Source organism: Aptenodytes patagonicus, chromosome 1, assembly GCF_965638725.1.
Source record: "Aptenodytes patagonicus chromosome 1, bAptPat1.pri.cur, whole genome shotgun sequence".
Lineage (NCBI taxonomy): Eukaryota > Metazoa > Chordata > Aves > Sphenisciformes > Spheniscidae > Aptenodytes > Aptenodytes patagonicus.
The window spans coordinates 156,748,334-156,880,587 of NC_134949.1; the positions used below are offsets into that span (position 1 = coordinate 156,748,334).

General features: G+C 42.6%; 2 protein-coding genes across 5 annotated transcripts; one reads left to right on the forward strand and one right to left on the reverse strand.

Moving 5' to 3' along the window:
• The first annotated feature begins 9,159 nt into the window (after window positions 1–9,159).
• On the forward strand, window positions 9,160–28,246 carry ECRG4 (ECRG4 augurin precursor). Of its 3 annotated transcripts, XM_076360082.1 has the most exons (6): window positions 9,160–9,323; window positions 21,115–21,184; window positions 22,291–22,413; window positions 23,149–23,196; window positions 25,502–25,659; window positions 27,604–28,246. In XM_076360082.1, the coding sequence occupies exons 3-6, from the start codon at window positions 22,326–22,328 to the stop codon at window positions 27,763–27,765; spliced, it is 456 nt and encodes a 151-aa protein (XP_076216197.1). In that variant the 5' UTR covers window positions 9,160–9,323; window positions 21,115–21,184; window positions 22,291–22,325; the 3' UTR covers window positions 27,766–28,246. The 3 variants fall into 3 exon arrangements, with proteins under 3 accessions (XP_076216197.1, XP_076216189.1, XP_076216182.1); XM_076360074.1 differs by lacking the exon at window positions 21,115–21,184 and having other exon boundaries at window positions 9,263–9,323; XM_076360067.1 differs by lacking the exons at window positions 9,160–9,323; window positions 21,115–21,184 and adding an exon at window positions 21,267–21,344.
• Window positions 28,247–35,215: 6,969 nt separating this feature from the next.
• On the reverse strand, window positions 35,216–100,581 carry UXS1 (UDP-glucuronate decarboxylase 1). Of its 2 annotated transcripts, none has more exons than XM_076360094.1 (15): window positions 100,429–100,581; window positions 86,370–86,397; window positions 83,518–83,566; window positions 81,353–81,396; window positions 77,774–77,834; window positions 72,765–72,945; window positions 61,765–61,869; window positions 60,351–60,410; window positions 57,844–57,965; window positions 48,078–48,197; window positions 43,473–43,516; window positions 42,204–42,264; window positions 40,697–40,754; window positions 38,105–38,208; window positions 35,216–36,049 (listed from the first exon to the last, which is right to left on the reverse strand). In XM_076360094.1, the coding sequence occupies exons 1-15, from the start codon at window positions 100,523–100,525 to the stop codon at window positions 35,918–35,920; spliced, it is 1,266 nt and encodes a 421-aa protein (XP_076216209.1). In that variant the 5' UTR covers window positions 100,526–100,581; the 3' UTR covers window positions 35,216–35,917. The 2 variants fall into 2 exon arrangements, with proteins under 2 accessions (XP_076216209.1, XP_076216218.1); XM_076360103.1 differs by lacking the exon at window positions 100,429–100,581 and adding an exon at window positions 99,765–99,783.
• Between the last annotated feature and the right edge of the window lie 31,673 nt (window positions 100,582–132,254).

A 132,254-nucleotide genomic window follows, 5' to 3' on the forward strand; every position in this document is an offset into this window, starting at 1 on the left:
AAAAATTGGAAAGGGGGGGGAAAAAAAAGCGAGTGAGAAGAGAAAAAAGGCTGCAGGCTTTTTTGCTGACTTGGATATGAAGGTTCACAGCAGACTCCACTGAAGCCGAAACAGATCCATATCTAAATGGAAATAAGGAAACCACTACATCTGAATGAGATTTTGCTGATCCTGTCTAATTAACCTGGTAAATGTTCAGGTACTTTAGTAATTAAACTTTAACGTTAGAAGCTAAATTGCTTCTAAATAAGCTGCTGGGATTTACTTTTGGCATGGAGATCAGCAGTCTTCTTGCCTTCTACACTAGAAGAGCCTGGAGCATCATTATGACAGCCAGCATTATAGTCCAAGGCACCACCAGAAAGAGATTTGAAGAGGAAGAGACCCATATTTAACTATAGTCAAGAAGACCTGTGGAAAAAAAAATACTCAAGAATTTTAACCAGTAAAATTTCATCTAATATTTAAATCATTAAGTATTACAATCAGCCTGTGCTGTAAAATAAAATGCACTGTGGGAAAGTTAGTGGACGAAACTACGGTGATAATGACAGGTTACTGAGAAATGATAATGTCTGGTTAATAATCGCCGTCCAAAACATGTTTAAATATTTCTAAAATAGAGGCAAATTGCAGCTTCGAAAATATAAGGAGTACCTGTAAGACAGAAGAGCCTGTCTCAGGAAGGCTGCAAGAGCGGTTATGAATAACCTCCTCGACACGACTTCCCAGGGCAATGCTGCACGAGAAGAGGGGCATCAAACAGAAGCAGGCACGTTGCCGTGCCTCCATGCAGCATGCGTGAGACCACTTCTGGAGTGAGATGCCCAGTTATGGGGTCCACACTGCACGGAGGATGAGGAAATACTGGGGAGAGTCCACAGGAGGACAGTCAGGGTGACCCTCAGCCTGGAGACCAAGCCTTGCCAGGTGTGACTTCAGGCAGACAGGCTGGCTTTCTTACCGAGGAGGCAGCTGAGCGGTGACTTATGTTCTTACACATAGAAAAATCTATCAACTGATAAGGGAATGGTGAGGTGGTATAAAGTTGCAGACAAGGGGATAACAAGATCCGGTGGGTAGAAATTGAAGTCAGACGAATTCCACCTTGACAGAAGACGTAATTTCCTACTGCTAAAGTTAATGCGATGGAGTGTCTGAACAGGGGAGGAGGTGGGCTCCATTCACGACTACACTAGGCACCTCTGTCAGTTTATGATAACACATGCCCTTTACAAAATGCTGCTCTCTTAAAATCAGCTGCACATAATCTGTGCAAAGTCACGGAGGGACGAGTAGGCAAGAGGGAGCAAGCTACAGGGGATCAGGTGCAGAGGGGAAATTGGGGCAGAGGAGATTCTGGCACAGACACATGATTATTATTTGCACTGCTGTGGATGGCTGTACAGATGAAAATGGGATGATTCCCCTGTTTGTTGTCTCCTCGCTCCACGGAGAGGCTGGGGAGCGCTCTGTGGCTGGGTAGTGCTAGCATGTGCTGCTAAGGCCATTAGTGCAACGAACCTCCCTGCATCCAGGCTTTGTGCAGTTGCCCGAGGGGCTCTGGGGGCGTATTTTTGTCCTGTCAATGCATGGCTACTAGATATGTATTTCAGACGAAGGCAGAAGGAAGAAATTTAACTCCAACTGGGCACAATAAATCCGAACAGGACAGGTCACAGCACACCGAGGCAATCATTTGGTGCTGGGAGATGGTATCGAGACCTCTTTTACATTTTATTTAGCCCATTACCAGATGCAGAATTAGACCAGAAAAAACCTTTGGGTAACATCTGCTGGTGTCCACCATGCCGAGCACAGACCACCTGCTAGCATGGTGTCCCAGAGGTCCCGGGACACGCTGCGTCCTGCTGCCCACCCCTGCCTGGCAGCAGCACAGCCTCCTCAGCCGCCGGAGCCCAGGCTTTGCTCATGTCTCCAAACAGGAGACAGCCAACGTGATGTGGTGCCACGGAGGGGGTGAGCGTGGGCTTCTGGCCTTCGGCTGCCTGAACACTGAGCAGAAATGAAAAGCTGTTGGTTGAGGATTGAGCTCCTCTGGCTTCCTGCTGAGCCTGGCTGCAGCCCTTTAATTAGGGGAAGCTAATTACATTTGACAGAGGAAAAGAGGCTGTCAAGTAGTATGGAAGAAATTCTTTTTGATTCAGCAGAAAATATTTTAACCTGAGGTGTCCTGTAGGCAGTAGGCGCAGATAGGAAGCCGGCGTGTCTGAGAGCAGGATGCGTTGTCTTTTCAGCAACATTTCCCCTTCGCTGGGGACGTGTCCTACTTGAACAGTGGCCGAAAGACAGGAGATGAAAGGCTGCTGCGGCTGAGGTTTCATACCAGCCAGCAGCACTCCACCTTCCCGCTGCATCGGAGGGGCGGCAGCAGCCGGTGGGGTGGGGGCTGCCGGGGCACGTTTAGGCTGGCATTGGACCTGAAGAAGGCTTAGGACATGCAAAACTTCTTGACTTATTTGCTTATCAGAGGATTTAGGCTGAGCTTTCTAGAAGAAGCTGGCACGGGCTGAGCACAGCCCAGCCCCACTGACACCCAGGAGGAACTGGGCTCCTTAGTTCCCGGACCTCTTTGAAAATCCCAAACTTCCTCTCCCCTCCTGCCCCTGGGGGGCTGGGACTAGCTCGGGGTGCTTGCTTGTGACTTATTTCGTAATGTAGTTAAATAATCGCGATATTGCAGAACTTAACTCGCTAAACTCCAACAACTAGCGTAATACGGAGTTTGAAGAGCTGGCGATCGCAAATGGTTAACTAACAAGTGTTTACAGCGCCTCATGATAGTTGCTGGCACTAAGACAAGGGCAGTAAAAAGTGGATTAGATGAAGATAAATGTGAGACACAGGCAGGAACAAGTACTCCAGCAGATGTGTGTGGAAATTAATGGGGTGGTGATAATAACAAATTCTGATTCGCCACACAGTAAATGTGTCTCTTGATAATCGGTTTCCAGTAGGATACCAACCGGGCATGCAGGAGACAGAAACCTAAATGGGGTGACATCTCCGCATTGCCAATGCATTGGATAGACACTGAATAGCTCAAAAAAGATAGCTGGAAAAACTGAGTTTGTTTTGTCCCCTACAGTCTCCCCCCTTTCAAAATTTTATTTTCTGGATCTGTGACCCAGTCTCTTGACAAATAAATCGGCAGGGCTACCAGGGAAAGGTATCTCCCAACTCGAGCATAAGGCTGGTGGTCAGGAGATCTTGGCCATGTTCCAACTGCTGCCGCAGATATCCTGTCTGACGCGGGGCGGGGGGTCACTACCGACCCCACATGTCTGCTCATCTACCAAACTGGGATGTGAAAGCTCCCACACAGCACAATACTTTGCCAGATGTGTTGTTGAACTTCATGTGTTTATGTTTGTGGAGAGAACATAGGATGAAAGGCATTACAGAAATGCAAGATATGATTTGTTATGATTTAGAAGCCATTCTGGTTTAGCAGTGCTACTTTCAAATATTTGCACCCTGCAGGCTTTTCCAGATAAGGACTCAAGCCCAGCTTTTCTTTTCCAGTCCCATTTTTTAAAGCAGAGTGGTTTCCAAACCCTATGGAAACGGGTCTTGGAGCTTGCCCGCTGCAGCCTGTGTGACTGCAGGGACCAGGCTGTGGCTCCACAGACATGGAGGCATGAAAAGCAGTCCCTGCGCTCGCCTCTCTCCCCTGTACCTACCTACGGAGGCACTTCCTCCCCTGGCTTCATCCCACACATCCATCCTTGCGGATGCGTGCAATGAAGGTGGCGCAAACCCAGCCAGGGTTTCAGCTGTGTCCATTCCCTGGTGCCTGGGAGGAACCAGGAGAGAGGGAATGAGTAGCGGGGGAAGTCGAGGGGAGGGGGCTGTTTTGCAGTTCCCATGCTAGAAGCATAATCTGCGTGCCTGGCGTGCAGTGTCGGGGTGTAGGTCTGCAATGCCATTTTCTTGGCAGGGAAATAATTCCGAAGAGCCCCATTCCTCCATCCTCTGCATCACAGTTCGCTGCTGGTGCCTGAATTGTGCGGCTAAAGCTGGGCGGCGGCTCTGTGCACCCAGGCCTTGGGAAGCTCCAGATTAACAATAGAAAATGGAGGTTTTTCTTTGCTTGCTTTGCTTTGAGGAAGGGTTGTTTTTTCAGTTGGGGTCCTTTTGGTGAAGCTGTTCACAGAGCAGTGCTGTAAACACATTTCCCAGCAGAGTGGAGGTCGGGGAGATGAAATTCAGCTTGCGAAGGACCTGACCGGCTGAGCCAGGACTGCCCTGGTGCCAATTTTGCCAATTTACATGGAGCTCAGGCTGAAGCAGGGGAGGGAGAGGAAGAGGAGGAAGAGGACAGGAAGCCCTGAGGCTGGCATCACCAGGGGGGTAACTGTAAGAAGGACCCACCTCATCACTGGTACTTGGTACTTCTGCCCAGGTGCCTGGTGTGAGGTTGGGTGAGGGTGAGAATAAATCCTGTGGGACCTCTCTGTGCACCTGTTAAAATGCAGTAATTTGAAGAAGCAGAGGGTGCTAAAGACAAAGAAAATGGAATTTATGGATTTCTGTGTTACATCCTAAAATAAATATGATGTGTTCCACTCCCAGAGGAGGCAGCAAGCGCCTGCCTGCTCGAAGGATGGTTTTCCCTGCTGAGCCCTCTGGCCGCGTGTGACGGCACTGCTCAGATACCCTGTCCCCTGTCCCCTCTTTCCCGGTCTCCCCATGTTCAGCCGCATCAGTCCTGGGCTCCCTTGCCTCAGGCTCGGGCAGCGAGGGGTTGGCAGCTGAGCGGGGTGGCGAAAGCCCCCGAAAGCAGCAAGTGGGGACCTGCCAGCTCCAGACTACCAACGGTTTAGCCCAACCGAACGCATCTAATTTCTCAGTCACCGCTTCTTGCGCACATGACCTGTTAAAAGGATTAAATTAAAAGAATTCCCAGAGCTAATCTGGTGATGATATGATGAGAGACAGGAGCTCAAGCATATCCCAGAGGTGGCTGATCGGGTTTCCTAGGATGTATTATTTATGGGGCCATCTGCTTGAGACAAGTATTGAAGTCTGAAAAGGAGGAGGATTTTGATGGAATTCACTCATTTAACTGGGACGGGGGATGCTGTGGGTTTTTTCCCCCCCAAAAAAATGCTGCTGTAGTTATTTATGGAATAAAGCTGGCAGCAGAGTACCTGTGTGCCGATGCCTTCAACAAAACGCTGCTCAGGTCTGAGAGCTCGCCCATGTCCTCACAGAAAGGGCCATTCATAGCGTGAGGGAGAGAGGTATAAATGCATTCCGGTCTGAGTTACTGGTACGCAGGCTGTGAAATACAGCCGTATAAACAGAGCCGTGGCTGGAAATGTGAGGAGGCAGGGGCAGCAGCCAAAAGAGGCAGAGTCTGCAGGAGAACAGGAAGAATTTCGCCAAAATAGCTGGTTTAGTTACCGTATAGCTCAGTAACTGCAGGATTTGTTTACTGCTATTATAGGCAACACGAGGCAAAATCGCAAATGTAAAAAAAGAAACTGTCTCTCTCTCTGATTTGGGCTGACATGCTATTTAAATAATATGGGTCAAGAAATCTGAAATAAAATATCTTCACGAACAGGATTTGTGTTCTTTCCCTTCTTGTCCGTCCCCTGGTGCTAAAAGCAGCCACCTTCTGCTGACATTTCACCGGTGCAGTTGCATCATCAGATTTCTAAATATCGAAGCTTCCTCAGGCTAATGTCTAAGCCTTTCTTAGTGATCAGGAATGAAATTCTTCTCAAAGCTTTAGTTGGGAAGGTTCTGCTAAACCTTTACATAGAAATTTGCTGGAAGCTACCTGTCAGTTTGCTGCCCGTTTTCCAGTAATTCAGACTAATGACTCGTCAACCCCCCCTTTTTTTTTTCTTTCTTCCCTTTGCATCTGTCTAGAAGTAGCTTTCTGCTCCAGTTACTGGTTTAATAACACAAGGCTATCTACTGAGGTGAAATTCTCACCCAGTCTTACTTGATTTGTCTCATGACTGTTTTCATAATCCTTATTTTGTTAGTTATTACAAAAAAAAGTAATCTGGTTGTAGATTTGTACCTCTGAATTGGGGCATTGCTTAAGAGCTGTTCTCCTGGACACGGGACCTATGCAGAAAAGTCCCTATGCAGGGAATTATGTTTCCTTCTGATATGCGACTTGTGGTACTGATCCACGTGCCAAATGTTCAGGCAGGGAAACGCAGCCCGTGGAAGGAGCCTGGATCAGGCCGTACACAGGGATTATTCTCACTCGTGAGCTTTGCTGCGGTGTCTTTCCAATGTAGCTGCCCCCCGCAAGCCGTCCCACCCCACCCCTGGCCATGGCACACCGAGACACCATCAGGCTCTTCTGGCTGGGGGACAGTGCCGTGGGACACGGTGGCCAGGAGGAGGGAGCAGCGAAGCTCCCCCATGGATGGCCTTCAGGCACATCAGCATAACCAGTCATCCGTGAGGGCCTGTGGCAAAGGGCTGGGTGTCCTCAGCACCCCCTGCCCTGTGGTGCCTGGACAATAAAGGTCAGGGCGCTATGAGTTGGGTGCATATAGTAGAGGAGAGTTGCATGAAGCCCCAGCTGTGGGGCCACATGGGAGCTTCTCTGTGCATGCTGCCATTAAGGCACCACGAGAGCAACACCTTGGCACGTGCTTCAGTCTCTAAAGACCCAGCAAGGTGCATGCGGTGCAGACCAGACACAAACCCGCATGAAGATTAGCACCCGGGGACATGCACTAGCTTCTTGTTGCAAAAGCCTGAGTTAACAAGGTGATAAAAAGCAACCAAGCCACTGGAGTCCCTTTTTGTTCCCGTTGCTGTAAGACTGTTACCAGCGGCAGATTTGTCTCTCCTTCTCCCAGCCCAAAAGCCTCCCGAGGACTGGATTTCTCTCCCGAAACTGCTCTGGTTGGCAGCCCTTCAACTACTGCAGGGAAATGACTCACAAGGGACAAAACCTTTTGGCAGGACAGAGGGCCAGGGATTTTAAAGCCTCTGCAGGACAAAATACTGAAGGGGCTGGCATCAAGTGGCTTTTGAGCAGGTGTCTCTGCAGAGGCTTCTTCATTTTCCAGCAAACCAGGCAGAAGAGTCATGAGAGCTTCTTAAGGAATACCTACGAGCAAGCAGCATCGTTCCTCACTATGTGTTTGTACAGCCATTATCACGAAGTGTTTGGCTGCTGCCACCCCACAATTAAATCAGGGATGAAATCCAGCCTGCCTGATTTCACCGTCGTTAGCTGCCGCCGTGGCTACACCGCCACATTGGGTGGCAGTGCTTCTTAAGTTGCCTTTTTTGCTCAGGATAATGTTCTGCCAGGTGGCTGGAACAACCTCACCCCTTGCTGTAGTTCAAAGGACAGCCCCATTGCTCAAGTTCAGCTGCCCATTTCCACGTCCTCCTTGGTCCCATGTCATATGCTTGTTGGGTGCATCACTGCCACTCACAAAGCCAGCTAGGAGAGCAGCCCACCCCCGTTGTTGCTGTGTTAGTCTTCTGCCAGCTTAGTGAGCTAAACTGGCTGGGTGAAGAGACGTGCTGTTGGAGCCAAGGTGACGTAAGCAGTGAGAGCAGATCCTAGAAGGGATGAAAGGAGAAGAGAGGGTGTTCATGGTGGTGAGCCATCAGGGTGGCTCAGTCTCATCTAACTTGGTCCTCATCCCTGCCTGGTGCCCTCCTGTCTGCTGTGCTGTGGCTCATTCAGTCAGTGACAGGGTGGATCAGGAGATCAGGTGAAGTGACGGGGAGGTTGTTTCTCTTTTTTCCCTTGGGGTACTTGCAGCCAAAGCCACCTTCCTGATCTGGATCGCTGCATGGTTATATGAAGAGCTGTGTGGGCAGACACAACAGTGTGGGAAGAGGCAGGGCAGGGATTGCTTAACCCATCCCTGCTGTTAAAAAATGTTCACTGCATCGGAGCCTCAGGGACCAGACTTGAACCTACATTTTAGTTTTCTAGGAGGGCAGATCTCTTCAAGTAAGCGCTGATGTTTCCTGTGAAGTCAATGAAGAACAAAAAAAGTTTTGGAGGCTTCCAGGTCCTGTTCCTTTAGGTTTAGGTGCCTACACTAGGTGGATTGGGTTTTTCACAGTAAACAGCAAGCCACAGTAGTGGTATTTTTGAGGTGTGCACAATCATGTTACTTCCAAGTGGTGGCAGTAAATACAGCCTTGCTACTCAGTACTCCTACATGAATGTGGATGTGTGTCTGGTTGGCTTTAGGTGAGCCCTGCGTGGAGTATGGCCTTATGGACTGCACGCAGCTGCTTCACCACTGTATGTGCAGATACATGCCATGGCCACAAGTATTCACACCCTTGTGGCCAGACATCCTGAGGTATGATCCAATGGGTACATCCATTTCCACTGAACGCCTGAATATGTGTCTTGTCTTAGCTGTTCTGGCACTAAAAATACATAATGTGCCTCCAAAAGACAGCTTTAACTGCATCAAAAGTTTCTTTAAGCTGACTGTGATTTCCTTAGGCCATTTGCAATGTTACTGGGATGTCCCATTGAAAACCAGACCTTTTCAGTACGCAGATGCCACGCTCGTTGTCTGTCCCTGACTAGTTACAGAGTCCAAGAATTTATTTTTATATTACTGATGTCCATTCTGTTTATTCCGCCTGGATTATCCATAACAAGAGGTAAAAAACACTGCGCCTGGAGTAAAACATAGCTTTGCTGCCGCAGCCTTGCGAGGTTTTGAGCACAGCTGGCATTTACCAGGAGCATGGGTCTTTACAAGATGGAGCCTTATTTCCTGCAGTAAGGTGAGCTTGCAGGTCATGCCTTCTCCCTCTGGCCCTCCTGCTGACCCTAGGTGTGCCATTCCTCCACGCACCTCCTGCCTGCGGGGTCTCAGCTCTGCTGCACCGGCGGATACTGGCTCCCAAAACCTGCAAGAAATTAAAGAGCACGGAAATCCTCCCGGGTGCCGGCCGCTCATCGTACAGCTGACACAAAAGCCCAAATTCCTTTCACATGAGAACACGGGTACATCTGCTTGCAATCATCTTTCTCCAGGCAGCTGGCCTGATTAAGCAGAAATGCGATTCTCCATGCTTGGACTGGGGAGTGCTCGGCAGACGCCTGCAGCCGAGGGGCTGGGATTCGGGAGAGGCAGAATAAACGCGCCTTTCACGCCCGGCATCCCCAGCAGTCCTGTGGCTCCCGCGCTCGCAGCCTTGGTCGCTTCTTGCCCTGCTTGCAGGAGGCGAGACATGCTGAAATAAAGAGAAACTTGTTCTGTGGCAGGAAAAGTCATTTCTTCTGGCCAGGCATTTGGGAAGGAGACAGGAAACATATTATTTTAAAGGTAAACTGATAAAATATTTGTTTGCTGGAGGAAGGGGAGGAGTGTCAAAAACATGTCAGCGTGCTTTAGAAAAAAATACTGTGTCATCTTACTCCTGCCCTGATAACAACTGCGGGGTGTCGTAAAGAAATGTTGTAGCCTTCAGCAGTCTGTAGCCTCACGCAGGGTATTATTTTCCTTGCTGGAAGGATGCTCTTTGTCTGTCTGTGCACGCGCGTGTGTGTGCGCACGGGGGTGTGAATGCACACTCCGTAGCAGCAGAAATGGCTAAAAATATTAAGAATGAAGGACAGTGAGTGGACACAGAGGAATATTAGCAGAATCTCTGGTAATGCTATTGTTTGTTTCTTAATATTTTCTTTATTGCAGCTGACCAACGAGGAAACAACTAAAAATCTCTACTTTAAATGAAAGCTGCTGTTTGTAGCACAGTTGCGTTATGGTATCTACTTTTGTAGATTTGTCAGATTCCATTTCAAAACTTGCCTTTCATGCTGCTACACAACAGGATCGAAAAAGTAATTTATAGGTGCAATTAAGAATACCATGTTTGGGAAATAAAGGGAAAGTATTTTTAACACAAGCAAGCTTGACAATTTAGTAGCTCAGCTTCACTGTGATTCCTGAAAGCAAGCTGAAGGCAGCGGCCGCAGTATAGTGTTAGTCCTCAAATCTGTTCATCAGTTAATATGTTTGTAAAGGCTAGGTTGCCCCCACACCGCCCAAGACTGTTTTTTACCAGCTCATAGTCCAGATAGCCTGAGGACTTAAGCCAGGTCTGCAGAAGGTACTTTGCCGGCGCAGCGATGCAGTTGTAGCCGCAGTGCCCCCGGGGCACACATGTCCCAGCCCAGCCGCAGCATCCCTCCGTTTGGACTGACGAAAACGGTCAGAAGTGACAATTTGCCACATCCCTGACTGACGGTGCAGGAAAATGCTGTGCTGGAAGGCTGGGCAGGGGGACTTTGGTTAGCTCAGCCTGCTTTGTGTTTGCTTTTCGGAGGCATGCGGTTAAATTGGGCACGGACTTCTCCTAAACTCTTTGAACTGAACTCTTACCAAGACCTGCCAAGGTCTTGTTTTGGGCAAACTCTATTCTTGGCTTCAAACAAATGCCTAATAGAGAAGAGAGCTCTCCTGAATAAGTCTGACTCTGGGCATTTTTAGGAATCTAGCTGGTTTAGAGAAGTTCTTAATATAAGGGTAGGATGGAAGAATATTGGCCCTTAACAAGTGCAGGGAACGGTGATGGACAGACACTGCGTTAAAAAATTTTGGCATGCAGGGGTCTCTTCACGTGTCTGCACGCTTGAACATTGCAGTTTATTCACCTGTATTCACATACACATGCAGAATTTTAAGGTGACATTAGAATGACCTATGCTAGTGCATGAAGATTCAAAGGGAAACATCTGTCGTTAAAAAACAATAGGTAAAAACATTTATTTAGCACAGGCTGAAATATAGAAATGTTTGCATGCTGTGTTTGGCTTGACTTACTATAGGCAGGACTTAAGAGTTGTCCGAAAGAAACTGTGCGGGATCTGGTATTTTCTGGGGCTTCTCTCCTAAATGTTCATTTGGATGTTGCAACATGCTGACACTCTGTAATAAATCCATTTGGGTATTATTTAGAGGTCTCATATTCAATGCCTTTTTTTAATACGGCTTCATTCCCTGTGAATGCTAATGCAGATATACAGAGATGAGAAGCTCTCCGATGATTAGACACAGACAGGATGCCTTCAAGGCTGTGTCAACGGCCTTTGAAAATATTGATCGCCAAGTGTGGTTACTGAGAAAAGATGCTGAAGCCTTTGGAATCGAACAGTTAACAGAGCGTGGATCAAACCTGGATTTTCAGTTATAGGACGGATAAGCCCTCATGTCAGTCCGTCCCTGTGGCAGTCAGTCAGTCTGATGGTTGGGTCTCAATGTAGCGATGGGAAAACGCACATCTTTGTCGTTCTGCTTTGTGAAGGCTGTGCTTGTAGAGAATGTTCTTACTGCTCGCCACGCAGCTTTCATCCTCAGCAGGAGGCACAAGCACGAGCCTTTGACTTCTAGGAGTAAATGTAATTTGTCAAGGCCTTACAGAATTGGGTCCTGCTCTTGCCCCTTGGTCTTTCCGACCTGTTACATTACCACCCTTTGCCTGCTCTGCTGCTTACCTGCAGCCCCTCTGCTCCTCGTCACTCTGTCATCAGCCGTCATCCCTTTTCAGGTATTGCCTTAAGCCACTGCCGTGCAATTGATGGGAAAATGGTAACGGTTAGGTTGAGGGAAAGTTGGCTTCAGCTGACATTTTTGTATAAATTTGGAGCAATCAACTTCATAGGGGATTTGTAAATGTACAAACTCTGCGCTACCACCTGTCTTTTCCTTCCTTTCACTTCCGAGAGAGATGCGTTGGTTTTAAGGCTAGAAGACATCACTCTGGGCTGACCACCTGCATAATTCAGATCCTCTGACATCCCTGTATAAACTCATGTTTCAGGATCAAGAAAGGTACTTGTGACAGAGACTGTCTTTTAGGGAAAAAAAAAAAAAAAATCTCCCCTTGATTAGGAAAGACCCACATAGTCCAAGACAATCCTTCTGAAGTTGTTCCACTGCTGTCCAAGAGAAATGTCTTATACCTTCCACGTGCTTGTCAACACCCATCTGATGTTCTTCCTCAGGAGTTAGACACTGAGCCCGTTACACATCCAATTAGGTTATAAGCACTCCAGGAGGGAGGCTGCTTCGCTATCTGCACGTGCATCGCCCGTGCACAGAATTCAAATATTAGTAAACAAAATATACATGTTTCATAACTGTAACTGTTCTTGTCACAAACGCAGCCTCAGATCATTTTGGATAATTTATTCCTGAAGCTGCTCACATAGTCTGGGAAGGGCAAAGGCAGATACCTTTTCCAATCTGCTGCTATGCAGAGAATGTGTTTAGATCGTGGAATAATATTGCTGGTTTGTATTGTTTATTTACATATAAGAGTTTAGCTCTCTGTGTGTGAGAGCTTATTTTAAATGAAAATATATGATGTTTAAGTGGAAACCAGAGATGAATACGGGATTGAAACCTCTGATGAAATAAGAGGAGGTGGAATTTGTCCATAATGAATCCCAATGAAGGTATTCTGTCAGCCTTTGTTTTACTTTGCTTCTTTTTTAGCCTAGCCTGGAGTTGTCTGGGCGCTCGCACGGAAATCAATCTGTGCCTTGGGCAGCAGGATCTCTCCCCGGCTAGGGGAGACTGATCGATTGTTTCACATATTGAGACCGTAGGTTTGATGGGAACTGTATAGGAATGGTGACAGTAGTGGAGATTTGAGGGTTTTGGCTTCTTTACTAAAATGTATACCTTACAACATATGTTCCTTTTTCAGATAAAAAGAAAAAGCCCTCTCTCTGCTGTGTATTTCTCTCCTCCCTCTGCTGTGCAGTTCTCTCCTTCCTCTCCAAACATTTCAGTATGGCTTGTTTGAAGCGCAAAATAAATTAACAAGTTATGCAAGATTAGTACTATGGAAAAGCTTTTCCATAGGCATATTTAGTGGCTTCGTAATGATTCAGAGATTCGGTTATACCGGTATTGGGGTGGTTTTTTTTTCTTTAGCACTATTTCTAGTGCTACTATGTAGCACTGTTTCCCATGAAGTGGCCAACCCAAACCACACGACAAAAAATTCATATGAAATGATCAAGGATAAAATGTTGACTTTGCTAAACCCAAGGACACGTGTTGCATTTCAATCAACAGGACCAGGATTCTTCTTGTCCAGGTGCCTAAAATTTGCTCGGCAGCAGGCCAGGCGAGGTCTCTGAGAAATGTTCTCCCACGCCGGGTACTGCATGCTTCAAAGTGTGACTGATCTGTGCTCCCCAAGTTTTTTCTGCATTGGAAAAAAAAAGGCAGCAAGCCTCCTATCTTACCGTCTCTGATTGATTAACAAGTGATTACCAACAGCAAAGTTATATTGCATGTCGCATGCTGTCCTTGCATCTGTATTAATCAGCATGAAAAATAAAAATTTAAATGACCATCTTTAAGAAGATATTCTTAACCCAGTTATTACTTGAGCAAAAATAAATCATCTTACGCTACCGTGTGGCCTCTCCTGCTCTATCATATAGTCATTACTGTGCTCGTGCCATTTCTGTAGGGTACGAGAAGTCCGCAAAGGTTTGTCTGCGTGTTTACTCACTCCTGTAGAGCTAAACACTAACCTGGACACACATGGGAGAGAAAGAGATCAGTGTCACCAGAGCACCACTGTACAATTACCCTGCTCAGGTCCTCCCCAGCTCTCAATAATGTTCAGCTAATATGCATTAGACTTACAGCCACTGCATCGTTACTAATAATTACCAGGTGAAAGCATCTTTCCATTGTGGTGGTAACATTACCTACTGGAAAGGCAGTCACCGTCCTCTGCTTAGGAAGAGTAGCGCAGACCTGCAGTGCAGGTTGTGAAGAGATGTTAAACCAGGAAAATGTTCTTTAAAGCAAAAATCACTGCAGTCTTCTTTAAAAAAAAGGAGTTGGACCCAAAGGTTTATAGTGGCAGATCTTGAGAAAGGAGGAGGCGAAATACTTTTGTGTTGGTTTTGGTAGCAGCAAGTGATTAAATTGCTCACCACACCTTGAAGAATTACAGCCTCAGAATTCCCATTTCTGAAGCAGATTAGCTTTCTGGTTAAACTGTATATCTGGTCTGGCCCAAACCTGAGTGATCTGGCCCAAAACGGGGCTGTCTTGCCCACCAGGACATTTTCGATGGCGAGGAAACAACATGCTGGCGATGGATGACAGCGTATTAGCTGCTCTGTGCTTCAGCCATCTCCAGTGGCAAGAGCTCCAGGGCATAAGAACAATTATGCCAATGCCTAGAGGAGCTAGCAGGGACTTCAGAGGCCTGTCTACATGAATAAATGTGGGCAGGTTCTTCTGTTTGGGTGAAGGAGTGCCAGCTTCAGTTCAGAAGTCATGCGGCCCTATTAGCACAGACAGAGCTAATGGGCCCTGCTGTGAGCTGGCTCAGGCCCCGTGCCGGGCTTCGGGATCGGAGCCCAGCAGCGTTCCCCTCCGCCACCCACTGAACACAACCCCAGGAGAGCAAAGAGCCGGGGATGAAACGCCTGCCTTTCCAGGGGAGCCACGTTTCTGTACGATGGCATTTTGCAAGATCCAGGTGTAGCAGCAGCAGACTGGGATTTAACCTTTCTGAGATAAATGGGATTCCGTAGAGCTCTTATGACTGAAAATACATGTGTGCATGAATACTTGCAGGACAGACGCCTACATGATCACAACAGGCAAAAAAAATCTCCCCTCAAATTTCCATACCCCGCAGCCGTTGTACTGCCAGGTTGGCACACATGCCCTTTGAAGTCGCTGGCATCCAAGCACAGCCGGGTGCAGTGGGGCTTCACGCAGGAAGATTAAAGATGTCATGATCTCTCACTCAGCAGCAGCACGGAGAGACTACAAAAAGTGCACTCTCCTGGAAAGAAACCAAACCGTAAATCAGAAAGGTAATCCAACATCAAATGAGCAGAGGCACAGACTTGTTCACAGGCAGGGCTTAGGCAGGGCATTGGTGAAACTGGAAAGCACAGATATAAAGCAGAGCCAGCAAAAGCGGCCACAAAGCAGATCAAGAGAGGTGTAAGGTCACACGTGATAACGTTAGGAAGACAAGTGAGGTTTCTGCTCCGATAACCTGAGAATCATGCTCTGAGCTGGGATGCGCCGCCTGTTACTAAGGCTCCCAAAGGCTCGTGTTCGACCTGAGGAGAGAGCAATCACCTGCCCTCCGCTGCGGATAGCTTTGCTGTATTTCGACCGTTTGGGCAGACATTTTCCATGCCAGGGGCCTGCCTCAGGCAGGCTGGCAGTGCTGCTGAAAATTTCAGCCCATGTGGTTCCTACCTGCCTGGGAAGGCAGGCGGGGAAGAGCAGGTTGTTCTGTTTATGCTAAAAGCGCCTGGCAGGCTCGAGGCGATGTTCCAGCTCCTGTGCTTTGAAACAGGGGCTTCAAACTGATCAGGTGGCAGCAGCTGTCTGGGATGCACCCCTTTTCCTTCCCCAAGAAAATGCACCCACTTTGTCCCATTTCAAATTAAAAAAATAGTTTAAAAGCATGTGCTCAGTAGGTGTGTGCCGTGTCCCTGCAGGTCTCTGAGGCTTACGTCCACGCTAGCGAGGTTGCAGTGGAGATGTGCAGGACTTGCCCTGCCACCCAGGCTGCCATGCATCGCTGCAGGCTGCTGGGGCTGAGGGGACTGAGGCGCAGGGAAGGAAACCTTGGGTAGAGCTAACCCGTCACTATCTCAAGCCCTTTGCTTCTCAGCAAGCAAACTTGTTCTGCTAGTAAACTTCCCTATGCAGGTAGATATCCACTCTGGAGCACGCCCAAATTTAACAGGCATCCAAGTCATAGCTAAGGGGTCATGAAGACGCCGATTTGGCCTGCAGGGACCAGTTTTAGGCATTGCTAAAGCCTCAAACACAACACAGGAGGAAGCGATCCGACCGGGGTGCTCAGGCGCGATGGGATCAGTGTGGACTCAGATCGCCCCTCTCTCCGCAGTGACCTGCTCCTGGGCCAGTGCTTACCGAGCATCGTGTGGGCCCGACCCCTGGCTATTCCTTGGGGTGGGGTGGACATAATACCCTCCTCCAGCAAAAAGGAGCTGGTTTCACCAGCTTCACCCCATTCCCACTTCTGGCCGTACTCTCCCACCACCTTCTTACTTGGCCTCAGCTCTTGCAAACTGCCTACCTGAGCCATCGCAGCTCGCTCGTCCTGAAGATAACTAACCCAGCAAAAGTAAAGCAGATCTGCTGGTTTAGCACACTGAATTGGATCCAAAAAGTACTAGAGCCAGTGCTGGTAAGAGAGGGGAGGATGAGCTAGTAGGGGGCAGAGAGACCTCCCCATCTTGGTGGTAGCAAGCCACCACATTGACTTAAGCTCTTAAGGGTAAGGCAGCTGCCTCAGGAAGCACAACCTGCTTTCCAGCCATCCTCCAGTTTGTGCCGGATTCGTTGTATCCTACTGAACTGTGCGTTGGAAAGGCTGGCTTCTCTGGTGATGCTCTTTACAAAGGAAGAGATTCATGTGCGCTGTTCTGCAAAGGGGTTTAGGGCTGCAGGTGGCAAGGGGAGACATACTCCTCCGGCCACGATGAAGGTGCCCAAGTGTCTGAAGGTGGCTGGGCTTGCAAGAAGCTCCTCTTTCGCAGCTTCCCCCCGGTCTTGCAGTTGCTGACACGATGGTACTGTGTCCCGAAACCAGCTTTCTGGTGAAGCACGAGGGAGGTAATAATGATGTCATGGTGAGGGTTTGGTTGGGGGCCTGGGGAGACGGGCAAACCGTGGACAGCCGGGACAGGGCAGCTGGCGGTGGTGTGGGACACTCTTCAGGGAAGGGCTTGATCACCGTGAATAGTGCGTGGTCACTGACAACACGATGTAGCACGAGGTCAGATAGCTCTTTTTATTAAATGAGCACTACCCACCCCATGAGTAAGTCCAGAGTTTTGGGGAAAGAACAAAAATGCGTACAAACCATTAAGACAGCAAGAAAGGGTAGGAAGAGGGATGCTAAAACCAGATTGCTAAAATTAAGATTTTTAAGACTTTGCATTTACTAATCTTTGAGTAGTTGCAGCCCATTTGTTGGTTTTTTTGGTGGTGTGGTTTTTTTTTTCTTAAAGTGTACGTGCACTCTGGATGTGAGTAACAAAATAAGGGAATGAAAACAAGTCAAAAATAGCTCAGAAATAAGAGTTCAGAAAAAATGTTTTGAAGCATAAAAAGAAAAGTCCCGAGAGACAGCAGTGAAAGAAAGAATGATTCGAATGAAATCAGGCTGTGGTAAAAAGACACGTTTTAATGTACTACAGTCCCTCTCCATCTCCCTTCCTGTTAGACCTGACCCGCAGACTTGCCATGTACTTCCAGGCTTATCCAAAAATACACTGGAGGCAGTGGAAGAGAAAAAGGAGAAGGATTTCTTAGAGAGAGAATTTTTTGTATCCCGCTGCGGAAAGGAAGCAGCCATGATCAAATAAGGTTGCTTGAACTAACCTGCTTCTCACCGTGCTTATTGTGAGAGCAATAAGGTTAATTCTGCAGTGAGGGCAGCAAAGTACTGTCAGTTAGTGAAGGGAGGGGGACGGACAGACCAACAGACACCATTTCTTATCTGAGAGGATCAGCCAGAAGCTGCAAAAAATATCAGCAGTAGCCAAGCACAGGAAAAAAAAGAAATACAGTATTTTAAGCTATTTTCTATGGAAAATATAAACACTAATGTTTATTAATAACGTGGACCGAAGTAATGGTGCTACCAGGTGAGACGCAATGGATGAAACGTGTCCCAAACCACGTGTCGAGGCCAACAACACTCATAGCCAGCGACTAATAAACTTTCCCTAAAGCAAAGGTGTGTGACTTGGGACTTGGGGCTGGTCCTATCACTATCAGGAGGACTCTGGAGCAGTGGAAGAAATAGTATGAAACTCAAAATGTTTTGGAAGGAACTGACTGACTTAAATGTTCTTCCTTCTGTTTGGAAGGAAAACACAATTCCTGCGGTTTTCTTGGAACAGGCTGCAGAAAACAATCTGGAGTGCCAAGTGCCTCTGTCCTAAGGCTAGCGACCAGGCCAATATGGCTGGGAGACTTTGTAAAAACCTCATTAACAGAAAATAATCATTTTCTGGGTGTTGGGAACACTGTTCAATGCTGCCATGTTCTTGATCAAACGGGTAGTTTTAGTGGATCATTAAAATCTTCATGGTGCTTCTTTGCAAAAGATGAAGTGTCATCTCCTGCAATCCCTGGCCAATTTCCAGCTTACCTATTTGCCTGCTAAGTTAGTACGCTGATGCCAGGTCTCAGTATTTCATCATGAGTCTTGTTATATTTGGCGGTTTCTTTCCTTGAAAATCCAGCTTTGGGAGTCCTGTGATTATATAAGCATTTAAGCGACACTATATTTAAAAACATTATTGTGTTGAAACACTTGAAAACACGAAACCTAATAAAGGAAGAAGGAAAGAAACCAAGATCAATCTTTTTAATGTGATTTTTTTGTGCTTTGAATTTCTGACTATCCTTGAATGGTCATTACTGATGCTGTCTCTTACATTTTAAAGAATACAACACAGTTCTCTCAACAGCTACTGTGATGAGATGCAAGAGCAGAGGTGTCTCTCTGCTATTCAGGAATCTCTCTGTACTTAATTTTAGACAAAATGTACAATAATAACAAAGGGGTTCAGACACTTAAAAATCCAGTGATGCTTCGGGGCCGAGATTTTTCCACCGGTTTAGTTCAGATCAGTTAAACAGCCACGCATGCCCACACCACTTTAGGTAGGTTTAGAAGCCACTGGGCTTAAAACCACTACGCGTAAACTCGGAGATCACGCAGGGGAAACGGGGTCACCTGAGCAGTCGCCAAACGTGCAGCGAGTTGCAGAACTGTTTAAAAAATCAGCTAGAATCTTATCTGCTTACCCCCAAAAACGTACACAAAGTCCTGCAGGCTCCAAAACCAACGCTGGCCGGCAGTAGGCTTAGCAATAGGGATTTCTCCAGCTCCAGCGAGCTCCTTGCCTGGCTCCTGCCCGTTGTTGCTCAAGGTCAGGCTCAGAGTGGCTTTCTGTTGGATTGCTCCCAAACTTCTACCTCAACACGCAGGCTTGCAAGACCATAGCCCAGCCCCATGCTGGGGAAGTGGTGAAACCCGCCAGCTCCATCCTGCTACCCTGCTGCGGGCATCCCTCCGATCAGCGGTCCCCATTACGCTAAGGGGCTTGACCGAGTTTTACATGGTGCGTGAAGGGGGCCCTGCTCACCGCTCCTCATCCCAGAGCTGTCTGGGAAACAGTCCTGCTGACGACATTAATTAACATCTTTCAACAAAGTTTCGACACCGAGAGTCTACCATTGTCACCAGTAGTGATGAAAGACATTTAACCGAATGATGTCATTAGCGCAGACTTGCTTACCTAGAGCCCTTGGGGATGCTGCGCAGCCGTGCTGGCAGAGACCTCCCAGCACTGGCGTGCCAGCGGAGGCAAACCAAGCCCTAAGACAAGCCTTCAGCTCCTTTGTGATGAAGCAAGGGATGTTTTAAAGAGAGCGATGTCACTGCTGATGGAGAGAACCCAGGAAAACACCGCAGCATCAGTTGCACGCAGAGCGGCTGTGTTTTTTACATGGCAAATAGCAGAAAGGGGTACTGTAGGTGTGTCAATTTGAAGGTAAATACTTCTAATGATGATGCAGTAGTCGCAAGCTCAGCAGAAAAATGTGTCTTACTACAACACCAGGGCCACACTGCCTTAGTCCTTTAAACAACCTGGAACAGAAATAAAGATTGCTACTGGAAAAACACGAGTCACCTTTTACCACTGCCTTTGAAAAGAAGCGGTGTTATATTTTTACACAACTTTTTTACTTTATGTCAAAAACTCTGTCCCCTGAACTGAGGAAGTGACCTCTTCTGGGATGATACTGCAATCAGTTTAACCCTGAGCATTATATTCTTCTGTCGATCATTTCTTCCCCCACCAGAGCAATGATTTTCTGCAATAACCTTGCACTTGAGTCAATCCATTCTCCGGGTTTCACCAGATAGCATTTTATCTGGACCATTTCTTGAGTCACTGTGATACATTTGGTATCCAGAGGAGGTATTGTGCTTCGTATTCCTTTGGCCCAGAGGTACCAAGTACCTGAAGTTCTGCAGAGCCCCAGCTCCCATGCAAGGCTTGTTACAAACCCACCAGCTGAACAAAACATCCTTTGCCATTACCAACATACCAGCTGACTGTAAATATTCATGAGTTATTGCCCTGGTTTTAGAAATTATTTACAACATGGCTGTTTCATATAGCCTTACATATGTACGCTTCAATTCTGTCCCTGCTAGCTATATTCTCCAACTAGCTACCCAAAAACCTCAGGTGGTTTTAGTCAAGAGGCTGTCAACATTAAGCTCATGAAAAAGGACATTGATTCTGAAGAACGGGCATTTGCTCCGACACACGGTGTTGAGCCTGCTGACACTTGAAACATGGGGCTATAGGGAAAAAACACTCAGAAGCAGTGACAGAAAGGACAAACTAATTTTGGTTCCCAGTTGCATGGGAGTTGAGCTGGGACACCGGCCTCCTATGGGAGTGCGTCCATCACAGGGGTCTGGAAGGTGCTGCTCCCTCTCGCTCTGCCCCCCCGTGAAGCCATTGCTCCTGCAGAGACCTGTGGCTGGAGCGATCACATCACTTTTTCATGCTGCTGCCACTGCCGTTCCAACTGGGATGGGCAAAGAGGTCTGAGCATTAGCTTGAGGGTGGCTGGGGATGGAGGGAGGCAGGGGAAAGGCTTTGGGTGCAGCTCCAAGTACTTTTTTCACAAGGGGAAAGATGTGTGGGGCAATCAATCAGGGGTGGTCGCCTGAAGCAACGTTCAGGCTGGGTCTGGGGAACCGCTGAGGGACCAGCCTGTACTGGTGCTGCTTCTGCGTTTTACGGCGAGTGGTAAAGCCAGCCACAGGGCCTTGTCCCACCCGTACAATTAGCTGTGCCTGAAATAGCACTGACGGGCTCCACATCTCATCACAGGGAGCTGCCACACCACTGCACGGCTCCCTCACCATACACGTGTGTGTATATATACACACATATGTATTCAATATACATATTTATATACAATTACAATATATACAGTGTATACTCTGTGTGTGTGTGTGTGTATATTTATGTTTCAGCTGCAACCAATCTGGAAACAATCCTTGGATCAGGGAGCCGAGGCCCCGGCGCTTGCCAGATTTCTCACAAGTAGGTTACAGAGAAAGCCCAGCTCTCCCTCGCTCACCCTCGCCTCCTCCTAAATCCCTCCCGCGCTCCTCGCTGTACCCTGGCACAGCTTCAGCGGGAGGCGAGACACCCGTAGCGGTCTCCTGAGTGTCGTGGGTCTCTGCTGCGAGGGAAGAGAGAGGTTTGTGTCCGAGGACAGGGATTTCACTGGGTTTCATCTGGGGTGTTTCTGGCATTTGGAGGGGAAGGAGGTGAGAGAAGCTGAATTCACTGAGGGGAGCTTAAACCCGAATTAGGAAAAGGCAGCGTAAGTTTAGGCACCATTACAGTTACGATCCTGCTGAGCAAGGGCTTTTAGTTTGTGAGTTTGGCTTTTGGTCTCTGAGTTCTTACTGTAAGCTCAACCTGTCTATATGTAGAAAAAGAAATCCGAATTATTTTTTAAAGCTGATCAGTTAAAATGCATTGCGGTTTTCTGTGGACTTGGGGGGTGGGAGGAAGGGAGAGAAAAAAACCCCCTGAACTAAGTCACCTTTGGTTGATTCCGATTCGTTTTTCCGCCAGGACAATCTCTCGATTTCCATCTGCTGCTACAGGCAACTGACAAACTGGCCTGATGTGTAGAGAGATGTTGAATGACACGCTACAGCTATTTATTTTTTCTAATTCCCCTGTAAGAGAAGCCTGCACGCACTGCTGCAAGGTCTTTACCGGTTGCACTGGATTATGTGTAACCACAAAAAAAAAAAACAACCCAACCCAAACCAAACCAAACCAAAACAAGCGCTGCTGGGAACTGGCAAACTGTGCCACCCCAAACAAAAGGGTGGGCGCCTTGTCCTGCCGAGGCGCACCTCGCCCCGCGCCCGGGCGCCCAGGGCACCGCAAGGCGACGGAGGCCCGGGGCTGCCGGCGCCGGGGCGGCGCAGGGGCGGTCGGGGCCGGGGGCGCTCCCCTCCCCTGCCGCCGGCTGCGGGGTGCTCCCGCACCCGCAGCGCAGCCCGGCTGCCCTTGCCCCCCTCCCCCGGGCGCCCGCCCCTCCCCGCGGCGGCGGGCCGGGCCGAGGCGCCCTTCCCTCCGCTCCGGCTCCGGCTCCGACTCCATCCTCTCCGTCTCCTCCCGCCCAGGTGGGTCGCCGCGCCGCCCGCCGCCCCCCGCCGCCATGCCGCCGCCGTGCCCCCGCGGGGCCCTGCCCGGGGCCGCCCTCCTCTTCCTCCTCCTCCTCCTCCCGCTGCTCTGCGCGGCCCCCGGTGAGTGAGCGCCCGCGCCCGGGCCGGGGTGCGGGGTGCGGGGAGGGAAAACCTGAGCCGGCACGTCCCGGGGAGCAGGCGAAAGCCTTCCCCTGGGCATCACGCGTGGCCGCGGGGGTGAACGTTTTTGGTCACGCCAAAACTTGCGCAAGGTGAGCGTCTTTTTTAAAGAGCTTGTTTTCCGGCGAATAAAGCATTTCGGAGCAGCCGAGCACTCGCAGGTCTCCTGTTGCGCTGCCCGGCCATGGGCTGAAACCCTGGATCCCTTCTGGGAAAGGGCATCAGCGGGACGACAGCTTTGACGTGCTTTGGGACAGGCTGCAAGGAAAAATCTTGAAGCACTCCGGTTGTTAACGTGCCCCTCGCTCGGTGACAAGGCTTTTCCAGGGTTATCATGCCGCCGTGGACGCTGTGTGACAGTACTGGCACCGGCGGTGGTCTTCTGCTGCAAAATATTAAAATCTAATTGGCGAAGAAGGCCAGTTTTGGGGTTCCCTTGCCAAGAAGAGCTGGGGAGAGGATGCTGGAGTATCAAAAGCTTCCCTGTAGCATATGTTGCGCTCGAGTGTGGAAACGGGAGCAAAGGGAGGCACTGGTAGAAACTTGCTGCAGAGTTTTGCTTGGTGGTCTGGAGCTATGACAAAAATACTTTCAGTATTTTTCAAGATACGATCTTTTTTTGTTGTTGCTATTTCCTTCTTAGTAAATGTGTGTGTCTTATTTTTACTTGTCCAGATGTTTCAAGGGGAAATAAGCTCAAACTGATGCTTCAGAAACGCGAAGGTAAGTAAAGAGACGGCAAAGTGCTTTCCCTTGTTTTTCCTTTGAGTCACTTGCTATCGGTCAAAGCTGCCAATGTGTTGTGGCTCTGTCTCCAGCTCAAAGAGGGCAGTCGGAGGAGCAGTGTACAAGCACCTGGTTCAAAGCTGGTAGCACACAGCCGCTCTCACTACGTACTGTACCAAAACCTCCTGCGCATACGGTGCCAGCCCCGTGGAGTCCGTTTGGGACTTGGTATTGGCAAGGCTGGAGGCTCTGCTTATCACAGCCCCCTCTGGAAAGCAGGGTTCCCAGCCTCGGGCAGTATGCCTGCGTTTTGCTCCGCGCAGTGTATAGCACCTACCTTTTCCAGTGTATGCATGGCAGACGTGGCGTTTATCTGGTTTATTCTGGGAAGTCACAAGTTTTCCAAGGAATTACAACGCATGGAAATACTGCTGGCCCAGGTGCAGAGAAGAAAATGTGCAAACCGGGCTTGCTCGCGATGCCTTGACTTGTTCCCTTTGTCCTCTTGGCTCCACATGTGCTTCCTTCTTGGAAGACTGCTCTCTCTACGGGAGAGATGATGGCCAAGGGCCCAGCAGGCAGATGCACTGAATGGCTTGCTGGTTGAGGGAAGGGGATGGAAATGGAGCTGGCCAGGGACAAGCAGCACTGCAGCAGATGGGGGGCAGGCTGAAACACCCCAGAAGTTTTGGTTGCCTCCCCTCAGCCTGCTCTATGGCTGAGGCAAAGAATTTACACCCCCCACAGAAGGGACTCCCACTTTCTGCAAGACTGCCTAACTACTCACTGGGTTTTTCCTGGCGTCACCCACCACCTCTTTCCAGCCCCAAAATGTGTGCCCCATCCACGGCTGTTTTCCTTGCGCGTGGGTTCCCTACCTCAGCGTTCTGCAGTGCTTACATGCAGATAGGAGTGACTGCTTGCAACAGCCGCCCCCCCTGCGCCCCAGCAGCGGTCGGCTTGTTTGCTCAGGTCCCCTGGTGAGAGGGACCGCCCAGGGGGAGCGTGCAGACAACACGGCCTAGACCAGGAAGAACTGCAAAGCCTTGAATTGATGATGGAGGGAATACGCAGCCCCTTAATTCCAGCCTCGCTCCCCTTTTCCAGCTGTGCGCTAAAGCGAGCAGGCCAAGCACACAGTACTGGTTCCCTTGCTGGCAGTGTCCCTTGTGCAAGGCTCATTCACGTGACGCTTGTTCAGCTGTCCGGCTTCGCAGTAATAACACCCAGCTCGAGCGCACGGTGAGTTACCAGTTTCCAGCTCATCACCGCAGGGCAGCCTGCTGCTTCCCACTCTTCCTGTGACAACTCAGCTATTGTTTTTACCTCTTGAATCTCCTTCCCACCGCAGTCCTTCGCCTCCCCCTGTGACTCTGCCCAGCTCCTGCTTCAACGGTTTTCACAGCTCCACCCGACTTCCCCTTCTGCCCTAGCATCTTCCCTCGCGTCCTCCAAAAATCCCCATCCGCACCCGTGTTCCTGGTCTCTCCCTCATTGCAATGAACCCTCTGAAGCCAGGACGTTCCTCCTACTCCTACACGTGCTTCTTGTTTCACAGGAAGACCAAACATCATACCACGTTTTATCGTTTCCATGCGTGGCAGGGGGCTAGCCAGTCCTCACATCCATACCTTTCGGAGGTACATAAATTCCTCTAGCAGCCGCAGCAAACTGCCTGCCTCTCAGGCATGGGGCAAGCCAGATGGCACGTCTGGGTCTGGCAGGTTGAGGGCATTCCCATGCATCCACCAAGCAGCGTGCTATGGAAGCCCGATGGCCTTTTATTTTCAGGCATACAGGGCATTTAGTAGCACTCATTATTTAAAAGCTACATTTTTACACAACAGATTCAAAAATCTATCTTTTTATGTGTGCCTCCCTTCACCCTAATAAGTTAGCAGTGTTTCTTCAGCTTCTTCAGCCTTTTTAACTTCACCTCTCATCTTCTTTCCTGTTCCTGTAACAGCAGCACGCAAAGGCCAGTCTCCTGTTCTCTCCTCAAAGCGCAGCACAGCGTATGCTCTTTCAGTTTGGGTTTATTTATTTAAATTCCTTACTTAGCTTACATCTTTGAGCTCAGAACAGCTTTTATCAAAGCCAAGAGAATGAGGGTAGCTAAGAAATCCTGTTTCATCGACAATTCCTGGGTTTATTACTGTTACTGCCGCGACACGCATTGCGCCGCCAAGCACAAAGGTGATGGCATGATGCGAGAAGCATTTTCTTACTTGCCGCAAGCAGTACGCTTCAGGCTGACTAAAGATTTCCTGGCATGCCTTTTTTTGGGGGAAATTAATTTCAGCCCCTGTTGCCACGAAGCCCGAGGTGTCAGTGAAAGAAGCGGCGGCCAAGGAGTTCCTAAGCAGCCTGAGACGCCAGAGGCGCCAGCTGTGGGACAGAAGCCAGCCCGACGTACAGCAGTGGTACCAGCAGTTCCTGTACCTGGGATTCGACGAGGCGGTAAGGCTTTCGAGGGTTGGTAGGGCTTTAGAGTGCGCGGCTGCAAGCGTGGTTGCACAGCCACGGGGGCACCCAGGGAAAAGCTGCCCTGTTTCTGTTCACGGACAACGTGACTTCTTTTTTTGAAGTAGCAAATACTGCACAGGAATATAAGATCCGTATTTGTTAGAGATTTCTGCATTATTTTGTTAATAGAGAAAAATGACATTGAAATCTTGCCTGCAGTTCTTGCGGGCTACTGAACTTAAGCTTAAAAAATTGCAACCGGACAAAGTCTGCTTTGAGAAATAGGTGGCCAGACCCAAAGCAATCAATCGTATTTCAGGAAATTAATTTGGCAGCCTCAACCTAATCAATTTACTTTTTAAACACGCTGAGAAATCCACACCAAGCTGGTCGTGATTGGCATTCCTCAATGAAACTGCACTAACGTTACGTACCTAATGCATGCACATGCCTCCGTGGTGCGGGCAGCTCCTGACCATCACGAGCACCGACAGCTGTGCCTCGACTCTAAACGTGAGAGGAAAACCATTTGATAATATGCAGCCAACCTCCCTTCAAATGAGAAGGATACTTGTTTTTAAAAAAAAACAATTAATTTGTAAAAACACTGGAGTGGAATCAAGAGTTCCCGGCTCTGCACAAAGCTCTACTAAATAGATGCTGAAATAGGGCGAAAAATGTGCATTTAGTTGCAGTCCCACATGTAGAATAATTTCTATGTTAATAAGAGGTAAAAATACTTACAGATGTTGAATTCTTGGCTTCTGTCAGCTGCATGAATACGTTTAATGAGACTGCATTGGCACAGGCAAGCTGGAGTACATTTTGGACCTTCATGCTATGTGGATTGCTTAGAAGATGAATGCACTCATTTTCAAAGCTGGAACAATTAGAAAAATAATCCTTTGCTTGGACTGAAATAATGAAGGATACATTTGTTTTGTATCCTCCTGGACATTACGCAGATAAAAGTGACTTTTTAACAGCATGGCTATATCCCCCTCCCCCAGTAGGAATAGGAAAAATAGGAAAAGTGGTTTTATGCATCAGAAACTGAAGACTGGGGGCAAATACCAAGACGTAAGTAATAAGGACAAACAATGCAGGTAAGATGAATTCTCCTGTGTGCATTTCAAAAACTGAAGTGAGGCCTCCTGTGGGATACAATGAATCCTCTTAGTAGGTTTTCTTGAGTATTAAGACACAGTTTTAACAATGAAATAACTGTCTGTTCCAGCAAAGCACTTGGGCCATACTTACCCATTGTGTATTTTGCAAAACTTTTTTTTCAAATCTCAGCCAAAAATATTTCCAAAGAGTCATTCAGATGGAAAGGCTTTGGCTGGGCAAGTATTTGATATCCTTGCACACTGTTCTTCCTCTGCTGTTGTGAGCAGAATTGAACTGCTTATTGCATTTCCATAGCTAGAGGGCTGCACTGTACATTCATTTTTACCCATGCGAAATGGGAGTGAAAGATCACAGGCGTGAAGCGAAAGCCTGTTGCACCCACTTTGCAGTCAGGGACACCGTGACTAAAGGCACGGGGCAACGGAGAACCAAACCTTTAGATTTTTAAGTACAAAACATTGAAATGTTTTTATAGTCCACCACTGAAAAGGTAATTTAAAGGTGCTCAGCACATGTTTCATTTGAAGGCGCTTTCAGTTTAAGCACTCTACAGTGGGCAGAGGGTGTGGGGGTGGGTCCCAGGTGGGGCTGGGCAGGACAATTCCTGCACTCGGGGCCCTGATAATCCCATAGAGAAGGTAGATGCAAGTCACAAAACCCCGTAGATCTAAAGATTTCGTTTTGACAAATACACAAAGGATCTGAATTTCTGAAAGAGACAAAAGGAACCTCTTGCGCCACCTCTGTTTCACTCTCTTCATTGTAAAGTTTCAGGCTGGGAAAGCAAGTATTTTCTTTTTTCGGCAGAAATTTGAAGATGACATCTCCTACTGGACAAGCTTAGGGCGTTCTCGTAATGAATACTATGGCGGATACTACCAACACCACTACGATGAAGAGTCACCAATTGGCCCGCGAAATCCACACACCTTCAGGCATGGAGCAGGGGTCAACTATGATGATTACTAATGCCGTTTATCCTGCTATAGCTGGTGCCTATAGGGCTGCACTGGGCGAGGCCGAGCCCTCCCTCAGTCAGAATGACCCCGCTTTCCTCCTATCCGTGTAAAACAGCAAGAGTAAAGGAACTGCCGGACTTCGAAGGAAGCAACATGACTTTTTTTTAATTATCGTTACTTAGTAGTACACTATATATAAAGTGTTGTAGAGATAAAGCTTTTTGGATAAAATAAACAGGTTGCCATCATTTAGTAGAGTTTGTAACAGCAAGTTTCATTCTAATTGTATTACTACAGATTCCTTTTTAAAGGGCTTTTTCATTTGCTTTCCTACATTGCAAAATTACATTATGTCATCTAGTTTGGCATATAGAATACAGAATATAAGCCAATACATTTCAGGTGTGCCTGCTCATTCAGATTTGTGTCACCAAATAAATCCAGTTATTCTTGGGGGAACAGAAAAAAAACATTCCTCTCAATTGAAGTGCTGCCTTGTTGCCTCCTCTGCTGTTTCCATACCTACTGTGCACAACCCTCCAAACTTGCGTGATACGGCACTTCAACAGTTCCTGTTGGGGCAAGGACACAGATGTTCACAAAAGCTAAATTCAGAGCAGAGGAGCTCGCCTTCCTCCAAAGCCTGTGGAAGGAAAGGATTTTCCAGGGAAAGGGCTCAATGCAGGAACCTGACTTCAGAAGTAATTGCTGAGATGCAGAGCATCTAACCTCAGCGGCCCCTACCCTCCCCAGGCACGGTAACCCAAAGGTTGTCTTCGATGAATGCTCCCCTTTGTGTCCTTTCCACTTAGCTGCAAGCTTTCATAGTCTAGGTCAAAACAGGCAATAAAATAACAAAATAAGCCATTTAAAATGAAGTTAGTATCAGACAGCATCCAACACAGTCCCCAGACATAATTTCCTACCATGAAGTTGCCTCTATCCCCAATTCAAACTGGAATCTACTAATAATCATTAGGCTGAGCATCAAAATATATCAGAGACTGGGCATTTGTTCATGTAGCGGATTAAAGGGGGGTTGGTTGGTAGGGTTGTGTGTGTTAAGAACCCCGAAATACAACCAACTTTTCTACCACAGCAACATCAGCCACGTTGCTGCTTCTCTCTCGTTACTGTAGGCAAAGTCCTGACGCAGACCTAAGCCTAGGAGGGAGCTTTCAGCTGTCGGGGGCTTCAGGAGGAGCTTGGTGGGGGAAAGCACTGCTGAAGCTTGACAAGCGTAGAGGACTGGGGAGGGGCAGGTGAGGAAGGCTGGCTGGCTCCATGACTTCTGGAGCTGAAGAATAAGGATAAAAGAGAGATGGAACGTGTACTGCAAACTACAACAGAGTTGGAGAAGAAAGACAGCGTGGATGCTTTAGCTGTCTGTCATCTAAAGCTTACAAGAAGTTTCCAAAGCATGGATCATGGCAACACCCTTCTTTACACGTCACTTACTTCTTGCTTAACTCTGGGTGTATTTCCTAATCTTTCACTTAAAGTCCCTGTTGTGTGATGGACTGGTGTCCGGTAGAGGCAGCGCAGCGCTATCCAGCTCCCTGCAGGAACGCTTCCAGGGAGACAGCTTTTTGCCAAGGGAGCCAAATTGAACAAACATGTTAGTCACTTCTCCTCTGCACACGCAGATACGCACTAGCCTAACATGCTCCAGAAACTCAGCTTTCCCCTAGGTTTTGGAGCACTTGCTCTTAGCAGAATCCTTGACAGTTTAATCAGTTTAAACTGGCGTGTTTCCTTGGTAAAAGACCCTTTATTCCAAATACAAAATAATCATATTCTGAGTCGGGCACACACTCGTTTGCACAGTTGGAAAACACCTATTCCTAGAAGAATACTTCCATTTTGTGTCCTATCAAAAAAGTGCACGGAATTTGGCAACGTTTGAACCATGCTGATAATTTCAATCATTTCCCAGAATTTACAACAACTGGGAATTCAGACCTGCTGAATAAGGAAGAATAAAAAAAGTGCTGTAAATAAATACCATTGCTCCCTAGGCCTTTGTAAGCTGCATCCATTTCTGCAGGCTGACTCAGTCCAGCAGCTTTCTGTGCCTTGCAGGCTCACAACGAAGTCTACGATCTCTGTCTTGTGGATTGTCTAAGAGAAAAAAAGTAAATCTTTTCCATTACATTGTGCTGCATGCTGACGTTTTCCACCATGTACTGGGGTCTGGCTGGGACAGAGTTAACTTTCTTCATAACAACAGGTATGGTGCTGTGTTTTAGATTTGTGACTAAAGCAGTGTTGATAACGTACCGCCGTTTTCACTTGTTGCTGAACAGCGCTTGCAACAACATCAAGGTCTTCTCTGTTGCCTATGCTACCCCCTCAACAGGTAGGCTAGGGGCGGGCAAGAAGTTGGGAGGGGACACAGGTGGGACGGCTGACCCCAACTGACCAATATTCCATACTATGTAACGTCTTGCTCAGAATAAAAGCTGGGAAGAGGAAGAAGGGGGTGGGGGTTTTATCTTCCAGGCTAGCCATTGCTCAGTGACTGGCTGGACATCAGTCTTGCTTAGGGGAGATGGTGAGTGGCCTTTGCACCACTTGGGTTTTTTTCCTTTTTTCCTTCTCTTATTAAACTGCTCTTACCTCAGCCCTCAAGTTTGCTCACTTTTGCTCTTCCTATTTTCTCCCCTGTCTCACTGGGGTAGGGGGGAGTGAGCGGCTGTGAGGGTACTTGGCTGCTGGCTGAGGTCAGCCCACCACAAAGCAATAGCTCTGAGGGGAGGGCACCTTCCTTCTTGCAGAGGGGTCCACCAGACTTGAAGTGCAGCAGTTGCAATGATGCAAAAGTACATGCAATAAGCTACAAAGAAAGCAAGCAGGTATGAGCCATCACAGGTTTGGGCAAAAGGAGGAGAACTATTTAAAAAAAATTTCTTTGTCAAATATGCACAGAGTGCTTCAAAGTTAACTACATTAACAAAGTTAATTTCCTTTGACTATTTCTGTCCTAAAACACAGACAAAACTGTGCACCCCCTCCCAGCCTTTCCATTCTGCTGTGCAGACAGCACAGACCGCTTCACATCATCATCATCATCCCCAGCCATCCCGGCATTGATATCACATAACCACTCGACCAAGACAGAAGAGCAGCCATTATTCATCGTGGCTCCCTACAGAACAGCAACAGCTTGGCCATGGTCCAGCACTTCGTGTTTCAAGACCCAGTGATGCCGCATCCCTCAGTTTGCGGGTGTCAGCCAGGCAAGTCCGTCAGTCGGACTGACAGGGCAGTCCTGCCTCCTTTGCTGACCATACCTCTAAGGTAACCCTTCTGTCAAAGCATAGAAGTACTACTGCTGTGCCCCCACAGCCACTCTCATACACTCCCCCACAGTCTAGACAGAGGTCTCTCTCTCCAGATCAAGTGTCTTCATCAGCAGTCTTAAATATATGTTTATTTTATAATTTTTGGGGGGCCTTCGTTCCCTTTAATTTCCTACTTGTAACAAACACGTTGGAATGGGGGATTGGGCACTTTTACCCCAGGACTGTTTCCCGGATAGAAGGAGTAGGTTTCCTTGCTCAAAACAGCTTTCTCTGCAGTGGGGCGGACAGAGCCCAGACTGTGGTACTTAAGGCCACCCCACAGTTCCCTGTGGCTTCATGTTTTGGACCTTCCAGCTGCTTCAGCCATGGCATGGACCAAGGCATTCAGAGGGTCCCCTTCTTGCTGAAGAGCATGTCTTGAACTAGGGAAAACATTGCAAGAATGAACCAGCTGTTGCTTGTTCCAGGCTGTAAATGGCAACAAAACAAGGTGGACAAGAAGTTGTTGCCATGTTTGCTATTATGGAAGAGGCAAGTGAGAGAAGGAAAGGGACTGTGAAAAGGAATAGAGAACCAGAGCCTGGTTTTTGCAGGAAATATGAATTGTTATTTCAGAAAAACCTCCCTGTTGATATGGAATCGCATTGAGGAACCTTCTGCCGTACAAAAGGCGGCCTGCTTTTGTCCAGAGCTATTGCTGCTGTTCCTGGTAGCTCTAGGGAGTCAGAGCCGCAAATAAGGCATTCCCTTCTCCTGCCACTTGTGATCCAAGCACAGGGAAATGTTCACAACAGAGCAACTACAGATTTGTGGTGGCTACATTCCCACTGATTTCAGGGAGGGGACGTATGGATGTTAGGGCTAGCAATGTTGAGTACACACTTTCCTTGCTATTAACAAAGCATCTTCTTCCTGTGGACAGGTCTTCTCTGATCAGCCTCTAACAACCTTCAAGGACTTCTTGGCCTCAAGTAGCATTAAACTCAATACTTATAAAAACCTGCAGACTAGCTCAATCAATGACACTAATTAAAGCCCTGTTTCGCCCTCTGTAGCCTGTTCTCTAAGGCTAACAAATTTATGAAATCGTGTTCGTGTCTTCCCCTCCTCCCTTGCCTCTTTCTTTCAACTTTGAAACTCAATTCCAACCCTATCTGACAGAAGTGAAAGTTTTCTCAAATATACTACATTTCTAAGTTTCTTGAAAAAATAGATGACCGAGAGACATTCATAAATGCCCAGAGGGTGGCGAGTGCAATGGCCACTAAAACTCGCCAGTCTATATAAGGTTAGAGAAACTGCAAACACCCCAGATGCAGGAAGACTGTCAGATCATGATTTCCCCACATAGCAAAAAATCTAACCTAAAGATAGACACGAGGCTGCTCTAGACTATACGTTCATGGAACTACTTAAAATAAATTAGGTCTGCAAGCCCCACTGTAGCTTGTCTGTAGACCAGCACTGTGGTTTACAAAGCTTCCGAGCCGCCTACATATAGAAATAAAGCAAAAGTACACCATGTTAAAAAAAAAAAGTAAAAAATAAAATCCAGCTGTGGACCTCACACTGTGGTAACTTCCAGCAGCAAGAGTGGCCCTTCTTGCAAGGTTCAAGAAATCCACAGCAGCGGATGCCTTGCACAAGTCTCCTTCTAGAAGACTTATCTCACTTGCCAGCACCAAGCCGGCCAGTTCATCGCAGACCTCTGCTACACTGCATATTGCCTACTGAGAGAGGAGGACTTGCATCTAACACCGGCTGAGCTGCCCGTTCCTGCAGATCACTGTGACTAAATAGGCACCTCAAGGCTGGTCACGTCAGTTTTACCTTGTCTGCCTGACCAGGTGACAGCAGAAAATCCCAATTCTCAAATTTCCTGAAAAAAAACCCCAAACAATACGTTGTGTTCAGGCATGGAAATGAAAACACGGCTTGGCTTCATTTACCCCCGAGTCCTACGTTTCCAAGCTTTCAGTACTGTATTCCGCCACCCTCCATCAAAAGTGGCTCTTCTGGAGAGGCAGCAGCTGTTTCTCACCTGTGGTTCCCTGCAAACTTGATGCCTTCTTTCTCCTTCTGAGATGTGTAACCCCAGATGTGGGGTTGATTTGCATGTTGATTGTGCATCAACATGCAAACCCTCACCTGCCTTCTTGAAGACTCAGTTCACACCAGACCAAACTCGAAATTACCTCAGACTTTCAGTCTTAAGCACCAGCAGACTGTTTTAACACCCACAATTCATGCCCTTCGAATCAGCTAGAAGGTCAGTCACCGGCTTCAAACACAAAAGGCAACAGCTGCCTCAGCTGCTGTTTCTGGAAGACACTATTTAGAAAGAATACGGGAACCGAACCAGGAACCTCTGAAACAAAAGCTAGAAACAGTACAAGGAAAGTAGCAAATCAATAGCCTGTCACTCAGGCCCAGCGGGAGGCATGCCACATACTCACAGATGGGTTGTTCGGTACCAGCCATTTGCCCTCTCTCCGATTTGCTCCTTTTATGCAGGAGGTCAGGCTGTGAAGTTACCTAAAAAGCTTTTAAATTCATGTCTGTAATATCCAAACATTCAGACTTCCTGAGGGATTTATTTTTTTGGAAAATGCACATTTTGTGCTAGTCTCCAGAAGCATGCTTGTTCCAGTACAGTTTACGTATTTTGCACTGAAGTCATTGGATTAAATGAAAAACAGCCCTGGAAGTAACAGCTAGTACCCACAGCTCCCATTTATTCTCAATGGCTGCTCTGAATGCTGGACTAGGGTTGCACCCTTGTGCACCACCTCTTCACAGATGCTTTGGCATCTAATGGCGCTATTTGCACGAGGAGTAAAATATAAGGAGAAAGAGCACCTTCCCCCACATATAATCTAGAGCTTAAGGGTTAAAAACACCATGCTGGGAGCCGATTAACAGTTCCCACCACAGGACTATTAAAGAAGTGGGCCCTACTTTCACGTACATCCAGCTGTGGTTTTGAGTATAGGGAGAGGCTGTGCTTTGTGAGTGTATCAGTAATGATAGGTTACAGGCACATTTGGAGCACGCACACCACGGTGTACTTTTTGGGTGATTTAATATGGAATAAATGCCTCGATCAAGTACCTAGAAAAAGGCTTCAAACAAAAAGCAGACCTCAAGCTGCTCAGCTGTGAAAAGACGAAGGCAATGTGGGATACCTAAATTCCACCTCTGAGTCCAGACAGGAAAATGCTGCCTGGCTCCCCACCTTAGCTTCATGGCAGATTTCCACTGGAAGAAAACCTGCGCATGTGAGCAGGGAAGAAACCATTTTGTCTTAAGAGGATCACTGCAGACCCGGTCCAGGTAGGGCACACGAACGAACACAGCAGCCCCACTGCTGCTGGAGTTCCAGGGAACTTCACCAGACAGACTGGATGAGACTCCAAGCCTTGCAAGCACCGGGAGGCTCTGGCGGATGGCATGCTCGGACAAGGGGGCCTAATAGCACGCTGCTCCCAGAGTCCTCCCTGGGTCCGGGCATCAAGTCATTGCCACAGGTAACCCCCACTTTAACCATCAACCTGAAGACAGTCGAAAGCTAATGAAACATCAAGCTTTGATGAGATATAAAGTCAAGTCACTTTGCCTGATGAGATTTAGGATTTTCAATTTTGAGTGGCACTAAGCCAAAATACCTTTGAAAAACTCTCTGCCAATCTCCCCTCCTAGGGATCCAGTCTTAGGTATTAAAAATAAAGGGGAACTATTAAAAATAAGGGGAATTGGATTTGTTTGTTTGTTTGTTGGGTTATTTTGTTACGATGACAGGCACAGTTATCAAAGTTGAAAGCATTTACTGGCAATTTAACAACGGCTTAAAATAGAAACATTTCCTCTGTCAGGGAGGCTGAAGTTAGACTCCACGGTTTAAAGCAAATCTTAAACTCCTTTATCACTATCAACTACCTGAACTGGAATAAATCATGACGTTTTTGTCCGATCTATTTCAACAGACATCCTGCGGCCCTTCCTATATATCTGTTAAGAGACAAGCAATGAAAGACCAATGTTAATAACTTTGAGCCAATTGTTTACAGACTGCTACTTTCTAATTAATATACAATAAATGCACAGATGTGTAACGCCAGAGAAGTGCCCACAGTGAAACCCTGAAACTAGTAAATATAAGTTTCAATATTTTATTAAAATAGCATATTCAACCACTGTAACCAATAATACATTAACTTTATTCCCAGAGTACGCACAACACAGTAGTGATTCAAAATATCCTTATCCATGGTAATCAATGAAAATATCTCAAATTCAAGTGTACAACTAAAACTAAACCTTTGAAAAAATCTCTCCTTTAAAGAATACATAAAGCTCTCATACAGAATTCTTTTAAACTCCTCTATACTTAAATGTCAGTGTCTCTCACCTGACAATACCACTAGCTTTTTTCTTATGCATAGTAGAACATCTCATATTTTATAGTACCCATTTTATAAATAAATTGGCATTTTCCATCCCGTTTGTGTTTATCTTCAGCTTCACAAAGAAACCAGTAAATAAAACTGTCAAGGACAGTCACAACAAAATGATCTCACAGCAAGATATAAAACTTGAAGATACTAAAAGATGCTTCTACTCTATTTTTACATAAAAAGACAGATTTAAAAAGTGCAAGGCAAGATTTGCAGGGGAAGGGGAATATTTGTTTGTTATTTTTAGGCACATCCACTTCTTTAAAGCAAGCTTCAGAATGAAATTCCAGTTTGTTCTTCATGATACCTGTTTCAAAGTCTCTCTCAAAAAAAAAAAGAAGAAGAAAAAAAAATTACATCCGTCAAATGTCAAACAGGGAATTTCCTGTCCAACTAATAGTCTTCAGTTATGTCTTGTTCTTCCTTTTTTCATCCTTGCGGGTTTTGGTTTGGGAATATACTGATTGTTCGCCTGATACTCAAGTTCTTTACGGAAGTAGTGAATTGCTTTATTCAAACCTTCTTCCAAGGGGACCTGTTCCCAAAAGTGAGGAGAGAATCATATCACTCTAAGTTCACATCAGCTCTTTTCACAGTGGTATCTTTTTTAATACAGCTATCAAAAGACTGCTAGGAAGTCTCATTCTTAGCCAATGTAAGTATTAACAGCACCCCGTACTGGTTACATCTCTGCATTGCTAATGCATGTTAGCTTTTAAACATGAGATGTATTTTCTGACGTAGTAAGTCAAAAAACCCAACAAATTAAAATCTCATTAGATGGTTATGATTGGTCTGTTTAGTGTCAAAACAGACTTACGTAATCCTACTTTCAATTCATAATACATTGAGAGAGATAAGCACACAGAAATTTAAGCCCCTTCTGTTTTTAATGATTAAAGATCCTCTTTCGCAGAATCTCGCAGAATGGTATATACCACAGAAAGGTACGAAGGTGGTGGGATTTTTTTTATTTCTTCAGTGCTCCATTGATATACAGAAAAAGGGATACAAATTATCATCCAGTATCTCATTTGATATTCTCAAGTCCTATACAAATAATTGTAATTCTTCATATTCTATGCCTGTATTTAAACACTATGATTTGTAGACAGGAACAACAGAAATACTACCCACTTTTCTCAGGAGCCATATGCTCTGACATGCTTGCTGATACCATCATCAATACAGGAGGATAAAATAGCAGCACAGGAACTACTTGCCTTGATGTACCGACACTGTACTGCTACTTCAGAGTAAGTTTTGGTACTGACTGTGCCAAACACAGAAGGTCAGAAGTGTGGAAGTTAACCGTTTTAAACCTTTTGTGACTGTAACACTTGCCATCGTCCTTGTGCTTTCAGGCATAGTCTATTAATATCCGGCACCCCTATGAATCCTTTCAGAAAGGTTTAGAGCTACCTTTTTCTATTTATAGGCTTACATTTACTAGATGGGTTCATACGTTTCCTGTAAAGATTTTTGTCTGCAAATCTAAAAAAGCCTACAAACCACTGTGCTAGCTAGAATGGGGAGCTGGCTAAGAAAGTCACACCCTTTCTGGGGATTAAGTAGACCTTACTTCCCCAAACCAACCGGGTCTTAACATCAGCTATGCCTGGTTATACACTCGCACAGTTAACTTCACCAAAAAGGCTGAGAAAGGAAAAAACAGCAACCACGGGCATTTTGCATTTCTTGCATATTAGCTGTGCAGAACAACCACAATCTTGACATCACCTCAGATGGCTGGTAACTAAGCTTTAGAGGTGGACAGACATTGTTGTGGGTGGTGAGATGTTAGACTAACCCTGAGCACATTTCGAGCTTATCAACACACAGAACAAGCTCTGAACATCTCTACGCATGATACCCCTAGTCCGAAATAAGGGCTTCTTATTCTGGTTTACTTCAGTCCACCAGAATAAAAAAAAAAAAATCAAAATGTGCCATCTCTCTTTGGCTAGTTTCTGTTTTGCCCTAGTTTCACGTATTTCCCTTTAAACAAACTCTAAAAACCAGAACACTTTTCTGGTGCTCATATTTCTCCCTATTAAACCAAGCAAACTTTTTGGTTACAATGATGTTACAGGTCATCTTAAAAATAGTCTTACTCCAAAGATTTTCTAAAAACATTTTAATAAAATAAAAGCAATTTTTTCCTTCCATAACGTGTGTTACCACAGCAAAACAGGAATGAGGATTGCAGCAACAGCAAACTTATTAGCTCCCATAATACCACATATTTCAAAGGATTCATCAGGCTTACAGAAAGGTAGATACTTCATAATATGCATGTGAAAAAGTTAAAATGCCTATCCTAAAAATGTTTTTTTTCTACTTAAGTCTATTACAAATGCTAATGCTAATATGCTCTTCTGCATGGCACAGGCCATAGAGTCTTACCCAGCAGTTCTTGGATCGTGAACTAGGGCAACGTACAAGAGACAGCCTTTTAAACAACTGTCCTGGAGATTGTGTTAAGCAGATATTCTGATAACTGAACATACCGTTATCATGTGGTCCTCCCCCATCCCCCTCTGCCTCCCTGTGCTTTTGCACACAACAACAGTAATAAAGCTGTACGTACCACAGGTTCCCAGCCAAGCAATAACTTGGCTTTTCTGATGTCAGGTTTTCGTTTCTGAGGGTCATCCTGTGCTTCTGAGAGAAACTGGATTTCACTCTCACTGCCTATTAAACAAGAGACCGTGCATTATCATCTGCAATTCACTATGCTTTGCATTTACATCTTTCCTACCTATTGGAGCATCAAGTCTTTCTGCAGCTTTCTGCTTCATAATTCTACCACTGAAATGCTTTCCACAGACACAGCTACACTGCATGCAACAGCTGCGTGAACCAGCTGTCCCACAGCAACATGGATTCACAAAGCATTTCACAAAGCTTTCAGCATGGATTCACAAAAAGGAAGTTATGCTTGACCAGTCTAATAACCTTCTATGATGAAATGACTGCCTCAGTAGCCAAGGGCAGAGCAGTGGATATCATCTACCTTGACTTCAGTGAGGCTTTTGACACCGTGTCCTATAACATCCTTATTGAGGGCTGGATGAGCAGGGAGTGAGGTGGATTGAAAACTGGCTGTGTGGCTGGGCCCAGGAGGTGGTGATCAGTGACACAAAGTCTAGTTGGAGGCCAGTAACTAGTGGTGTACCCCAGTGGTCAGTACTGAGTTGCTGATACACCAGAGGGCTGTGCTGCCATCCAGAGGGACCTCGAGAAAGGGGGCTGGAGAAAAGGGCTGACAGAAGCCTCATGACAAGGAGAAGTGCAAAGTCCTGCACCTGGGGAGGAACAACCCCAAGGCACCACTACATGCTGGGGGCCAACCAGCTGGAAAGCAGCTTGGCAGGAAAGGACCTGGGAGTCCTGGTGGACACCAAGTTGAACAAAAGCCAGCCGCATGCCCTTGCCACAAAGAAGGCAAATGGTATCCTGGGCTGCAGTAGGAGGAGTGATGCCAGCAGGTCAAGGGAGGTGATTCTTCCCCCTCTACTCAGCACTGGTGAGGCCACACCTGGAGCACTGGGTCCAGTTCTGGGCTCCCCAGTACAAGAGAGACATGGACTTACTGGAGAGAGTACAGTGAACGGCTACTAAGATGACGAAGGGACTGCAGCATCTCTCCTATGAGACAGGCTGGGAGAGCTGGGATTGTTCAGCCTGGAGAAGAGAAAGCTCAAGAGGGATCTCATCCATGTGTATAAATACCTGATGGGGGGAGTAAAGAAGATGGAGCCAGGCTTTTTTCAGTGGCCTCCAGTGACAGGACCAGAGGCAGTGGGCACAAACTGAAACACAGGAGGTTCCCTCCGAACATCAGGAAACACTTTTTCCCTGTGAGGGTGACCGAGCATTGGCACAGGTTGCCCAGGGAGGCTGTGGAGTCTCCATCCTTGGAGATACTCAAAAGCTGTCTAGACACGGTCCTGGGCCACTGCCGGCTGTAGGTCGCCCTGCCTGAGCAGAAGGGTTGGACCAAATGACCTCTAGAGGTGCTTGCCAACCTCAACCAGTCTGTGATTCTGTTAGCACTTTTGCATTGTAAAAGGACTTCACTTCCTCTTTGCCCATACTCTCCAGTCTGATTTAAATAGCCAACACAGTACTTGCCTTTCCTCATGACAATACACAGGAACAGGACAATTTCTCTAACCAAATTTAGCAAATAGTTTACATGCCATGTTACTGTGGGATTTTATGGATATAGAACTAAACAGCCTCTCCGGGTGGACTGAAACAGATCAAGTTGTTTGTGAACAAAGACAAATGGAAGTAACAATTATTCTATGTGCCTTATGGGTTTAGTGCTGTGATTTTCAACTTCCTTCCCTGATCTGTGGATTCACAGACGTTTTCCAGAGGGGATAGTCCTCTATTAGAAACATCACATGCATCAGCTTCTGTACTGTATGTTTGAACTTGTCTTTTTCAGATCCCTCAGAAGCACTGCTGGAATCTACAGACTAAAAACCCTTGGCTAATAGCATCACTATGTTTCATCTCATTAGGAATCGGCACTAGAAGACTAAGCACAGCCCTTTCCTTCCATTCTTGAGAGCTCTGATTTGCTGCAGGTATCAGAGCAAGAATGAAGAGAAAGCCACAGTGTTTTCTTCCCGGCCAGATACAAGGGAGGTGCTGACAGCCCTTGCAAGAGTCACTGGCAGATCAGTGAAAAGTATAGAAAAGAGTGTCACCACAGCATGAGGTTTTTAACGGTAGTTGAAGGAGAACAGCCTGCATAATTGTGAAGAACCACCTTGCTGAAGTATCCGTATTTCAGCTAAGATGTTATGCAAAACATTTTCATTCATGTGTTTTGCATTTCATTTATGTATTGTCTTTGTGCCAAAACAAAGCTAAAAAAATGCATAAACATTATACAAAATAATTGGTACAGATTGCACAGATACACAGAAAGAATGTATTCATTCTACTGCTCATGCAATATTTTACATACAATTGAGAGGATTTGGATTATCTTATTAATATTTAATTATATGATCAGGATACAATTAAATGCCTTTGATAAAGTTGTTAAGAAATCCAAAGACCAATTAAGTTATCCATATATTACACACACTAATCAAGTAATAATCATCTAACGACAATAAGTACTTCATAAGCTTTACTAAGAATTACTTATCATACTCACCAACAAGTTTTTTAATTAATTGGGCAAATTCCAGGATAGTGTGCTCTTCTGGGTTTCCCTAGAAATAGAAGGGATATTCATTACAACAGCAATTAAACACCTTAAGACATGTTAGCTTTCTGACATGAGATGATTCTAACGGGGTCATGTTAAACTCTGAAGAAGCTAAACATTATGCCTTATTCCTACTTTGATGAAAAAAATGTAACTTTGACAAGCTCCATACTCATCAGAAAAGTTGCACTCCATTACATTTGCCTTGGTAATCCAATGTATGTAGAGGGGTGCCCAGAAAAATCAGTCTGTAAAGAATGGGCAAATTCACCTCAATCACAGTAAAGGCATAGACCACTCAGCAGCCCACACAAACACATCATCAGTTTGAAATCTGGATTCAAGGACTTTGCTGAGTTGAGGACAGACGATATAATGAAGTATGCTATATTCTCAGTTCATCCAGAATTACAAAACCCAACCAACTTAGCTGCAAACAATTGCTTCTGCATTTACTACATCTTAAATATCAATATGTATAAAGGCTACTTGCCTTCCCATACAATATTCCTTTTCTTAACTCTCATTTTTTTTAACCAACTTGCACGTGAACTCCTGATCAACATTTCAGAACAAAATGCTGAAAGCTTTCTGTTAGCATTAGCTCACCTTCATCAGACTCAATTCCCTCCATCCCTAGCTTTCCTTGTTGCAAGACTCTTCTTACTACATCATTTGACCTACAGCTCAATATTAAGGTACATACAGATTTAAACAGTGAGTTTTCTGGAGACAAAACATGTGATGAGGTTTAAAAATATCAGCATTTGGACAGAAACGTAGAACTGAATTTATGGCCACAGTAAAAAAGGAAAATCTAGTGAACAACTGCCCTGCAGAGTTGAATACCTGATCTGGCAAAAGTTGGCATACACAGAAATGACCTGGCATGTGCATCCTTTTTCTATTCTTATATCCACTGCTGAGAATAAGGTGACAACAAATAGGACAGAACAAAAATCCTATTAGAAAAGTTAAGTTCTAAGCAGCCTTAATCAATATTAGAAAATTATACAATCAAATACTATCCCATTTTCCTCTAAACAAGGCTAGTATGAAGTGATTTCTAATTATTTAGAGCTAAGTATTCCTTCAGTGCTTTTTTTCATTAAAACCAGTCTTCAATCATTTCCTTGGTGTATTTTGCATGTCCCCCCTCATATTTTGTTCAGTTTTTTTCATATTCTAATTATTACATAAATCTTTTTGCTAAAACAAATGAAAAACTCTAGCAAAATTTATCCTGTTCTTGGAACTGTAAGATCTCAACATCTAGGGGCTTAACCTTCTTATTTATAAAGAGAATATATGGAAGAATACATTACTCATAATGGAAAGAGCTTTTTTCCTCCATTTATTTCTTCTACAAATCAGCATCAGCGACAGGGAGGAAAACAGAGGTGATGTTGCCCACTGCATGGCAAACACAGTAGGGTGGAGCTCTCATACTCACCAAGTTGACAGGACTGCTGACATTGCTGTTCATTAACGCCACCAACCCATTCACAAGATCACTGTAAAAAGGGAGGAACAGATTGAGGCAATTTCCACTTCCCTATAAATAATATTGTCTAAAAAGAGAGCTGCCTCAGAGCTCCAGTAAAGCAGATCAGGCAGCTGAGTGAGGAATGCTGAAATCAGATTTACAGTGTATACTTCAATGGGTGCATGTTTTCTCAGCTGTTTGTTCCACAGTCCCTATTGTAAGCTATACTGAACTGGAGGTTAGTTTGAAAGGGTGATTATCTTCAGGATGCACCGGCTATAGTTCATCTGAGCATATGAAAGAATATAAAAAAATATCAAGTTACTAAAAAACAATTAATACTTCCTCTTCCCTCCAGAACCCAGGCATATTTAGAGGCCCGTTTCCAACACATTTCAAACAGAATAGAGTAAGTTGTAATACAGCGGCACATGACACCACCACCTGCTTTGCAATTTGTTGTTTGAATTGTCTTCTCGCTTGCAGAAATTCTTAAGTTTGTTAAAAAACAGTATTTTGGCATTACCTCCCCCCAGCAAAATAATCCAAAGTTATTTTGGATTATCAGCAACAAACTTAGCAGCTTGCCCCTGGATATAAAAATCCAGATCCCTTTCACTATGACTTATAATCAGGAAAGGAGTGGCTATGTTGAACTGATGGGATTTCCATAGCTTCTATCACCACTGTTATTACTTTCAGCAGAGGGAAAGAACGCTTCCAAGCAGAGAATGATTAAAACAACCCAGAAGCCTGGCACGGAAGTTCAGCTAGCATGACAGAACAAAAGATTCTGAGGAACAGATTCACTTTTTTGTAGTGAAAGTACATTCTGGCCTTGCTTACACTGCAAGAATTCGCTACAGCAATACCCCCTCAACCGGTTCCTTCCCCCAGAAGTACACACGCTGACCACAGCACCCCCAAAGACACAAGGTGGCAGTATTGCATTAAACTGCAAGGACTGACAAACTGCTCAGCATTAAAAACTTACCTACCCGTTACTTGCTGTCCCTTTGCGGGAAGAACACGTCAATATTTCAATTCAAAGTTCTAAACCAACTAACGTTTTGTTTCTTGGTACTTTTAAAAACTTCAGTGTCTCCCTGCTGAAAGTAAAGCTGGCCTAAGGAATGAACATGATTTCTTTGACTAAAATGCACATGCATACAAAGTTGGCCAAGCTCAAAGAACCATCAAGTGAAGTAACTATCAGACAGCACAAACAAGGCTCACCTGACATACTGGAAAGCTCTTGTCTGAGTTCCAGGTCCATAGACCTAAAACCAGATGAAAATTAGAAAAGTTACATAAATATAAAAGTCCTCTCTAGCCCAATTATCTTTTCCTCACCATTCTAGAAAAACAACCCAAGGAGAAATACCTGAGACACAAGCTCAATGTTACAGGAATGGAAAAAGATGTGCTTGCAGAGCCTTTGGCAAAGTATCAGTTCTTTGAAGGTCTTCTTCCTCTTGGATGTGTCTCCAGTAAATAAATATATCCTTAGGCATTTTGTTAACCAGAACTCTGCATGTAGGAAACATTCCCAGGGATGTAGGACAGAGTGATGCCTTGTCCTCTCCTGGAACACTGAAAGAGGCTGCAGCATGCACTCAGCCAGAAAAGAGCGCCAAATATTTAAAGCAAACCTCAGACTACTAAGATGTGGTTATGATGAGCAATTTTTATTCGCTCATTAACAACAGCCAATTTCAAAGAGACCACCAAATGTTAGTGGTCTCAAAAAAAAAACTGTCAAGAAAAATAGCACTGTAAGCATTTAAAGCAATCAGGGAAAAAAAAAACCATGTGGCTCTAAATATTACTATCTGGGGAACTGGGAGGTAGAATAATTTCTAGAGGATATGACTCCCAAAAGTCACCTGTACAGATTTGTATCAAAATCTTAGAGGGGAAAAAATAAAAAGTTTTCTCAGGTTATGCGCTGGCACTTTGGAGCAAGCAAGTTGTTTAAAGTTCAAACAGACAAAGTATACTTAAAGTGTACATAATGGTACGAGATAACATTATTTTTTTCACAGTTTAATTGCATGCAGTACTAAAGTCCCTAGAACATGAATACTTAAATTCTGAAAGCTATCAGTAGGCATATTTAAGTGGTGAAAACACTTAAGTTTAACTGGGGACACACACATCTTACCATCAACCTGCTACAACAGAAAAGCTTTTTGGAAGGACAGAATAGAAAGCATGTTTGTTTTCCTAGGGGACAGGAAAAGCAATACAATTGGTATACATGCCATCATCTGTCATTTGGTAAGCCTGCCGCTCTCCGAGGCCGATTCAGAACCAAAAGAGTTCACATTTCAGTGGGCACTGGGTAAGATTCGGCATTCAGTAGGTGTTGGGTAAGAAATTTTTTACGCTGAGGGTGGTGAAACACTGGCACAGGTTGCCCAGAGAGGTGCTGGATGCCCCATCCCTGAAAACATTCAAGGTCAGGTTGGACGGGGCTCTGAGCAACCTGATCTAGTTGAAGATGTCCCTGCCCATGGCAGGGGGGTTGGACTAGGTGACCTTTAGAGGTCCCTTCCAACCCAAACTATTCTATGATCAGGGTTTAAGAGTTTACCCAATAACTGATTCAGAGAGGAATGCACCAGGAGAGCACACTGACAGCCTGATGGACTCCCAAAGCAAACAGGAACCAGATTTTATGTATGTATATAGAGCTTCCTGCTTGTTTTCTTTTAGCTTGTGGGATAAGTTTTACAGGACTAATAAGTCATTTGTGCATGATTTCTGTGAAGTCATCCATGTGGGTACCTTTCCTACGTGCAGGTGGTGGCTGGAAAATACAATGTAGTTTCCTCCTCCCAATTTCTCTTTAATACCTCCCAATTTCTCTCAATAAACCCTTCCTTTACAATAACACAAAGCAACAATGGTCATGTTTGCATAGGCTACAATGTCTTCAAATTAAAGAGACTGTTTTCTCAAGAGATTATTTACTCCATTTGAACAGCTACTTTGAACCAAGAGATTGAATACATTCAGTTTCTAAAAAGGTCAACACTTGGTATTCCTGTCAGCCAAATTCTGTGATGATACAAGGGTGAAAATTTTTTTTTGTCTCAACTACTGCTTATTGCTGATAATTCATTTTATTTGACCTGGTCAACTAAACAACTCTTCCCTTAGTTCTTTTCTTATATTCAGTAATTTTTCAGACAGTTATTCCCTACAGAACAATGATGTTGGGCAAAATGCTCTATTTTATCCTCTATTACATTCTTGCTGAAGTCTAGACAGCACGGCAGTTACAGAAATAAAAAAAAAAAGCTTTCAATATTCCCTCCCACAGAACAGCACTGACTCCAGACTTCTCTTATTAATGCTCTGAAATATCCCATGGATTGTATGTTTTAAAACAAGGTAACTGCTTTGTATTTAGTAAGGCTTCACAAAACTTCCAGTTAGTGTTCTCACTCTGTTTTTGTTATAAAAGATTACAGTACTACTTTCAATAAAATTTGAGAAACTAAGCATGAATGAAAAAAAACGTTTGAGAGGCCAAATATGGCAACAGCTCACTACATGCACTGGGGAACAAACTTGAAAAATGGAAGTACCTTCTGACCCTCTCTAGGCTAGATAAGCTTTCTAAACAGTGTTTAGAGGCTCAGACTTTATGCCCCAGGATGCCATCCTGGGAACATACAATAGTGACAAGCCAGTATGTGGTTACACTCGTATTTTGATACAAGCAAGTCCTACAAGGATCGAAAGTGTCAAAGCAAGAAGCTCCATCTTCTTGTCTGCTTCTACTTGCTTAGTGTCTTGCAACAGACAGAACCAGCCTCAACCTGCAGCTCTGGGGAGACGCCTGGGTAAGAAAATGAAACTCTTTCTGCAGGAATTTGAGTGCTTTTTTTTTTATGTTTTGAAAAGACAAAAAGTACTGAACCCATGTGGTTGTGCAATCAGCCTATTCAGTGCTGAAGAGACTCCTATCAGTAGAGGCTAGGCAAACTGGGCTCACTGGTTTTGTCAGCTACTCAAGACTAAGCCCTGATATCTGCAGTCTTAATGCTGACTTATATGACTCATTAAATGTCCTATGTCCTAGTAAACACTGGCCATTAAGTCACAGTCAGCATCACACAATTGCTACCGTACTCTGAGCACTGACAGTGCTTTGTAGAAAAAAAGTAAATCTCTGGGGAAAAAGCAAATCTTTAGGAGATGCAGTGAATACAGCATTCAAATTACTACAGGCTTGTTACTCTGAAATAATCACAAGCCTAAACCAGAAATGTAGCAATGGTTAGGAACAACAGAGTAGCCAAGATGCACCACTGATGACATTAAAAAATAACAAATTGCCTAAGTTAACAACCACTGATAAACAGCAAGCAAGTAGGCAAATGCTGACCTCCAGAGAAGACCAATCTTTCAAAAATTATCAGCGTACTTAAGTCAGGTGATGTGCATTGCTTTGCAGAATATACAGAATTTGAGCTTTTTTAATTTTATTTTTTATAAAGAGTTCTAGATTTCACCCTGTCAGTAGGGTAGTGTCTATTACCCAAGGTTTGCAGGGGGCAGCCATATTTTGGCGTATTATTTGAAAAAGATTAAAAGTTAGGGGAGCTCTATCACAGGACACCAAGCTTCATCTTGCCTGGGCATGACTTACTCCCTGGTCTAGACTCTTCAATGCTCTGCCCAGTTTCAGATGTTGCTCTACAAAAATCACGGTAGTGGGAGTTGCCACAAAACTTTCATCCTTTTCTCCTTGGATTCTCTGCTCCTTCCTAGAGGAATTCCTGGCTGAGCTCTGGATTTTACAGTCTCCATTAGAAGGAATGCTGTCCCAATCTCAAGATAGCTGCCCCGTGGAGGTACGTAGCAACATTTTTAGTTATTTAGCAGAAGCCGTTGAGTGATTTCCTGGCACTTCACTCTTCTAATCTAGGCAATATTAACAAATATTTGTATGAAATTTCTGCTGTATGTCACATAAACTGTAAATGTTTCCACGAGCTCACAACTGATCTCAGATTCCAAACTAATTCTCCCTGTTTCAGGATGTCTACTCATTTATTTTACATATCCTCATTATTTTATAACAGTAAACGAAACAGGATCAGGGCATAGGTCAGGCACTGTCTGTATTACCACATTACCAGCAGCATCTTTGGCAGAGTATTGGCCTGTGTCAGCTCTTGCTCTCCCAGACAATGTTGTGACATTGCTTAAGCATTATCAAAAGCCAAGGACCATTCACAGAAAACAGTCTGGATGTGGCAACTTGCTTCAGCAGGAAAATGTAGCTGTATAGATGTGGGTCATGCCACACCAGTTTGTCAATGGTAACAAAACCCAGTCTTGGCCGGCTTTATTTACTAATACGTGATGTAGCCTGAAGGCCTTCAACGTTACCTTATACATGGAAAATTTAGGCTGATCTCCAAGCTTGCAGAAAGACATTTAGATGCCTAACTTCCAAAAAGAGTTCAGAGAAAGTTCCTCAGCAGGAATAAGTACCAAAACATGATTCTGTAAGCCTTGTCACGCCGTGTCCCCATCGAAGAGTTGTGACAGACAGAGATTCAAGTTCAGGATGACTAAAACACTTTCTCAGATTGCGACTGGTAACCTTATTTCTCTCTGGGAAAGCAACACCAATACCATCAACAGAGCGCATCTTTGGATATATAATTCTATACACTTGAACTTGATATACTGAAAGATTAGATTTTTAGAGGGTGGGGGAAACCTCAGTGTTTTCTAAAATCCAGCCTCTTTCATAGCACATGAGGATAGGATATAAAGATGAACAACTCTTCACGTCACTGAGAGGTCATTACTTACTGTTAGTGGTTCTCCCTGGAGGGCTTGTAGGATAAAATTACTGACAACTCTACCATCATTCATATGCATTCGAGGCCCAAAGGTATTGAATATTCTGGCAACCCTCACTTCAACTCCTTCCTGCAGGCAAAGAAAAAAGAATTGTTACTACCTTAATGAGTGTCTTTCTTCCTAGAAGTGCAAATTAACTCTCCCCTGTCCAAAAGCTTTTTTAAGAATTCCTCTTACAGCTTTAACAAGCATTGTTTTCTCACCATGAAAACACTTCTAATCTCTCATCAACACTACTGGAAACCGTAGTGCATACAGCAAGGTAATGTATACTAGTTCTCAGTATTTGCAACGCAAATTCTAAATCAGTGCTAAAATAGCTGATGATTTCAGCACACGCATTTTCTTCCAACAAGAACTTTAAGATTTTTTGATAGTACCCTTCCAACAACAACTTATTTCACCTGGGACTCATCTACATTTTTTGCACATAAGTGAAGTCTCACAATCACCAGATATAGTACCAAGGTAGCATTTCCAAAGATGAGAAAAGTTGAACACTTCAGATAAGTATCTTTACCACCAATGCTATTAAGTAAGTGGCTTTGTAACCAGAGCCACAATGTTTCTTAGCTCCCTGCTACTTATTAGGCTGTGTAAATGCATGCATTACAATCCAGGCCTCCTCAGTGGCTTAGTTTTTTCAAGAAACATTTCTGTCATTCCCAGAAGTCCTTTCTGGAGGATATTTTGCAAATCTTCAAAGCAAAATGCAACAAATAGGTGAAATTGGAAACTGCCTGGACAAAACTTTTTAACACTGAGAGACTGCAGACTGAAGTAATCTCTCTCTAGCTATTTTCTGTTTATTGACACTTACTCATTTGGACAAGCCACGGGTCATGATAAAGCCTATAAGAAGGATTTTGGCCTTTGTGAGCTGAAGCACGCACTTGGCTCCTGATGAGTTCAGAGCAGCATGGTATGCTGTAAACACAATAGATCCTGCCATGTGAGAGTGATAGCCACAAAGCAGGGAGGAAGGTGTCAACTTCAGCCCAGGCCTATCCATCCTCCTCATACTCCCTAGTCCTCCCCCCTTCCAGAAAAAGCCATCCTTGTATCAGTCACAGGAAACACTTTCCATGTGAAGCAAACTTTGTGCTGCAGATTCAACTGAAGCAACTGAAGTCACAGGCACAATGTTCTGGAGTTGCAAACATTCAGTTATTCCTTCAGAGGATACACAGAACATCGTGTATTTTCAATGCCTTTTACTTAGGCTTAGACCAATGCTTGCCATTTTCTTGGAAGAGGAGTGCGTGTGGAAGAAGTGTGTTGTTGGTACATCTGTGGCTGAAGGCTGCAGCTCACACACACTTCACTCAGGAGAGACCTGGAAACACATTTTTCTTGGAAATAAATGTAGATTCATGTACAAGAGAAACTTGCAGGAAAATCTGATCTTCTCTCTTGGGTCTCCAAGTGATTCATGAACAAATGAATCCTCAAAGAAGTTTTGTGAAAGCAATAGCACTAGCTTTTTACAGATGAGACAGTGAGAGAGGCAAAAGGCACATTTAACACTAGCTGTTACTTGGTGTTGAGAAATGGGAAACACCAAGTAGTATAGGTAAAGCCCAACACTCCCTAGTCTGGAGAAGGCCAAACAACATCCAGTTCTGTTTAACTGCAAGTAAGGCTTCAGTTGCCATGACCAAACATTGTTTATATTTGCAACTAAACTGTTAAGCTAACAGTAACCAGGGAGGTAACTATTGTGCCATAGGAAAAGCTATAGTCTTGAGCCTTTGTCACACAACGAGCTTGCATCCACAACAGAACCGAAAAAATAACCTCACAACAACCACTTGGCCCTGCTGAGACACCCTGGAAAGAGCAGAAGTCCCTTTCCGTGCAATATGCATCAGTTGGGAACATACTCTTTATTTCCTGTTAGCTAAAAAAGCACGGCAGTGTAACATGTCAAACATACTTCCAGCAGCATATTACAGAGCCATTCCCAATGCCTTCACTGTATCTGGAAATATATACTCTGATAGAGTTTCTCGTTCTTTTGTTTTGCCCAGCATTCTGTCTTAAAAAGGACACTGACTCCTTCAGGGAGAGACTGCATTTCACATGGGCTTTCCAGATATTGCCATTAATAACAAGTACAGAAAACAAGGCACTTGGAAGCTAGTACTCAAGATAAAAATAACTCATTAAACAATGATGACCAAAAAGCCTCTCTCGTACTGTACAAGCTACAGCAGCAGCCTTGTTTTCCAGTACTGGCTGGAAACTAGCAAGGAATCTAGAGAAGAAAAACAACACATTCTCTATAGACACTTACTCATAGCCACAGTGAATCCAGTATTTCTTCTCCCTTCTATTTATTCCCCTCCCCCCACTGTAATGTTGTCTTTTAAAATGAGTAACTTTTTATTTATAGTGTCATCTAGCAAAGGTTTTATCTGCAGCCTACTGCTTTGAAAAATCTATTTTCTATGCAGCTGAATTTTCATTTGTGCCTGTAAAACTGGGATCTATCTTCTCAGAAGAAACTCTTCCACAGACAAAGGAGCTAGTAACTTAAAAAAATCACCATTTCATGAACATCTCCTTTGAAGTGATCCCTTTTGCATGTAGAGTAACTCTACTCCTTTTTGTATTAACTGCCTACGAATACTTACGGTACATTCTTACCTATGTCCTGTTACTCTGAATATCAACAACAACATGTTAATTATGACTGACTACCTCCACTGTATTCCCACTAGCAAAGCCAATTACTTCCCCAGATTTGTGGCAGTAAGTCATGTACAATATTTCATTATATCCTAGAGAAAGGAGAAAAACTTCTTTGGCCCACATTTATACTGCTAAACAAAAGAGAGCTTGAGACTAATCCCTGACGCTGAGATCAAATGTGATCAACTGGCTTCTGTCCTCACCGTTTTAAGACTGTGCCTTCCTACAGCAGATTAATCAGAGAGAAAGTTCCTTGAGCAATCCAAAAAAAAGAGCCTGGGAGCAAGCTAATAAAATGCAGCATTGTGGGCTATCAAAACACTTCAGCTCACTCTATTATTTACCAATATGGACGCGTTCACAGAGACCGTGCCTGTACAGATGGAGAGGGAAGACAGAAAAGATGCAAGAAAGATTGTTACGGCTTACAGAGATATCTCCTCTGAAGAAATACTCAGGCTATTCTATAGCTGTCAGTCAAAAAGTAGCATTAGTTACCCAGTCTCCCCTGCAAAACAAACTTGTCCATGGTCTTCAGCACGAGTCTTTGCCACTCAGTTCTAGAGATCCCAACTCCAGAAAGTATCAAGGTATCAAGGATGCTATAACATCTTAATTTAAAAAGACATATTTTAATTTTATAAGCCTTTTAAGAAAAGATATCTCCTTATGTTGACTGTCTCGGAAAACAAATCAATACAGAATACAACTCAAATGTCAAGAGGTTCTTTTAACTGAAACAGATTGAACATATGCTGTGGCTGTAATTCATAAGGATATCAGGCAAGCTTCTCTTACTAATTAACAGTGCTTCCTTCTTTGTAAAGTCTGTGGATCTATCTGAACAGCGAGCATGAATTAGACCTCCCTGCATACAAAATCAGGAAAGGGAAAGCTGCAATTGTTCGCTCTCCAGCAGACAACTGGATTCAAAAAATCTCTCAGGGAAAGCCCAGACAGTTGCATGGATATCACTGTGACCTGATACAAGTCTTTATCAATGTTTCAGCTAAAATTACTTAAGATTGTTGCTTGCATCCCTTGCTTTATTAGTCACTTTCTTACTGATTCATATTCTTTCCCATGTGTTTCAGAGATCATTAACTAACTCTCAAAATTGTTCCCAAAACCCTGAATTGTAATCACAGCAGAATTACTAGCATAGTGTTCACCAGGATCCATCTGTGACGTGTTTAAGCTACCATACAGCCTCAGCTACACTGAGGCTTGGTCCACAGTATTTTTTATATATATGTACTGCCTATTGTATAAGCAAAATGAGATTAATTCCTGGTTACTAACAGCTTTTTAAAACTGTTTTGCAAAAATAGTGATGCGGAGATCTGAATTTCATGAACTGTAAAGCTCCTAAACAAGCTAGGAAGGACAATCACAATCATCTGACTCCACTTTCGGCATAATGCAGGTCCCTGAACACAACCGAGGCACGCCTCCAGTACTCTTATCTTACGGTTGAAATATCACCATACTTACAGTTCAACACTTCCCAGACTAGAGAAGCTACAACTTCTCTTCGAGGTCTCTTCATACCATTATTTATACCTCCCTGCTAAAAGTATGTCCTAATTCTAGCACTTGCCTCAGCTTGCATACCTCTTGTACGTACTGTACATGGCCAATTGCAAGCAGCCACAGGCCTGTTCCACCAACACTTTGACAGGAGACATTGCCATTGGGAAGGGATGTGCACCCACTTAAGTGCATCTATGCCTGAATTACTAGGATATCCCCTTCAGACAGGGATTTTAACTCAGTATTTTACTGCACAACATGGCTTCTAAACATGAGGCGGCAGATAACAACCAGTGCAATGATACCCAGTGAATGAGAACTGTATCACAGCTGCCAGTAAGTTTCCAGTAAGGGTCAGGAATACATGCAAACAAACAACAATATATACGCCAAACAATTTAATTTTAGTCATCTGCATAATGGAGAGTTCTGCAGAGTTATACTCATGAATTAGTGTAACAATGACAGTTACAGGTGAAAGAAAACGCCTTACCACTGCTTTTAGAGCAATGGTGGTTGTATGAGGAGGATGCACCTTACAAACAAAAGTAAGAGGTGTACCAAATTGAAAAGAACATCAGAAACAACACATACTTTGCATCAAGAGAAGAATGCTGCTATGGGTATATTCTTATTCGGACACCAGATAAACTTAGTGAACTGAATCAACCTCCAAAAAACGTTTAAAGTCTTCCTGACTTCAAAATTCAATTTGCACAATCAAGCAATATCAAGAACAAAGAACTAAGTTCTCCAATTACCTGAGGGAAATCAGAAGATGGGATTTCTTACAGCAAGGAAAGAAAAAAAAAGACAAACTAGAGCACAGAGACTCTGTGAAAGCATTCAGACGTTTTTTGGGAAACTGCCTGTATTTGTTTAGTCCATGGCTTTGATAATCATTGCAATACAGTATTCTGACCTTGTCTACGGTACAAAGTTATTTTGCAATTGTTAACAGCACAGAGCATGTAGAAACAGTAGAGATGCTAGAGCATTAGCAAAACCATTGTGTCTGAATATGGGCCAGAAGACCTGACAGATTTTTCCTGCTTTATTTTCATGCAATTTGGGGAAAGTGTTGCTCCACTGACAGGAAAAAAGCCTATTATATCCACGCTATGTTTGTGTTAGGAAGTTCTGACAACTCAGATAAAACAATACAATTTATAAACAGATACTTAAATAATGAAACTCTCCACTTACAGAGGGGCTCCTACTACTAATGACCCAGTGAAACAACAGGTTGCATTTTTATAATACTGCCTCAGATACTGCAGCATTCTCCTCCTCCCCTTTTCACCTCACTTCCTCCAACTGAATGTTAACAACAGATAGCTTTGGAAAACTACATTCCACTTCTACATTTGTACAGGACCAAACACAATGTTTTGGTTCATGTGCAGAGCTTCTACACAGCAAAAAAATTATTACAGACAGCTCTAACAGCTCATTAGAAAACATGCAGATCCATTAATCTGATAGTACAGAGAATACATACCAGAAGGTTTTACAAAATGGCAGGACTTTCAGAAGGGTTGTACAACGGTAACTGGAACAAGCCAGTTTGAAAAGATCAGCATTATTTAATCTCTATATTATTACAGTTTGCAGGACTTATGGGAAAGGATTTTTATCTGTGGTTTCTCTTTTCCAAAGTATAAATGCCTATTTGGGAACCAACAGTTGAAAGCAGCGCTTGTTTCCTCTTTCAAAGCGGAGCCAGTTAATCAAGAAGATAAAAGCGACTAACAACAAACAGTACTTGAAATTTTCAATGGAACTGCCACATTTATGAGAATATTAATTTAACTGTGAGTGTGTGACCTCTCAGACTTTGCAAAGGAAAGGAATTGTTGACGATTTTTTTCTTTTCTTTCTGAATTTTACTGACTTTGTATATAACAACTCACATGGGACACTAGCTGCAGTGCTGACACCTGCACTTCAGTGCTGTCAGCGCCCTCTCAGTCAGCAGTGAGAAAGGCTGTAGCATCTCAACTCTTCTTACCTACATTACAGGCACTGCCCAAGGGAGCTGACTGCCTGTAGCACCTTACAGACTTCCCTCTCCAACCTTGGCGTAACTACTATTCCTGGATGTGAAACTCCTCTGCATGGCTTCTAAAAAGGTAAAGGAACCCATGATATCTTTTACCACTACAATTTAGCTTTGGCCTGGTATACCTACAACAGCAACCACCATCTGTGTCATTAAAGGACTGTTCTCTGGGCTTTTGACTATTGCCCCGAGGAGATGCAATGCTTCCTTTTCTCCCCCTATGCTGTCAGAACCACAAACAATTCAATTCCATTCTTCCACAAAAAGCAACAATTCTGCATCTTTTCTTAAGCAAACTGCTAACAAACTTAATGTGACAACACCAAAAAAGAATGCTGCATGCTTAAAAATAATCTATATTGAATATCAAGGAAACAACAAGTGATAACTAGAGAATACAGGATAAACTCCCAAAACACATTAAAGCAAACCACCTTAATTCAACATAGCTATTTTGTTTTCTATCTAATTACTCAATAACTACCTGGTTATTCACTATTCAATGCCTTTTCAGTTGCAATTCAACAGTTTTCATTACCCCTACATTTTACATCAAGGCTTTTTATGATTACTGAAACAAACTCAATTTGTGAATTAAAGATCAGGGGAAAGTACAACTCAATATAAAACGGAAAATCACCCTAGTGCTGCAATTGCAATGCACTTCTATATTTAACAAATTTCAACATCAGTTTGCATGTGTTATTCTCTCACATTAATATAATAAACTTCACCTCTAGCATGTCTTCCCTTTCTTCTGTAACCTATTCAGATTTTTTGGCACCTTGAATCTTCACAGTCCTGGTTATAGAATATTCTATAAGGCAGAGCGTAACACTTGTCCACTTAAAGAAGGTTATACTTAATATTTAGTTATGATAACTCAAGTCACACACCTGTATATGAAGTTTATGCAAAAGCATAAAGCACTGGAAGGACTAGGAAGGATAGGCAGAATTGCAAAAAAAATGGGAATTCTGAAGAAGTCTGAATCAGAGGATGCAATTTAGTTCCTAGATGAACAGGGCAAGGAACTAAAGCTCCCTGTGGCTTAAGAAAAGTTCCAGAAGCAGGTACTTCCACTCACACTAAGGAGCATGGCTGACCTCTGCTCCCACACAAATTGAAGGAGGGAGAGCTGCTCCTGGAAGCCTATAGCAGATATCTTCTCAAACCGCACGCTCAGGTGCCTCACATGGGGTGAGATGAACCCATGTACATGCTTTGAATTTGTGAGCCCTGCATTTCTCCAGCAAATATTGAACTCCCCACCTCTCCTTTCAAGCAGATGCTTATATTGCTGAATGCTACTACCACCCTTGGACTCTTTGATAAGGAAGTACTGCTGGGCTTGTTTAAAGACAGCAGTTTTAAACAGGAGATAAAGTCAAGAAATGCTTAATTCATAGGGTCAAAATAAGTGAACAAAACAACACTGCCAGCAGAAAAGAGCGCACCAAAAAGGCCTTGGTCAGGACAGGCTACTGAGGAACTCTGACAACTGTGAATAAAGAGTCATAATCTTTGACTAGGTTCAAGAACTGTTCTGATTCAAACAGCCTGTCTGGAAGTATAATGAAGAAGTTAAGTTTTGTATTTTTTGGAAACAACATTAGATATACAAGGTACCTAACTATGTGCATGATGATGGAAAACTCTGGAGGAAATTACCAAAAAAAGCAGAAATAAGTTTGCTTGTTTCTTCTTTTTACTAAAGCTGAGAAGATTCTGGAAACATTTTAGCCTGAAATCCTGTAAATCCAATTGTTTTGGGCTAGGTCACTCCTGTCTGAAAACCCCCTTAAAAGCACAATACTTATTTTCATAGCAGTAGCCAGATTTTTCCACTAGCAAAAGATAGTATTTCCTCCACTAATAATAGTGTACCACTTAAATTCTGAGGGAAAAAAAGCTCAACAGCATTTCAGAATATACCTGAATGTGGGACAAGCTAGGGCAGACTTCACTAACCCATAATAAAGTATAAGAAATATCTGACAGAGATGCCCCTAGGACAGAAAGCTCACTTGCATCATGCATTTTCACTTAATGTATGTGTGTATCGCAGTTCGACCTTACAAACCTCTACTATCCTTTGCAAATCCTGCATAAAATTTATGGGATAGTATCATGACTCAATCCTTTGGCTTTAAGATACAGCCCACGATTTTCAAAATTACCTACAGTCTTGCCCTTCTAAAAGAATACTGCAGTGTGTACCACAAACTTGCAAAAAATTCAATACCCTACAGCACAAGAATTTCTCATAAAAACTACAATATTCAACTGCGAATGGATTTCCAGACCCACGAGGAATATTTTTCCACAGTGAAGTATAGGACACATCATCCTGAACAAAAGCAGTACCCCCATATTGTACCTTAAATGATTTAAAAGAGAACAAAGGAGACACGAACCTCTGCCTTCTCTGTCTGGCAGAAGAGATAAGAGAAAATTACTACAACCTCTGGACTAAAATACCATCCCCTAAAGTCTTACCACTTAAGTTTAATTCTGTTTTCAAGGTTTTTAAAAGCCCTTAGTATTTTATCATTTAAAGGTTTTAAATTCTACAGAATATACTACATTTGATTGATTTACACCTTTGTATATTAAGGCTGCAAACACCAAGAAACAGTGATACAATTTTCTTTAGTGTGCCACATTTTCTAATCGAATAGTCTCCCAGAGACTAGCTGAACAGCAATTAAGTAAGATTCACGTACAGGTAAAGAGTCGATGCTGGGTTAGTTAATGGGTTACTTGTTGATGATAAAACCCACAGAAACTGGCATGTATCATTTCACAAACATATTTTAAATTGCATTTTTATCCTCATGTTACTGTATTTGTCTGAAAAAGTGCATTACGTAGCTGAATATTCATCTCTCTCATTCAGGGCTGTATTTATACCTACATAATTTTAAGACATTTCTAAAGTGATTTGAAGTACATTGCTCCTATATGGGTACTCATTAAAGAACTTCCTCATTTTTACCTGTATATTCTGATTTCAATTATGCTCATTAAACATTCCACATTTATCAGTAATGGCCCTATTCAGCAAAGCACTTCTCAGCACAGGACCAACTTAAAACAACTCTGTTATCTGGCTCCCAAATTAGTAAGGTCATCTCAGTTTAATCTGTCTAAAAACTATTTATGATACTGAAAGACATAATATGTCTATCAAGAAGACTAAAGCACATTTTCTTGAAGAACACTGCTCATCTGAAAAAACACAACAGATGGGAGAAATAACAGTTTTGCATTGAAGAAAACAGATTTTGCAGCTACAGTATGAACGCTCCTACTCAAAACATTCTCTTTTGCCCTTCTACCCCTAAATACACATATTCCAGTTTTGCCACACATTTGGCCTTCATAATTACAGAAAATCCATTGAATCTGATACAAGTTTAATACCTGCTTCATATATGCATAGCACATGGTCTCTGCAACCCGCTTTCCTTCATCATAGCAGGCTCTTGGACCTATTGGATTCACATGGCCCCAGTAATCCTCATTTTGAGGGTGAACTTCAGGATCTATGGGGAAAAAAAAACCACTTTAAATGATCTTCTGTCAAAAAGGTGACTATATATAATGAATCTTTCAGTAGATCACTAGTGTTATACAGTTTAACAGCTTCTCTCTGAACTATGCATTTAAAAGATACTAAGTTTCAACACCATTCCTTAAAAGTGTATTCACTAGAACCATGAAAATGACAGTTAGGGAAGATGTGAGACTCTAGTAAGATAACTGAGTACAAGCACACAACAGCCATCACCTGCTTTCCCCTAAAAGAGTGTGTGAACAGAGGGTTAATCCAACTCTTCTCTGCAAAGACAGACTACCTCAAGGGAACAAATAAGGCTCTTTATCTAATGTGATTCAGAGGAAATACTATAGGTTATATAGGCAGCACTTTTTACTGTATTTGGAAAAAAAGAAAGCAAAGCATCTTCAAGTTTTATAAAATAAGAAATAAGGAAAGAAAAATGGGCAAAACGGAGAAGTACTGCATTTCTTAAAGAAGACAGAGTACAGCGATGTACCACAATGTACTTGCTATGCTGCTTCTGTTTTATCCTAAGCATTTTTACTAGCTATCACTGCGCACAATCAGGTTAGACAATCCTTTGGTTTGATCCAATACAAAGGCTCTCAATTACAAAATAAACCAACCAACCAAAAATCTTCTAGGAAGCTCTGTGTGTGTGCACGTGTTCGCTCTATATGCTTGAAGCAATACAATCACTTTGTTACCTTTCTCCACTTTGCTATCTGTGCTGCCTTATCCTCCTTCCTGGGTTTGAAGTTTGCATACATTACTACTAAACTTTCAAGTGTTACAGTTTAATTTTTGAAACAACCTTGATGGTCAGTTCTGATTAACCCTCCCAGTTTTTACGCTGCTCGCTGACATGATTACAGATGAATTCCTGCCATATGAGAGCCACAGAGCAATGACAAATGCAGGGAGGTTGTACACGATTACAAAAGCCCATAGCATTCTTAAAAGGGCCCCAGAAGGTGCTGTGATCTGGAAGGCCACTTCAGTTTCTGTCTCCTTTCTGGCAGAGGCAGCCTTACGAAGCACTTGGAAGCTATAACAACACTGCTTTGAGAACTCCTGTGGAAACAGCTAACAGATATTTTCTGACTTTATTTTCTGTCCTTTATTTTTCAGCAAAATGACTTTGTCTGTTTAGTCAGAGTATGATATGAGTAGACTCTCTCCACTGGCTTTACTGACACAACAAAGCCTGATATTGGGAGTTTCAAGTTTTCCACTTCAGGAGGAGGATTGCAGCAGAGCAATGAGGCTCCAAAACTTGGTGGTTTTTTGGCCTGTTGGTCCCCTGTTCCAGAAGGGAGTTTGTTCAACTACAGAAGAGTCCCTGGGGCTACCATTTTTCTCTGTGGAGCCTGACCGTGGATAATCAAAGGCAAGGGAGGCAGTAGGAATGCTGCACACGCTCAAGCCGCTTATTTGGTTGCCCGGTCATCTTAGTGGATCTCTTGCTTGGGTATTTGCTTTGAATCTTCTTGACTGAAGTTATTCCACCAAAAGAGTACTCCTTGAGGTATGTTTTTTGTCCTTCCTCACTTTCTCCTCACAAAGCTTTGCATCTTGTTACAGAGATGAGTATTTTTTGTTTGCTTGTTTATTTTTTAAAGCCTAGACTCTCACAACTACTAATGTTGAGCAGGTGACTGTGCCTGCATATCTCCATTAACCTTGCAACACTGCTATTATCAATTAGGCAAGAGTTCACAACAGCAGGAATTTCCTCTAGTAGGCACACGGCCTGTCACACACCCCAAGGAAGTACTAAAGATTCTCACTGCATCCAGCTAACAGTTCTATCAGTCATTCTCTCTCTACTTCACTCCTTAGTAACAGCAAAAGGAAGAAGGAGAGATATGGCACCATTGCTCAATAGTACGTTTTAAGAGACACCGCAATGGCATGCATGCACAATCACTGTTTTCTTAGCTTGGAGATTATGTCCTTGTCTCTTGCACTGTGCTGCACACACTAGGGCAATTGCTAAATTGTAACAATACAACTGGGGAAAACAGAAGCAGATTTGCTACTGAAATTATCTTTCTTCACAGGTTTTCATTATGGCATCTGGATTTTAATCAGAGTTCAACACTCAAAATTCCCCCACAAGCCCTTTTGAAAAAGAGCCATAAACTAAGACATAGGAAATTTACAAAGTTTGAGCGTCCTTCCACCACTCTGACTAGAGATTTAAAGCAAGTACTAATGCCGGCACTTTAAGCTGTGAGAAGTACATCTAATAAAGAAATCAAGCTAACACAGTAATGAAAATCTATCAATCATTCAACAAGAGGTTTGTAAATACCCTTTTACACAGTCACATCTTAAGAGCTCTAAACTGTTTTATCCTTCTTACCTCCATATACCTCTGATGTAGAGGCCAGCAGCAGCCGTGCTCCAACACGTTTGGCTAACCCTAAATTTTGGGCAGGGAAAGAACATAAATAGATCAAGTTTAAGAATCTTTCAGTCACATTAACTGCTTTAGTGCAAACCCATTTCACGTGTTTTTAAAGAGAATTAGATTTCTCTCACTAGATAAATCTAGCTGTAAATCACATCCATAGCTCCCACTCCCAAGGTAGAACACTTGAGAAACGGCAGAGCAGCACCCACATGTGTGATGTGGTTGCTTCTGGGACTAAAAGTTACACTGAACCAAGATCCAAGAACTTAATATATTACACCCTAAATAAAGGCCAAGTAATCATAAACCATTCCAGTTATGAAATCAGGATCTTGAAACAACACACCATATTATGATTATCAAAACGTAAAGATAAGCTACATAAAGAAACTGATACAGAATAACATGTTATAGGACAAAATCAATCATTTTCCCTTTATTATGCCCCTTTAAACAGCCTGGATGATCATACCCATCACTCGAGATTATTCTGCACTCCATTTCAATGACTTTCTGGCCTTCAAGTTGGCATGGCCAATCAAAGAAATCTCTCATCTATGCTATACCTCAATAGCTTCTAAATCACTTCTCTGAACTGTACTCACTAGAGTATCACTCAAATGAGAAACTCAGCTGACCTAATGCCCAGCAGTTTTTTTGCCTCCTCATAATTCTTAGGATCACTGACACCCAGTTCAAGCTGCAGCATATGCCAAATGGATCAAAGATGGGAGGAAAAAGTAGCGAAGGTTTGAGGCCTTCTTTTCACAGGCCCATTCCCAGCACCAAAACCAATAGAAAAAGATGAAAATGTTGCCTTGTAATTATCTAGCATGAAGCTAGACATTAAAAGTTCTTGCAAAATTTGCTAGCCAAGGCATGCACAAGAGGGTGCAGTGCTCTTGATGTTCAGGGTTTACAGAGCCAAGGCAGTTCCACCTAGTTCAACGTTTGCTGTGGTGGAAAGGAACAGTCACCCATAGCAAACATGGGAATGTTCCACAGTCACCAAGGTGCAAAGTGCAGTCATGGACACAATTTTGCTGTAAAAATCCCATGCTCTTAATTGTTCCTATGACTTCTATAATTACTGCACAGTTATTACTCCATAGCCAGGTTACAGGAATGAAGTTCTTGTGCCTTGATAGCTGAGCTTGCATGTTGTCAGAGTTCATCTGCAGATATATTTAAAGGAAAAGTACAAAAATCCTCAAAGAGGGGAAAAACACCCCCTTATTTTTCTTAAAGAATCAACTTTTAAAAATGTTCAACTCATCTGCTCCATCCTCCTCTCCCTCCAGTAACTCTGTCCAGATTATATTATGTCTAACAAAGTTAAGTAAGGAAGAAGATTTCCACTTACCCAGCATGTTTAATGTCCCAATAGTGTTGGTCTTCAATGTTTTTATAGGATTATACATGTAATTTGGAGGAGAAGCAGGAGATGCTAGATGATAGATCTGGTCCACTACAGAAAACCAGAGGGGAGTGGAAAGAAAGCATTATTATTTTCCCATGTAACATATTAAATGAGAAAACATTAGGGTCAAGAAACAAGTACTTCTTTCTGCATTTCCTAACATTGGAACTCAGTGTTTCCTATATTGCTACCTACAGATAATATATATGTATGCAAACTTGTTGTAACCCAAAGCAAGACTTACTTTTTAGTAAAACAAAAACTAAAGTGTAGTATATATCAACACTATTGACACAGATACAGAAGTCTGTCTGGGTATTGACATTTTTCACTTGTAAAAATTTTAGTTATGAGTACTTCAGAGATGTTTAGAAGCTGCAAAAGTATATGCAACATTCTATTACCCTCAGGTTTTTAAATGACTATCAGCTTCAGAATATTTTTCTCAAATGGAATCCCAAGCAAAGACGGCAGAAACATTTTTTTAATACCAGGAGGAACATTGTCGGAAAAATAATTATAATAATTTTATTTGTAAGCCACTTGTCAATGAAATATTAATGGGATTAGTATCTTATTTATATTTTAAATATATATGCCAAGATATGGGCACACAATGTTGGTCCTTTTTCCCCTCTCCAGTATCCCCTATCCTATTCTAACAGCAGTGGACCCTTTGCTCCACTGGTGTTCTATGTTGCACTTTGGATAATACAGCATTTTAGCTTTATAAAAAAAAACAAACCCAAAACCTCCCCAATACAGAGATTCCAGCCTCCCCAGTTATGAAATATAATTAACCAACACACTAGACCATACCTTGCAATCAATGAAGGTATACTGATGCCTAGCCTATTTTAAAATAAGGTAGCTTGGGTACTGCCAACGGATTGCTCAGGTAGTGCAAGTCCCAATTTTAACTAATTAAATTTGCTGCATTTCTGTGATTGCAGCATAAGCAAACCTAAAGATTCAAATCACCCATAGGAAATACATATTCCACACAACAGCAAAGAGCCTAGTACAAAAAAACTAAATAGTTACACCACTGTCATGAGTACAGACTAAGGCCCATGTGAACCTCATGAAGTTCAACAAGGCCAAGTGCAAGGTCCTGCACCTGGGTCGGGGCAATCTCAAACATGGATACAGGCTGATGGATACAGGCTGGGCGATGAGTGGATTGAGAGCAGCCCTGCCGAGAAGGACTTGGGGGTACTGGTGGGTGAAAAGCTGGACATGAGCCAGCAATGTGCGCTCGCAGCCCGGAAGGCCAAGCATATCCTGGGCTGCATCAAAAGCAGCGTGGCCAGCAGGTCGAGGGAGGGGATTCTGCCCCTCTGCTCTGCTCTGGTGAGACCCCACCTGGAGTACTGCGTCCAGCTCTGGAGCCCTCAGCACAGGAAAGACACAGACCTGTTGGGGCGGATCCAGAGGAGGGCCAGAAAGATGATCAGAGGGCTGGATCACCTCCCATATGAGGACAGGCTGAGAGAGCTGAGGTTGTTCAGCCTAGAGGAGAAGGCTCCGGGGAGACTTTATTGCAGCCTTTCAGTACTTATAAGGGGGCCTACGGGAAATATGGGGAGGGACTCTTTATCAAGGAGTGCAGTGAAAGGACAAGGGGTAATGATTTTAAACTGAAAGAGTGTAGTTTAAGATTAGATATTAGGAAGAAATTCTTTACTGTGAGGGTGGTGAGACACTGGAACAGGTTGCCCAGGGAAGTTGTGGATGCCCCCTCCCTGGAAGTGTTCAAGGCCAGGCTGGGTGAGGCTTTGAGCAACCTGATTTAGTGGAAGGTGTCCCTGCCCATGGCAGGGGGGTTGGAACTACACAGTCTTTTAACAAACCATTCTATGATTCTACGATTCTTATTTTAACAATTATTCCTAGCACAAGAGAACAGAGAGAGAAAAGAGAATAAAGGCTGTAAGAGATTTTAAGTTCAAAGGCCAAATGTATCATCAGTCAGGACTTCCTTCTCTCTCCAACTTCTTCTACTTCAGTTTATTTCTATCTTAAGCTACGTGAATTGTGCTTTGCTGTCTATTCATCCAGTAGTCAGGCTTACTTGTTTATTTTCAGCTATTTACCCATTTTCATAAAATGGTCTTTTTCCAGAACAAGCATGGCAGTCATTTCTATCATGGTAGTTCAGAAGACACATATAGGTATCATAAATGGTATTTGATACAAGGAAAACAAGCACACAGGACTCCACTCAACTTTGGTTTTGTAACAGGCCATCAGGAAAGTTGCTACCTCTGTACTTCAGAACTTCAAAAAGCTCAGCTCAACCTGGCAAATTTAAAGAACTGAAAAAACCTCAATAAGCTGTGCAGTACACCAGAATCAGTCTTAAATAAGAAACTTAAAAGAATCCCAAGATACTAGTTGATTAACATTCATAATCATGAAAATCTTAGGCAAATCCTAAAATTTGAGACCAGCTTCAGCATATCAGGGTTGCAAAATGCGTTCCATGAGATAAGAATGTGAAGGCTGGAGGTACTACAGGGAAAAAAGATATTTTTGTTAAATTATAATAAAAACAAACCAATAAAAACTGGACTCATTTTCACAAGCAGTATCTGATATTCAACAAAGCTCAACCTGCAAGTCTTTCATAACATAACTATTTTGAATATAAAAACATCTTTCTGTCTTCTATGTAACATGAATCACAGTTCGCCAGAACTACTTAAGCGAATGCCAAAAAAAATTAAACATAAGATCAAATGAGAGATAATGATGCTTAAGAAAGGAAAAGAACAAATCACCTACCAAGGTCGTCCAAGAAAAGTAGTCAAAAGGCGACGTAAGGATTAGAATGGCAGGATGGAAGAAGGGAAAGTAATTCCTTCTTTGTGTTACGAAAGGAAAGTTTGGTTTTTTAAGAAGCCTCAGCACTGAAACCTGAAAGAACCTGGAAAAGTCAAGGCTAGCTGCTATTCTGACAGAAGACAACATTGCATGGTATAAGGCTGTCTTGCCCTAGAACAGAACACTGTTCGTCAAATGGTACACTCACATTTTTCTTTTAACTATTTTCTCAGGTGTTTTATAATTAACAAGCAGTGGCAAATGACAGCAATATGAAATAAAGCTGTATTTTGACAATGTATGGATTACTGTTAGCCCTCTGTTGGGTTTAACTTTCATTATGTCACAGATACTGTGAACTTTTTTTTCTCCAGTTTTAAATTAATTCTTTTACCAAAAACAGGGTAGAAACATCCTTGACTTTCAAATTAAAAAAAAAAAAAAATCCAAACTTGCCCCAATTTTTCTTTTTCTCCATTTGAATATAACTATACTTGCTTAAACAGCACAGGCTGTATATACAGTATAATTAGGAGGAAAAAAATATGAAATATAAAGTTATCACCTACTCTCAACTAGCTGAGAACACTGAGATGCTAGAGGAATATGTTTCCTGTTAGAAGACTTCCATTCTTCCCTGATTCCCAAATTTCATTTGACAAAACAAGCACACAATCCTTTGCTTCCTGACCTCTCTCTAATGTAAAAAAGCGGAGTGGTTAGGGTGACAGTGTATATAAGTGGCTTGATTTATCGATGTGGAATGTACCTATTACTTTTCAACAATCCCTTAAGCAACGAAAAAATTAAAAGTATTTAAAAGCCTTCAAAACACAAGCATCTCTTCATATTAAAACATTACATCCTTTTTAAGATAAGCATGTGTTCTGATAATAAAGCTTTAAAAATACTGGCAAGATTGTCAAGGTAAAATATTTAACCTACTTACTTTCTGAATCCTTAGTGTACTTGCACATATAGTCACATTTTTCCTAGATTAGCTGTCGTTTTTAAGTCTACTGGGCAAGCTCATAGCTCCTGTGAGTGCATACTGGCTCATCTGTAAGAGGCATGTCAAAGTTTACCCCGTGCTGCATCTTTGCATTATTGCCCCAACACAAGAAATCCTGCAAAATAATTTATGATTAAATTTTATTCACTGCTTAAGCTTACAATGTCAATAGTGACCAAAATAAGGAGAAATTATTTCAAGTCAAACCTCATCACACAGAACAATTAACTATCAACATAAACACAAGATCAGCTTCTAAGGCAATCTGCATGACTCCATCGCCCCCAAGTTTTACAGTCTTGACAGAGTAATGATATTTGACAGTATATCTACTTCTTATATGTTGCCATGCTCTCTCTTACAGCTGTTAATCTCTAGAGCAGAAATGACCAGCTGCCTACAAGATGTCAAAACAGCCCCAAAAGCTAGAGATACAATTTTGGCACATGTGTCACATTGGTGAGGACTTATTCTCACATTAAAAAGTGCAGAGAAATACAATTTCATGTAGCAGACTGCTCTGCTGTTTGCTCTCATATCAACAGAAACTGATATTTCCATTCACTATCAACTCCAGTGCAGCATCAAAAGAGAGCTTTTCACAGAAGGCAACCTATAGTAGCAACGCATTTAGTATCCAAAGACGGTCTGACACAGTGAGTGCTGGAGGAAGCGAGCTCCCAGCTCAGACTCGACTCAAAGCCCTGCCCACATTGCTAATGCAACTGAAACTTCTGGCATTCTGTCTGCAACATGAAAATAGTTAATTGTTTTGTGTGATGAAGTGTGACGTGGAATAATTTCTCCTTATTTTGGTCACTGTTGACATTGTAAGCTTCAGTAGTGAATAAATTTTCATCAAATTATTTTGCAGGATTTCTCGCGTTGGGGTAACAATACAAAGATGTAGCATGGGGTCAAGTTTAATTGGTCTGTTGAACTTCGACATGTGTCCTACAGACAAGCCATGAATATGAATGAAATACATGACTGCCTCAAGTTATGCCTCTGAACGTAAGTATCCCCTTCCCACAGCATGGTACTGTCATGAAACCAAAGAAAAGGGGTAGACTGGAAGCCGACGAAAGAAATGCTCAGAGAAGCCACTGACCGCTGCTTGCAGGCAGCGGGTAATTCAAGCACAGTGGCTCAGAAAAATGAACAAAGTCATAGCTAAAGCCACCTGCAGCCAATGCAGAGCTGAACTCTGACCTGAGTTTTATGCTGTTTCTCTCTACCCATTCCTTCACAACCCTTTCTAAATCTAGTTTTCAACAGGCTGTGGTGGAATTTTTGCAGAGTAAAAATGTCACTTCATAAGCATTGTGGTCCGTCAGTAACTTACTGCCCAATCCAAGTCTGTCAAAGCAGAAGTGAACACTTTCCTGCCTCCCTACCTCCATCCACTTTATTTGTGTTGTTTTTTAAATACCTGCTGAATTTTTGACACACAGCAGCTCCTATAGGAATGGTTCCTTTAACGGCACATGGCAATTCAGATAAACAGGGCCAAAAACCACCTTTCCTTTTGCTGCATCAGGGTACAGCTAGGCCTGAGATTATCCACGTGGACGAATAATTGTTAGCTAGAAACAAATGCAAACAAAATACACAACCCCAAAGGTTCTTTATAATCTTCAAATTTATTTATTTATTTTTAAACAAGAAGCTAAGTTTAATGGACAGTGCTCAAAAAAAGAAAAAAAAAAAGAAAAAAAGAAAGAGAAAGCACTCTTCTTCCCCTGGTCCTTCTTCCTCACTTTGTTTCCCAGCTGGCAATTGCTTTAAATGTGACAAAGAGAAGGAGCCGGGAGACAAAGAAGGTTTTCCTTGCCAGAGACATGGTCTTGCCTGTCTGAGTCTGGTTTGCCTTGACATACTTCCTCCCATATGCACAAAGGCAAAAATAGATGCCTGTGATGAAAAGGTTCAGTCATCAGCTACGCCAATTCCATTACTGTAGGTCAGGCCAGAGAAGCTGACACAGTGAAGCGAGACATTTCTATTGCACTGAACTAAAAAGGACTACAAATACAAATTCATTTTCCTAATATTAAAAATGTTGCCTGTAACTTAAGGCAAACTAGAATAACTTTATAAAGGTTTACCACATTGCTCGTACTGGAGCAGTTCTGGAGAGCTTCACCAGAGACCCAGGCACCACGGCACTTGGCTCTGGACAAACAAAATTAAGTAGCATATGTTATCTTCTGCCTTGTCATGACTTTCCATAATCGTACAATTTAAAACCATCAAGTTGAATGTATTAAGTATCTGGCAGAGGAAATGAAGACTAGGGGGAGAAAAATCTGGGATGGAAATACTGAAGCAAAAAAACCCCAGTGTATTGAAGGCACTCACATAAAAAATTAGAAGCTGTTATTTGTGTGTGCCTTAAGTTATCTGTGAAATGACTTGGAGATGGAACAATTCTGGGATACTGTAGAACAGTGTTTAGCAAAATGTTATCATCTTGACTTCCGGAAAGCTGTTATTCACAAGAAGGCTATAGCTTATTCTTTTGGCCAATTTTGTGAGACTGTTGGTTTTAGCCTTAAAGTCAACTCAGACCCACAAGCCAGCAAAGTTCTTAAGAATAAAAGCATTTTTAGTTCCAGTCAAGCCAATGATCTATTAAAGTTCTATAAAAAAATGTTATTTTATAAAAAATGTTATTTTATATACCTATGTGCATGTTACTAACAACTTCATACCTTCTGAAAACTCTGAAAGCCAAGCCCCTTGTCACTATGTATGTCACGTGCTTACAGCACTTCTTTCCAACCACACAGCAAAATGTGGTTTTATTCTATCATTTTGAAAGCTCTTCAATGAAAGTCAGAAGAGCCCAATATAAAACCCAAACCACCTTTGCATTCACAACAGTCACTGAAAACAGAGCTGATTTAAGAAATGTTTTGCCAGAAACCAGATTGCTAATATCAAGAATAAAAACAAAACAAACAAAAAATCAGCTTTATTTAACTGATCTTCACATCAATTGTTTCAATTCATCTCAGGAAGCAAGTGATGAAATAGTTCTTCCTTACCTACCACTTACGAACGCTTTTATTCTCACTTACTTCACATTACGTTAGGCAGTGCACTTGTATTTGTTTTAAAAGTCTGCCTTTCAGCATCAGAATGGAACTACCTTTCACTACTCTGACCAAAAAGAAACAACCTTTTTTGTCTTCAGCTGCTACAGACTGCAATTTTAGAAGTATTGTACGAATATTTTACCAAGGGCTCCTGTTTAAGCAGTGAAGCATTGGAGGCCATCAGCAAAATTCCTACTCTGCAACTGTGCTCCTATGGTTCAAAACCAAAGTGGGCAGTGCGATCTAATTAAGTTGGAAAGAAAAAGAAAAACCTCTAAAAAGCATAACCCTTGAGGACTACTGTGAACGTCTTTCCAAGGGAAGAGGATCTTTAAGCGATACCATTTTTTGATATAATGATAAAGCATTCAAAACATTGTGCATTTGTGATTAGGGAAAAGAAACCCGTTCAACTGGGTCACTTGATAAAGCACTGGAAATCTGTGGCATTTTGAGGCCTGTTTTTGTTTCAAATTTGTGGAAGGGGTGGTAAAAACAAAAACACAAAACCAAACAAAAACCCCCACAAACAACCAAAAGGAAACCAAAGGCCTAAATGTGTTCATGTGAACTGTGAAACAGTTCAGCTGAGGAGGACGTCTTTCAGATCCAAGAGATGGCTGGGGGGTAAAGGGAATGTGCATATATCACCTTATAAAAGATTGTTTTAAGGCTTCCAAAGGTTGCTGAAGAAGTAGGAAGAAGAAACACCAGTGGGAGAAGGACAGGGGCTGTCCATACCTGTCTGACATTTTCTTCCAGTTTTATTCAACTGCTGTAGCGACTGTGGACAAGAAGGTGCGTGTACTTAATGGCAGTTGATAACCAGACCTCAAGACTGAAGACTGAGGGGTATTACTTGCTTTTTAGGAATCAGTTTGTGGTATGACTGCCATCTTATCACATCACTTTGAAATTGGCTTATATTTTTGTGTGGGTTTTTGGGGGGGGGGTTTGGTGGGGTGTATGGTTTGGGGTTCTTTTATGGGGTTGGATTTTGGTTTTGTGTTTTTGTTTGTTTCATTTGTTGGGGTTTTTTTGTCAGTTTTATTTTTGTTGTTTTTTTTTTAGCACACACATTCAAGTATAACAATAATTAACAGCAGAAATACAGACTTCAGTGGCTTAAAAGTATTTAAAAATAAAACTTTTTTTCCTACAAACACACAGTCAACCCTCATGCAAAGCCTTTTTAATCTAAAAATTTGATTTATTTAATCTAAAATTTCAGTTGGTAGTTTTTAATGCAATTCTATCTATTACCATGAAGTGGGGTAAATCACAGTAACACCAGATTAAGAATTCATTCTCACTTGTTCTCCAACTAATATCTGTGTGTCTTTACACTAAGGTTTGCAGGAACATGAGCCACAGTGCTCTCAAGTAACCATCTGAGGGTGCTTGTAATCTTAAAGAACACAGAGAATGAGAGGCAGAAAATAAGCAAAGGTAGGTTTCTGTACTATTTTGCTGATAATACAGAAAAGAGTAATAAGAGATTCTTTCCCTTATACACCACCCTTCAGAACAGAAAATTGTCTTTCTGTACCAAAAAACTCCCATTTATTAGTGGATTAAAACTCAACATAAGGGTTAGGCTGAAATGAAAATATCTTTAAAAATCCCAAGTACTTTAAAAAACACAGAATTCAACTACAATAAAAAAAATTATGCAAAGTTGGAAAATTTTTCTTTTCAGACTCCCCCCCCCCCCATTTTCTGTCTTTCAAGATTCCTAAACTACTTTCATTCCATTAAAGAATTTAGGGCCTTTGCTTTTCTGCTTGAAAAAGCCTAAGTGAAAGCTATGTTCTTGTGAGTTTTCTACTGACATCTTCTCCAAGTGTTAAAGCAAAGGAAATCCTAGTGGAGAAGAAAGTCATTCAGCACCACAGGTAACTATAGGTATCCCAGGGCTGAGAAATAAAATTTGTGTTTAGGTGATTTATTACTGTTTCTGGCCAATCCAGATCAAGATGCAAGAATGCTGAGTGCCACTTCATGCCATGGATCAAAGATAATGACTCAGACAAGGCAGATTTTAACTTCACAGTGATGCCTACGCATACACACACACAAAAAAAATGCATCAAGAGATTTAGTGAAAGCTATACATCTTGAGACTAAATCCACTTTCCGTATCAAAAGTGCAAACATTGTTCTTTCTAGATCAGAAATGAGGTCTTCTTCAGAAATAAAGTACTGATTACTCTCTCTGGAATTTAAGTGTCAAACATCCTTATATGACCTTGTTTAAAGAGGACAGCAAATAAACAGGAATTCTTTAGATACGAACCTTCTTTTGTCATGACTTCACAGTCATTCCAATTTCTGTTTACACGTAAAAAGGAGAAACTGGGACTAAGAAAAGAAGTATTGATCCATACACCAACTTGTTAATCTGTTACAATAACTATCCCTCATTGCCTCACCTTTTTTTTCCCCCCCTTTCCTATGTTGGAATATAAACTCTGCACTGAAATGAAATTTTATCATGTTCCTATACCAGTATATCAAAGTTAATTTTATTTTAACAGTTAGCCACGCCAGCTTTAATTTATGCTGCTGGAGGATGAGAAGACATTCAATAAACTGCCCACTGAATAACATGTTATAATTTGTTGTCAGTACAACATGGGGAATTGGTGACTTAATTACATAGAACGTGGGAGAGGTAGCTGAAGGATCTCAGAATTCCCATTCATTAGTGCCTAGTAACTGGGCAACAGTATTAGCAACGATGATAATTCTCTGCGAAGGTCTCAAGCGTAAACAGTCAGAAAGCAGATAACACAGGGGAAAGATTAGGAAAGCTGACAAACTGAACTGGCTGAGGTATAAGCTACCAGCACCTGGAGTCAATTAATAAGATTCTAGTCCCATTATCCTGTCAGTGGAAGCAGAAGTTTGAAGTAAAATAACAGGCAGTAACTGAACCAGTGCATTGTCAGAGCAGAGAAGCAGCATGTGTTGCAGGACTGTTTCAGTAGTGTTGTCAGGAATTCATCACAAGCAATAATACAAGAGATGCAATTGCTCGAAATTTTCCCTGTGAAATTCCATCCATTAGAATTCAGCAAGAATAAAAAAATACAACTTCAGGTCCATTTTTTTGTTTAAAAAAAAGAAACAACTACATTGCTACAAAGTTTTAAAGGGATGGAGCAAACCCGCCAGAACTGCGGTGTAATTTGAGTAACATTTTCATTGATTCACTATATACTTATATACTCCCAAAGAAGTCTATAAATGCATATACCTCTCAAATACGGCTATGTTAATGCTGTCTTACAATTTGGCATAATAGTTTGAGGTTTATGACAGTTTAGATATTGAGTTACTTCCACTTCTTTGAAGCAGAATGGTTTGTTGTTTCTGTCTTTGTTTAGGGGGTTTTTTTGGTTGTTGGTTTTTTTTTTTTTTAATTTGGGAAATTCAGTGCTGCCACTTTCCTATTCTACGGGCTGTGGAATGCTTGTACCTAAAGTAGGAGCAACATTTTCCACAGAAGACACATAAGGCAATTAAGGAAAGTGAGCTGACTTGCCCTCTGAAAGAGTTTATTCTCCTCTCAACTGACCATACACATGCATGCCGTCTAGTGTAACTGCAGCCCTGAATTAAACTTCCCAGTTCATGACGCATCTAGACCACAGACTCTGTGTGTGTCGTAAGCCTGCGCAGGCACACAGGGATGTGAGACCATAGATGGGACAGATAGACTGACCCACTGCCATCTTCTCTTCTCACAAAATCAGTCACAATAAGAAGTTTTTAAGATTCCCTTCCTCCTGTCCACTCAGAAAGGAAGAACTGATTTCAAAGACAAAAGTGCTCTGAACCTCTCATTCCACACTGGTCACAGAAATTAGGCTAATAATAAACAAAGCATACAGGTATTAGACCAAACCAGAAGTCAGTGCCCAAATTTAATTTCTTTAGACATACATACTTACAAGGGTAAAGCACAACAAAGTGCAGATACCAAAGCAAAGACTACTCACCTTCAATGTACAGGGGCTCAACGACATCGTGATTTATCAGTTCGAAGTTCTCATGACCAATCCAGTGCTCCACATTTCTTTTCCTGCCCGTAAAGAAGTTGTCCACAACTGTAACCTCATGGCCATCCATCATTAGTTTGTCAGTAAGATGAGAACCCACAAACCCTGCTCCTCCAGTTATCTGCGTTAGGACAGTTGGTATAAATTTCTTTTTCTTTTTACAGAAACACCAGACAAAGTCTACAAACATGAAGACAGAAGAACAGTAGCTTTCAGGTCTTTGCTTACCCCAGGGGAAACAACTCCATTTCCACGCTTAAATTTTTTTATCCAATATTTACAGCATTTAAAATTTCAAGAGAGATGCTTGACACGTTTCATCACTGTCAGGCTAGAAGTTCAGCTAACTATTCGCACCAACAAAATCTCTTTTCCAGATCAGATTTTTTTTCCTTTTTTCCTTCAAATTGGATTGTGCCCTTTTATGCAACAGCAAAGCCTAAAAAGACCCAAAAAGGTAAGAGGAGAATTCTCTCTTTTCTGAGAAATGGGAATCGCAGACGACAGAATGCCAGGTTATTTTTGTGGAAGATTTCTAATACCAGAAATGTCAAATCCAGCTTTTGTCTGGTTTAAATGGAAGATATGTTAGGTATTCCAAGTAAGTACTACAAATTCTTTCACCCTTCATAGAAGGAAGGAAGCAAGCATATTCTTAGATGAAAGCAAGTCTTTGAAGATCTCTCATTTGAAATATCCGCTAAAACCAAAATTATTCCTTTTGTGTTTTAATGCATCCATAGCCCACATCCTATCGTTCTGTTTTCAGCCTCTCATACCACTAGCTCCGACATCCAGCATTTGCCTTAGAACTTTATGTTGTTTTACTGCAAAGAAATAGGCAGAAATAAAATATTTTAAAACTTGTACTCTTGTTCCATTGCAGATGTAGAAGCAAGGAAGTCCTTAATTTTTCCCTTTCTGCACCTCAGTCTTTAACAGTAAACAAACAAACAAATCACTAACTCAGTACTGAAGCAGTTAACACAGTAAGTAGTAGAACTGCAAGTTGTGTGACACATCCAGATATATCTATGGAAGCAATTATTTTCTGTGCACTTCAGAAGCTGTTTTCAAGAACACACAAAGACACGACAGATCACCACTCTCAAAGAATGGACTTGTAAAAGCCCCATGTGGCATCAGCTATATGACTGCATGATCAAATTCACATTCTGAAAGTGATTCAGCTGGCTGTTGATCTCCATTCTTCAGCTGCAGTGACAACTAACCAAACAACAAAAGGACATGGTGAAACTGTCAAGCAGGAATCTAATGAATGGATGATGTGCTACAATGACAAAGTGCTTCATGGAGAAGGATGTAGATGCCTGAAGTTCTTTCCCTTTGGGCTAGTCAAAGCCTAAACATTTATCCTGCCCACTCCCTCCCCATCCACTGTTGAAAAAAGCCAGATTAGCAGAAATTTTCTTTAAAAAAAAAAACCAGGAAAGACACAAAGGGAAACAGAAAGCTATCAAAAACTGAAAAGGAAACAAATCTAACTACATCTGTTCTCTTCTGTAAAAACTTGAATGTCCACTTCTTGTATTCTCACACTTGTTTTTCTTCTTAAAAATTCAACGCCATCAGTGTGTCAAAGACATTGGAAGTACCAGTTAATAAAAGAATAATTTAGTTGGTTTATCTAGTATTCTTTTGGGTTTATCAGAGCTTCCTTGTAGCAGATTCCATATATGATTCAGTTCCTTGACAAACCTGAAGGAGAAAGAGGATTTAGGAGAAGCCCTCTTTGAAAAAAAAGAAAGAAATAATCTCAGGGTTCCCACTATCCCGGAACAGACAGGAGGGAAGAACAGGTTTCTGGCAGAATGGTGTGAACAAGAAAAGAAGGGCGGCAGCAACTGAGGGAAAACAACCCTCTGCCAGGTGTCACCACTTACCAAGGGAAAAATAATATGCATGGAAAACCTACTGCCATAAGCTTATCCTGACTTGGAAACGAGCCGCAGCCTTGCTGAATGTTCCAAGGGTTTTGCCTCTTTGTGATCACCAGGACAAAAGTTTTCTGTAGATGACCTGAACCTATTCATTCAACTGAGGCCCAAGGAAATCCCCTGCTGCTACTTCTATTTTCAGGATTCCAGAGAAGACAAACTCAATGCTTGCAATGTGTCTTTGGTGCAGTAAAAGAAGATCTTCTTCCCCATCTCCCTTTTGGAAAAAAAACATAAACCAAACCAAGCACTGCTTACAGCACTCTTCTATGCTATATGCAAGCAAAAAAGAAAAAAAAAAGAAGCACAAACCAACTTTGTCTGGAAAGAAGTTTCCAGTTTTACTTTAAATCTGTATGTAGTTTTTATGATAAGTCTCTGTTAGCTTTATTAACATATCACTTCCATAGGTATTAGATAAAGAACTACTTGGAAAAGGAGCTGAATTTCCCCTGGAAAAGTAAACAACTGTATAAATTAATTTTTTTATCATTACTTGAGGCTACATTAAAAAAGGTAAGATTATTTATCACTGAAGCTCTCTGTATAACCTTCCTGTAATCACCCATAAAAGCAAGGTCAATATACTTCATTTCTAAATAAGACTTCCTGCAAATCACAATGACATATTAATCTACAAAATCATATACTGTATGTGAATCATTTCCATATCACAATGGAAGTACCAGCACCTGGGGCTTAAATAGGCATTCTTTAATAAGACTTCATTAATAAAAATATTTAATGACTTAGTAGTGCCAATATGCTTGGTACCTTCGGCATCTCCTAAAAGGCACAACTATTACTGATAATTTCCTCCACTAGAGGCACTCAAGTTTGTGTATTTGCTAGACAGGTTCATTTCTGCTGTCTGCAGTCAGATTCAAAACATCTAGTGTCCCATACGGAAATTTTTTTTTTAATTTATTTTGTGCTTTAATTGGTCTACCACATTCAATTCAGAAAAAACCCACACAACAGACTGAACCAATGTCAACACTACCATCCATAATATTAACAGAATTCCCTCTCTTGCATATGAAAGCCTGTGGCCTAGTCACTTCAGAGAACTGAGCCAGTAGATAAATCATGCACAACAGGACAAAGACTTGAGCTCTTCTGAATGAAAGTGCCAGAGTATCTAGTCTCAGCTGAAATACCACCCCTGCTAGCAATCATCTCCAAATAGATGCAGTATAATAAAAAAATAACTGCTAGAACTGTTGTCTGATCAGGTCAGCACTGTGGAGACTGCATTCAGAGAAAAATCAGAATTTAGAATGAATTCCAGGAAAAGACGCAGTATCAACAAAATATGAAGCAAATCATCTACCAAAGTTCACTTGGCTTGCCGATTCTCGTGTTTACTCCTGAGAAGCTTCCAAGTGTCACGCAAGGCCTACATGAGTTCTCAATAAGCTGAGTTCAGCTACTCAAAAGAACATTTTTCCTGTAGGATTATGACAGCGACCTTCTAACAGAACGAAACGGCCCACGTGGGCAGGAGGCTTGTGAAAGCCCATCTGACTTCCCACTGAACTATCCCCAACCACGACAGAGAAGAAATGACTGAACAACTCACTGATCCTTTTGGCCATCTTTCTCTTTAGTAATTTAAACTCTACAAAATACATGGACACCAAAAAGCTATTAACCTCCAGGTCACCAGAAAACACTCCTATTCCAACTACTTGCCATCATTACTGAAGCAACAGACTTCATCAAAATACCCAGTATCTTTAAGAGGCAAAGCTTAAAAGTTAGTATTAAGACCTCCATAGCCTATTAACAGCTTGCACCAATACTTTTATTTAAAGTACCTTCTTGCTTACACAAAAAACATGACATTAAGGTAACTTTATTACACTTGGACACATGAGCACACAATTTAGGAATTTTCAGAATTAAGTGCCTCTCATGTTTTCCTCAGTGCACCTTCCACATTCAACAAGGGAACAGGGAACCTACAGATCTATCTCCTTCAGACTGTCATAAAAATGACAGAGTAACACTGAAGAACTAAACTGATTTGGTGACACTTATTCTTTATGAAGTTTTGCAGTAGCAGGGAAGACTACTGTCTAATAAAGCAGTAAAAACAAAATTTGTTTTTAATTGCATCTTTTCAGTGTTTTTCTTCAAAATTTTGAAGAGTCAAAGCAAAGGAGAACATCAGATAAGTTAGGCACTTTAGCAGGGATTTGTCCCAGACACTGCTCTCTACTACAGAGGCAGAAATTCATACTTCTATATTTACACATAACAGTAGCTGTTCTTTCTCTGCCTCTTCAAAATGCGGGGACTTTTTTTTCCCCAGGACAGACAGAAATAAGACAAAAATTAGGACACAGCTAACTTCAGAAGTGTTTGTAGACAAAACTGGAAAGCTGATGTTCAAGAACAACTTGCTCAGTTTAAGAATGCATTGGACAACTATTTGTCCTGACTTAACCTGCCTTCCTCTTCCACCCTAAAACACCTGTGATGCTTCAGAGTATCAGAAACAACATAGAAGATAACAGAAAGATGAACATTCCCTCAGTCTAATTAACTGGTCCTTCTTAACAGTGCTGCAGAGCAGCTACTTTTCTAGCCTTATGACTAGATTTTGGCCAATTCAGTCACACAAGCTTTCTGTCAAGATGTGCCTAAAGAGTTTTCCAGTCTCTGCAAGTTCAAGCCATCTGGGAGCACAAGATGAAAGATCCTTTGGCAATGCAGTCCCGAGATGTTACAAGCAGAGAACAGCAGCTTAATCGGGAAGTCAAACCTCCAAACCAGAGCCCAAGTGTATTATCCATACGCCGAGTTTGAGAACATCAACACAGAGTAAGCAAAGTACTACTCTAAACCCTGTGCAGCACATATGACATACAAGTAATTTACTTTATTCCTGCTCATGTCTTTAATTAATCCTACAAGACTGATTACATTCCACAACTTTGGGGTTTTTTTATTTCCCAAAAACAACCCAAGTAAATACCAACTTACCAGGATTCTTTTACGATCCTTTTCTGATAAAAATTTCACTGGTGGGTATTTCTGGGTGAAACTACAGAGTATTTCAAAACAAAGAAGAAAAGCTATGTAAGTTTCTTTCACATATCTGTCTTTGAAATATGAAAAACTACTCTGACAACCTCCCATTCTTAAAGTTCTGCTATGGGTATGTTTAGTCCTTTTTTAATAAAGGGGGATCTGGGCCAACATCAGAAAACGCCTATGCTTTGTAAAAGCACTGTGAAAAATATCAAAACTGATCTGCAAAAAGTGCTCTTAAAGTTTCTGCTTAACTGATTTTCTAGAATGAATCACTTCTATCTTTTGAGAGCAGAACGGGTGCCAGGCGTGACATCACAAGACAATAAAACACAAGCAGGGATTGGACTTTTTTTTTAATTAAGTTTTAAAAAGCAAACAACCTTAAAAGTTCTGGAAAAGAATTTTGACTTACCACATTGACTTCAAACATTTCTCCTTAAAATTTCAATGCAAAGTTTACAACAAAGTTTTAATTCTCCTTAAAGTTTCACAGTAATCCATGTAAAGTTTACAATCAGAATGTCAAAGAAACTTTTTAAGATACTTCAACAATTTTTACCAGAGTAAATCAGTACGAAAGTTAATCCTCATTTTCTTCTCAGAAATAGCTAGACTGCCATTGTTTTGATGGTCTTCAAGTTACTTTCACTTTAATTTTTTTGCACCTTCTTCTTTACTGGAACTTAATCAAAACTAAAACATCCTAAAATAAAATTATCTGACATACAAATCTTAGGTGCTCTCTCAAGCTCAAAATCGATGCTCAGAACCTTAGATGATTTCATGGACATGGAATTATATCACTTCTTTCTCCCCCCACTGGCATGCATTCTGCATACAGCAACAAACTCCTCCAAAGAAAGGTGTGAAAGAAGGTGTGAATTTTATTTTATTTATTTCAGTAACTAGCATTGTAGTCTTGGCAATATTTTAATAGCTCAGGTTTTTCTTAACTAAGTATCAGTGTGACACTGGACAGAAATCAAACTATGGTTACTCTTCTCCTCCAGTATGCTAGAGATGCAATTGGATGTAGCACACAGGAGGTATATATGCCAAGACTTCACGCTGAGATTACATTTTCATCTACTCACAAATAGACTCTGACAGAACTGACCCTACACCTCTGATCTTGAAGCCCCTCCTCTGCTTCTAACCTGCAGTACTGGCTCAACAGCAATTCTTCAGAAGCAGCGCACAGATGCTTCTGTACTTGTGTCAACTTTTCATCCCAGAGTGAAAGCTATTTTTAGTTTTCTGGATAGGGGAAACATGGCAGCGGAATCTTCCAATGTTACCCATACTGGAAGACTGAAATAAGCAGCTACCCACACTTGCCTTATATCATCGCGTGGGTCACTAACAGTAACCCTATTTCTTTGATTTAAGTGGAGAAGCAACGAGAAACAGCAGTGTGTAAGTCTAATGCAGACATGTAAAACACAGCCTTCCTGTGACAGAAAGGCAAATCCACCAATAACAAGAGGCTTATGGAGTTTAAAAAAAAAAGTGCCAAATAACTTGATGCACGGTAAAAGCCAGTCTCCTTCATTTTTAAGACCACTATTTTAAGGTCACATTAATCCAGCATGGAGTAATACTGCTGCCAAAGGGACCTCCTAACCATTTTTGCTCCTTCCATTACACCAGTACTAGCATAGAGGCAGTGAGCAGGAGTCTGGAACTGATCCAGCTGAATGTTCATCTTTTGGCAACAACGTTGAGTTTGTCTTGACCTAATGCTTGCTTTGATCACTACACGGCAATGCTTTTGCTGTGCAAATTATTAATAAAAACTTTACAACTTTAGCTTCAGTTAAACAATCTCTTGTCATGAGACCAGCATTAAGGAATTCTTGTCTTTCCTGCTTCCCAAAAGCATGATGATGGCTTGCTTTCAGGTTTTATCAGCTTATGAGGTAAAAAAAGCCATTGACACTAGAGAGTAAGCTTTGCAAGCAGGATCAGCCTTCAGGCATCTGACAGTGAGTAGTTATTTACTATCTCTTTACATAGATATAAAATTCAAAAAAGATTAAGTAAGTCAATTGAACAGAGGCAGGACATCAAAATTTTCATCTGAACATAAAATCTTTATAATTTGACCATTACAATTGGTATGGCAGTATCACATGCAACTACTACAGGTGACTCAGTCTGCAATTTGTTTCATGTTGCCAATGCATCACCTAGTTTGATCCATGAAGTTCACGCTTATATAAGAGATGAGCAATCAGATCAGTATTCTCACTGAAATAATTGCATGTGGCAGGTCACTGAATCTTTCAAATCAATTGTAAAAAACCAGAACTGACAACTTTTTTTTTTACAGCACAGGAGGGGTGGGAGGAGGAGGGGCAACTGCTCACTGGCAAGACGAAACTCAAAACACTGTGGGTGCCGAGCATACCTCTGGCCAAGAGCAATGGGATTCTGCCCCCCTCTCCAGAGGAACAGCACACAGCCACCAGTATGCCATACCTAACCATCCAGGCTTACTGGTACCGCTTGGGTAAGTCCAGACTTGGCCCTTTGTAATGCAGCATTCTCGGCTAGCTGTTTGCTCGGGACATAACAGTGCCACCTGTGAAACTGTATCACTGTCAAAAGCAGCAGTGTCCTTGTCAGAGCTGACAACTCCCACCTGTATTCCAGAGCTTATTTTGTGATGAAAAGCATCTGCCCATGAGGGCACTCAGATGGGAGAAGTGATCTGGCAGAAAGGCAACCAGGCTGGGGAGAGAGTGAGTTATTTGCAAAGAGAGGCTGAAATGCCTGGTTTCCCCATCCAGCTTACTATCAGCTCTCAAGTGGTTCTGCTGGCATAAAAGTGAGGAAAAAATGTTGCAGGGTGGACACAAGCAGCCAGGGGGAAATGGATCAGGCTTAGTTGTTTGGGTTTTTTTTAACAACTATGTCAATTTAAGGTGCTTGTGGAACTACAGCACATATTTAATATCTGCAGCTCATCCAAAAGCTTGCCTGCTCTTCCTCAATCGCATCTCCAGTTTGATCCAAGATATCACATTCCCTTACAAATCCTGAGAGAAGCGAGTGATCTGGGCTCATCCAAAGCACATGCACAGATGAAGAATCACAAGCAAATCACCGTACATTAGCTGAACCATGGTAACTGATCACAAGTGTGGGAAATGTGAGGTAAAACTGAAAAACAGTCTCTTGAAGTTGAAACCAGTATGTTTTAGCACACGCCTGGGTTGGACTTACTAAACCATGGCAATCCGTTCACCAGCTGGACTCAAACCAGCAAATTCCTCCACGGGATTTGAACTTTACAAAAACCCGGAACTCCCAGTTTACTTTAGTGGGATTGATCAACCTGAATACCTTAAGCATTAATGTCTTTCAGCATTCAAGGCCCCATCCTCACTTAGATATGATAAAAATCCACAGGTACTGAGCGTATATGCAAAACATGTATCTCAAGCCTACAACTACAGAGTTGACTGGTACAAAACGGAATCTGTGCTTTTTAACTGCTTCCCAAATTTAGCAAAAAAGACCTACCTTTTTTCTAAATCTTTGATTTTCTCCCTTAGAGGTGCAACAGCCTAAAATAAAGGAATAGTATTTAATCTTTGAAGAACAGAACAAGATTCACATCACAAAACATGCATATAGGAAGTTACTTTAGAGCAAAAATCATGGCAGAGAGTCTCCTATGAAGAGCTTCACTGAAGACACTTCAAAGAAACTTGCATTTTAAAGCATCCTTTATGTCAAAAAATCCTAGAACCTTTTTCACTAAAAATCAAATCACCTTGTACAGTGTGAAATCCCGTAGCTCACCACTGAAAACAAAACACCTCAATACCATATGAGTACCATAGCCTTGTTGATAGGAATCATAATATTGGATGTGCTTATTTGGCAAAGTGAAGTCACAAGTGACTTGTCTGAGGTTGTCAAAGGCAATCTATACTGAGCAACAGCACAATAGCACAGTCAGTAAAACCTCAACTATTTAAATGGACAACAGATACACATACGTAAGAGTACACAGACACAGAGGCGTTAGCTCCAGTGCAAAGGCTATAATTCTCTCAGAACATGGTATGTGAATTTGAAGAAACATCATGTTTAAAAATCTAAGATACATTTTACATCAGGATTCGAGGGTATATCTGGGCTTTTAAAAAATATTAAAAGGAAATTTGTTAGAAAATACAGTTCACCTACCAAGATCTGTTTGCATTTTCACTGCTTTGAAAGAGAGAATCACTTAAGTCGGCATCAGTTTCAGGTTCTTCATCACAGGACCCAAATTTCTAACAGTCCTGCCAAATTTCAGCAAGTCCCTGAACTCTTGTTTTTAAGTTTACTAAAACCTTGTCACAAAATTTACCATCTAGGACCATACATAAGTTGAAAGCTATCAGAGGGTTATCACTTGAAATGGTATTATATAGCAACACATCAACTACCATTAATTTGTTGTCTATAAATATTGCTGGTTAGAGCTAGACAATTCAGGAACTTCATGAACTGAAATAAGCTGTATATTCGCGTTAAGAGGAACTACAGTATTGTCATTTATATTCATTAAATATCTAGCTCTGTAGAGCAGCAAGTAGTTCTTGAAACAGTTATACTTATTCTGATGGTTCAAGGTACTATATAACTAAAGCTTTAAAAACAAGATCCAGAAATGCTCAACTTCTCAGACCTTACAGTAACTCTGATCTACCCATTGAATTTCAAGCATTTGACCATTCTTAAACAACTGGGATTTTCAGAATGCTTGTTGCAATGTTTACCAGAATTTAAAAAAAAAAAAAAAAGGGGGGGGGGGAAGAGAGAGAGGAATGCAAAAGACAAACTAAGAACACAATCTTTCCATTGATTTTAAGCAATTTCAGTGGGCTTCTCGCTGTTTCCAGAGGAACGACTGCTATATAAACCTGTTGGAATACAAGACACTAGGCAGACCAGACTACATTAGTACTGTCACACACCCCCACACAAGGGGTAGGGGGTATTGACCTCAAAGACTTTTGTATCTATTAAATTCTTTGTTTTATTGTTATTAGACTGGAAGTCTAAAAGCATCTGGAGAAAGATCTGTTGCACACATTCTTAATAATTCACAACAAACTGAGGTTGAAATGGAAAATCAGAGGTATTGGTGCAGAAGATCAGAACCACCAGTGTGTTCAATACCCACGTCTACTCCAGAAATTGCCAGGACTTGTGCTTAAAGCATTGGTACTGCACACCATCCCCAACCACAAACACCGCTACCTTTGTTCATTAGTTAAGAACAAAGCAAAGCATTTTTTGGAGGTTTCACATTTCTAATGAAACTTATATATACTTAATATTTTGTAAGGGTGACAGAGGAAAGAATTCGTGTATATCCTTCATTCAGTAACAAAAAACAGTTCTCAGGAGGACTCTACCACAGCCTCTGCAGTGAATGACACAGTAGAGCTATTACTTTCAAGAAGGGTTTAGAGGAAAAAAAAGTAAAAAGATGAGAGTCATAGATCTATGTTAGAAACTCCACTATAGTGAAGAACAGTTCAAAAACTCACGTAGACACAAATCCAATGCTTTGAATGGTTTTAGTGGAATGGAGAGTAATGAGATACAACTAAATACACCCTTTCAATACAAAATGAGTGAAATGGAGTCCTCAAAACAAAACAGACTACAACTGTTAGCAAACTAACCTCCTCTATTTTACTTTCCACCTTCTGATCCCCATTTTCTTGAAGAGACCTGTTGGCAAGAAAAGAAAAAACATAATCCATACCTAAGCAATAGTTGCTCCATTGCACCTGCATCATGCTTTTCCTGTTAAAACAGTATCTTCAAAGCATCCCAAGTTAGTATTATTTCAAAGACATACTCAGAGAAAATGAAAGCAGATGGCCCAACTCCCATTGAAATCAGCTAGTCTTGTCACCAAGTTTGGCAGAAACTGAACCAAGCCCCCCGGAAAGAGTAGTAACAATAAAGACGACATTCATTTTACAGAGAAAATTAACTTCACTGTAGAAAAGTGTCTAACCACTGCACTAAGGTAGGGTCAGCAGAAATGTTTTTGAGTGTAGCATTACTATGAAAATGCTTAAGATGTCTTTTTGAGGGTCTCTGTTTACTGTATGCTACAAGTATGCTAACAAAACACTTCCCTTAATGCCACAACTGTAACTGTAATTTCAATCAAAAAGAGAGAAGGGCAAACATGTCTAGCTTTGCCTTTGAACTTTTACAAAAACAAGGAAAAAAACCCTATACCAAAACTTGTTTTAAGTGACCATCTGATGGGCAATACTGAGTTAGCACATAAATGTTACTTGTTTGAAATGAAGCCAAGCACTGAAGGATGTCAAGGTAACTAGTGAAAACAGAGTACTGTCTAAGAAGCTGGTGTTTTGCATAAATCTCTGTGGTCTTATTTAGCATCTAATTGTGTAAAGTATCTCAATTAGTTGTGTTCATTCTTTGAGTAAACTTCTACAAGTGTAGAATATGTATTTTTAAATTTTACCTCTTTCATCTAGTCTATGCAATTTTCCTGAAGTTTGCATAATTTTTTTTTTTTTTCAATTAAACCTTCTGGAAGGGGAATTATTTATCTTACAGTAGTAAGTTTTTGCATACTAGAGGATTCATGGGTATCCAACATAAAATGGAGTTCTTTCAAATAAAACAGAGCTCCTTTACTTGGGACCTGAAGTCATTACACCTAGGGGAAACAGAAGATCCTTTGTTAAGTAGATGTGCATATGCCACGCTGTTAGAAGTTAGAGCAATGATTCCCTTCATATCCCTCTGTAAAACTCTCTGACTAAAAAGTCAGTTCAGTCTATTACTGAGGCAAAAATCATATTGACCAGATTCATTTTGTCCTATCAGTAAAGAGTACAGTAAATTCCTAGACTAAGACACACAGACCCTGAACCATCTTTTCAAAACAAATTGTAATTTATTGTAATAGTGGCAAATAAAAACCCTCCAGTTATATAGTATGAATTTACTACAAGGAAGCAATATTAAGTAATTCTTTTGAATTTTTCAAATGTTTTCCCAAAGAACAGAAATCTACAAAAAGCTATGCGAACAATCTGTGGAATACATAGCCTTTCCTCTCTGCTACATGAGCTAGGAAAATTTGGAAAACATCTTAGAATATAAAAAGGTTCCCTCAAAAATGGTTCCTACTATTGTTTATTCACAAATCCTGGAACTTAAGGACTGGCACTCTGAAGTTGAGTTTTTAATGAGCTCTTCCTCCTAACAAAGACAATCTTATTGGCTGAGGACCAACATCAGACCTTCAGAAATAAAGTTTTCCCCCTCGATAGCTCTACAATGGACACCTCAAATAAGAAGTCAGATGCAGCTAATGGTAGAATTTATAAGGACAGCTTATCAGGGAATGAACACACTGGATCCCACACCCACCTGCCCTCAAACGCCTCTCTGAGGTTTTTGTCCTTCCTTTGGAAACGCTCAGCTGCTCATGTAACAGCTGCTAAGCTGCCATAGTTTGCTGGTCACGATAACATGGTAATCTAAATATTTCCATCTGCAAGCCGCAGCAGCTCAGCAACTGTTTGCCTAACAGCTGAACACTTTGTAGGAAGGGTGGGAAACTCCAAGAGAAGTAAAGTGGACAGCTTGGGACAGGAACAGAACCCAGGGTAAGCTGTCCTGGGTGAATCAGAGCCCACAGAAAATTCATTAATTTTCTCGCTTTGCCTCAAACATTCTTTACTCTGTGCTGCTAAGCACGGCAACAGAGTACCAAAACCCTTTACTAGCAAAACAACATGGTGAAATATTTTGTCCTCTATGCACAAACACTTTGTTGTAGGGAACAGACTGTCCCCATATTCTCTTCACCTTCTTTTTCAGTTGTGTCTTGCTGGTGAATTTCCCCAGAGGACAAACACTCACATGCAAGCAGAAAGGCTGTGAAAATCTGCCTGTTTTGCATGTGTATGCTATTCCTTCCTATTTCTAAGGGCAAAAATTCTGGGAGGCAGTGCAGGATTTTTTTGTTTTTCAGCAGTTAAACCATCAGATTCTCTTCCAATTAATTGTGGAGGAGGAAAACCCCTCAAAACCACATTTCTAATTCTAGGTACAGAAACATAATTATGGCAAGCAGTGGAGGATCTGCTGTTCTTCAGTGTTTAAACCTATATTGTCACTGAGATATGGTCAGATCTGTGCTGAGGAAAAGCAGAATCCAAGCCTATGTGCCCAGCTATGCCAATCAACTTGCCTGAAAACACCTCCAAAATCAGAAGATGAATTTGTGTAAAGAAAGGCAGATGCTGAAGTGAGAGTAAGATCCTGGGCAAGATTTGCAGCAGACATACAACCCTTTTTGAGACTGAACACCTTGTATTTAAAAAATGGTATCAGCCGCTTAGCAACCATCCAAACAACAGTGTGAGCTGCTGTTCTATTTTCTCCCTACTTGATATACAGTGATACATGTTGATGGAAAAGGTAAGTTAATTTTGTTTCAGATAAGGATATTCAATACAAAAATTATATACCTTACCTCATATTCACAAAGTTTCCCCATACAGCTGGAAAATAAGAAGAGAGAACATTACAGTGTCATATGACAGTACATGAGGTAATCATCAGAAGGAATTTAAAACAAGTACGTTAATCACAAATTATCTAAATAAGTTACATACATGATATATATATACACACACACCCCAAGTGACTAGAACACAGTTTAAGAGTATGGGAGGAGTTCTGATGAAATTCCATAACACTATTAAAAAAGTAGGAAAATACAGTAATTCGATAAAAAAGGACTAGACTATTCCAGTGCACACCTGGAATTATCTGACCAGTAAATGAACAGATACACTTATCTGATCATTATCCCCCCACTGTATTACATAAACAAAATGTACAAGATTTCTCTGAACTATACTTTGACTGTGGTGTTTATTAAATGATTAAACATTTAATAAACGTTTTTATTAAAACAGATAAAACACAGATTAAATGAACCAGAGCTCTGGACTTGTTTATTAGGGATATTTAAAAAATGGCAAGAGGAAGAGAGGGGTCCTGTAGACCTAAACCACATGGACTGGAAACCGCAGACTGACAAGAGTAAAAAGACTGGCCACTACAGGCGCTAGCTGAACCACTCCAAAGAGGTGCCACAACAGCCTGACATTAAAGGTAGCAGGTACGTGTGCGCATGTGAATTCTCTCTAAATATGTATATATTGTGATGCAGACACAAAAGGTACCTAAGCAATGTAACCAAATGCCTCACTAAGCAAACAAAGGTCATTTATTACACTCTTTGTATGGAAAGAAGTTTTAAGGAAGACAAACCGTAGCATGTTTGCTGTGCTATTTTATACATCAGCTGTTTCTCTGCGTTCACAAAAAGATTCATCTGCCCAATTTATTTTCTACTAGCAAAAAAATCTTCTGAAACTGTTCAGGGTTTAAGTGATTACACAAAGACTATCAGAACACTGATTTTCCTTTTAACTAAGACACAGAATGTAGTTTAAAGTGAAAAAATGAGAAGCCATAATGAGAAGCCAGGCTACACGACAGAGTTGACAACTTCGGATCGTCAAGACAAACAAGGTTAATACAGAACAGTTATGTAAGGGACTCTGCAACAATAAGCAACACAGGAAACAGACCCAGAATGTCGCCAGATAATCATTTTGCAATTGCTCTTTAAGAGACAAGGCTTAGCCTAAGGATCCAAATTACACTGGGTCTTAAGAAGGAGTAGCCGCCTATATGCGCCATTAACATACATATAGAAAGCTTCCGAGGCTTCCTCAGTTTTGTAAGCTTCGCTTCAGGTCTCAAGTAGCAGCTAATGAAGTATTTTGCCTAGATTCAGGCTTTGCACATACATTTTCATGATTATTACTTATTGATCTCAAGCAGACGATGATCTCAAGCAGACAATGAGGTGTTACAGAAACAAGAAAACAAAAAACACTGCTACAGTCACAGGCACCTTCCAGGCAAGAGAAGAAAGGAAACATACCCAGGAAAGAGGAGCGGGGAGGACGCGAGTGAGGACGCAGTAAGGCAGTTGCTGTTCCACCCTTTAGGGGATGGCAAAGCTACTGAACTGTTTTTAACTAGAGTGCTGCTGAATAATTCAAAGAGTAACTCAAATGAATCCATGACAGAATATCAAACAAACTGGAGAAGGGCACTGTGATATCTGTGGTGGTATAATAAAACCTCTGTCGTCTTCTAGAGAAAAGATAAGGAAGCTTTATATTAGAACAGATGATCAGTAAAATCCAACTGAATTTAAAAAACACTGTGGATTTTATGTTAATTAGATAAAGTAAATGCTCTGTGGGAAAAGGGATACAGTGTTGAGCACTAAGTTAAATTCAAGTTATTTACCCTCTGGCTAGGATTTTAGAATTTTTTGTGATAACATTAATGGAAAAACTCCCTTTTTTTTTTTTAGTGAATGATGACCATCTGGCAACTACAGGTACAGAATTCTCAAGTTACACATTACTCAGCTATACTTACAATCAGTTATTTTTCTGGGCTACAGAAACCTGTACAAATAACATAACGTATTGTTTACGCAGTGGCAGGAAACATCTGGGCTTAGTTGGTGAAGCAGGAACTGATGAAAAAATGAGTCGCCAGCTGCACCACAAATATCACCCTGCCAGTTTTGCTGCAAAGACAGTGCAGCTACATTGCATACAAGAAACTGGCTTCCTAAAGAAAACGCGTTAATTGTGTGTGCTCAGTGTCCACAGCAGGGAAGGGGAGTTCAGAAAGGCATTCGTGTACTTCCAGAAACACTATGCTTGATATCCCAGTTCCGCAGGAGTAAGTGACCTTCCATTTTTTGTACCACTGCAAAAAAGAATGAAACTGCAAAATGGACCACATAGGAAATACCATATGGAGGGATCTGAAGAACCCTGAAGCCTCTCTCACAGGCAGAGGTGCTGCAGAAACTCGCCTGAACATATCGCCCTCACAAAGGATTCTGAATGCACAATTCTAAGGAGGATCTCTTCAGCTACTGCATGTTCACCTACAGCTTACATCAAGGTTGGAGGGATCAGAGGTAAGGTTTCGCACTACAGTGGAATTAAGGTTTTGTTGTTTTTTTTCTAAATGCACATCACAATTGTTTATATAACGGGCTTACACAGCTGCAGAACCAGCAGTATGACTATGGCTTACAGAGGATTTCCTTGACTTGTCACTTCCTTGCCCTAAAGGTTATGCAAAGGCCAGTCTGACATTCAGGCAAGAATGACAGAAACATATTAAGGCAAATGGGCCCAAATCCACAAGCAGAATGATGCAGAATTACAAGCCTAAATCCAAGACAAAAACCTTCACAGGCACCATAAAACGCCTTGATAGGCCCACCAAGCTCAGGCACCAAAAGCTGCAGACATGTGGATGGTTAAAAAAGCTTCCATACCAGCAAGGTCACGAATCCGGCACTACACATAAATCCAGTTTTCAAAAGCATCAGACTCCTAATGGACCCAACTTGAGCAAATGCTAACATAACTGAGCACCTCACTGTAAAAGCCAGTCTTAAAAAAAAAAAATTAAAAAATTCCAACTCTAAAGCCAAATCTTTCAAGCCAAGAGGTATTCATCCAGGATAATAGTCCTATGCCAATTCTCAAACCTTGGAGATTTAACACCCTCACCCCCCACAGCCACACACAGTACAGACTCTATGAAGAACTGCCTATTCATCCAACTAGAGAGCATTCACGGACAGAGAGTCTTCCTGCCATCTACTGAAACTCTGTGCAAGGGAAGAATTCATGATTAATGGGACTAGACAGACAGAAGCATGACTTTTAACCAAACAATTAAGATGCTCACCTACAAGAGAGAAGAAATAGAGGTTCTGCTTATTCTCTCAAAGACTATTTGTAAACCTCCTCCAATGACTAAGGTAATAATAAGTTGCCATTAGGGAAGAGATCAGAATATCTGGATTGTTCTGAGACACACAAAAGCCTGGTTTAATGGCCTGTAGGAGAAAGATGTAGTCCTATTTTGACTCTCTATGTTCTGGGATGTTTTTTCCCCTCTGCATCCCTTCCATAAAGTAATGAGAACAACCATTTTTATTGTAGTGTTTTTGCAATTTAGCATTTAATTACAAATACCATGAAGATTAAAAATACATAGAGGCATTAATCACTCCCACAGACATTACACTTTAAAGTGACAGCTTCCAAAGAAGAATGACATGCCTTGGATGAAGTGATAGAGCTGCACTTTTAGAAAAGAGACTTGTTTCTTAAAGCCTTAATCACAGTATTGTTATTAAAGAGGTATTTACATTTTGCCAACTACACGTTAATCACTCATGGTTTTCAAAAAACCCCAATCCTCTTTTTTGTTTGGTTTGTTGTTTGTTTTTTTCCCCCTCCAGCCTCTGACAGATAAAGCTATAACTATTTGGCAAGCACAGCCTTATGGTAAAATTGTTGTAGACTTCCAAGACTTCTCAGAACTACCCTAAAGAAAAGCCAATCTGTCACAGACGAGTAAAGAATGGTTTTCTTTCTACTGAATATATTTATATTCCTGGAAATTTAAAGATTTGTTTAGTTTTCCTAGAGAATACCCTTTCTGAAATTATGCCGGATGCAGAGCAGTATGATGACTGGGCTACTTTCAGCAAAGGAATATTCCAAGAACTATCCTTCGGATACAAGCCAACCCTGCCTGCATGAAGTAAAAAAACCCTCAAACATAAAATCGTCGATCACAGTTGAAAAAGTACAACAGAAATCCCAAGCAATTTGCTGTTGAGCATCCACTATTAAATGGACGCTTCCCTATCTATCACAGTCACTTTTAGCTCTGACCAGCTGCACTTCATAGCAGGCAAGAGTTATTCTTCTAGATCCTCAGAATATAGGAGCAGGATGTATGTTTTCACCTGAATGTCTTTTGAGCCAGTCATCTGCAATACTACTTACTGCATAGGTTTCTATAAAATACAGATTACTACTCTGAGAACCTTGCATGCCTTAATTAACTCATCCAGAATAGGCTGGGGAACCAGAAAAATAACACTATCACAATCTGAAGGGGGGAAAAAACAGAATCTCAAAGGAAGCCTGTAACTTTACCCCAGGATGATCCCTCTTCTCTGGGTCTCTTTAAATGACATTAAAATCAAGTCATAGACTGTCACAAGGCACCGATGGTAATAAACACTCATAATCTGAAATTATTAGTGTCAATATTAGTTTCAGCATCACATACATTTTAAAACAGATGCTTTAAAAAGCAAGACCATGATGCCCATAGAGATCCAACTGTACCAAAAATGGATGCAATCTCTTTTAAAACCCTTTTTCATTCCAAATGGCTTTGTTGTTTGCATTTTCAAGACGCTCAGTTAAAGAAACTTTTGCACAAATTTTCGTCTAAGTAGATTTAGCTGAAAAGACAGGAATTTTTCCCTGTATCGCTCTCCTTACAACCTCTGCTCCTCAGAACAAGAGGAGTACAAGATGATGTTCATTTCAAATGGATCTCACTACCAACAGAAACAGCATGCAGGAACAATATGAACTGATATACGGTCGTAATCTGAATTTCTAGAATAAAATTATAAGCTCTGAATGTCCAGAGTAAATTGCTTCAGCCAAACTTTCTATTTCAGAGAGATGCAATGTCATTCAAAAGAGGATTTTCTTCCTTAAATCTGACTCTCCATAGTCACTCAGCAGCTTCAGTTTCCTGGTAGAAGTAAACTTTTTGTCTCCAGAGGAAAACTTGACAAAAAGGAAAAGTAGGTAAAGGGAGCTCATAAAATGCTTATAATTACAGATGCATTAAAGTCTTAATTTAATTCTTCTGCAGATCTCAATTAGATAGGTAATAATGTAAAGAAAACTATTATTTCCTTTAGGAAACTTATTTCCCATGCAACATCCTTGTTGCTAAATCAGAGATACGGGTTTGATGGATGGACTACTCAATGGATAAGGAATTGTCTGAGTGGCCACATCCAAAGAGTTGCGATCAATGGCTTAGTGTCCAAAGGGAGACCAGTAACAAGTGGTGTCCCTCGGGGGTCTGTATTGTGACCGGTAGTGTTCAGTAACTTTATTAATGAAACAGACAGTGGGATTAAGCACACCCTCAGCAAGTTTGCAGACGATACCGAGCTGAGTAGTGCCACTGAGGGAAGGGATGCCATCCAGAGGGACCTGGACAGGCTTAAGGAGTGGGCAAATATGAACTTCATCAAGTTCAACAAGGCCAAGTGCAAGGTCCTGCACCTGGGTCGGGGCAACCCCCGTTATCAATACAGGCTGGGGGATGAAGGGATTGAGAGCAGCCCTGCCGAGAAGGACTTGGGGGTACTGGTGGGTGAAAAGCTGGACATGAGCCAGCAATGTGCGCTCGCAGCCCAGAAGGCCAATCGTACCCTGCACTGCATCAAAAGCAGCGTGGCCAGCAGGTCAAGGGAGGGGATTCTGCCCCTCTACTCCGCTCTGGTGAGACCCCACCTGGAGTACTGCGTCCAGCTCTGGAGCCCTCAGCATAGGAAAGACACGGACCTGTTGGAGCGGGTCCAGAGGAGGGCCACAAAAATGATCAGGGGGATGGAACACCTCTCCTGTGAAGAAAGGCTGAGAGAGTTGGGGTTGTTCAGCCTAAAGAAGAGAAGGCTCCGCAGAGACCTTATTGCAGCCTTTCAGTACTTATAAGGGGGCTTATAAGAATGATGAAAAACTTTTTACCAGGGCCTGTAGTGACAGGACAAGGGGCAACTGTGTTTACCTGAAAGAGAGTAGGTCTAAATTAGATACAAGGAAGCAATTCTTTACTATGAGAGTGGTGAGGCACTGGAACAGGTTGCCCAGGGAAGCTGTGGATGCCTCATCCGTGGAAGTGTTCACAGTCAGGTTGGATGAGGGTTTGAGCAACCTGATCTAGTTGAAGATGTCCCTGCAGGGGGGCTGGACTAGATGATCTTTAAAGGTTCCTTCCAACCCAAACCATTCTATGATTTGGCCAATGCATTTCAAACTGCATTTTATAGTCTAGATTCCATAATAATTAAAAAAACCTCAATTGTACCTATCTGTAATTCCAGTAGTTTGTTAATTTGCTTTAGAAAATTATTATACTGATGAGAGTATGTTGCAATATTAGTGGAGATAACAACATACAATTACTAATCATAACTTTGTATTACAGAATGTCACCTTCCTGGGTGAAGTTTATGATTATGCCTTTGGGGAATGTACAATAATTTGAATATTAAAAAAATAAAAAACCTACTCCTCTGCTATGTCTACATAGATTTCTGTACAGTAAGTAGTTCTTCCTGTTGTATTTCCTGAACTGACATCTTGTTCAACAGTAAAGTTTCTCCCCCAAATCAAAGACAGCAGATAGGAACTGTAGCTTTTCCCACGTGGGAAGTACCCTAGACACCAGGTACAGGGTTTTCTGAAGGGGAAGATGCTCTCTCTTCAACTTAGATACCACCACCACTCTATGTCAATCCCCCAGCCAGTCATCACCTAGCAAAACAAAGGCACAGTCACCAGGACAACATTTTTGTACCTTAAGAACAAATACTTAAACTTTGGCAAACTGATACACTCCTACAGCTGTGAGAGACAACATTATGCAAATTTTCTTTCTTTACAAGAGTTAATGGAGCTTCATACTGGATGGGTAGCTAACCATGAATACTTATTCTAACCATTTCAGTTAGCATCATCACTTTATGACTGAATTCTGTTCTTCGTTTCCCAGACGGCAAATTCTTTCCAACTCTTCTGTTAAGCCTTTTTTCCAGTTCTCTGTTCAGTGTTTCTACTCCTTCCTATCTCATATCTTTAGCATATCATTCTTTACCACTACTCAACCATTTTTGTCTATCCTTTGTATTTTGCCACAAGTAAGGTAATGCACTTCAATTGTTAGTTACTACAAAAAGAAAAAAAATCCAGTATTTACAACAAAAAAACAGAATGCATATAACTCATCAGAGTTATGAAGTCCCAAACAGGATCTTCGATTTTCATCACCACATATACTTGAGTGTGCCTGGACATCACAGAATTTCTAGCTTTGAATTTACTGGCTTGAAACAACAAAATGGTTTGCAAATATGCTGACTGCCTACAAAAGGTTTGAATTGCCAAGGAAGACAGAAAGACTTTGACCTATACCTAACTGGAGTACTATGTAATAATTACATTCTGAATTGGGTCAAAATTATTTTGGCAATGTGAAAGCTAAGCAATCTAAATTGCTAACATTCCTGTGTCCCCTTTTCACTTAATAATAGAGAACTGAAAACTCTAAGTATCTTTCCTTAAACAGCAGCAGATGATGAAAAAAAAAACTATGAAATGACATCTATCTCTAGATAAATCTGATCTACACAATTCAAATGCACAGAATTCGTTGAGAAAAGCATTTTCTCCCTTTGCTTTAAAGCAACACGGCAGGTTAAAAAAACCAACAGAAATCTTCTAAGCCAACAGACCTGTACGTGCTGCTGTTAGGGCCACACATCTCCCTATTTCAAGTGAATGAAAGAGAAAGCAGCAGAACTATTATCTCAACAACTGGAATATATCATATGCAGTTTTACACAAATCATGCTTTCCCCAATCTAGACGGCAGCCCTGATTTTTCATATGCTTTTAAAAAAGGGGGGGGGGGGGCACTGTCGTCTTTAATTTAGCCCTTGACCTTCCCTTTGTTTCCCAGACATGGCTAGCAGAACTGTGGGACATTTTTCAAGAAACTCAGAGAGGCAGAGAATATTCCACACTCCCAAAATAGTGATGATACACCAGCATGCATGCCAAACCCCAGAAACTGAGCAGCCACCCAAGGTAACGTGACTCAAATTAGGGTGGCAATCAATTGAGGGGTCATGACTCAAATCGATTATTTTCAGCATTTTATTTTAAGTTTGTTGACTGCTAAGATTGTTTTCAGCAGACTCACAGCATGCTCCAATGGTCAGCACTGTGACTAAAACAAACTCACTTTTCCCAGTTACCTTTTACAAACCCCTTCAGGTAAGTTGGTGCAGTAACCCCCACCTCTCCCTCCCTAGGGTCCACAAACGAGAAGTAGAAAACTACCAGTTTCACGTAAACTCTGCTTTGGTCAACCAACCTTACAGAAAAGAAACAAGCAATGTAAGTGATAGGGAAACATTTCTCCTTTGCAAAAACATCAAGGGGAAAGAAGATGAAAGCTCTAAGAGTGTTTGTCCTTGAGTAGAATGATGACAGCACCACCTCCTGCACACGCCACAGAAAATACTAAGTGGAGATAAAATATTAAAGACAAATACTAAATGGAGATAAAATATTAAAGACAAATACTAAAGACAAATATTAAATGAAGATAAGCTGGAAACTCTAAGGGTGAATTTCTCCAGGATGCCAAAAAATTGGTTTAAAACATCATGGCTAGCAAAGCAGAGTTGGAGTCCATCTATTCCTGACAAACTCAGCTGAAGCGTGAACAAATTTTCATAAGCTATACGGCTACGGCTAGTTGGAAGCCTGATGAGCAGGGACCTGGAAGCTGTTGAAGACAGTAAACTTATTTGCATAAACCCACAGATGAAAGGCAGCTCTGCAGTACACGAAGCCAACAAGCAAATGTTTTTGGTTGGGTTTTTTGGTGGAGAATCCATGGCATGCTGACACAAAAAGCAGGCGAGCCTGATGTCACATCAGACCATTTCTAACTCTTCCATGGCCAGTCAATCCTGCTGTCTAGTTGTAAAACAGCTGGGGAAGGAAGATTTCTGGTATTCTCCACAGCAGTGCTGAATTTTCAGACAGCTAGCCTGAAGCAATAGGACAGGACCAAATTCGCAGCTACTTTTCTGTTATGAAAAGTGAAAGTAAAAGCTTATCAGAACACAACATTAAGTAGCATTTAACCTTTGTTTTGAACATATGCAAGACAAGCAACATGCAAGGGGCTGGCAAGATTCAAACAGAAAAGCTTACTCACACCTTGATATTCTGAGGAGAGCACATTACATTCTTCCTAGCTGATGAAAATCTGACAAAAACAAATGGCTAACCTTGTAAAACAAAGGATAACAACCATGGAAACTAACAATGCTGGGAGAAGTCAAGGCACTACACTGCAGCATGTACTTCCCTCACATTACTTTGACATTTTGTTTTTAAGTTGTTTCAGTAGCCGTGCTGTAATTTATCTTATAAAGGTAACGAGGTCTTAAGCTTGGATCTCCTGACAGCACCCTACTATTCCTTCTTTTTTCCCTTGGAAAAGGAACAAGGCTACAGACATACTTCCTGAGAACCATTTGATCTACAAATGAGCAAAGAGAACCGTTCTACTTTACCAGAAATAGAGCTCTTAACTCTATTTTCATAGAGAACATGCAACTCCCTTGTTATACCAAGACATCAGTAGATTATTTACAGTAGCATCAAGATTAAAGCAAACCACGCAGATTGACAAGCTCTGGTCTTTAAATCCTGGCTACAAGATTTTACAGTGTATTTCCAACAACTTAAGTAAGGTCTTAATTCTACAAAGACAGCCTCACAGAAGCATCTCAGTATGTCCTTATAAAGCTGAAGAAACACGTAAAACTTTAAAGGGAATGAGTTTAAGGTGTCTATGTATTGACATACTAATCCACATACAGGTGGGCTTTTTAAAAACGACAAAATTCTCAGCCTGCATATAAGTTTCTCATATTGTGGTGACACTGGATTTTTTTTTTAACAATATCTATTTAATTGGTTGCTGGTTTATGATCTGTCTACATTTCTCATTACAGACAACAGAAATCAATTAAATCCACTTCACTTGTGTTCACCTCATGTTCCTAAGCTGTGGTTTTGCAATGGCTTCAAGATGATGCAAGTGCAGCCCATGACTGAAAGGATTTGTTTCAGTCCACCTCCACATGCATGCATGCCCCCCCCCCCGCCTTTGTCAGCACTAGCACTCCTGCAGTATCTTGCTGGGGGTTAAATCAGAGAAAAGCTGTAGCAGAAGACTCTGTCCTTTTAAAAGGGCAATGAAAATTCAACCTTTGGGCAAGGCTTCCCATTATATGTAGCACAGTATAGCCATGCAACGTTCACAGAAGGAAAGAGCACTGCAAGTGAGTCAACTAAGCTAATTCTGAAAAATATTAAAAAAAAAAAAAGGGTAGCATTCTACCAGATTACAGAGTGATTTTGACAGCTCGCTAGCTGCACTATCTCCAGATTCATCACTTGGGTGATGGGGAGTAAAATCACCCCTTTCACCTAGGGCCTACAGATAAGGTAAATGTAACTGTTAGTTAAACTGTTCACTTTAGTTTTGCCAGGGAACAGTCACTTAAGTTACAACAGCTTTTAACTGCCTGCTGCATAGAAGTGCTCCTTTGGGGTTCTATTTTTATATACACAAACTATGCATAGCACACTGTTTCAAGTGTATGACTATTTTTTTTAAGCTAATAGAAATTAGATTTACAGAAACGAGACATCAAATATTACTTTAATTCAAACCTAGATGTAAAGCAAGGATCCTTCTAACTCAGTGCCACTAGGGAAACCAGTGAAGTCCATAAAAACAGTTCTAGGTATCTTTAACGTGAGCCTGACTGTGCACCTCATGTCACAGTGATACTTTAACCAATGTCAACAAGACTCCTTAGGTGAGACACTAATTGCAGACCTGCAAAGCTCACGATGGCAACGCTGCCAACAGCACTCCCAGCTGCCCATTTCACCACTGCACGGCCTCCTCAGTTGGGCCAAAACAGCTGTCTGAATACCCACACTGCCAAATGGTTATAAACTGAAAAGGTGATCTTAGTCCAGACCAGTTCCTTTACCTGGTGCACAGCACAGAAATTTAAGTCCTTGTACGTGGTGGATGCTGGTGGGAAATGGGAGATGTGGAGCAGGGATACCTAAGCCAGCCTAGCCATTCAACACCTTGCGCTGTGAAACTACCAAGAGAGCCACTCAATGACTCGAGAGTGAGATAGCTGACAGCCTTTCAACCACCTGTAATAAGCTCTTCCTTTAGTCTGCAAACTCTCATAAAGAAGTTCTTCAGGCACGTTTGTAACAAACTTGCATTCAAAGGCAGAAGCTTTTTATGAAATAAGACACTTTCAGAAAAGATACTCCCTAAACATTCTCTCGGGATTTCACAAACAGATTGACAAATTGGCACTATCAAAAAAGCCCTATCTCCTAGTTCATAAAAAAAATAATGTACTTGCCAAGTATTTCATTCCCTGTAACACAATGTGCTCCAAATCTGATTCCCCATGTACTAACACTGAATGGAAATGCATGGAAAGGAGGTGCACAGCCTGAAAACACTTAGGCATTTGGAGAGCACTTGAAAAAGAAGGAATGTAAGAAGTGCCAGCACATACACCTACACCAGCAGCTCAGTTTTCTCAGATTCTATGCTATTTTAGTCTGGCATTATCTGACTGCAACCAGAGCACAGTGATGATTCAGTAATATCGCAAGGAGTACACTTTTAGGATAGGGGGATGGGATTATAATCACTTCCATAGAAAAAAAAATAGTCTCTCTAGAATCTATTAGACCAGTGGCATCTGCTAGCATATCATACTATACTGAAGACACCAGGGCCATAACTAATGATTCCACTACTTTTGACCACTAGCCAAAAGATTGAAAAGCACAGTAACCGGACACGTTAGATTTGCAAAAAACATACTCCCATCGGACACCAACCTAGTCCCTTTTTAAGCTCCTTTTTGCCACACTGATCTGCAGTCCCTCTCCTCCTCCATTTTTTCTGAATCCCAAAGAACGACCAGAAACAAGCATTTGGAAGACTTCTACAACTTACAACCCAGACAGCAAAAATCATATGGCAGTTTTTCCCTTCCTTAAGGCCCACTTTTACCCACAAAGCTAGACAGCAAACACCAACTACTGTCCATAGAATCTAATCAATAGCCAGGTCCCAATGACCATGTCAATTGCCACTCAATTCCAGTATTTTAACAGCAGCCTAGTAACTTTGTTTTCAAAATTAAGTATCATTTTTGGCAAAAACACCAAGCCCTTTCAAAATAAGAACAGACATTAAGCTGTCCCTGCTTCAGTATGCATGGAACCTGAAATCACTTGGACAAACTGTCCTAAGAGTCAGAGCTGATACATAACCTCAACGATAACAGCAGTATCTAAATAATGACGTCCTACAAACACAGTAACATATGTTAGTAAAGGGATTTCCAAGTTGTGTTTCTGGGGCAGGAAACACCACCCCTTCTGCCAAAATGCTTGAGTTGTACCTCTCCACCCTCCCAGATGCAAAGGGAGGATCCTAAATCTGATGCACACACCCACCCCCAAAGCCAGCTCACCTATGTGTGTTTTGGAGCATCGACGAGAATCACTTGTCCCTAGCTAAGCTGACAAGGTTTCAAAGATCCTTCCTCATGGTGTTCCATCTACATAAAATCTACCTAAGTCTAAAAACAGAACAGGCTAACATAAAATAAACAGAATATGAAATATGCAACAGAAGAATCTGGACAAGAAAGGGAAGAGAGCTGACAGGACAATATTATAAATCCAAGACCCTATTTGACTCACGCCTAATAACTGAAGTCATAAATACCCCTGTCAGTGCTTATTCTAAGATTTTCCCAAATACCTTTGTGCCTCTCTTCAGGCTCTTAAGACTCCAGCTACGCGGTGAGCTAATAAACAAACAAACATACCTTTATTTAGCCCCCGAAGGACATCAGAGGATTTTACAAAAACCAGACACGAGGCCTGCCCTGGAAAACTTCCTTGCAGCCTCACCTCACACAGCTACCAGGTTAAGACCAAGGCGGACAAAGAGAGGTCTGAGGAGCGGCTGCGGAAATACTTACTCCTTGAGCCACGTCTCGCTCACACCGCTCCCCCTCAGCCTCTCTGCCCGGGCAGCCCACCCCACCGCCCAGGCGCCTCCGCAGCACGCCCGCCCCACCTCACGCCCGAGGCTGGGCCTGAAGGCCGGCTGCCTGCCGCACGGCGCCGGCGAGCCCCCGAGAGCCCCTTCCCGCGGGGCACCGAGGGGAAGCGCGGCCGCCTGCCCCCGGAGGAAGTCGCCCTCAGTGCGAACGCCACCCCCGGCGGTCGCCCGGGGGGCACGGGGGGGGTCCTCCCCGCGCAAGCCCTCGGGACGGGGCAGGGGAAAGATGCCTGACGGGGACCCCGGGCACGGCCCGCCCGGCGGCCCCGCAGGCGCCCTCCGCCACGGCCTAGCCGGCTGCCCGCCGGACTTGGGAAAGTTTCAGCCGGGCGGGGAGGCGGGGAAACGGAGGAAGCCCTCAGCCGCGCCGCCCGGAAAGGCGGGGGGCCGCGGGGAGCCCCCTTCCCCGCCGGGGCCGGAGCAGCCGCGCTGCGGCGCCTCGCAACCGGGCAGAGCAACGAGGCGCGGGAAGAACGGCCACCTCCTCTCTCCCGGCGGCGGAGGACACGGCGGGCCGGGGGCGCCGGGCCAGCAGGCAATGAATGGCCGGGCCAGACCCGCCCCCACCCCCGCTCACTCACAGGCGACATAGGCGACGAAGGCGAGCCCCATGAGCAGCTTCATCCTCCTCCGGTTGATGGCGGTCAACAGACGCAGCAGCGGCCCCTTGCTCACCATGCCCAGCGGCAGCGGCACGCAGCGCCGGGCGCCTGCACGGCCGGCCACGCCACCGGGCTCGCGCGCGCGCGGCCACCCACTGCTCGGCTCGGCTCGGCTCCCCCCGCCCGGGCTGCCCGCGAACCGCCCGCGCAGGCGCAGCGGCGCCTGCCCGCCCGCCCGCTCTCCTTCCCTCCCCCCCGCGCCTTTCCCCCGCTGTGGATACGGTCGGCGGCCAACGGCGGCCGGAGGGGTGGCGGCGCTGCGCGGCGTGGCACGGCGCATGCGCGGGCCGCGAGCGCCGGGAGGCCCGGGCCTTTCTCGGTGCCTGGGCCGGGCGGTGAGGCGCGGCGGGGCTGCCGCGGGTCCCGTCCGTCCCGTCCGTCCTTCCTTCGTAACAAGCGACGGGCTCTTGGCTAGAGGCTGCCTGGAGGGCGCCCGCCTCCCGCAGAGCGTGCCTGAGGAAAAGGAAGGGCGCCCGCAGCCTCTCCGTGCCCCTGGCCTGGTCTTTCAGGGTGCTTCAGCGTCGGCGGTCTTGGTCACCTGCCGCCTCCCGCCGTGGTGGGCCTTGGGTGGTGACCTGCCGGGGCGGACGGACGGACTTGGGCACACACATAGACAAAATGTGTGTCACGCCAGGTCCGTCAGCGCCCGGTATTTTGAAAGCACCATTTGCCTCCTCCCAAATGTGCTTTCCATATCTGCACACATCCCTTTGCAGTGGTGAATGAAAAACTGGGGGATTTTTTTCCCCCCTAAAGTAATAGTTCATGAATTTGCCTCTGATTAGGATAATGAGATTGCAGTTACTTTGAAATGGTTTACATTTCTACTGCAGCTTCCATCCAAAATCCTTGTGGCCTGTTGCACACTGCAGATTCGTATTTGCCTGGAGTGGTAGGCATCTTCCTCGTGTCAAAACATGTTCTCCTGCCAGTGAAAGACACCCACTTAACCTGAAGAGAAATCTCCCTCCGCAACCCAACCTTCCCCCTGAGTAGTATGGCCTTCACACAGTTTCTCAGGAATATTCTTTCTCACACTCTTCTCCCACAGAAGACTGCGAGAACAAGTGTTCTTGAATTAAATGACTAGGTTCGATCATTTAATTTCAGTACAGAAATACAGCTTGTTTACACCAAAGAAACTATGACCTCAGTCAAACAGAGACCCACACAGTTAACATGAGTTAACCCCTCCTTATTATGAGGAGTAAAGTCCGTCAAATGTGTGAGTCTCGGAACGGTAAGTGCAGTAAGATGCTGTTCAGAGTGATTAAGAATATCCCCCTGCGGCCCAGAGAGGTGAAGTGACTTTATTCAGGAAGCCTTGAGAATTGAAATTTCCTAACTCCTAACCCTGTGCTTTGATTATAAGGCCACTCCTTTCCTCTTGACTTTTGTTTCCCTTGATTTGTATCTGATATACTTTACTCGCCTGTTAATTCCACTGCTTGTAGCTACGTGGAGAAAAGGAAGTAAAAATATCACCATTTAAAACACAATCTAGCACCGGATTTGTCTGCGTAGTAATCACTCAAATAGTAACAGAGTTTTATACCAGGAGTAAATTTGGCCATCGAAAAGCTATAGCTGAACAGCGCTGCATGAAAGCTAGAGAATGTTACAGGAGTACTATGCCCTCCCTTCACCTCAAACTCCCATTGTTTTCAGTCAGGATTTTCCATGATGGTATCCGCATGCACAATACCGATTCCACAAGCCTTTAGGGGTAGGCAAGACGCTTTTAACAGTTGCCCTGCCCTAAGCTAGGCTGCACAATCCGTGACTCGATCAAGCTGCCTGCATAAGGCACCTTGCTTGGCACCACGCGCAGTGTTCAGGCTAATTTTGCTGCAGAAACATGTTGAGGCAGGCTGCAATCCGTGAAGATGGGAAAAGGAGGGCAAAGGAGCGGGATGCTTTATGGAGCTTCATGGTGGAGGAGACTCAAACCCCGTGGGAGGCAGCCCGACCGTGCTCTCTACAGGGCCAGCTGTTTGTCATGCATGACACCAGGGCCAGCTGTGTCCGTAGCATTCTCCAAGTGAGCCAGAGCATGTCTAACTTAACTGCAGGAGGGTGAGCGTAAGTCTGTCATATCTCAGCTATAACTACAGGCATGTACCTTATAAGTACTATAAAGTTCTCCAGGCAAATGATGGCCAACAGCAGGGACACTTATTTCAGGATACAGCTGGTCACATTTACAACCTGATGCCAAGGACTGGCACCGATAGCAGTGGTTCTGGTACGTAGTGGCCGCTACATGTGCCAAGAGAAAGACTGAGGGATGATACGGTGTTGAGTGCTGACTCTTAGGAGTGCGCTATAGATCAGGAAGCAGGCATCCATCTGCCTTCAGGTCATTATCTTAGCCAGGCGGATAGCATGACCTCAGCTAATGGCAATCCTCTCTGGGCTAGTTTGCAGGCAATATACCCTGTCTCTCATGCTGCAGTTTTCAACTTTAGTTCTGAAAGTGCTTTATGAGAGCATTTTGATTTTTTTTCACTAACCCACATCCTGTAAAATGATGGGGTTCTTTAAATGATGGAATTTTTTTCAATGACTTTTTTTAATGATTAAAAATGTGAACGTGCAGGTGTATCTACCTGAAGGACCAGTATGAACTTAGAATTCACAGCACCCCTGCAACGTACTTGTCCTTGATAGCAGATCAGAACCGTGCAATTACCCAGCTGTCGTTCCAGAATCAGGAAAAAAACAACCTGCCACGATTTGCACGATATCCACATGATGCCGCATGAGGGAGACTCTTCCGCCATGTGGAAATACAGGGAAGATCTTGTCTTTCTGTCCCAGTCATGTTTCTGCAAGAGATGACATTCCACTGTATGATCCGGGAGACAGAAGTAAACCCTGGGCACTGAGACCCGGGCAGAGAGAAATGCTGTGTATGAGATAAGGAAATGAGTTGCAAAGCACTGAAAAAATGCAGAAATAAAACCAAGCCATTACCACCACACTACTGTCATCTCTCGTAACTTTGGTCTCCAAGTTAGTTAAGGCTGAATGTAGCCAAGAAAGTACCACAGAGTTGCACAGCTATGCGTGCCCCTCCTCACCATTCAGTGCATCCTACAGCTGGCGATACTTAACCTGGGAGGAATCGTTCTGGTACCTTGATCCTCCTCTAATAAATAAATCTACAGATGATTCTGTGGAGTAACACTGTTGTACTGCATAGGCACAACGATCCACTCATACAAAGGCCTAGATAATCTTGAAAAACTAATGCCATTCATGTGTGCACAGATAGTAAAAATGTGAAAATAGTTTTTTTCAAAAAAGGTTGGAATGTGAATCTTTTTTTGGTGAACTCTACTTTGAACAGCAGATCATAGTGGGGAGGGGAACTCAGACCAAAGAAAAAAGAGTTAAAACTAGCAGCGTTTCTTTTCAGGGAAAGTTAGAAGCTTGAGGGTTTGTGTGTTTTTTATAAGACTAATGAAAAGAGAACATGCAGTTCTGGGAACAGAGTAAATTCTTTTAATATTAACATCTCAAAAGAAAAAGAAAGCTGCTAAGTGCTTCAGACAGTTATTATTTGGATGGTGATGGCAATAAACGGTTTCAAATACAACTGGATCACAACTGTCCTAAGTATTACATGAATGCAGAATTGAGACAATCCCAGACCTTGAAAACATACAAATTAAGAGACAGATCATCCAGTGAATGTGAACAAACAAACGAGCAGGTGTCAAAGCATAATATGGAAATGACTACTTAAATACAGAATTGCAGAAATTAGGTGAATCATGTAATGATTTAGACAGCTATTTGCAAAGAATAAATTATAACATATAAGGAAATAATTGTATTTCAAACTACAGTGCAGTCCATCTATTTTGTTAACCAGTTTCATTAGGTATCACGTGGGAGTAGTCCCAAGATTTCATTCTGTAAAAGTTGAGGCTCCTTTTTACATCAAGCACTTAGAAACCCAACACACAATGCTACTCAGAAAGTTGCTTCAGGCTCCAGGCTTGAAATTGATACACTGACTGGATTTAAAAAAAGTCAAACAACGTTCCTAAATTAACTGGTAGCATTACTTACATAAAGTACTTGTTCTTCATGACGCATTTTTCCCCTGAGGTAACTGAAGACAGCCCTGTACATTTTCAAAGTTAGAAAAAGATTTTAAGGTGCTATATCTATTCCGAAAGTGCAAAGGCCACATGCAAGATTCTCTGATAATTGGGTCAGAATGAAATAGCAGAGATGATGGCTAAATTACTGATTATAAAAACTTGTGAGCAGTTAAAACCACTGTTCCTCAAAGTTCTTTTATCATCCATCAAAGAAGCTAATTTATTAGGCTAGGTCAGCAAGCAAGTTATTTGTTCACTGCTGGTTTACATTTCATAATTTCCCCAAGCCCTTTGGAGCTTTTTAATTGGCATCGTTCTACCCTGCAGCGCTTGGGAAGTAGTGACTCTGAATGGATCTATTTTGGGTTGCATTCAGTCCAGATCATGCTGGAATTAGTACCAAAGAAGCCCGTGGCTTCTTTGTACAATGGTACAGAGCAGTCGTAACTATATGCCTCTGTTTCCCAGTATATCACTGCCCCAGAAAGTGAACAGGAATAAACCTATCTTGGGGTGGGCCAAGGATGTGTATGCATGTAATATGCATGTGATGTAGTGGCTGCGGACTGCTCTTTGTTAAGAAATCCCACTTGGGGCTTATGCTGGAAGTCTGTGCTGGCCACTGCAGCACTAGGAACAGGGAAGCCGTTTTCCTTCTGCATCTTTACTTGCAGTAATGCTGGCTGTAGCCATTTTAGCAGTATGCTATATAAAAGGTCTGCTTCTCCTTTCCTCATGCAAGCCTCAGGCAGATGGTTTACAAGCCACCTCAGTGACAGTGTTTCTGTGTTACGCCAATATGAGGATTATCAGCTTAATTGTGAATAAGGGGCTGATGCTCTGAGTAACTGAAGGAGCAGGACTGCAAGGTGCTGGAGAGCACATCTGCTCTGCAGTGTAGATATATCTGCTGGTGTTTTTTCCTCTGAGGCAGAAGAGATTCTTACTGCTGTTCAACTACTCTAATGCTGTCAATAAAGCAGAAAATAAACAAGGTAATTAAAGGTGTTAGAGAAATTGTACGGTTGAATTTATAGAAAGACACTACTGAGAAGAGTCTGTATCACAGCCCAGTTGAAATGCATTTGGAGTGCACAAATTCCTACTGATGTTTGATATTATTCCTCTTCCACAAATTTCCTTAGCTGTAGTGTCAGAGAGGTTAGATGAATGACAAGAGAGAACACGTACACTCACACATTTCTGGAAAAGTAATATAGAAGCATTATTAAGTTTATGTGGTCCATAGCTATGATAGCCCATGGCCTTATGAAGAGGGATCTGGGACAGCTGCAAACAGAAGAGCCTCATGTAGCAGGCTCATTTGAATGATGGGGCAGAGTGTACCCTCAGCAAGTTTGCAGATGACACCAAACTGGGAGGAATGGCTGATACGCCAGAGGACTGTGCTGCCATCCAGAGAGACCTCGACAGGCTGGAGAAATGGGCTGAGAGGAACCTCACGAACTTCAACAAGGAGAAGAGCAAAGTCCTGCATCTGGGAAGGAACAAGCCCAGGCACCACTACATGCTGGGGGCCAACCAGCTGGAAAGGATTTGGAGGTCCTGGACACCAAGCTGAACAAAAGCCAGCCATGTGCCCTTATGGCGAAGAAGGCTAATGGTATCTTGGGCTGTATTAGGAAGAGTGCTGCCAGCAGGTCAAGGGAGGTGATTCTTCCCCTCTACTCAGCACTGGTGAGGCCACACCTGGAGCACTGGGTCCAGTTCTGGGCTCCCCAGTACAAGAGAGACATGGACATACTGGAGAGAGTACAGTGAACGGCTACTAAGATGATGAAGGGACTGCAGCATCTCTCCTATGAGGACAGGCTGAGAGAGCTGGGACTGTTCAGCCTGGAGAAGAGAAGGCTCAGGAGGGATCTCATCCATGTGTATAAATACTTGGAGGGAGGGTGTGAAGAAGATGGAGCCAGGCTTTTTTCAGTGGTCTCCAGTGACAGGACCAGAGACAGTGGGCACAAACTGAAACACAGGAGGTTCCCTCTGAACATCAGGAAACACTTTTTTCCTGTAAGGGTGACCGAGCACTGGCACAGGTTGCCCAGGGAGGTTGTGGAGTCTCCATCCCTGGAGATATTCAAAAGCCATCTGGACATGGTCCTGGGCAACTGGGTCTAGGTGACCCTGCTGGAGCAGGAGGGTTGGACCAGATGACCTCCAGAGGTGCCTGCCAACCTCAACCATTCTGTGATTCTGTGTTTACAAAGCAAACAAAAGCACAGATCCATATATTTTACTTCGCTGTGGGCTTTTGTTCTTTTCCTGGATACAGCTGAATAGATACAAAACCAGGCGAGTGCAAGTACCTTTGTATAAATTGGCTTTAGTTATCTCAATAGAAATATTCATGTGAGTAAAGACACTAATGAACAGCCTTCTGTGTAACCTTACTCTCTTTTGCAATTACAGGCTTTAGAATTATAGCCTATGGTCAAGGTAATTTACAGTATGAAATTTCTGTTTTGAAGTAAGGAGGATTAGGAATTTCCAGATAAGTTTTCCAGTAGCTAATGAGATTTAACCAAATAAACTTTCCTTGCTGCCTTCCAAAGTTAAATTATGGTCTTACATAAACAGTAAATTCCCCCAGCGAATACCTGTTAAATGAATTTGGAAATTGTGTTGCAGCCCAACAAGCAACCAACCAAACCTAACAAAAGAACTCTTGAATTTTCTTGTTATACAGAGTATAAATTCACTGCTGGTGAAAGCAATAGCCTGTAGATTTCCAAACCATGTAAAAGCGATGTGAACTTTTGAGTATGAAACTTATTCGTAGGAAAAATGTGACAATTCTTATGTGCACACTTCTACGTTATGCCTCTCATTGGCACTGAAGATTTATTGCTGCAGTGCTTATTAAAAGCAACCAACAAAAGACAGTGAAAGTCTAGTGCGTACAGCATTTGCATTATTAGATCAAAAATAATTATCAGAAATTTATCTTTTCATGTTATGCCAGTGCTTCCATGGGAAGGTTTTATAAATAAGCAAGTTTATGTATATCATGGGCTTCACACTAGGCAGTTAAGCTAAGTTGATTAGGCCAGGCCTGGACAATACCATATGACCTTACCGGCTCATGCAACCTTCTCTTCTTAGCTGTGGAAACAACACTGCGAGGTGAATGGTGAATTGAGGAAGGAATGCAATGAAGACAAAGCTGGAACATACACCTGAACTACATCTGGGAAGTATTCCTAGATCCCAAAGTTTCAACATATGGACTGCTTTGAAGCATTCTGCAAAAGGTTCTGGAAAAAAAGTAATCCTATTATCAGGAGACTTACATCTGAAGTCTGGGGGAGATCAAAAAGGTTTGGAAACCTTTCTTCTATGGACACATGATAGGCTGACTAGGTAGGAACAGGATCTCAAACTCTAGTGCCTGTTAAAAGGGAAATCATTATGTTGATTCAAGTTATTGGTAATTTCAACAAATACATGGTTCAGGAGCTTGTCTACTGTACATACAGAAGCGTTTCTCAACCTAGTTGTACTGGATTCACTTCCAGATAGTGCAAATGTGCCCACATAGATTATATCGGAAAAATTAGTCTCTTGCCAGGATAGCTTAAACTAGTACCCTGAAAAGAATCAAACAATATCAGTAAGATGAGTTGTTACTAGACATTTTGCCCTAATGTCTGGGCTGGTGATGGCTGTGATTTTTTTTAGCCTGGGTACATACCTGTATAAATATACATACACATTCCTGTGTCTCTCTCTGTCTCTCTCCCTGCTCTCCTGTCTCTCTGGTCCCTCAGTAATTTTTTAATCACCAGTTTGTTTTATCTGAAATAGCATAGGTCTCAGAGATGTTAATTTCCCTATACATTTATTGGTGGTAGGTGGATGGAAAAGATATAGGTTATGCTTAGGTCTTATTAAGCAGCAAAGAGTCCATGCAGGAGAAAGACATATGAACACTGACTATGAGAATTTCAATCAGAGCTCACAATTTATTAGATATGAAACAATCCAACCACAAGACACAAATTCTTTGGAAACCAGGCTTCATTAGCTCTTCTGTTTCTGGAGTTATTAATTGTTGTAGCAAAACGTGAGAGCAAAACCCACAGTCCCAGCTTCCTGGAAGAAATGAATGTGCCTCCAGAAGCAGAGAAATCTGCAGGAGATGAGAGTAATGTGGAAAGGGGAAAGGAAAAGAAAGTAGTCTGTTGAAACTTAGAAGCTGTGCCCATATAAATATCTTGAAGCAGAAGCTTTAATTATCCATGTTTCTCTCACAAAGTTTGAGAACAATGCCAGGTGATAAAGATCTCAAGTAGATTTCTGAACCCTTTTTCTCCCCACACCCAGTACTCCATGGCATTTACAAAAAGAAGAGGTTGTTTGTATGAGGAGAGAAGAAGGAAGGGTGTCATCCATGTGAATGGCACTTTGGTAGCATCCATTGGCTCAGCTCACCCACTCTCACCCAAAATGAACTTGGCTGTAGAGACTCCGATTACTCATGCATGTCACGCAGCCTTCATTTGCTAAATCCAGCCAACTGGAGAGCAAGTGCAAGTAAAACCAGTTTTGTACTCCGTCTGTCAGGCCATTCATTTGTCTTCTGTATGGTTTTGCCACATGTCAATGGACATTTCAAAACAAAATGCGTTTGAAAGGCATTATTTTCCATTTTCATTTTTAAAGAAAATGACCATACTGAAAGACTACATCAGCAAGCTTTGTCTAGAGATTAGTGTGCTCTTCTACAGAAATTCCAACAAGAAATTCCTGACTGCCTTTATTATTTATTTCAATATTTACAGCCATGTAGACTTAGGGTTTATAGCACCTAAATTAATCTTGTGAGACTATAAAATCTGTTATACTCTTACAGGTGGCACCCTTCGCATTCATCTAGCTTTAGTAAAGGCTATGCTCATATGTTTGTGGGCTAAGGTATTCTGTGTGGTTGCTAAATAGAAATAGCTATGGCTGAACAAAAACTGTATTTAAAAACTCAGCTATTAAGGACCTCTAAATGATGCCCTTCAACATAGTCATGCACTTTGGGAAATAGTTACAGTTTACTACCAGGGACAAAGAAACCTCTATATTTAGCAGTAATTGCTGTCTATATTGCATCCTGCAATTAGTTAAGATGCTATCTATAGGACCATGTCCTTCACTGAGAGCTGAAGGACACCCTAATACCAAATTCCTGATGCTCCTCACTGTTTTGGTCTGAGACCACACATGAAAGCACCATCAGAGTGCAGTAGCTGGTGCAACAGCACAAAAATCTTTATATTTCCCAGCTTTCACGTGCCATCTAGTATGTCCCACTGCCAGTCTTGATGACTTCCTATGGGTTCAAGAGCTCACAGCTCCAGCTGGGGGCTGCCAAGTGCAGGACACCATTGTCAAGCAGAAGGGAATGGCAGTAGTCCAGAGATGTCGACACCTGGCCTAAATTTTCATCTTCCCCACATACAGCTAAGCTAAGGTGTTGGGCAAAGGTGAGTAAAAAGGAAGGTTCTTTATGTAAGAGAGAGATACAGAGCTGGTGTGGTGTTGTGGGTTAACCCCAGCTGGCAGCTCAGCCCCACGCAGCTGCTCGCTCGCTCCCCACCAGTGGGAAGGGGGAGAGAATCCAGAAGGGTAAAAGTGGGAAAACTCGTGGGTTGAGATAAAGACACTTTAATAGGTAAAGCAAAAGCTGCGCATGCAACGAAAGCAAAGTAAGGAATTCGTTCACTGCTTCCCATCGACAGGCAGGTGTTCAGCCATCCCCAGGACAGCAGGGCTCCATCACGTGTAACGATTACTTGGGAAGACAAACGCCATCACTCCAAATATTACCCCTTCCTTCTTCTTCCCCCAGATTTTATTGCTGAGCATGACGTCATCTGGTATGGGATATCCCTTTGGTCAGCTGGGGTCAGCTGTCCCGGCTGTGTCCCCTCTCAACTTTTTGTGCACCCCCAGCCTATTTGCTGGTGGGGTGGTATAAGGAGCAGAAAAGGCCTTGACTCTGTGTAAGCACTGCTCAGCAATAGCTAAAACATCCCTGTGTTATCAACACTGCTTTGGTCACAAATCCAAAACACAGCACCGTACGAGCTACTATGAAGAAAATTAACTCTATCCCAGACAAAACCAATACACACGTGCAAAGAGGTGAGGAGAGAAGGGCCCTGGAAAGGTGTGGGATATTGATTAGGTTTGCATCGCAGGCATCACATCCCAGCATGTTCCACGCTGTGTGTACATGTGACTAGACCACCGAGAGAAAGGAGCTGCAAAAGCATGCTCTGTGGTCTTGAATGAGGCTTTCCAGCTGGGGCTTATACACAGACATGCACTGCAGACATGGCTACAACGTCCGGCTAGAGGTAGAGGTCTGGTCAGACTTTCCGTACACGTACGTGAAATGCCTCACTGCTCTTGCAAATGCTTCCTTCCTATCTGTTGGTCCGCTTGACTTGGAAACTCAGGCGGCCATTGATACTCATTAGTCAAATAGGAAAAATGCAGGCTGAAAGGAGAGGGAGAGGGTGCTAGGAGGTGTTTTGATGTAATTGCTTTTTATACTGTCTAATTTGTATTTTCAATGACTTTGTCTGCAAAATAATACTACTTTCAGCACTGAGCCTGTCCCTGGGTATTGCTTCTGCTTGAGATGATTTTTATGTTTTTTACTCTTCAGCTTTTCAAGAGTTAGTTTTCCCCCAAACTCACAGACGCTTCCTTCCTCAAACGCCTTTCCTTTTTATACCCCTGGACAGCGTGGAAAGGTAGAGCTCTGAACATAGTGAAATAACCAGTGCAGAATTTATGCATCCCTGCAGTAAAGCCAGAGCAAGCACTCACTCTACAGCTCAGATCTTCGATTTCCCCATTGAAATACTTTGCCTTGAACCTGCTCAGGTTTATTATTTGAAATCAGTCACTAGAAGTGAGGCAGTTAGGGGAATTTTTTCATCCTTTTGCTGTATATAGTACTTCCATTAGCATCACGCAAAAGAATATCTTCCCAGTTTACAGATCAGACAATTTCAAGAAGGTAAGTAAAGCCTTTAGAACAATTAATGCAAGTCACTGAAAAAGTGTTCACGCCTGCATTTTTTTTGAGACTTGAGTAGTTTAATTGCCTCTTGAGCTTGATGAGGTGTTGATCTCTGCTAGATTGCAATAGCTGAGCCTCCTCTGGCAATAACTTAGAAATGGAAATAGAGTAATTATCATCTGGCCATCCAGTTTTCCAAATAAGACCTGGAGAAATGTTATTTAAAATCTCTTCCATCAACAGAAGTGGTCATATAGTTTATATAATTCTACTTTAATCTGATAAAATTAAGAAAGGTCTATTTATAATCTACCTACTCACTGCTTGGTTTAGATAGAGAAATAATTTTTTATTTATGTTAGCACTGTCTCCCTCCAGTCCTGCAGGAACAAGGTAACTCAGGGAGAGGGAAGACAGGGTTGCTGTTCAGTCAGACACTTCAATATTTAATATGTTGCCCCTCTTCCAGAATACACTCTTTAACAGTCTTTCTACTCCCTGTGAATTTAATGGGAACTGCACAAACAAAACATGCCTTTTATGAATGTGGGTCGCTGCCAAGTCAGTAAAGAGCCTCATACAAGAATCAGATGAATTCCTTGAGGTACAAGTTAAAAGCAAGGAAAGTAAGGAAAGTAAATTTCAAAAGAGTGAATCACTAAGAGTGATTTGTCATAAACACAGTGTTAAGCCATATGTTTAATGATCAGATGAACTGGTGTAGGTCCCAAACTAAACTGGATTGGGGGTTGAGAATGAAGGGTCCATGAATGCTGAAGCAGAATCTTGTCTGGCTGTTGTAAGGGAAACTGCATCACTTCTGTGCAGACCTTTTCCTGTTGTTTAAAATAAACATTAAAACACTAATTCCAGGCACTAATCCCACTACCAAACACAAATTCCAGTAGTCTTCTGTACTTTCCACTGAAAAATGCATTTGCTGAATGCTGGTTGTATCCTATTTGCTAAAAGCTGTATCTGCAATTCACATGTAAGCACATCTTAAAATCGCGTTATATTCTTTGTGACCCCACTTTAGCTATAACTGTTTGTGTTGCAGGATCAAGTGGCATCTAATAACTTGAAAAATGTGGGTGGAGTCTTCACCCACCCTACATCATTATAGCAAAACAGTTAGTATGATATAGAGAGACCCCTTGAAAGTTCTGAGTCTACTGGGAACATGACTTACGAGATGCCAGGACCACAGGAAACATGTTATAGTTCATTGTTCAGAAGGGTTTTACCCTGAGGTAGCTGATTCTCCTCGTATATTATGTAAAGAACTCAAGGCACAGGGGTATAGCTTCAACTTTGGGGTCAGACATCTAAGTATTAGACGCCGTGGGGTTCAGTTTTTAGGTGATTAAGTGCTTTATCAGCTCTAGCTTAAAATGCCTGCCAGATTGCCAGAGGAACTTGTTCTCTTCTGAACGTCCTTCATTCTGGCTGGCCTTTCCCTCTCTTGCACCGGTTATCATCATGGGACTAGATCAAAACTATCTTCCTCCTTGTTTAATGAAAAAGAGGAAAACAATGGAGCAACCTAAAATATCCTGGGGTTGCAGGTTGGAGTGGTTACAGAACAGCTAGCAAAATCAGTATTACATGATTTAAATAACAAAGGTGGTCTCTGTAAGCTTGGAGGAATGACTACTTTATAGGTTTGTAGAGATTTTATGAAGAACTTTATAACAAGGCTCTTATCTCAATCTTTCACTAATTTTTGCATCTAAAATTAATTTGGTAATCCAGCTGTTATTCTGTATTTCCGCAAAGCATATCTAGCTAGCTAGCTAGCTGTATCTCACATTCAACGTTTTTCATTGACAAAGAGTCTGTTTGATTTCAACACCAAGAATAAAGGCTTGTCTGGTTTTGATTGTGTGAATGGATATTCTTTTTCCATCTGTCACTGAGAAACAGGATGGATGCCACCTAAACTGCAACAATCTCTATCCGTTTTTAAACACAACCAGATGGCAGTTTATTTTCCTATGTTTCTTAGATGGAGTATTCTATGTGGTTTACAAGACTCCTTACAGCCGCATGCCTTTTTTGACCACAGAGCAAAGGAAACACTCAGATTCGTCATTGCTCTTAAAGTATATTACAGGCTTCCTGAAAGTACATAATTCCACTTGTAAGTACAGCTCTGTTCTCATTTCTTCCAAAAGCTCACCACCATCATCATCATCAAGTTGAGTGCTGACGTTGGAAGTCCAGAAGGTATCAGCACATCCTCCTTCCCCTCCAGGGAGTTCGCCTGCCTGGGCTTAGAGCCAAGAGCTTAGCTAGCTGCGTTTAAGGCCAGCTCATTGAGAAGAACTCTTGTGAAGAAAGAGCTGGAAGATGCCTTGGCTAAGGGTCCCCACTCCTTCTCTTCAGAGTTGCTTTTAAGCTGTCCCTCTCACCTTTGTCCCCGCCTGAGGTACCTTGCAGTTGTGCCACAGTCATGCCCATCCCCAGCCATGGGCACTGTTGATCCAGACCCCGATCCTGGCTCATTGGCTTGACTCCATGGCTTGATCTCAGTCCTGCTTTGTCTCTATGGTCTTGTCTGGTGATATGCACTCTCAGCCTAAGCTGACTACTGTCACTGGACACTTCTCTGGGCACCTCACTCAGGTACTGTGGGACTCGGCCCTTGCTGGCATGGGCCCCTCTATCTGCCAGCTGCTTCAACATGCTTGGCTCCCTGCTGCCTTTTTCGTAACGAGCAGCTGGACCTTGCTGCTCCCTGACAGGGTGATTCATGGCAGCAGGCATGGTTTGTTAGCTGTAGCCTGGCTATCATACTGTGCAATGACTGCCTGAAGAAAGAAAAGCCATTTGAGAGGTGAAGAGGGCCCCCTTGCAGGATAAAGAATAGTCATGCTAAGACCTTGTCTATACCTGACAATTTTTCCTTTTGTAATTGTGCCAGAAATAAAGTTGCTATCTTCCCCAGTCACCACCCACTGACATACGCTCACAGCGGTACCGTGATGTTACTATTTGGCTTATTATGAAAAGCTGAGGGATGTGTTCTGGACTGTACGAAATGCATGGCACCTATAACTAACTAACCTGGCAAAAAAATCATACACCCGCTCACCACCATAGTTAAAAGTGGTAAAACTTTAAATGTACATTAGGCTCCAATTTGTAATTTTGGTGTAGTTCTGCTGCTATTTGAGTTACCAAAGCAACATTATTGTGCTCCTTTCCAGTAAAGTCAAATCCTGGGAGGTGTGAAAGTTTGTCCTATATACACCATGCAAGGAAGTTTGGAGGTACATGCAGGATCTCTTCTTTTTCTCTGTCTCTCTCTCTAAGCAGTTTTCAGTCATGCTTGTCTTTACGTTCCATGAATACAACTACCTAACAAGCAGGTGATACAATCACACGGGAGCCAATGTGCCAGGGGGGCAAATGTGGGTTACATATCTGGGGATAAGTAAATACCTGTGGCTTTACTTCAGCCAGCAAGGCTCTTTTCTACCTTTTTGCACAACTACTGTATGACCTTGACTACTTCATGTTGGGATTGACATTTTCTCCTTTTAGAGGTTTGTAGGTTTCTTGTATAGCTTTTCTCCCCTTTAAATTCTCATTACCACTACTTGGCTTTTCCACTTCTTAAAACTTGTTCTTGGTAATACGTTGTTACAGCTGACAAGGACTATAAGACATGCCTATGTACTGCTCACTCTTAAAAGCCTAGATTGCTGTTTTCAAAATCAATTTAGCTGCCTAGAACTAAACCTGCATCTGACCTTATCTGGAAAAGACATATTAGTGATCCATCAACAGTTACTGGATTACACTTACACACAAGATTATTCACAAAGAGAGAATTTTACTGATAGCAGCTTCCCAGCAATATCCAGAACTCACACAGACCACATCATAACAGTAACAAATTACTGCAGGCAAATCAGCTCCATGGTAGAAATTTCACTGTCAGACATTCACTCTAAATGATGTATTCTTTGTATGTTCTGCATACAGAGCTGGTTTCGACCGGGGGGAAATAAAAGCATCAATACATTTGAGACAAAAGCAGAAAGATAGAAACTGCAGTGTGTGGAAGAGACATCTTCCTTTGGTTTATTTGTTCTGGAAACAGTGTAATTTTTGCAAGATTTTACAAGACTACCCAGAAAGCTCACTTATGTGTTGCAACCCTTCCCCATCTGCCCAGAGGCTTCTACCTCTGCGACCGTATTACACTAGGGCATTGGCTTACTCAGTGTGTTTACGTTTGTCTGGAGGGTCTCCCACGACTACCTCTGCTCACTCGTCTCATAACTGCTGCTAACAGCCTGTCTTCACAGCAGAGTTAACTCAATTGCAAACATAGTGAAAGTACGGTATGAGACCACTCAGATGAAGAGTACGTTAGGTCTAGAGGTCTTCATCCCCAAGATGCTGTAGTCCAGACCAATGTGACCGTGTCCATAGAAACACTGTCCCAGCCTAAGTACTTTAAAAAGGACTGTTCAATGAACTCATTCACAAGGTGCTCTCTCGTCTGTGCAGAGATGCTGTCTATGGCAGTGACATGAAAACAGTGCTTTATGTAAGTAGCTTCCAAGCAGTTACTCATTACTAATGCAGACAGTTCTGACAGCAGAAGCAAACAGCACTTGGCAGCAAGAACTTAATAAGAATGTCATTAAGGAATTCAGTCTGCCAACCAGCAAGTGCTTTGTAGTGCAGTGAGCTGACTTCCCTGCCTCTTTGCCTTTTTTTGGCTGCTAAACATAAAAATGTCATTGTAAGTATATTTTCCCTCTTGATGTGTTTTACTGGTACCATACCACAGCTTACCAGAAGATTGATGTCAGCTCCTGGCAATCTGTATTCTCTGACAGTGTCACAGAGATGGAACAGAAATAAATGAAAAATGCAGAACACAGGAGATAGACAGCAAAGAAGTACAAGCCTGGTAATACGGGGGTTGGAACTGGAGGACCAGCAGTAACAACATTTAGTTTCCCTGCATATTCATTGAATGTATTTGCAAACACAGGCCATTACTTGTGTAGGTGCTTTGCAGAGTATTAACAGGTGGCAAAGAACAGCCAATAAACATGATCCCTGATGAAAACTCCTGATATTTCCTTTACTCACGCTTATTCAGTGTCACAGAAATGAAACGTGTTCAAGATTAGGGGAACTAAGTAACTTTTAAAACCACATGGCTTTAACTTGACCTGGACACAGTAAAACATTTTTATCAAATGGCTGGAAAGACTTGACGTATCAGTTGCTTTGGAAAAGTTAATCAACAAAATTGGCATGTGGCACTAAGTCTTGGCATGCCAAATATCATCCTCTGTGGCTGTACAGGGAGAAAATAATGTAGTGCTCTGGTCTCGGTCCAGATTCAGCTGGCTTTGGACCAGCAAGTCAGCATGTACCTCCTATTTCACTACAGGTGATTTGCAAAGAAGAATAATGTTTATGAGTACGCTTTAAAAAAACCCCAGAGAACAAAGTGCAGAACCATAAAAGGCCTCGTGCTTGGAGAATGAGCAGCACTTCCCAGACTTTTTTCCTGCTTCACTTTCTAATGTTAGAAATATCAGGAACAGAAATCTTGTCTCTTATACCTTTGCTGAAAGATTTATTCAGCCTTTAGTCAAAAGAGCAGAAGCGTTGAGTGATTCACACAGACAATATTTCTTGCAGATAGTTTAATTAAATGACTGTAAACTAACTCTAATCAACCAACAAATTGCACAACTGAGGTATTTCAAACAGTGAATAATGATCTCATTTGCTTTACCTGATCACTCTGAATTCCTTGGTATGTGTCATATCATAGCCCTGCCATTTCTCTAGCTCTCCATTGAGACTCTAGGGGAAAACAAGCCCTGAAAGTGTTTCTTTTTTACAACCCCAATATTTGAAACTAAAATCCTTTATTTTTTCCCAGAGGAAGACTTTCAGACCATCAACCTCACTATAATTCAACCCTCCCCTCCAGAAATTATGCCAACTTGTGTTCAGAGGATCATCATCAGGTACCTCTATTTGAAGTAGAGAAAGATAATTCACAAGAGCAGAAATTGGTAGCTTTTTTCCCAACCACCCTTTCTGGTCAATACATATGCAATCAAGGTAAAGGGGCTGGGATGAGTAAAGGAGCTGGGATGAGTAAACATGGCACATGGAACAAGTAGGGAGTCACTGTATCCAGAACTCGAGTGTGTCTGAGAGTATTCTTGAATGCTGGATAGGTAATTGCTCCTGTTATATTCTGTAATCTCCTGAGACTGAGGGGTTTTTTCATAGTTACAGAAAGAAAAATCAGTAGTACTTTGAGCCTGAGAGAATTTGGTGTTTGGTGGTGGTGATGTGTGTGCTTCTGCATTTTACTAGATGAAGAATTCAACTCTATTCATCACCATCCTTATACCACAGGGTATATGTTTTGGAATGTGACCTGTCCTGGCTAAAGATGTTTTTAAACAAGCACAAAATCTGCTTTTTTCAGGCAGTCACTATCTGTAAAGATCCCTACCTAGATCAAGAATGCACAGGAATCAATATTAGTAGGCATCTCTTTCGAGCTGATTGTGGGGTAGCAGAGTTCCTCTTAAAACAATATCCAGATGTCTATTCAGGTTTGTCCCGCATGCTTCCCTTTATCAAGCCATCAGGCTTAGCTGCACTCATTTTGCACTGGTGCCAATGATTTTACAAGCTGCCTCAGACGCTGAATGCCCCACAGACGCTGGCAAGCTACAGTAAGCCACACAGAATAGGGAACTGCTCTTACTCCAATTTTACAAGTAGGGGACTGAAGCCGAAAGGACAAAGAAGGCCATAGCCTACTTCTCTGTGCAGGTGTCCAAGTACTTCCTTCCGTGATGGCTCTCCCTGACTACTCACCAGATACTCAAGTAAGGGAGGCAGAGCATGGCTGTAAGTGGCCTACCTTAGCTTTGGAGAGCTGAGCTGTTTTATTTTTGTTGCGTACTCTAAGGCACCATACATGTGCTGAAAGAAGCAATCCTGCCTTTCATGCAGCTGCAGTGAACCAGACTGGGAACTGATCTGGTGAAAACACACTTTTTTTGTAGTGTGTTATAAAGTCTGGGGGTTGGCAGACAGCTGGGGTGATTATTTTGCTGGAGGGGCTGCCTTATGCAGGCTTCACCAGTTGGCCTCAGTTTCAGGATACTGTAACATCTTCCAGGCACAGCGACAACCAGAGCAGTATCAGTTGTGCTGATTCATCTGCTTTCTATTCTTGTTCTTCTATATAGCATTTCAGCAGTCTACATTTATAAAAATTTCTTGTTTAAAACCTATGGGTGCATCAGAATTGTGACCTTCCACAGTTCCATGATTTTAGTTCTATATATGTTTCCATATCTACATATTAAACAGTCAGAATTAATAAATTAGCAGCGAACCATGGCAAGCCTCAGTTTAGATGACCAATGTCCAATTGGTCCAGAGAAGATACATGTTTTCTTCTGGATTATCCCACCGATGCTGCTGCTTTAGATATTTTAATTGAGCTAACTAGTTTATTTTGCACTTCTTTCAAGGATTCCTTATGGGCAACTAAATTCTAACAAAGCTAATTAGAAGCTTCAGAAGTGATCCCCACCAGTACCTTTGACACTTTGCAGAGTTACACATCTTCTCTGACTTTTTTTTCCTATTGCTGAGAAAGTAAGGTACATATTATTAAACTCCCTATTTTTTTATTTGTCTGTAGTCCTTCTTTCACTGAATTTCCCATCTTTGGAATTAGCGTGGTTTGAAGAATTGTCATTTACTAACCCAGTTCCAATCCCACCGAAGGGCAGAGTGACTCCGCAGGAAAGCAGTGCTATCGATACTAATAAGCATTAGTGACACTCAGGAAAACTGGGTCTTCTGAGTAGACTCCGCATGTTGCCAGTTCTCTCTGCCATTCAGCACTAATGAAAGAGTTGATGACCTTGCTGCAGCTAACAGCTGCTGCAGGAAAGGTTGCAAGGCTATTAAATTAGGAACGCAAATACAGTACATTAAGACTAATTGAGCATGCTGATTCCTGTTGTGACTGTGATGTTGCTGGTTTGATAATGACACCTCTGCTGAGAGTTTCTGAAGCATTCCAGAGTTCTGGCATAGGAGCAGATGAAAATTTCGGAATAACAGCGATTTCTGTAGTAACGTTAATGGCAGCACCAACAGTTCTGGTGACAATCAAACAGGAAAGAAGAGTCTGCTAAAGATTGCCAAAATCTCCAGGTCTACTCTGCTATGGAGAATGCCGGATTGCTGTCAGAGTAGCCTGGCAAAGTGGGTTGGAAGGAGCCTTCAGGATTCACCTACCCACTTCCCCTACCCTGCATTCCTGGGAATTATTTGCTGAGCAGCTAATGGGGACTCTTCGAGCTCTTAGGCAATCTACTGAAGTGCTGCACTAGTCCCATTCCTCCAGTGGAAGGGGAAAACTGTATCTCCAGTACATTTGGTTCTTCAAAACACTTTTTATTTCTAGACCATATTACGTCAGGATAACTGTTGTTTCCCTTGAACCAGCTGCTTTCCATCCAAGACTGCTTTTTTGGGGGGGAAGGATTGATTCAGAAGCTTCAGGAATGGCAGGGATTCCATCAGCAGAGAATGAGCCACATTACGACAGCATAGCTAAGCTCACAGCATCTTGCAGTCTTATGCTTTTGGAAAGAAGAAGCAAAAATAACAAAGCCTGCAAGTCTCTAGTGGCAAGAATTTCGGAGAGGAGGAACTGTTATCTTTCAAACCTATTTGAGTTCTGCTGCAGAGAAAGGACTGAAAACTGTTGCTGGGTCCTCTCTTCATACTCTTATGGGCAAGTTAGAAATACCCAATTCCTGAGAAGTACTCAGTTGCTGAGAAGCCCAGCAAGGTGGACACAGAGATCCACAGGACCATGGAAAAAATGACTTGGCGCTCCATGACTTCTCTCTGCCCTCACCTGAGCCCTCTCCCTAAGATGTCCAGAACATAAGCAGCTGTTGCGTATAATTGCAGCTTGGCAATTATTTCTTATTTAGTGACTTTGTCCAGGCATTACAGTCTGGAGACAGACTCGCAGCTGGGTGGCACTTGAGTAAGGCTTGTCTTTCTCAGAATGAGGTGATGGACAGCAATTTTTTATGAGTTTGATATTGCAAATTCTCTACCAGAGGCATTTACTAGTTCTTTAAAAAGTGAACAAAGGTTATTTTTAAACAAATTTTAACAGCACAGGGAAGCATATATCTGTTTCACAGGTTGCAGCTCTGTATTTCTCAAAATTTTTCAAATTTTAGCATGAGTGAATGGACAAGGTCAGTCAAAAATGATGGAGAGGATAATATTCAAATGTTGAATAGCCACATCCTTTTACAGATTGTCCACCGCCTCCTCTCCACTAAGAGGCACTTCGGACAGCAGATGTCTTCTTCTTTCTGGCCATAACTGACAGGAAATGTAGTATACGTGTCAACAAATCTAGGTCTTGTAGCATTTGGTTTCAAGGCTCTGGAATTTACCAGAATCTAAGATACTTCTCTCACAACAGCAGGGAGGCTAATATTTGTTAAGGAAAATTGTTCTCGTGCTGCAGAACACCTACATTGTTCATTTGCTGTATGCTTTGGGATTTGTCCTGTCTCTTTAAACTCCATTATGAAACTACACTGAAAACTAAAAAACATGGTAGATTAACTTCTGTGGAACTGGTGTGTATCTACTTGGTACTGTGAACTGAATGACTTCTTGAAAACCTTCAACTTTGTTTTCTACTATTTTATGCTAATGTTTTTATTAGGGATTTTTTTACCTATGGAGGAATTAGAAGAAAATTCCAAAATTAAAATAATACTAAAAATAAAAGATCTCAGACTACCTCAGAGGTACCCACAGGAACTGTTGTGTGGGTTCCTCATGGCATACTTTCCTGTATAAGTGAGGCTCCTTGATTCAAATAAAGCCCCAGCTGAGTTTTATGGTCTCCCATCCTGATGAATCATTTGAGGTTACTCTGGGAGTACCCACACGAAATCCATACCGGGAAATGGAATCATGCTTGGGATTCTGACCCAAGGAAAGCAAGGACACTTAAGGCAATGAATTCACATGAGGTTTTACTTTAGAGCTTCTTCAGTAAGATCCTTTTGATTTCTGAAATATTTAATTTCTCCAAAAAATAAATTTTTTTGCTTTTCATTTTTTTTTCAGAAAAAAAAAAGTGAGATTTGCTGCTGTTCATGATTTTGACTGAAAACTTTGAGTTGAAAACTTTTTAAATGGTTTTTGTTCAAAATTTTCACACAGTTCTTTTAGCCAGCAGGAAGTATCTATGATGATTAGAGCACTGACTTTTTAATGTTTCCTAGAATATTGTCTTCCCTGCTTTTATGCTCTTAATACAAGAGTGTGATGGTAAGCGATACTGACTCTTTGCGTAGTCCGTTAGTTAAACTGAGAGGTTATCTTACATTCATAGATAGATAGTTGGAGAACATGTTGACCGAGAATAACACCTCATTTTTCACATGGTAAGTGATGAGAAAAAATTGACATTGAAGCAAAGACTTGCTGCTTAGTCATTGTTTTCCACTTTCCACCTCGGCCTTGTTCGATTTGGCATCGGTTGCTCAGCACATTTGGCCATGCTGAGTCAGAGAGGAAACAGAAAGCAATGATTTCCGCTTGCTGAGGCATCTTTCCTATCCTGCCCAGTTTTCCAGGCAGTGTTCAATCCATTGCTTACAAAACAATTTTATTCTGGGGCTTTGCAGATAATGATGAAGAAAGTTTGAATACATATTTTAAACTGTAGTTGTGTGGGACTGATCATTCAAATTGAAGCAGAAATTATGATACCAGGTATGTATGTGTTTAAATCCAGTACTTGTAGTCTGGTTAAGACCAAAATTAATGGATTTTTTAATATAATCTAAAAAACCCCAAAAGCCATACATTGAATATGAAGGGCAACGTGACTCCACAAATCTAATAATACACTCTGATCCCAAACTCATACAAAAAGAACAAGGAGCTCACAAATTTGGACTTTGAAATGCTGTCTCCAACAAGGAAACTGAAATTCTGCAAGCTCTACTTAGAATTTGAGATTTTTGTATTTTATTCGTTCATTATCTTAGTAATGCACAACAGCTCTCCAGGGGCGTCCCAGGGGAAATTAAACAAGAACCTGCTTTGTGGAATCAGTAACAGGAAGAGTGGATCACATTTTGGATTTCGTTTCGAAGATGAGAACGTGTTGTGGAGACAGAAAGTTCAGTCTAGAAAAAGTTCTCCTGTGGCTGAAAATCGGTTTGTTTATTTTTTAATGTGACAGACAAAACTGATGACATGCACAGCGAATAACCTCTAAATCTTTTCATCCAGGAGAACAATGACTGAAGAATTATGCTGTTGCTCACAGATTCTGTTTATTCTGCTTTTAAAGAAATTTTCTGGCAAGTTGAGTTTTTATCCAATATGACTTACATATGATTTGATGTCTGTCCAAAAATCAGTGTGAAATCATAAAGGTGTATTGGTTTTATTGTGATTTTAAATTGAAAGTAGTAGTGGGACTCATCTCCACAATCCCCTCCTCGCCCAAAAAGCTCCTCATTTTCATGAATATTTTACATTCCTACCAAATATGAAAAAAGACTAATGTTCACACCAAAAAGTTAGGTTTCAGTCTCCAATTTGTCAACAGTTCCATACTAATTCTCCTGACTTAAAGACAAGAAGGTCATACAAGACATTACTTGACATTTGCTGGAGCATTAGCTGCATCTGCATTATACTCTGCTTTGATACAGTACTGAAGCTATGTAGTGAATTCCTCCAACTGTCCCCAGCTGGGCGTTGATTGATTTGGCTTGTAGAGCAGTTGGATGTATGCAAACCCAATATTCTTTTGATGAATATTAACCCAGAAGCTGTGCTCCTGCCATGCATCAAGTGCACCCCGACCCCTAACAGACCTAAGGGTCTGAATCAGTGACAATCCTTTGGACAGCTTCAGTCCACAGCCAGGGGGACGGATAAAACCTAATCTGAATTAAAAGCCCTGTGCCGTCTTGTGTAGCTATGTAAGACAAACATTGATTGCTTCCATGCTGAGCCACTTCTCTTACACCCAAGTACTTGCTAAAGTAGACATTGCCTCTGATTCTTCACTTTCTATGAAGCATTTTAATCTCATTTTCATCTCTTACATGCCTCTGTGTTTCCCTTTTTTTATTAATACATACACTCGCCCTCTGCCATAATAGGACATATGTTTTCTGATTTGTTGTTGGAAACAAACCAGTGGCCCGAACAAGTTCTCCAGTTTCCAGTTTACACGTGCTGTCTAAACATAATTTATCACTTTCCATTTTTTCTTTTTATCCTTCCTGGAAGGTTTTGCTTATCACTTTTGTGTCTTTGAAATGCCCATTTCCCTGTTAAGCGGAGCGGCATGAAATGAGGAAGCCGCTTGCTTATATATTACCTTCTTCCCTTGATTTACATTTCTAACACATTTTGCAATAGCTGATGTTCAAAAATTCTTTGGGAACATTATTACAAGGGACTCTAGGCGGATTACTCACGGAGCTTAACACATTACATATTACAGTATAGCAAAAGCGTAACAAAGGCATAATTCAGGAAATGTTATTGAATGTTAATATGCTTGAAGTAAAACTGCAGCAAGCCTTCATCTCTGCCCTTGATTGGATTTTGTTTATATGTCACTCATACATGGCTATAGTTTGTGTAAGAAGTTTGTTCTTAGACGTTTTTTACTGGTTTTGCTTCAATCTCCTTCCCACACTATCTTTTTAGATTATCGGACAGTGTAATTTGGTGTTAAAACTTTACATGTGTTCAAGAGAGGGCTGGACAAATTGCCAGAAGACAAATGCAAAATGCAGGATGTGGAGTCATAGTTGGGAGAGGTATTATACCTGCTCAGCCTGCTCTTATCCACTCTCAGGCATCTGCTTCTCATCACCCGGGACCACTTCAGACACCTTCGCCGTCCTGTGGATGCCCTAGTTGTCTTGAGAGCAGTGGGCTCTGCCAGCGGTTATCAGCTGCAGCTCCAGCCCTCTAAGCTTGTGCTCTCTCACAAAGTGAGGCAGTGACTTTTTACTCCCTTTCCATCCTTCAGAGTATCTCTAGGGAAACCCTTCTACCCTTTCCCCTGCATCTTTAGAAGCAGATAAACAAAATCCCTTTAGGGGAGATTCCTTGGACAGGAGGAGGTGGCCTACATTTAGCAGTGGATGCCAGATTTTAAAATTTTGTGCGGTGTGGCTACTTTTTAATTTCTTACAACCGTATTTCCCCTCAGACGCTCTGGAGCTTTTGTATTTATTGGTACGTACAAAAGTTGCAGTTTTGTATATAGTGGTTATAAGGTGGTACCTGCCGCAGCACATTCAGGTACTGGTACAGCCCAATGACAGACAGGTTGCACCTGATAATGTTAAAGTTGCTTTGCAAGTTTTAGATTGGTCTTGCAGCAATAGCTGGAAAGAGAGGAGTGTATTTTCAGACATGTTGGGGCCTCCCTGCTCTAGGAATTCAGAAATGTGCTGAAGTTAGAAGAAAACTCTTCCCTCCTGCTGTGTTGGAATGCAGAAAAAAACAAACAAACAAAAAACAAACCTAAAAAACTCCAAAGCCCTCACTATTTTTAGTGCAGGACCAAGCTAAAAATGCTGGCTACAAATCCATAGAGTATGTGCAGGATTTTTTGAAGGAGAGCTTGTGTCCTTTCCATTGTTTGGTCCTTGGGGCTTTTCTTGTGGGGAAATGGGAACCCGCAGCCCCGCATGTAGATGTTGGGATGGCAGCGGTAGCCAGTCAGTTGCTTTACTAAGCACCTGCTGTCCTCCTGGGCACCGGCAAGAAGCAGGAACTCCCGAGAGCATTGCCTGCCTCTACCGAGTACACTGACCCGACACCAGCCTGCTCGTGAGTTAGAAGAATCACATTAGACCCAGTTAGACCTACAAAGCGGTAATCTTCTCAGCTAACTTTAGCAATCCACAAGCGAAATGTCTAGTCTTTTTTCCAAGTTCCCCTTGTAGTCCAGGGAACGAGATCGTCACCTCCAGCTGGGGATGCATTCCACCTGCAAGTGCTTCTTTCCCTCTGCTTGCACAAAGGGGACCTGAAGGACTGCCTTCCATGCTTAAGAAATTCCCACCAATCCCAACGATGGGAGAAATACTTACCCTCATTAAGTGTGTGTGTGTGTGTGGGCAATACTTTAAATCAACATTATTCTAGAGGTGTCTAGGACAATCCTGGTATTATTGGGGTGGTGGCTGCGTACCCGCAGTCACATCCCCTCATTTCGGGTGCTCAGTTTAGACACAGCAGCTAGTACGGTGCCAGTTCAAGAGCCTGAGACCCATCCGATCCCTGCTGTCCGGCACTGCCAGGCCCTGCCTCTCTGCAAAGAGAATCAGCTGCTAATGTGAGTATTTGGAAACTGCAATTTCTGTCATCTCAGCAGCACCAGGCATAATTTCAGGATTTCTTTGAAAAAATAGTTGAGTTCAGTGATACAACATCCACATCCAGCTTAGGCACTGTCAAGAGTTTTGGGGCTCAGCTCTGCGGCAGATTGAGTAACTTGTCTTCATGCAAGAAAAATGCCTCAGAAAGAACTCGAAACCCATGGGATTTCCCAACCTAGCAAGTGCTTTGCTACATCAGTGCAATACCTTCATATATTGACAGCTTGGTCAGATATTTAGCATTCCAATTATCTAGAACATCATTACCGTAATCTCTGGGACAGAAGCAGATGATTTCATCATAGTGTTTTAAGAACCTACTTTCAGGCTGATTTAGAGTGAGTGCAATAATTTAGGATTTACTTAGTTGGTTATTGCTGAACCAAGTCAATGTGATGTATTTATTCCCTTTAATCATGTCAGTGTTATGTTGACCATTAACCTCTGATGATTCAAAAGCCTTTTGAAATAACTAGTGGCACTATGCTATATTTAGATCTAATTAACACTTTTGTTCTGAACACGATTTTCCCTTTAATGCCAAGTGCATTACTATATGTGTTACAAATGCAATCGTATCATTGAATAGATTTGAAGTAGTAGCTTAAAAAGAACAAATGGACAGTCTGAGTGGGAAAACACTTCAGGAAAAAATGAAATGGTAATTAGCTGGCTAGCACAGCATTTTTGTATTATTTTATGAAAAGCAGAATGTTGCTGTACTTTGCATTTTGTTTTCCTGGTCAACTCTGGCTTTTCCTATTTATACACCTTTGCTCCTTGGACTAATCTAAATCTAAAAAGTCATAATCAAGTGGGGTTTTTTTAGAAAAGGAGATTTTTTTAATGCGTATGACTGCTAATCTCCTTGGAGTGCAAGTGACTGGTGGGTTGGAGCCAGTTCTAATTGAAAGCAATCAAATGCTCACTTTGGCATCAGCGTTTTCAAGCTATGCAGAAGGTTTAGCTGTTATTCTGAATTGTTACCATTGTTCTTTGTTTCCTATGTTCTAATCTTATCAATTCTCATTTTTTCTGAAGTGAGTGTCACGTCCCACCTGCGGGAAGGGGAGAGCGACTAAGGTCCGCAAATCCCCTCGGTGTGGATTAAGGTGAAGTAACACTCAAGGTCCGAACACGAACTCCAACTTTAATGGCACCAACACTTCTATAAGCATCAACCCTCTACGTCTTAATATATAACACAAGCTAAGCGGCTTTGTGAGGAGTTGAGGTAGGCCTTGTATCACTTAGCAACATCAAAAGCAGAGAGCAAGGTGGGGGGGGGGGGGGAGAGAGAGAGCTGGGAAGCAGGAGAGAGGGGGGGAGAGAGAGAGATCACCAATCCTGGATCCAGCGTCGGACCTGCCGACAGGGGGGTGTCGGTGTGGAGAGTGCTCTCTGGAGGCTCATGTGCGCCCCTGTTTATTGGCTCCAGCCCAAGGTTTCTAGAATCTTCTCTCACCCCAGCCCCAGGAGTGGTTGAGACATTAGTCAGTCAAGGAGAGTGACACCGGGCCCCTCCCCGTGGCTGGCTTCTGGAGCTTTCCCTGGGGCATTGTCTGTGCTTACAGCACAGTCACTTGGGCCTCCTCCCTTACACCACCCCGTGGCTCAACCACTCCGAGGTCCTCTTCGATGGTGGTGATCTGGACATAGCGCAGAGAGGAAGAAATAGAAGAGAAGGAGCGGCGAATCAGGCACCTCATTACAGCAAAGCCGATAGCTAGACCGATTAATATTAACAAAAACATTACTAAGGCTTCTACTATCCAATCCCACCATCCCGTAAGTCCGAGGCTTTTGAGCGAAGTTGAAATCCACGAGGCAGGGTTCCAATCCCCTTTCCAATCACTCGGTAACATTGATTGGAACAAGTCTCCTGTCTTGGCTGTGATTTCCTGCATCTTCTGACGGGCTTCCTCGATCGTGGTCGTAGCATTGTGTATGGTAACGCAGCATTCTCCAGCCGTATGGTTTAGCACTCCACACACACCTTGTTCTTTAACTAGCAGCATGTCTAAGGCTAAGCGGTTTTGCAAGGCCATCGACACCTGCCGCACCTGTAAATTTAATTCCCCCAAAGCATGTGCGGTCCAATTACTCAAAACATGCATTTGCCAGGTTAAATTTTCTAACACAAACTGGTGTCTTTTAAGAGTTACATATGGGGTGAATGTATTTTCTAACATCAGAGATGTTGTCATGCCCCAGGTATAATAGTCAGGTATTTGGACTCCATGCACTGCCCACTCAGGTGCAGACTGGGGTGTTTGAAAATCAAATGTTTTGGAAGGGCACATTGATGGAATCCCGATGGCACAGCGTAAACCTGCCATTTCATGTACATGTAGGTGTGAGTACATCTTCCCATCTGAACATGCCCAAAAGGTACCTTGAGGGGCTGGATATTTAGCAGTGGAGCATGTTGATGGGTCGTGAGATTCGGCTAGTTTGGCTTCCCCTTCCCACGCAAGATTCCACTTTGTTTCATGGGTAAGTGTAACTCCACATTTTAACGCGGTTTCTTGATTGATAATGTTTCCATAACACATGGGATCTCCAGGCTTAAATCCTGGTACTGAGAAACCCCAACAAATGCACATATCTCGGATAAAGATTCGCAGTTCTGGTACATACCAGGTTTCTATTGGTTCCCACGATAATGAGTCACAGCTAATTGTTCGTGAGCAATTCATTAGAGGAGTATTCTCATAGGGTAGGGGATCTATTTCTCGCATATCAACTCTACTATCTGGGCTGGATAAGAAATGTTTAAAGGACCAAGCATATTCATAACGAGAACGATCACAGTGGGCGTAGCCACCCCATCTACTAGGAATTTGAATACACCAACCGGGGGAAAACGGGACACTATATTCGTGGTGTAGGGGTTCGCCGTGAGGCGGGGAGTCCCACCACCGTACTGTGTTACAGGGGATCTCCACCTCTCGGGGACACCACGTCCATTCCAGTACAAGATTGCAAGGGATCTTCACTTCCTGGGGACATAACATCCAGTTCTTTCGGGCTGCGAAGGCAGCGCTTGTAGTTCCCTTACAAAGTTGTTGCTTCCAACAGGTAGCGTTCCACATGTCTCTCCAGGTCCTGTTAATTGGAAATAGGTAGGCCACTGGAGAGGGTGTATACCAAGTTGTCCCTCTATATTCTTGGAATGGGAATGGATCTGCTCCCCACAAACATTTTCCTTTCCCATGTGGATTTTGGATGCACTTTTGGTTTAGTATCTCTAGCTTTGAATTTAGAATTCGTGAAAAATTTAACCAGATAATGGCAAATTTAAATCCCGCTGATGTGGATGTGGGGAGGTCCACACAAAGACCTTGGTCTGTTCGATTCCAGATTCGGGTAAAGCCAGTAATCAACTCCCATGCCAAGTTGGGTTGGTTATTCAAATTCCCAGTTGGTTGAAACAAGATTGTACATTCACAAAGTAAGAATATAAACTTCTCCCACACCATCTCTCTCTAGCAAAGAAACAGAGAAAGCTTAGTAAAATCAGACAAACAATGCAAAGAATGACCCACTCAACAACCAAAAGCGTAAGTCCCACGGTGGGCTTCTGACAACCTGCAAAATATATTCATAAAGACGAACAATGATTAATAAGATGGGACAATCCATCGGGTATGGATTCGGTGACCCTTCCCATGTGTGTCAGTGGCCACCCAAGTATAGAGATTTAGTGTTTTTTAAGGTTAAAGGCACCGCTCCCACCGTTGGTAGGTCCACCAGAACAGCTTGTCCCGGATAATTGAGTGGATTCACCGTGTCTTTAGCCTCCCTTTTTCCGGGGAGTATGGATGGAGGCTTGGGGCAGAATGCGGTGAGTCGTGGGCACCCGTTAATTCCCCAGCAGCTATTAACTTTATATCCTGCATCTGATAGTCGCTGTGCCCACCCAGGTTCGTGCGGTTTCAGAGCTCACTTAAGAGTCCGTTGGTGCACTCGACAATGCCGTTTGCCTGGGGGTAGTATGGGGTGTGGAAGATCCACTGTATTCCTTCGCTTTGTGCCCACTCTTGAACCACCCTGGCAGTAAAGTGGCTTCCATTATCTGATTGGATTGATTGGGGTTTAGGTAGATAACTGAATCATAACTTTAAACCTTTTACAGTATTATCTCCCGTCGCCCGTCATACTGCTTCTGCTTGGGTCAATCTCGACACCACTTCAACTCCTACCAGTACATATTGTTTCCCTTCAGAGATCCGAAATGGACCAATGTAGTCCACCTGCCAGGTGTCCCACAACCCTTTATTATCTCTTATGTGCAGAGGTGGGTCCTTAAGGGGGTTGTGCTCCCCTAATCGGGTGCGACATAAGCTGCATACGGAAATAATAGTGTTACACAGCTCTCTGGTTACAGACCACCCTCTGCTAATTGCTTCCCTAAATAGATCTTTATTTCCCGAATGGCCTCATTTTACGTGCAACCATTCCAACAAGTGTTCCCATTTTTCCCCCTTGCCTTCTACGGCCATTCCTGCTAAACGGGTTAATGAGTCCACCTGATTATTCAGAAGGTGAGCTGGGTGATTCCCGGCTTGGTGTGCGGCAACCCACCCTACTAGAAAGGGTTTCTGCTTGGCGATATTTAGGATTTCTTCCCATTTTTCTCATTGCCACACTGGTACCCGATTGACCTCCCATTGATTCTGTTCCCAAAACGGGAGCCATTCGGTGCATCCCTTGAATACAGCATATGAGTCTGTGTAAATAAACACTGGTTCTTTAGTCTCAGCCTCTTTAACAACCATGCTCCACACAGGTACCAATTCTCCCACTTGAGCACTTCCCTCCCCTTCTGTTGCGATTCAGTTCCCGGAATCAACAAGTAGGGCTACCGCCTGGTACTTCCACATCTTTCTCTCTCTCCTAGAGGACGCATCAGTGAACCACACGTTTTTCTGGTGGGGGTTGAATGGAGGGGCAGGTTTTATATAAGAGGGGGGTGGTCCCTGGTTTGGTTGGTTGTCAGGAGGTTCTTGTATTTGGAGCATTTTAGGTGCTCCCTCCTCTATCTGGCGCGTATGGCAGTAATGATCTAATTGCGCATACCACTTTCTTATTGTTTCTCGTTGTGCAACCCCCACAGGGGGTGGGGTTCCGGCCAGTACCGGCTTCAAGACTTTAAAGGGTCCTTGAAGGATGATTGGTTGTTGCCGTGTGATTTTTTCAGCTTCCTGTAGGGCTAGACTCACCACAAAGAGGCCCTTCTCCCAAACCGAGTAACGCTTTTCTGCGTCTTTGAAGCTGCGCGAGTAAAACCCGATGGGACGGGTCAGACCCTCTGGTCCACGCTGCCACATATGGATAGATAGTCCGTGGATTGCGAAACCCTGTTCAATATAAAGCGGGTCTGTTGGGTGTATGGGCCCCAAGGCCTGATATACCCCAGCCTCAAAGATTAACAACTTTAAGGCTTCTTCATGGATGGGGGTCCAGTCCCAGGTGGCCCTCTTGCGAGTTAAATCGTAAAGGGGGTGGGCTATGATGGAGAAGTCTGGCATACGCTTTCTCCAAAATACCAATAAGCCTAGGGCATGTTGCAGCTCTTTTTTATTTCCCGGCATCCGTACTTGTTCAAGGGTAGTTAAGGTTTCGGGAGGAATACACACTGTTCCTCCCTTCCACCAAATACCCAGGAACTTTACCTCAGAAGATGGGAGCTGTACCTTTTCCACCAGAACCTGAAGCCCCAAATTTTCTAGGTGAGTAATTATCTTAGTTTGGGTTTGTCCCACCGCCGTGGCATCAGAGCCGCCGATATATTGACATATTTTGACCCCTTCTCCAGGAGTGACTCGGGCAAGCTCTTGTGCCAGTGTGAAGTGAGCAATGGTCAGCGAATGGCGATATCCTTGGGAGAGGCGTGTGAAGGTGAATTGCACACCTTGCCATGTAAAGGCGAAGCGATCTCTGTCTGCTTCCTGTAAGGGGACCATAAAAAACATATCTTTCACATCAATGGTTGCTAAAATTTGGTGGACTTGCTCCTGTATAGTTGCGATTAATTCGGCCGTTTTAGGCACTGCGGCTGTCAAGGGGCCC

Bases quoted from the DNA above. Each gene is read 5' to 3' on its own strand.
- ECRG4 (XM_076360082.1), top strand. From the start codon at position 22,326: ATGCCGCCGCCGTGCCCCCGCGGGGCCCTGCCCGGGGCCGCCCTCCTC. The intron at 22,414-23,148 runs GTGAGTGAGCGC...TTACTTGTCCAG, and splicing joins GCTGCTCTGCGCGGCCCCCG to ATGTTTCAAGGGGAAATAAG. The intron at 23,197-25,501 runs GTAAGTAAAGAG...AATTAATTTCAG, and splicing joins GATGCTTCAGAAACGCGAAG to CCCCTGTTGCCACGAAGCCC.
- UXS1 (XM_076360094.1), bottom strand. From the start codon at position 100,525: ATGGTGAGCAAGGGGCCGCTGCTGCGTCTGTTGACCGCCATCAACCGG. The intron at 48,198-57,843 runs GTATTAAACTTG...CTTTGCCTGCAG, and splicing joins GCTATGCATATATGAAGCAG to GAAGGAGTTGAAGTGAGGGT. The intron at 43,517-48,077 runs GTAAGTAATGAC...ATCTGGTTTTAG, and splicing joins TCCAGGGAGAACCACTAACA to GTCTATGGACCTGGAACTCA.